Below are 144179 nucleotides of genomic sequence, written 5' to 3'. Positions count from 1 at the left end.
CTCCATGTCCTAAGGGCCAGGGAGATGCTCACTGAAGTTCTGTTTGTGGCCGTGGGAGGTCCATCTATGGGGGGCGAGTGGGAACAGCGGAAGAGGGGCTCTCTGAAATACCCTGCTGGAGCCAGAAGGAACGGAGTAAGCAAACAGAGCCTTGTAAACATACTGTGTGTCAGGAAGTGAGAGACCAAACGAGGGCTGCCAGACATCTGTGTGGGCTTCATGGCACGTGCGTGTGAAACAGCACAGGACGGATGCCTAGCTGTTGCCATTGCTCAGTTACTAAATCCTGTCCAGCTCTTAGTGACCCCGTGGACCTTAGCCTGCCAGGCTCCTGAGTCCTCCACTGTTCTCCCAGAGTTTGCTTGAACTCAAGTCTATCGAGTTGGTGATGCCATCCAGCCACCGCATCTTCTGCCGCCCCCTTCTCCTGCCCTCAATCTTTCCCAGCATCAGGATCTTTTCCAGTGCATGGGCTCTTCGCATCAGGTGCCTACAGGGGAGAGAAAAGGCAGTAGGGAGTGGAAGCCAAAGATGAACACATGCGCACACGCCTGGATACAGGAGGAGGGAGGCGGGGCTGTGCAGCAACCAGGGATAAAGTACCATATCACCAGAGGACTGTCCTCACCCCGGCCCTCAGCTTCTGAAAGCACAATGACAGATGCTCTGAGGCATTCTACTAATTATTAGTGCAATTCCAGACCTGAAGAGTACACAGATGGCCTCTGAGATTGAGTAAAGAAAGTGGTACCACGAGGGACCCATGATGGGCTATAAAGTTGAAGTCTTGACAAACAAATTTTTCTTTTAATGTGTAGAACTACCATGGCTCAGATGGTAAAGAATCTGCCTGCAGTGTGGGAGACCTGGGTTCAGTCTCTGGGTTGGGAAGATCCCCTGGAGGAGGGCATGGCAACACACTCCAGTATTCTTGCCTGGAGAATCTCCATGGACAGAGAAGCCTGGCAGGCTATAGTCCATGGGGTCGCAAAGAGTCAGACACAGCTGACTGACTAAGCACACCAAACTAGCAGATCCAAGAATGCCATTAGATATGACACTGCATTTTCTGCAAAACGATGGGATGCTCTCTGTCAAAGCAGCAAAGAAAAATGGCCAGGATGAGAAGTACCAAGTGTGTTGTTTGTAGTCAGGCAACTAAATCCTGTTGATCTTGGTTCAATTTAATTGAACTATCAATTTAATCCCATCTAGAGCTATGATTCTTTAGTTTTCAGGTTTGTACCCTTTGAGACTTTTACAAAGTGTTGGCTCCTCGTCCCAGAAAAATTTACGCAGGCATGTACAAAAGCGGGCTTCCCAGATGGCGCTCGTGGTAAAGAACTCACCTGCCAATGCAGGAGACGTGAGAGAGCTGGGTTCGATCCCTGGGTCTGGAAGAGCGCCTGGAGGAGGGCAATACAGCCCACTCCAGTATTCTTGCCTGGAGAATCCCATGGACAGAGGAGCCTGGAGGGCTACAGTCCGTGGGGTCGCAAAGAGTCGGAGACGACTGAGCGACTAAATAGCGATAAGACCCTTGTCACTGAAGGAAGCTGCCGGGTGTGATGGGGAGACCACAGGCAGATGCACAGCCTCAGAAGGCTGACCTTGACCTACATCTGCTTCCTGAGCATCGCCACCTCATTTACAAAGACTCCAGCCAACCAGCCTCTGCTCTCAGTTGACACGACTGAAGTGACTTAGCATGCACACACACAAAAGTCTGTGTTCAATCCTGGGGGCGGGGGCAGCGTGTACCCTTGGAGCTACGGCTCTCAGGATCTTCAGAAGCAGCGGGATGCTCTGCTTTTTCACTGTATCCTATCAGGTGGCACAAAACTGTGATTTGTTCCATTACTGACGATGTTCACTTGGGTCACCCGACTAGGGGAATGCCAGCCAGTCTCCCCCTCTGTAAAAGCACTCATCTCTGCTTTGCTATTAATAACTCTCTTGTGGGGAGGTATGTCTAAACTATTTGAATACCATGTTCCTTATCCATTTAGCCTGTCATTTATGTACATATATTCTTCCATCTATTTTTTTTCTATTTATCCTTTCATGTATTTATATCTTACATACTTGTGGTCTCCTGTTTTATTCATCAGGTTCTCTCTTCCTGTAATTTTATATTTTGACGCTCATACTGTCCCCGGTTTGGCCATCGAAAGCCCCATCAAGATGTTTTCTGTTATTTAGAAACCCAGATCTGGGTGCTTAGTATGCTCGTTGCAATATGAGTGTCACTGCTCCTGGGGAAGGGATGAAAAATACAAACATAGATGGAGATGGAGATGACAGTGCAGCTGGAGACACACACACAGACACAGCTGTGTTCATCTCTGTATCCTTCTGTTCAAAAAGGAGTTTGAACACCTCCATTTCCAATCTAACTAGGAATTCTCATTTTCTCCCTTTCCATATTTGTACCTTCTTTCTCTGACAGTGATGAACTTGCTCCCTGTCATCCTTAAGACATTCATTTCTGTAATCAGTCTCCCTGCAAGTGGCCCATCCCCGGTCCCCTCTCCTCCCCTCCCTAGGGCTCTGACCTTCTCCTTTGCACTCTGCCCACTACCCCACCCCACCCCACCCCACCCCCGCCAAGGAGTTACCTAACTGTCTGCTCCTAAGCTAACAAACGGAGAAGGCAATGGCACCCCACTCCAGTACTCTTGCCTGGAAAATCCCATGGGCGTAGGAGCCTGGTAGGCTGCAGTCCATGGGGTCGCTAAGAGTCGGACATGACTGAGCGACTTAGCAGCAGCAGCAGCAGCAAGCTAACAAATGGAGAAGGCAATGGCAACCCACTCCAGTACTCTTGCCTGGAAAATCTCATGGATGGAGGAGCCTGGTAGGCTGCAGTCCATGGGGTCGCTAAGAGTCGGACACGACTGAATGACTTCACTTTCACTTTTCACTTTCATGCTCTGGAGAAGGAAATGGCAACCCACTCCAGTGTTCTTGCCTGGAGAATCCCAGGGCTGGGGGAGCCTGGTGGGCTGCTGTCTATGGGGTCGCACAGAGTTGGACACAACTGAAGCAACTTAGCAGCAGCAGCAAGCTAACAAAGAAACCTTAAAACTACACATAGTACAAAAAATGTTCCATGGATTTTTACCTGACTTCCTATTTTCCTGATTTTAAAACCATCATTCCTTTGATGTCTGCACATGAGATGTTGAGAAATCCCCCACCTCTGTTTGCCTGCCTAGATGGGCACAGAACCTGCGCCTGGCAGCTAAGTCCGCATCACCAATGCCAACCTGCCTGGAGCCCCAGCCTTAGGTCCTACTGCCTCACGCTCGTGCCTGACTCCCCGACCCTCAGTCCCCGACCTGTCCTTTCACAGCCTCCTCAGCTCGGTACTGGAACTCCCTCCAGAGTTACCCTGGAAACCCAGAAGTTATCCTGGGTTCTCCTCTTTCCTGAACACCACCTCCACACCCGACTGGAGACCATTCTCCCACCCGTGCGTAGCCCACCTCCGTTTCTTTCTGCAGCTCCGCAGCCAGCACCCTGGCCGGGGTCGCCTCTGTCGCCCTTGAACCATCACAGTGAGTACTCACGGGTCTCCTGGCACCGCCTGCTCCCTGGGCGGGTGGTACTGCTATCCCGTCCAGTGCCCATGCCTCCTGCCTCATCGACTTTGGCCTGTGCACCTGTCCACGTATGGGATGTGAGCAGGGCTGGGCTCCAACTCCAGGCTGCAGGTTTCAGCTGCAGGGGATGGTCCCTTTGTCCCCAAAGGGTCACAGCCTGGTGAGAAGGGGCAGGGACAGTGCCACAGCCTACAGAAACCTGAGCTAGAACGGAATGTCACAGTCAGCATGGGCAATCTGGGGGTCATAGCTTGTAAAGGCAAAGTTAACAAATAAATCCTATGCAGTCTATTTGTGAGCAGCCACAAGTCATCTTTCAAAAAAAATAAATCAATATACACGTACCCCAATGTTCACTGCAGCACTGTTTACAATGGGCAGGTCATGGAAGCAGCCTAATGTCCGGACAGGAATGGATAAAGACGTGGTACATATACAGAATGGGGCATTACTCAGCCATAAAAAGGAACAAAAGTGAGCCATTTGCAGAGACACGGATGGGCCTAGAGGCTGTCATAGAGAGTATAAGTCAGAGAGAGAAAAACAGATACCATATAATATCACTTATATGTTGAAACGAGAAAATTGGTACAGATGAGCCTGCTTACAAAACAGAAACAGAGACACAGAGGAGGAGCACAAGGGTATGGAGGCCAAGAAGGGAAGGGTTGTAAGGGATGAAAGGAGACTAGGATTGACATATACACACTATTGATACGATGTATAAAATAGGTAACTAATGAGAGTCCGGGGCTTCCCTGGTGGCTCGGACAGTAAAGCCTCTGCCTGCAATGCAGGAGACCTGGGTTTGATCCCCGAGTCAGGAAGATCCCCTGGAGAAGGAAATGGCAACCCACTCCAGTATTCTTTCCTGGAGAAGTCCATGGATGGAGGAGCCTAGTAGGCTACAGTCCACGGGGTTGCAAAGAGTCAGACACGACTGAGCGACTTCACTGGTAATGAGAGCCCACTGTATAGCGCAGGGATCTACTAAACGCTCTGTGGTGAGCTAAATGGGGAGGAAATCCAAAAAAGAGGGGACATCTGTATACGTATAGCTGATTCACTTTGCTGTACAGCAGAAATTAACACATCATGGTAAAGTCAGGTCTGACCTGGTGGTAGCCAGCCAGACTCCTCTACGTTCCAAGCAAGAATACCGGAGTGGGTTGCCATTCCCTTCTCCAGGGGACCTTCCCGACCCAGGGATTGAACCCAGGTCCCCTGCACTGCAGGCAGATTCTTTATCGTCTGAACCACCAGGGAAGCCCCAACTGTACGCCAACACAAATTTTAAAATTTAAAAATATTAATAAATGAATCACTCCCAGTGACTTCACCCAGTCCCAGCGCCACCTAGGGTCCTGCTGGGTGGGGATGGGGGAAGCCTCAGCCCCCTGAGGCTGCTCTGTGACAGCACTGAGCTCCAGGCCTCATTCCTCCGACCCTGTGTGGGTAAGTGACCTGCTCAGGGCCCCACAGTCCATCAGCCAGAATGGCAGGACCCCTGTCACTCAGCTTTCTGAGCCAGAAACTCGTCTGCTTCTGTAATCACTGACGTGACGGTGCCAGCCATGCCCGGTGGCGGGGAACACACACTCCATAAATATTCATTCTTTGCTGCCTGTGCACTTTTCTGCAGTGCAGTGACTCAGCCCTGCAGAGAAACACTTTGCTGCCTTCTGTAAATTCATGCTGGTAGCCAAGGGCTTTATTTTGCTCCAAGGCTTGGGTTGGGTATGTTGCCCTCCTAACAGCGCCCTGTCACCAGTGGCTTCTCCCACCTCTGGTTCCAACATAAAGCTGTAGTGTGCCCCCCACACACAGCTTGGAAAAGGCCTATGAGGAGGGGCAAGGTGTCAGCTGGACCTGAGTTATGGTCATGGGTATGCCGAGAAGCCCGAGTCAAGGGAGGCTATAGACAGAATGATCAAAGCAATTTTTGAAAACAAGCAGAAATGCATCTAGCTCTTGCGTCTGTGGACTGTGTTGTACAGAGTGCTCCTTGAATTGTAAAGATGTGATACAGTGTTTTGTTTTTTTTTTTTTTGGATCACACAGCATGGCTTCTGGGATCTTAGTTCCTGGACCAGGGATGGGAACTGGCCCACTCAGCAGTGAGAGCAGGAAGTCCTAACCATTGGACCACCTCGGAGTTCCCAAGATCTGCCACATTTTCTTTTAAATCGTGAGACTTGTGAGCTGGGAGGAATCAAAATCTTTCACTTCGATCATTTCCTGTGAAGAGTGAGCAAACAGCTGGGGCCTGGAGATGTTATGATTTGGCCAAGGACGCAGGGAGAGTTAGAGGAGCCTAACTTCTAGATGTTTTCATCACAGCCTCTGCTGTTAGGGTTTAAAGGACCCAATGAATCCTACTCTCTCCCTTCCCACCCCCACACCCCCTGCAAAAATCATGCCTCTTTTACAGCCTGACTACCCTCTGTGCTTGAGTCTGTCTTATCCAGGAGCCCTCAAGGAGGCCTGCCCATTGTTAAGGCATTCTGAGAGTTTAAAAAATGCTTGTTATTGATCAGCATTTGATTGCATGTAGCTCCTACCTGTATTAACCTGCTGCTAGAACTCGAGAATTCAGAATCTAGTATTTCTGATACCGTTCCCAGCTACACAAGAGGCAATGAACTCCAAGCCCTATGAATGCCTGTACACTTACTTCCTTGTGGATAATGACCTCTGAAAACAATGTCACAACCTGAACTTATTCCTGGTTTCTGCTCTGCATGAAATTTTTCTAAACCCTGGCAGAGGAGGAACCCCCTCAGCCGTGAGTTCTGATGCCAATTTCACGGGTATCATGATCAGGCTCTGGGTGCTCCTCAAAGAGAGCTCCCTGGGGATGCCTTAGCCACCAACTAAGAATCCACCCAACTCACAAAACCAGCAAAGGGCCACAAATCCTCCCAAGAGCATCTGTGCCACACTCAAGGCAAGAACGCCTTGTCATGGTCTTGACCATCTATGCCAGATCGGAACGTACGCACAAGGTGCTGAAGGCTTGCTGGCCTTCTCCAGGCAGCAGAGCGGAGGAACCAGGGTTTACACAGGGGTGCAAGCCAGCTATCAGGTGGGGGAGAAGCAAAGCCAGGCTCAAGGGCACAGAATTATGGAATTACGGGGAGGAGGAAGGTCATCAAGTAAATCACATCTTAAAGAAGTCAGTGAGAGGTACCATTTGCTAATTACCTGGTGTCAGCCTCTTTGGGAAACATGGAGGTATGTTGTCTCATTAAACTGCAATTAACTTCCCTAAACATAATAAGGAAACGATTGTCATTCTATTTTGTAGAGGAGGAAACAGAGCCATAGGGAGGTGGGATTCTTAGTAAAGGTCCTGCTTTAATAAACAGGATTCAAGCCTAGATTCTCCAGATTGAGACTCGGAACCCTTCCTCCTCTGGCTCCTTTCTGGGCAGATTCACCCTGAAGCGGGAGGAAGGTGCCTCTCCCTCCCTGCCCCCCCACCACAGCCAGGAAGTGCCCAACTCTTCAAGTCCAGCTGTCTCCCACCCGTGGCCTAAGTGTCAGATGCTGCGTGTGTGCTAAGTCCCTTCAGTCATGTCTGACTCTTTGCAACCCCGTGGACTGTACCCCACCAGACTCCTCTGTCCATGGGATTCTCCAGGCAAGGATACTGGAGTGGGTTGCCATGTCCTTCTCCAGGGGAATCTTCCCAACCCAAAGATCGAACTCATGCCTTCTGTGTCTGCTGCATTGGCAGGCGGGTTCTTTACCACTAGCACCACCTGGGAAGAGGCTGCAAGACTCAGTTTATGGAACAAAATGCCAAGTCAAATGGCAGACATGACTCACTCCGTCTGTCAACCCTCCCCAGAGACCAAGTGGCCAGTCATTGGTCATAAGGCCACTTTCTCCAGTGGAGCTAGAGATCTGACTGGAGCGAGAAGCTCCAGTCACATCTGGAGCCTCTAGGCCCTTCGAGTGCCTCCAGTACAAAAGCTCCTGGAGGCTTCCTCCAGGCAAACCCCTGGATGGAGCACTAGCAATTATGGCGGGGCTGCTCAGGCTGAAATCCGACCAAACTTCCTGAACAGTGATAACCAGCAACTGGGGCCCAAAGCCACACCCATCCATGCAGGGCCACGGTGGTGGCCCCACCAGCCTGGGGGCAAGACTCTGCAGTCAGGAGCTGGCAGTGCAGGGGGAAGCTTGTTGTGACCCTGCTCACCATCTCCAGCATCACTCTTCCCGGCCAGCAGGCCCTGGCCTAGCACACACAGCGCATGTGGTTCTACAGCCTCCTTTGGTAGCATCACTTCCATCTGACTCACACATTCCCCCTTCTTCCCTTTCACAGTGAGCTCTTCACGCCCTGTGCTTGCCAAGGTCTTCTTGATCCGAGCCTGAGCACACAAGCTGCACCATCTACCCGCAATGAACGCCTGCTGTTCTTTAAGACGTAGCTCAAAGGTCCTGTCTTCTCCAGAACCTTCCCTGATCCCCAAGTGAGATTTCCTCTTAGGTATCACATGGTAAGTTATTTGAACATCTATTATTCTAACGAATGTACTAGACTCTTATTACTTGCTTGTGTACATCTTCTCTTTCAGACCCCAAACTTCTCACGGTAGCCATTGTTAGAGTGACAACTATTATTGTTGTGTTCAGTCACTCAGTTGTGCCCAGCTCTTTTCTACCCCAGGGACTGCAGTACCCCAGGCTTCCCTGTCCTTCACTATCTCCCAGAGTTTGCTGAAACTCCATGTCCATTGAGTCGGTGATGCCATCCAACCATCTCATCCTCTGTCGTCCCCTTCTCCTCCTGCCCTCAATCTTTCCCAGCCTCAGGGTCTTTTCCAATGAGCCAGTTCTTCGCATCAAGTGGCCAAAGTATTAGAGCTTCAGCTTCAGCATAAGTCCTTCCAATGAATATTCAGGGTTGATTTCCTTTACAATTGACTAGTTTGATCTCCTTGCAGTCAAAAGGACTCTTAAGAGTCTTCTCCAGCACCGCAATCCAAAAGCATCTGTTCTTCGGTGCTCAGCCTACTTTATGACCCACATAAAGCTCTTGCATCTGTACATGACTACTGGAAATACCATGGCTTTGACTATATGGATCTTTGTTGGCATTAGGAAATTATTCTAGATTTTTCAGCCAATAGCCCAGTCCTCTTCTGTGCTGGCATCTCCAACACAGCATGGATCATTATCGGCTGTTATTCAGAATATTGCACACCACTGACCAAGGTGAGCACTGCCTTTTGCAAAAGTTACACTGGATTCTCATCACCTCAGTTTTACAGAAGAGGAAATGAGTTCAGATGGGCTGAAGAGGCAGTGCAGTTCCAGCTAGTGAGTAGCCAAGCCAAGATCCCCACCCAGGCCTGTCCAACTCCAGACCCCAGGCTCCCTCTGTCCACCCTAAGGCCCTGATGATGCCTACGCTGGCTATGTGGGCGGCTCTCCCTCCCTGCAGGCCTAAGTTGCTCTGTTCACAGAAACGACTGTGTAGTTCCTCACCTCAGCTCAGCACAGGTCTTGGCATCCTCTGTGGTGCAAGTCACTTAATATGATCAGGATAAAAGCCAAACATTAGACATCTGAATCTGAGCTCCAGAACTGGGCACGAAGAATGACTCCAGGAAGCCCTCAGGTTATGCCAGTCACCTGCGCCCCAGCCCAGAGCAGTCCCTTCCCAGAAGACTAAAGTTTAAACAAACACACCCACACCTAGGAAGGCTACCGCCTTCTTGTCACATACCCGTGATTAATAAACACCTTCACTTGTGTGTTAAAGAAGAAATATGCCAACCCCTCCCAGGGGTAATTTCTCTGTTACACTGAAGTAAATGCTTGGTTCTACGAATTCACAACCCTGGTTGCTGACTTTGAGAGTTTCAGTTCAGTCAGTTCAGTTGCTCAGTCATGTTCGACTCTTTGCAACCCCATGAACAGGACCCACACCCAGCCTCCCTGTCAATCACCAACTCCTGGAGTTTACTCAAACTCATGTCCATCGCGTCGGTGATGCCATCCAACCGTCTCATCCTCGGTTGTCTCCTTCTCCTCCGCCTTCAATCTTCCCCAGCCTCAGGGTCTTTTCCAAGGAGTCAGTTCTTTGCATCCAGTGGCCAAAGTATTGGAGTTTCAGCTTCAGCATCAGTCCTTCCAATGAATATTCAGGACTGATTTCTTTTAGGGTGGAGTGGCTTGTTTAATGATTTGTTTAATGATTATTTTCTATTTCCTCTCCTGTAGCTATCTACCTTTTTCTTGTCTTCTGGGATGAAATTATATCCAACACACACTGTCCACTTTCAACAGACCTTCAGTGTCAACAGTTGAAATTGGCAGGAGCGGAGGAGGAACAACACAAGGAAAGAAAATGAGTTAAAGAGAAAAGAGAAACCTCAGCTTCTTAAACCTTAAGAATTGTCTGAAGCTTCCCAGGCCAGCCTCTCCCTCTGGTGGGAGGAGTTGGGGGCGGGGGGACGCGGAGGGGGCGGTCCTGCTTCGCGCAGCCCGTGTGTGGCATCGCCGACTGCGACCGGCAGAGGGCGGCTTCCCCTTGTTTAAGGCAAGTAACGGCACCTGGAGCTGCTATTCTCCCTGGGAATGCAGGTTTAACGGCACTTGCCTAAGCAGAGATCTTCTCAGCACGAACTGTAAATACATCTCGTCTTAGCCTTTACCTCTGTCGAAAGGGCAAGAAGGGGCTGGTGGAGAAACAAGCCGCTCGGCAAGGTCGTCCGGACACACGCACACGTGTTCCTGCATCATCCAGGTCTGGATGAATAAAGGTTTGGAGGAGGGCCTGGGCGTGAAGATTGGCCAGGAGGGACGAGACCCACCCTGCTCTGGGAGCGCAGACTCTGGGAGGGGGTCAGAGGACCATGGACCAGCCAGGGGAGCCCAGAGCCCCGGGAGGCGTTGGGACGCGTACCCACCCGCTCCTTGGGCAAGTCATGCTCAAGACCCGGGTGATCCCGCCTCCCAGGTCCGGAGAGAGCATCCCCTCCCCATCCTACCCCCTATATTTTTGCTTTTCCCTGAACCCCCCACCCCAAGCCTTAAAGCAGGTTCTGAAGGAAGATAGCAGACCTTAAGACGTTGTTCCCTGAGAGAAGCAGGGCTTGGAGCCAAATTCTCTCTGGGCACCTGCTCTGTGCCACTCAAGAACAAGCTCTGACTCCGATGAACTTAGGTTTCAAAGGGTGGACAGCAGGTTATCAGCTGGTGAATGAATGAGCAAGGTAAATCCAGGAAGTGAGAAAGGCTGTAAGAGCAGGATAATGTGACATAGAATCCAGGGTAGGTGGGGCAACGGAGGTCGAGGAGGGATGGGAATTGGGGGGCGGGTAGCACAGGTTTTCCAGGGACATGCTTTGGATCTGAATCTGAATTCCTTGTTCAGACCACGGCTCAGAGGTCTTCCCTGGTGATCCAGTAGCTGAGACTCCGAGCCCCCAGCCCAAGGGTTCCATCCCTGGTCAGGGAACTAGATCCCACATTGCAGATCCCATGTGCCACAACTAAGACTCCGGGCAGCCAAATAAATACATAAATAGATTCTTTTAAAAAAGAAGAAGAACATCCCTCAAGTAAGATCAATTATTTACCTTCTGCGGTAGGTTCTTTCCAGCCAAGGGGCGAGCAAAGACCCCTCGCCTTCACACAGGCTTGAAATTAGGGGGCAAAGTGATCTGATTTGTGTTTTTAGGATGCCGCTCTGGCTCCTGTGCGGAGCAGACGCAGGAAAGGACAGGAGACATCAATGGGCATCAGTGGGCCAGGCTGGAGAGGACCACTTCTGGCCCCGCGGCCCATATGGAGATCCACAAGCCTGCCAGAAAGAAGGAATGGTGGCCCTCACACAGCTCCGCCCTCCCCACTTCCCAGTGACCTGCTGGGAGCCCTTTGCCCTTGGAGACACTGTTCAGCTCCCTAGGGGAAGCTGAGCTTGAACTGCATTTTTTAGATGACATTAACTGTTACTGACAAAGAAGGCAATGGCACCCTACTCCAGTACTCTTGCCGGGAAAATCCCATGGATGGAGGAGCCTGGTGGGCTGCAGTCCATGGGGTCGCTAAGGTCGGACACGACTGAGCGACTTCACTTTCAGTTTTCACTTTCATGCACTGGAGAAGGAAATGGCATCCCACTCCAGTGTTCTTGCCTGGAGAATCCCAGGGACGGCGGAGCCTGGTGGGCTGCCATCTATGGGGTCGCACAGAGTCGGACACGACTGAAGCGACTTAGCAGCAGCAGCAGCAACTGTTACCGAGGCCAGGGGCGGTGGCTGAGAGGAGCAACCCCACGTCCAAGGAGCGGTGGCTGTGCTGGCGCCGGAGGGCCGAGAGGAGCTACTCCATGTTCAAGCTCAGGAGGGGCGGCTGTGAGGAGATACCCCTCATCCAAGGTAAAGAGCAGCGGCTGTGCTTTGCTGGAGCAGCCGTGAAGAGATACCCCACATCCAAGGTAAGAAAAACCCAAGTAAGACAGTAGGTGCTGTGAGAGGCATCAGAGGGCAGACACACAAACCATAATCACAGAAAACTAGTTAATCTAATCACATGGACCACAGCCTTGTCTAACTCAATGAAACTAAGCCATGCCATGTGGGGCCACCGAAGATGGGCGGGTCATGGTGGAGAGGTCTGACAGAATGTGGTCCACTGGAGAAGGGAATGGCAAACCACTTTAGTATTCTTGCCTTGAGAACCCCATGAACAGTATGAAAGGCAAAATGATAGGATACTGAAAGAGGAACTCCCCAGGTCAGTAGTTGCCCAATATGCTACTGGAGATCAGTGGAGAAACAACTCCAGAAAGAATGAAGGGATGGAGCCAAAGCAAAACCAATACCCAGTTGTGGATGTGACTGGTGATAGAAGCAAGGTCCGATTCTGTAAAGAGCAATATTGCATAGGAACCTGGAATGTTAGGTCCATGAATCAAGACAAATTGGAAGTGGTCAAACAGGAGATGGCAAGAGTGAACGTCGACATTCTAGGAATCAGCGAACTAAGATGGACTGGAATGGTGAATTTAACTCAGATGACCATTATATCTACTGCTGTGGGCAGGAATCCCTTAGAAGAAATGGAGTAGCCATCATAGTCAACAAAAGAGTCTGAAATGCAGTACTTGGATGCAATCTCAAAAACAACAGAATGATCTCTGTTCGTTTCCAAGGCAAACCATTCAATATCACAGTAATCCAAGCCTATGCCCCAACCAGTAATGCTGAAGAAGCTGAAGTTGAATGGTTCTATGAAGACCTACAAGACCTTTTAGAACTAACACCCCAAAAAAGATGTCCTTTTCATTATAAGGGACTGGAATGCAAAAGTAGGAAGTCAAGAAACACCTGGGGTAACAGGCAAATTTGGCCTTGGAATGCGGAATGAAGCAGGGCAAAGACTAATAGAGTTTGGCCAAGAGAACGCATTGGTCATAGCAAACACCCTCTTCCAACAACACAAGCGAAGACTTTACACATGGACATCACCAGATGGTCAACACTGAAATCAGATTGATTATATTCTTTGCAGCCAAAGATGGAGAAGCTCTATATAGTCAGCAAAAACAAGACCAGGAGCTGACTGTGGCTCAGATCATGAACTCCTTATTGCCAAATTCAGACTTAAATTGAAGAAAGTAGGGAAAACCACTAGACCATTCAGGTATGACCTAAATCAAATTCTTTATGATTATACAGTGGAAGTGAGAAATAGATTTAAGGGACTAGATCTGATAGATAAAGTGCCTGATGAACTATGGACGGAGGTTCGTGACATTGTACAGGAGACAGGGATCAAGACCATCCCCATGGAAAAGAAATGCAAAAAAGCAAAATGGCTGTCTGGGGAGGCCTTACAAATAGCTGTGAAAAGAAGAGAAGCAAAAAGCCAAGGAGAAAAGGAAAGATATAAGCATCTGAATGCAGAGTTCCAAAGAATAGCAAGAAGAGATAAGAAAGCCTTCCTCAGAGATCAATACAAAGAAATAGAGGAAAGCAACAGAATGGGAAAGACTAGAGATCTCTTCAAGCAAATTAGAGATACCAAGGGAACATTTCATGCAAAGATGGGCTCGATAAAGGACAGAAATGGTATGGACCTAACAGAAGCAGAAGATATTAACAAGAGGTGGCAAGAATACACAGAAGAACCGTACAAAAAAGATCTTCAAGACCCAGATAATCATGATGGTGTGATCACTCACCTAGAGTCAGACATCCTGGAATGTGAAGTCAAGTGGGCCTTAGAAACCATCACTATGAACAAAGCTACTGGAGGTGATGGAATTCCTGTTGAGCTATTTCAAATCCTGAAAGATGATGCTGTGAAAGTGCTGCACTCAATATGCCAGCAAATTTGGAAAACTCAACAGTGGCCACAGGACTGGAAAAGGTCAGTTTTCATTCCAATCCCAAAGAAAGGCAATGCCAAATAATGCTCAAACTACCGCACAATTGCACTCATCTCACACGCTAGTAAACTAATGCTCAAAATTCTCCAAGTCAGGCTTCAGCAATACGTGAACCGTGAACTTCCTGACGTTGAAGCTGGTTTTAGGAAAGGCAGAGGAACCAGAGGTCAGATTGCCAACATCCGCTGGATCATGGAAAAAGCAAGAGAGTTCCAGAAAAAACATCTATTTCTGCTTTATTGACTATGCCAAAGCCTTTGACTGTGTGGATCACAATAAACTGTGGAAAATTCTGAAAGAGATGGGACTACCAGACCACCTGACCTGCCTCTTGAGAAACCTATATGCAGGTCAGGAAGCAACAGTTAGAACTGGACATGGAACAACAGACTGGTTCCAAATAGGAAAAGGGGTACATCAAGGCTGTATATTGTCACTCTGCTTATTTAACTTATATGCAGAGTACATCATGAGAAATGCTGGGCTGGAAGAAGCACAAGCTGGAATCAAGGGAGAAATACGCCGGGAGAAATATCAATAACCTCAGATATGCAGATGACACCACCCTTATGGCAGAAAGTGAAGAGGAACTAAAAAGCCTCTGGATGAAAGTGAACGAAGAGAGTGAAAAAGTTGGCTTAAAGCTCAACATTCAGAAAACTAAGATCATGGCATCTGGTCCCATCACTTCATGGGAAATAGATGGGGAAACAGTGGAAACAGTGTCAGACTTTATTTTGGGGGGCTCCAAAATCACTGCAGATGGTGACTGCAGCCATGAAATTAAAAGACGCTTACTCCTTGGAAGGAAAGTTATGACCAACCTAGATAGCATATTCAAAAGCAGAGATATTACTTTGCCAACAAAGGTCCATCTAGTCAAGGCTATGGTTTTTCCAGTGGTCATGTATGGATGTGAAAGTTGGATTGTGAAGCAAGCTGAGTGCCGAAGAATTGATGCTTTTGAACTGTGGTGTTGGAGAAGACTCTTGAGAGTCGCTTGGACTGCAAGGAGATCCAACCAATCCATTCTAAAGGAGATCAGTCCTGGGTGTTCTTTGGAAGGACTGATGGTGAAGATGAAACTTCAATACTTTGGCCACCTCATGCGAAGAGTTGACTCATTGGAAAAGACCCTGATGCTGGGAGGGATTGGGGGCAGGAGGAGAAGGGGACGACAGAGGATGAGATGGCTGGATGACATCACCGACTCAATGGACATGAGTTTGAGTGAACTCCGGGAGTTGGTGATGGACAGGGAGGCCTGGCATGCTACAATTCATGGGGTCGCAAAGAGTTGGACATGACTGAGTGACTGAATTGAACTGAACTGAACTGGTGTGCCGCGATTCATGGGGTTGCAAAGAGTTGGACACAACTGAGCGACTGAACTGAACTGAACTGAACTGTTACTGGAGACTTGGAGATTTTGCTGAGTAAGTAACCCAACATCTCACAGATGATAATAATAATAAAGGACAGAGGTGATATTCAAACCCAAGTCTGTTGACCCCAGCACGTTGTACTCTGAATCCTGTAACCACAGCCTGCCCGTCTCAGATCTGGGCCCCAGGGCCTCTGGAGCAGCTGGAGAAGACAACCTAGGAGGAACCAGGCCTTTGCTGCAACATCTGTTCCCGGTCTGTGCTTCTCAGCAGAGGCAAACCCACCACTACCACGAGCACACAGAGAAATCAGTTTTCCATGGGCAGGTTCTAATCCAGACAGTCACCAGCCCGGGCAGTCCTGGCTGTTTCCTTCATTCAGCCCCATCCATGGCTCTAGGAGGTGGAGATGCCGGGAAGGCAGTGAGTGGAAGCTCTGGAGAGTATGAGCAAGGCCCAGCCACGCCTCGCCTGACATGTTCCTCCCAGAGCCCAAGCAGGAGCAGACCATGCGTGGGGAGGGGAAGCAGGGCCACCAGCTCACTTAACAGAGATGTGTCGAAAGCACAGAGGAGCCAGCTTGAAGGAGCTCCCACCGATCAAATTTGGGACAGTGAGTCCCTTGAAGCCAATAATGATGGCAATAACTCTAACACATTGAGTTAAAATCTGTAATCCAAAGTGATACCAAAATCTGGCTCTGTCTCATACTAGCTGATGACCTGGTTCAGGCCACATACCACCTCTGAGCCTCCGGTTTCCCCCTCGGTGCAGTGGGACACCTGTCTTTGTAGTGTTACTGTCAGATCGATGATGATAAAGGTTACAGCAGTGCCAAGTTGGTCTCAGGCCCTCAGAGACTGAATTCTCCAACCAGGCATTTGGATTCTGCTTCCAGTAAGTTATTTAATACGTTTAAACCTGGTTTACTCAAATGTAGAGAAACAAAAGCAGTAGTTTCTACCTCACAGGGTTGCTGTAGGATGAAATTAAGTGATGCATACAAACACCTTAGCCCCTCAACAAGCTTCTAGTTTATCACTGTTGTCATTTTTTAAATTACTGAAAGGTCTAGAAGCTATGACATCTCAATAGTAATAAACACACTAGCACGCACATTTTGTTTTCTAAATACCATTCCTACAAACAGGTGCCAGAGCTCCTTAGAGAAATAGCCAGGTCCAGCTATTTCCTGCTATTGGGAGCAAAAAAAGCAAGGTGAGCCTGGACCTTAGGGCTCACTTAACAGAGATGTGTCGAAAGTTATATAGGAGCCAGCTTGATGGAACTCCCACTGATCAAATTTGGGACAATGAGTCCACCAAAACCAATAATGATGCCAATTAACCCATATAACACATTGAATTAAAAATCTATAATCCAAAGTGATACCAAAAGCAAAACAAAGGGCTTGAATTTTGCAACCCACCAATGTACTAAGTGACTCAGGCAAGGATCTTCAATGGATCAGTGGATGCTAAGATGAAGATTGTTGGGGAACAGAACAGTGCCAGGATCTTAAAGCAGCACCCCACAACCTTCTCACTAACTACAGAATGTAAGCAATGCCTTTTCGTGGAAAGACCTGGTTATCATTATTTGTCATCAAAGTTAGCATTACCAGTAATGGGCTTATGTACCTCTTGGAGGGGTTTCTCTGGGAAAATGTAGCAAAATGTCAACTGGTGAATCCAAGTGTAAGATATATTTATTGTACTGTTCTTTCAACTTTTCTGTAGGTTTCTGAGTGAGTGAAAGAGTTAGTCGCTCAGTCGTGTCCCACTCTTTGTGACCCCATGGACTGCAGCGTGCCAGGCCTCCTGGTCCTTCACTGTCTCCCGGAGCTTGGTCAAACTCATGTCCATTGAGTCTGTGATGCCATCCAACCATCTCCTCCTCTGCTGCCCTCTTCTTTTGCCCTCAGTTTTCCCCAGCATCAGAGTCTTTTCCAATGATTCTGCCCCTAAATCTGTGAACTTTTTCCCCGTTGGTGTCCCAGCATCCAGCCATGAGCTCTCTACTCTCTGCTGGATGCCTCCACACCCTCCAGACCTCAAATCAGGGTGCTGCCCACACTTGTACCCCTAACCTGCTCTTCTCCGCTCTGTCTTTTCTGAGTTAATGGTGACTATCTATTCTTCTGCAATCTAGGCAACCTCCTGACTCCTCCAGTTCATCATCCCCTGAATCCCATCAGTCACCCAAATCCTGCAGATTCCACCCTCTCCATATTGATACATTTCATCCAGCCCTCCCTAACGTGCTCACTGCCTTCGAGCAGGTCTCACCAGTTTCCCTCTGGATTAACTGAACGAATCCATGGTTCCCCAGTTTTTCAGTCTTGCTTCCTCCAAAACGGCTCCTATACTGCCCACACAACAATCCTAGGTACAAATCTCACTTTGCTACAGAGTGCGAAGCCCTGCTATACTTACCTTGTGGGTCTGGTATTTCCCTCGTTGTGGTCTTAGTGGGCTATTCTCAGAACCCCAAGATGATGTTGTCATTTGTAGCAAGAAATATATATCTGGTCCCTGTCTGTCCTATCTGGTTACCCTGTCCGCACCATCCTGGCAGAGTTTGCAAACACTTGGAATTTCCTAAGTATTGAGAGAAGTAAAGGTGGTTTTTGTGATGTTACTGAGGTGACTTCTGGAAAGCCCCCAAGTCTCCAAGGGTGGTGGGGGCTGCTCACCAGAAGAACCAACCGCAGGATGAGGGGGTTGGGATTTACAGTCCCACCCCCCCAGACCTTCCTGGAGGGGAGAGAGGCTGGAGGTGCAATCCACTCTCCACGGCCAAGGAAAGTGGGGCTGGATCCCACATGTTGCAACTGAGAGCTCACTGCTCTCAAGTGGAATTTACAAACTGAAACTAAAGATCATCTTGCCGGCACTGAGGTTCCTGTGTGCCTCGACTGAGACCAGGGCAGCCAAATCAATAAATAAAACAAACATTTTTTTTTTTTAAAGGATGGCATTTGTTTGCAGAGCTTCCACACTGGGGAATGGATCTACGAGCTGCCGTGCTGGGCCCCAGACTCCACGGGGCCAAAGCTCCTTGGTTGGAAACCTCACCTAGGTATCGCTTCTTCTGGCTATTGACACTTATCCTTTGTGCTAAACCAGTAACCTTGTGAGTCACCTGGTTTCCTGAATTCCGTGAGCCCCTCTAGAAAATTAACTGAAGCCCAGGTGGGGGTCGTGAGAACCACTGATTTATAGTCAGTTGGTCAGAAGCACGGGGCTAGTGATTGGTGTCCAAAGTTGGGGGTCTTGTGAGACTGAGCCCTGGACTCATAGAATCTGATGCTCCCCCAGGGAGAGAGTTTCAGAATTGGGTTGAATGGGCGGAGGTGGGGGGACACCGGGCTGGTGTCAGAGAACTGCCTGGTGCAGGGAAAACCCCCCATGCTGAACCTGACATGCCTGCCTGGTTCCCGTCTCCAGGCTCTACCCGGGTTTCCCTGTCTAGAGTGCTTACCACTTCGAGGATGCCTGACATCCTGCTAGACCCAGCGCGGACCTCAGCGTCGCTTTCAGGGCTCCCTCAGTCACGCAGGTGTGAGTCTGCCGACTTCTGTCGTTCGGTCACTCAGTCGTGTCCGGCTCTTTGCGACCCCGTGGACTGCAGCACACTAGGCGTCCCAGTCCTTCACCATCTCCCAGAGTTTGCTCAAACTCTTGTCCACTGAGTTGGTGATGCCATCCAACCATCTCAGCCTCTGTCGTCATCCCCTTCTCCCCCTGTACTGCCCTATATTCTGAGAATTCACGTCTACGTCTGTTTCCCCGTTGGGCTCCCAGGAGGCAAGGACGCAATGTTAACTTGTGGTCTCTCTCCAGTGCCCATCACTCTACTTTGTCAATATCTGATTGCTTCAAAAACTCAATCTGAGAAAACCCTGGAGTCATGAAACGTTTAGAACTGGAAGGGGAGCTGCAGAACCCCTAGTCAAACACCCTCATTTTCACCTGAAGACACTGAGAGTCAGAGGTAGGTGGCTGGCTTGTCATTGCTAGAACTGAGATTCTTTCTCGCTTCCCTTCTGTCCGTGTGAAGTCAGGTGTGTAGATGAATAAGAGAAGTTGTGTAGGGGAGTGAGGAGATGCCAGGCTCACACATGCCATGTACCGGGAGCACCTGCCAGTTTTGAGGATCCTTGAAATTATAAAAGATAAGTCCATCACTCCCCTCACCAGGGTCCTGACTGCACTCAGGGCGCTGAAACTCCCGGCCGGGCCTGGTCTCAGTCACACCTGCCCACCCAGCACGAGGCTGAACAGCGTGAGGGGTGACTCTCCTGCCCAGCTCAGAGGGCATCTCCAGGGTCCGTGTTCCTTTTATCACCATGTTATACTCATCAGGGTTGTTAAGCCATTTGGTATCCCAGGCAACCTGCAAGAAGCTCCTGGATGTTTTAACTCAAAGAAAAGACATTTCCAAAGGGGCAGAAAGCACTCCTCACTGGGGTCTACCTCCACGGGCTCAGAAAGGCTAGTGTATAGCCTTCCAAGGGACTACTCCCTGAGAGACCTCGGGCTCTGGGGGGTGGAAAGGAAGGACTGGGAGAGGAATATCTGTAAGAACAGGGTTGTTTTTTTTTTTTCCCCCTTACTATGAAAATAGATTTCTGCAGTCTGAAACCCCAGCTGAGTTTTTCGGCAGGGGAATCCACAGGTTTCTGCATCAGCCCAGATGCAGGTTAATCTTGAAACCGCCCAGCCAGAGACCTGAGGCAGAGCCAGTGGTTTCCTGAAAAGTCCCCCAACCTGCTCCAAGACAGCCCCATGCAGCCCTGCTGCCCTCGATGTGGAGCCACCAAGGTGCTCCCCGAGCTAGCCTGCTTGCGAAGCTCACTCCCCTTCGCCCCTGCCCCTTTCCTTCTTTTGAAACCTCACCCTTGAATTCAGTTTCAGGGTTCCTGTAAGTCCCCCAGGCTGAGAACATCAGACGTTCTGATGATTTCTAGAGCCTCCATTCATAAAACACCTGGGTGTTTCCACGTGGGGTGTCTTGTTCTTCACAGGGAAAGAAACAAAGGAAGTTGCCAATCCCGTGTCTCCATGAGTCATTAAACCCTCCTGCCCCAGGATGGCGGGATCCCACAGCCCCTGAGGTCTGTGCACCCGGGAAAGAAAAACGATGCTTGCGGCAAGTAGAGCCTTTAATAAACAGACGCAATCTTCAGGCTGAGTGTGATGACCAAGTGTGCTGTTTTTAGGTGTGTGGTCCGCAGGGAGGCCAAGCCTGGCCGTGTACCCTCCGAGGTGTCGCCTTGTGAAAGTCCCCACCCCCCTGCCCCACCTCTGCCAGCGTTCTCGTGTAGCCTGCCCTCCGCAGGCCACATCAGTGGGCTGCGGGTGTTTCCCTTGCCTAGTGTTTTGCAGGACCTGGCTCCGATCCACTGATTCACTGATACTTCCAGGGTCTCCGAAGCCCTGTGATTGCACTCACCATGAGCTTGCGGGTCCACCCTGCCCCTTCTCCACCCCGCTCTGCCCCTGTGATTGCCGAAGCTCTGGTGGTACAAGAGCAGTCGTCCTGAGGCTACCACCAACAGCCAAGGGCACAGGCCCTCGCCAGGTCTGCAAAGGGCACTGACCCCCATTAGCACAGGAAGCTCCTATTGCCCTGTTGGGACTTCTCTGGCAGTCCAGTGGTTAAGAATCCACCTGCCAATACAGGGAACATGGTTGGATCCTTGATCAGGGAACGAATCGCACATGTTGTAGAGCAACTAAGCCTGAGCGCCGCAACAGGCTTTTAAAACTACTGAAGCCTAGAGCCCGTGCTTAGCAACAAGAGAACCCACCGCAGTGAGAAGCCCATGCTCCACGGCTAAGCCCCTGCACAGCAACAAAGTGCCCACGTGCCGCAGAGAAGGCCCAGCCCAGCCGAAATAAACAGCAGAAAAGAACTTATTGCCAGGAAGGAAACTCAGACCCTCCTGCGGGGTCATTCTTCTGATAGGGTTAGATCCTAGCTTGAATGCTGCTTAAACTAAGACCCTGTATTAGTAAATGTTAGTCTCAACCCCTGGAAAAGACCCTGATGCTGAGAAAGATTGAAGGCAGGAGGAGAAGGGGATGACAGAGGATGAGATGGTTGAATGGAATCACCGACTTGATGGACATGAGTTTGAGCAAGCTCCAGGGGTTGGTGATGGACAGAGAAGCCTGGCGTGCTTCAGTCCATGGGGTCAGAAGAGTTGGACATGACTGAGTGACTGAACTGAACTGAATTGGTCTCAACCCCTGGTGGCTCAGATGTTAAAGAATCCGCCTGCAATGCAGGTAGACCCAAGTTTGACCCCTGGGTTGGGAAGATCTCCTGGAGAAGGAAATGACAACCTACTCCAATATTCTTGCCTGGAGAATCTCATGGACAGAGGAACCTGGCAGGCTACAGTCCATGGGGTCACAAAGAGTCAAACATGACAGCACACACAGCCTCAACCGTGAATAGTGAAAAACCCCAAATCTCGGTGGCCCAGTGTGTCTCTCTCACGTCCCCACGGAGGATGGAGCTGGTGAGTTCTGGGCAGTTACAGGGACCTTGAGGGGCCCAGCCACTTCCATCTTGCAGCTCTGCTCTATGTGCTTCAGCTGCCAAGGTCTTCTTAGGTATCACATCTCTAGTCCAGCAACAGGGCCAGAAGGGCCAGAAGGGGACAGTCCCTCTTTTTAAGGGCACTTCCTGGAAGCTGCAGCCACCCCTTCTGCTTACTTTCCATTGACCAGAATGTGGCTGTCATTCTCGGGGGGTGGGCGGGCATTTTTGTGGTTACAAGGATGGGGGCGGGGAGGATGTGACTGGCATTTACAGACCAGTAATGCTAGACATCCTGAAATGTGACCAATAGTCCCACACCACAAAGAGTTTCCGCAAGTTCCTGTGGGGTATTGAGGTTTATAGTTATCTAAGCTGAAAAAGCCCCTGATGCTGGGAAAGATTGAAGGCAGGAGCAGAAAGGGATGACAGAGGATGAGCTGGTTGGATGGCATCACCGACTTGAAGAATGTGAGTTTGAGCAAGCTCTGAGAGTTAGTGACGGACAGGGAGGCCTGGCGTGCTGCAGTCCATGGGGTCGCAAAGAGTTGGACACAACAACTGAGTGACTGAAATGAACTGAAGCTTAGAAATTAACTCCTTTTGACATAATTTACCAAAAACTACATGTGGTATTTTTTGAACTACTTAAATATACATTGAAATTTTCAAGTGTGCAATGATCAAGTTTTTTTTCTTTTTTTTTCAGAATTGTACCAAGGCTTGTTCTCAATTTCAGAAATATGTCAACCATGACAGCTCCCTTCGTTGCTGCCATCGGAAAAATTCAGCCTTTGCCTGGTGCCACATTCAGAGTGATTTATGTCTGTGTGCCAGCTTCTGGGGCCCTTCTTTCATCTTCTGGGAGAGATGTGACTGAGTGTTTACAATATGTGAAGTGTAATATTTTGTTATAAGTTACTTTCCCTCTAGTTTCTCTTTAAAGTAATTTATGGATTTTTTTAAGCCTATAAATTTAATTTTAGGAGAATAAAGGAAAGTTACAAAGCATTTGTAGAGAAAGAAATGGCAACCTACTCCAGTATTCTTGTCTGGTTTCCTGACTTCCATAAGCCCATGGACAGAGGAGCCTGGAGGGCTACAGTCCATGGGGCCGCAAAGAGTCGGACACGACTGAGCGACTAACCAGCAACAAGGCATTTGTCATCGAAGGAGCTGCTGGGTGTGATGGGGAGACCACTGGCAGATGCATAGCCTCAGAGCCACGAAGGCTGACCTTGACCTACATCTGCTTCCTGAGCATCATCACCTCATTTACAAAGACTCCAGCCAACCAGCCTCTGCTCTCAGTTGACTGTGGGTCCCAAGCGCAGACCCAGCTCTCAAAACTCGCCCCCATCAGGACAGACCATGTGGCTTCTGGTGTTGTGGACACAGACTCCCCCAGGAAGGTTTGCGACAATTCAACACAGTCATTTTGTCACCGGGGACATTCCAACATGCTTGCTTTGCTCTTGGTTTGACCCATATCATTTTGATATGGGCCGAAATTAAGCTTTCAGCTATTTCTATCACCAAGTGACAAAGGAAACAGATACTCTGTCCCCTTGGCTCAGCCTCACCTGAGTCTCCTGCCTTGCCAATCCCACTCCCCGCTGGGAAACGTGCTTGCATCTCAGACAGGCTGAAGGTCAGGAAGGTCTGCCGGACCAACCTCCTGGTAATAAAAAATCTGGTTTTAGATTTTGTTATCAGTCTTCCTGGTATAGAACAGCCCTCCAAAATGACCTCATCAAAATGACTTTCTCAAAAGTTCTGTTTCACCCCAAAGGCCAGAGGAAGTAGGGCTAAGAAATGGAGCACACCAAAAAGGGCCATCTTGGCCGGCCCTGGATAGACAGAAAGTGCCCAGCAGGCTCAGCACAGGCGACAACATGACCGGCTCTTCCCACCCCACCCGCCACTGCCTCTTCCCTGCCTTTAGACGAGAGTGACACCTGGGGCCGGGATGGGACACCACAGATCTGGGGAGGGAAACCAGCCAGACTGCTTCAGATGAGCATGGATGCCTGGGTCTCAGCCCCGAGGCTCGCCTTTCATTGGTCTGGGGTGGGCCTGAGCACTGATAAATATATTTCTCAGCACCCCCTCGGCAATCTGAAACCCGTACCACCAGGAGTCTGCACCACAGCTCCTCTCAGCAGCTCTCTCCAACATGCCTTTGTTTTGGCATTTCCCGTTTCTTCTAGCTCCAGGGAGATGTGTGTGTGTGCTAAGTCCCTTCAGTCGTGTGGGACTCTGTGACCCCATGGACCATAGCCCACCAGGCTCCTCAGTCCATGGGATTCTCCAATCAAGAATACTGGAGTGGGCTGCCATTCCCTCCTCCAGGGGATATTCCCGACCCAGGGATCAAACTCACGTCTCTTTTGTCCCCTGCATTGAGTTCTTTACCACAGGCACCATCTGGGAAACCCAGGGAGAAGGCCTTGGGGATGTACTACAAGCAAAAATGTTCATTACTCCTTAATAAGATGAATTTAAGTCACCCACGATCTGTCCTCCTGTCTCTGCCCTCATTCCTCCCTTGATGGGTCTTGGTGCGCCATCCCTTTCTTCTTTTCAAACTGATATCTGATAAGTCATCATATTTTGAAAGACAACCTGGTAAACAAACAGGGTTGTTTGGGTTTTTTTTCTTTTTTGGTAGGAGGAGGATGCTGTTCCACCCACCCAGCTATAAGTCAAAGTTATTTCCCCTTTGTTTTATATTCAAAGTCAAATAAAAGCAATTACAACACCTGTTATGGAGAGAATTATGTCCCCCCAAAATAGATATGTTCAAGTCCTAATCCCCAGCGCTTCTGAATATGACCTTATTTGGAAATAGGATTGTTAGGAAAGTAATTAGTTAAATCACAGCATGGTCATAGGAGTAATCTGATATGACTTGTGTCCTTCTGATAAGATGACCTGTGAAGACACACACACATATGGAAAACGCCACATGAGGATGGAGCATTGGCCAAGGGACACCCAGGACTGCTGGCAACCTCAGAAGCTAAGCAAAAGTCCCAGGACAGGTTGTCCTCCAGAGCCTCTGAGTGAGCACAGCCCTGCCCACACCTTGGTCTTGGACCTGTGGTCTTCAGAAGAGTGTACGTTTATGCTATAAGTCACCCACCTCATGGTGCTTTGTTACAAGAGCTGAGGGAAAGTAATGCAAACAAAGTTACCATGCCCACTTTTGTTTGTTTGAAAGAGGCAGTAGGTTGTGATGGCTGAGGGCGCAGACTTCTGTGTCAAGCCACCTGCCTTCTTATGACTTCCTACATGGCTTTTCTCATGCGGAAAATGAGGACCCTAAGACCGTAACGCAGAGAGTTGTTATAGTTGTTAGGTGCTTAGTCGTGTCTGACTCTTTGTGAGCTCATGGATTGTAGCCCGCCAGGCTCCTCTGTCTGTGGGAATTCTCCAGGCAAGAATACTGGAGTGGGTTGCCATTTCCCTCCCCAGGGGATCTTCCTGACCCAGGGATCAAACCAGGGTCTCCTGCATTGGCAGGCAGATTCTTTACCACTGAGCCACCAGGGAAGGCAGGCCCTGCAGAGAGCTGTTAGGAAATGTGAAACAGGTGATGTCTAAGAAGAACCCAGGCCCGGCACTCAGAGGTCCTCCCAACGCACAGGGGCGACTGAGGGACAGGGCCTGGAGCAGGGAGCCAGGCTGTTGTCCAGACAGAGGAGGGCAGAGGCCAGGCCAAGTGCCCACTCCCCGGGATGCTGTCAGGATGAGGGCAGTGATACGCGAGGGCTTGGAGCAAGCGTCACATCACCGTCGTCAGGCTGCCACTGATTCATCACTGTTTCGGAGCTCCAACCTGGTGGTGTTCAGAGCAATGTGGAGAGCGGTGTGCTGGGCCACAGTTCACACCCCAGGCATCTGGCTGACACATAGACAAAAGCAAACCCATTCACTTGGGTCTCACTGCTTAATTATCGCAACTTGGCATGGCTTCTGGTGCCTTGAGAGCCCTTGGACACGAACCATACGTTTTGGGCAGGAAGGCACGGCTGGCACGGGGCCGGGCCCGTCAATCCTGCAGCTCTGCCCTGCTAAGTGGTGGATGCTCTCCAAACGCTCAGCCCCAAATGCACAGGAAGCAAAAGCCTGGCGCTCAAAGGCACCAGGGCCACACTCACCCACAACCCGCCTGCCAATCGTACCATCCTGCGTTCGTCACCGGTGGCAGTTTCCAGCCTGGCAGCGGAAGGAGGTGAGGGGACAGGGAGCCATCAGCCAGCGAGATGTTTCGTGTGCGAGGAGGACTGGCTCAGGATACATAGGAGCCTAGAGCCCCTCACCCCCCCACGCCGAGTGACGAGCCGTGCGCCTGCCTGTCTTGGATAGCCCTTGACTGTGGGTGCAGAGTAGAGCCTGACTGAAGCCACGTCACCCGTTCATTCATTCCTTTGATCAACCAACCAGCATTTGCCGAGCATCTGCTCTGTGCTCAGCCCTGGTGACACAGAAATGATGGAGAAAGGGGGCCTCCTGAAAGGGGACATGGGTCTGGGCTCTCCCTATTCCAGAAGGATCCTTCACTGAATCCTTCAGGAGGCTAGAGGGAGCTGGCCCAGTGGCCAAGTTTGCTGATGACACTCATATCGACAAGAGTGTAGCAACTTCTATGATGGGCTGCGCAGACATGGGAGCCTGAGCTTCGTTGGTGAATATTAAAAAGGTCTCAGCCCTCACAGAACTTATATTAAGTCCCCAGGGAATGTGACATTTGCAACCCGAATATTTTCTAGTCCTCTTGTGTCTGTGTGCGCTCAGTCGTGTCTGACTCTGCAACCCCATGGACTGTAGCCTGCCAGGCTCCTCTGTCCGTGGGATTCCCCAGGCAAGAGTACTGGAGTGGGCTGCCATTTCCTCCTCCAGGGGATCTTCCCGACCCAGGGATCCAACCTGCATCTCTCGCATCTCCTGCGTTGGCAGGTGGACTCTTCACCACCAGCACCACCTGGGAAGCCCCAGGGAGACTTGGCCCCAGTGATTTTCTACAGAGTTAGGAAGATATCCTCACTTCTCACATCCCCAGGGTAGCAAAAGGGCAAACAATATACTCTCTCTCAAAGAGCTAGACACCAAAGCCAGAGCCCGCCAGCCATCTCAGCACTTCCTGCTGGATGAGGCAGGCCTGTCGCAAAGGCAGATTTGGCTCCTGCCTGAGGCTGCAGCAAAGCCACCTGTTCCTGGAAGGTGACTCTGAGGTGACCTCTTAGGGAGGACAGGAAGATGGTCTGACAGTCACGGGGCAGAGGCCCAGCAGCAGGGCCCAGCGTCCAGCTGAGAAGGTCTTGCTAGCCTCTCAGGGCTGGCATGTCCCATCCCTGTGCTGAAGCAGTGATGGTGGGGGGTACTTCTGGAAAAAGAAGAGGGACGAGGTCTTTATTTTGAGTTGTGGTTAGAGGAATATTCCTCCCCCAGGGAATAGGAACGGAAGCAGAAGGCAAATGAAGTCTCCGGAGGGACTCAAGACCAGGCATCCAGCCCAGGGCATCTCAGTTGTGGCTTTCTGGACATGTGGGGCCAGGAACCTAATTCTTCATTGTGTGTGTGTATTGGGGTGAGGCGTGGGTGTTGTCCTGTGTCTTGTGGAAAGTTGAACAGACTCCCTGGCCTCTGCCCATTGGACGTGGTAGCCTCCCACACCCCCAGCTTTGGTGACCAAAAAAAGTCTGCAGATATTGCCAGGTATCCCCTGGGGACAGAATCACCCCCGGTTTGAGTCTCAGTCCAGCTGTCTCCTGGAGCGAGTGTCCCCCGCGTCTGCTTGGCCGGCTCCCAGACCCCACTTCCTCTTCCCCGTGTCAGGACTCTCCTGGTTTTAGCTCTGAAACCTCCACGTCCCCTCAGGCACAGGAGACCTGGGACAGGTGGTCATTCTCCAGACTCCTTCCGCTCGTCGGCAGGAGGCCCACCCACCGTCCTTGAGCCCATGAGTGCCGTCACCCCGCCCCTGCTTTCCCGTCCCTATTACCATACCGTCCGCTTCCTCTGTAACGCAGCACTTTTGGCCTCCCGACATCCTATTTGTCGCTATTGGTAGAGAAACCGCCCCTGCCAATGCAGAAGCCTCAAGAGAGGTGGGTTGGATCCCTGGGTCGGGAAAGCCCCCTGGAGAAGGAAATGGCAATCCACTCCAGTATTCTTGCCTGGGGAATGCCATGGACAGAGGAGCCCGGCGGGCTGCAGACCGTGGGGCCACAACGACTGAAGCGACTTGGCATGCATGTATGACATACTGTTTACTTTCCGTGTCATTTACTGCCTGCCCCTCCCCTGCCAACCCCACCACCACCACCACACACACCCATAAAAGCTACTTCAGGGCTGGGATCTCTGCTTATTTCACGGCTGTGTCCCAAGCACCCATAATAGTAAAGGCCCATGGGGGATGATAGCATTGTTGTTTGAAGGACCAGGACTCAAAAACCATCATGAGTATCTGTGACCTCTGCCATCACTCCACTGTTGGTTATTTCCACTTTCCCACCGTGGCTCTGCTGGCCACAGGAAGGGTCGTGCCCAGACCAACTGTGCCCAGACCGGCCCTCGGGCCAACTCCAGAACCACCCCCCTCCACCACCCTGATCACATCCACTGCCAACCTGGGTGGACAAGGACAAAGCAATTGTAAATCCGATCCATCCATCCTCAGTATTGGGATTAAATCCAGGCATTAGGATTGTGGATGATTTTTGACGTTTCTGCATTTTTTTTCTTCAGATTTACCACAATGAACTTGCACTTATTTAATGATGAGGAAAAAAAAAAAAAAAACAAGGAAAAATATAAACCTTACTCAGTTTGTGATTTTCACCATGATGGCTCCAAATGGGGCCTGGGGTCAGGCTCTTCTGTAGGACACGCTGAGGTCTGCCCTGAAGGGGCAGTCCCCTCCCGTCAGTGAGAGGTCTGTGAAATGGGCTGTTGACTTCTTGTTTTGAAGATTGTTTGTAAAGATCAGTGGACATCCTGGATACACCAGACGGCCAGTGGCAGAGGTGCGGAAATGGGCTTATTGTTAGGGCAGCTCTGACCAGCCCCCAGAAGTATGCTGTGTCCTAGGAGGCCTGAACAGTTACCCAGTCTCTCCAAGGGGTCGTGCCAGAGGAAACCTGGCTTTGAGGCTCTCATTCAGTTACCATCACTGTCAGGCCTGTGATTACCCGTGCCTGGCAGACTGCAGAGGCCCTGCTTGGCTACAGCCTAATAGCCGAGCTCCCAGGACCCCATTAGGAGAGGCACAGGTGCCCTGGTTTCTCACGAGAGACCATCGTGACATGTATTAACAGCTCTGAAATCCCGAGACTCACCAGGCCTGACGTTAATAAGCGATGTTCCCCCTGTTTCTTTCCTGCTCCGTCTCCAGAAATGGCTCCTCGTGAAGAAGATTGTCATGACAACCGCGGCAGGCGGGCTGCGACAGAGCGGCTCCGTGTCCGGATGAAAGAGCCTGGTGAGGTTTCGGCCGCGGAGCTCGGCAGTACAAAATCCACGTGAGTGTGGAAGGCTGGTTTCATGAACAGAAAGCTGGGTTAGGGGCTTCTCTGCACACGGGCTCCCAGCCCCAAGAGGTCTGGAGGAGGCTCAGAGCCCGCGTGGACCTGGTCCTGCACCGCCAGTGCCCCCAGCCCTGCCCCAGGGTTTCTGGTCTCTTTGTGCCTTCAACCCGGGTAACCTTGGTGCCAACAGGGGAGCAGCGCCCCTTTGATGCCTCTGACCCAGAGCTGTTGGAGGAAGCAGGTTGCTGATCCCAGCAGAGCTGTGAGAGCGCTGTACAAAGCCTGGCTTGCTGTTTGGGGGCACCGAGTTCTCTGCGGTCCCGAGCAGAAAGGACAGGCCCAGTCTCCTCTCCCCGGCCATGCGGGCAACCTCTTAGCCTCCAGATCCCTGTCTGGTCTTGCAGGTAGAGCTCCGCCCCCCCCAAGGCACTCTCCCTGGTCCTTCTGACCAGAAGATCCGAGATCCCAGGAAACTGGCTTCTGCTGTGGAAAGGACAGGCCTCGCTTGTCAGGACGCCCTGGATGGAATCCCGGCCCTGTCCCCCACCCTGTGTGACCTCGGGCAAGTCACAGAAACTTCTCCAAAACACATGCTCTCTCTCACGTTCCGGGTTCCCAAGCCCAAGTGACATTAGGCTGACCTCTCAGCGGACACTGCCCCAAGTGCTACACACACGCCTCTCACCTAGTCCCCACCGTGAACCAGCTCTGTTATCATTCAGTCCCATTTCATAGATGAGGAAACTGAGGTCCAGAGACGTTAGGGTTCTTGCCCCGAATTGCAGACTCATGAGAGGCAGAGCCCAGAATTGGACCCAGGCGGTCTGACCCCACATCTGTAAACAGCTAGCCCCACGCTGGATTGCTCTGAAGCCTACACCAGCAGGACCCTCACCAGTCTCAACTTTCACCACACATTCCTGTTCCTGCGTCCTACTCACCCAGGCCTTCCTGAAGCAGCCAAGCCCACAGTGACCTCTGGGCCTTTGTGTCTACAGACCCACTGCCCAGGTCTCCCTCCTACTCAGCGCCTGGCTGCATTCTCCCCACTTCGCCCCTCTGCCTGCACACCTCCTCGTCACAGGCTATGGGACCAAGAAGGGAATCGCCTAGACTTCTGTCTGGGCCTCCTGTTAACTTGGAGGTGTAACTAGCCAGTCCATACCCTCCAGGGGTCTCTGCTCTGGGGCATGCTCCATTCCATCCTCTGGGCCCAGTTCGTGCCCCCTTGTGGTTCACAGTCAGCTCGATTTAGGTCAAATCCCCTAGCTTGTTTCTCATCTGTAAAATGGAAAGAACAATACTGACATCCTAGGGTTGTTGTTCAGAGCCAACGAGAGAATGTACGCAGCTTCCGTCATTATTAGCATCACGGGGTGGAGGGCAGCGGTGATGGGGGGACTTGTTTTCAAACAGCTGTCCTACTAAGGAAACTTCACACACAGAGAAACACAGAACTACAGAAATCCTGAAATGGCATCCCAGCCATTTCTTCACCTGGATCTCAGACCTATTTGTCTGCCTGTTTTGAAAACTGGAAAGGCTGCATATAAAATTATAGAGATAATCTGAGCTTTTAAATGACGTTATCTGCCTGACTCTAGAGATTTACTTTTGCTTTGAGTAGGCACTTCGGCCAGGGGTAGATTATCTTAATCCGTCCTGGATGAGCTGATTCAAAGCCGGTTTCAGCCTGTGAAGGCTGGTCCATTCCTGGTTCACCCTTATGGCCGGCAGTAACCCCTCTGTTGCCCCACCCAAAGCCCTGGAGTGTTTCCTAAGCCCTCTCTCCTTCTTGGCAGAACCCGAACTCAAATGTTTGTTTCTCCAGTCTCTTTTCGGTAGACTGAAAGTTCTAACCAGTTCCTCAGCCCCTCATCTGGCACATAGAAATTGGCAAATGCCTCGTGCGGTAGGGGACGGGAAGGCTACCCTCTCTGTAATACCCTTTTCTTCTTGATTTTGGCCCCTCAAGTCCCAGCACCCTTGGGAGCTCTCTGATACCTTCAAAAGAGTTTGTAAAAAATATTTTATCTGGTTTTTCTAGCCTCGAGAGAGGTGGGTTGGATCCCTAGTTATCTCAAGGTGGGGGCTGATATGATATTAGCTAGTCCACCATATTGGAAGTGAACATCTCTATTTGAGTTAACCCTCATTTAGGTTTTTTTCCCCTAATTGTTCTGTTTTCCAATGCTCTGGGTTTTATTTTTTTTAATTTGCATATTTTTAATTGGAGGATAATTACTTTAAAATGTTGTGTTGTTTTCTGCCGTACATCCATGTGAATCAGCCACAGGTATCTTACGCTTTTGTTAATTTAAAGGTCTCACCAGAGTGTCTGGGGGAAGTGAGAATCCACATTTTTCACACTGGTCTAGGATCGAATTCCTCAGGAGGCAGACAGGGAGGGTGAGGAGGGTGCCTGGCCGTGGCTTCAGACGGCACCTTGTCCTAAACCAAGGTCAAAGAAGGTATGTGGATTGAAGGTTTCTATAGCCGCTGAATTCTCCAGGCATTTTTCTTCAACAAATCCACAAACTACTTCGATTAATGATAACTTTTCCTCCAGATAATGCAGCTTAGAAGCAAGGTAAGAGGGCCATCTCCTGGTAAGAAATACGGTGGTGTTGAGACCTACAGAGATTCTCAAACTATGCAGGACCCTGAGGGTCCCAGGAAGAGCGGGTTTGGGAAGGTGTTCAGAGGGAGTGGAGCCCTGTCTCTGTCTTCAACCAGTTCAGCTCCCTCTTGGTCTATTTTATGCACTGGATTTCTGACCAAGGTTTCCACCATGTGGACTCCGAGAAATTGTTCCATTAAAAAACTTTGAAACAGTTTCATCTTATTGATAATCTGAGTTCTCTGGACAGAACTGACTTTCGTAGGGCCATACAAATGGTTCCTGTAAAGCCAGGACATAAACCAGCTGTTTTGATCATGGTTCAAGCACTTTCCACCACCTCACACTGAGTCACCTGGAGATTCAGTTTCCCAAAAGGTCCTTCGCTTTCAAAAAATGTTTCTCTTGAAGACCACTGTTCCTTACTTTTTGTAGAGCTCTGCAGGCCCTTCTCACAAGCTCCCCCTAAAGGACATGGAGTGAACAAGGCTGCCGTCTCTACTGATGGGACCAGAGGCCGCAAACCTCCCTGGAAGCACAGTGATGCCCTGCCTCAGAGACCACAGGAGACCCTGCCTCCTAGCTCCCGAGAGTCACTGTGTGACCTTGACAAGTCAGGCCACCTCGCTGGGCCCTTATCCTCCATAAAATTAGAAATCCAGAAGGCTGAAGATCTTTGTACCTTCTTGTGGAAGGCCCCTCAGAGAATCCCCCAAGAGGGCTTGAGTCACCCGGATATGGACACGTGATCCTTCCTTCTCTTGGGAAGCCAAGGATGTCAACAAGCCCAAATGAGGATGGCAACAGCTCCAAGAGAGGAGCTATGTCTCTGAGACCAGGGAGGAGGATATACAGCATCAGTGTTCTGGGCTAAAGTGTGCAGTGCTTAGTTGGTCAATCATATCCAGCTCTTTGCAACCGCATGGACTGTAGCCCACCAGGGTCCTCTGTCCATGGGATTCTTCAGGCAAGAATACAGGAGTGGGTGGCCATGCCCTCCTCCCAGGGGATCTTTCCAACCCAGAGATTGAAACCAGGCTAAACCGTGTCCCCACCCACCCAAATTGCTATGTTTCCCCTGATATCTCAGTTGGTAAAGAACCTGCCTGCAATGTAGGAGACCGCGGTTCGATTCCTGGGTCGGGAAGATCCAGTGGAGAAGAGATAGGCTACCCACTCCAGTATTCTTGGACTTCCTTTGTGACTCAGCTGGTAAAGAATCCACCTGCAATTTGGGAGACCTAGGTTTGATCCTTGAGTTGGGAAGATCCCCTGGAGAAGGGAATGGCTACCCACTCTAGTATTCTGGCTGGGAGAATTCCACGGACTGTGTAGTCCATGGGGTCGCAAAGAGTCAGACACAACTGAGCGACTTTCACTTTCACCCAAATTCCTATATTGAAGTTCTAACTCTCAGTACCTCAGAATGTGACTGTATTGGATGCAGGACCTTTAAAGAGGTTAATTAAGATACTGAGATCACCATTTGGGGTCCTAATCCAGTATGGCTGGTGCCCTTATGAGAAGCCAAGGGAAGAAGCCACAGGAGAAATCAGGTCTGCTGACACCTGGATCTTGGATTGCAGCCTCCAGAACCAAGAGAAAATGAATGTCTGTTTGTCACCCAGTCTGTGGTCCCTTGTTATGGCAGCCCTACCAATCTAACACAATTGGCAAATCCCCTGCTTAGCGACGTCCCCCACCTCTTTGGAAATTATTCCTGTTTGCTCTTTTGACAACCTCTCTTGTGAATGAGCTGGAGAGAAATTCAATCCTTAGAATGAGTGAGATAAATAAAGTTATAATGAGAGTTGCTATGGACCTACCATTTCTGCCCTGGGGGAGGAGTCACAGCAATGAAGACCCAGCATAGCCAAAATCAAATAAATAAGATAAAATAAAGATATTTAAGTTCTTTGTCCTCAACTGTAAAAGTAGGATTAAAACAGCTTCCTTGCCCTGGTGCTGTAAGCATTGTGTTCAGTACACAGTTAAGCTCGGGCATAGTCAAGAAATAATTTTTGAAAACAACGTACAGTTGCATGACATACAGGCATAAACATATCTATTTCATGAATATCCTGTGACAAAGCTGAATGAAGAGATCTGGGCTTCCCAGGTAGTGCTAGTGGTAAAGAACCCGCCTACCAATGCAGGAGACTTAAGAGCCACGGGTTTGACCCCCAGGTCGGGAAGATCCCGTGGAGGAGGGCATGGAACCCCACTCCAGTGTTCTTGCCTGCAGGATCCCATAGACAGAGGAGCCTGGAGGGCTCCAGTCCATAGGGTCACAAGAGTCGGACACGACGGACGTGACTTAGCAAGCACGCAGTGAAAGGATACAATACCAGTTGATTTTTCATTGAGAGGGGAAAAGTGGTGTCTTTCTCTAGCCCAGAACCAAGAGTTGGTCAGAGGAAAGGATGGGGGACGATTTCAACAGATAAATAACCAAATGTCTGAAGAGAATTTGCAAACAGAATGGATTTCCTTCCCAAGGACTGGAAGTGGCATGGGCAGCTGGGCAACAAAAGAGCTGCAGTCATTTTCCGCTCCATTTCTACAGACAGCAACAGAAACATGATGGCGGAGAACAACGCCAAGTGACAATCTTCATTTCATTTCTCGGGGATAGAAAACACACCCGTTTATTAAGTCTTTAAAAGCTGTAACCACAGATTGCGGCAACAAGACGCGACAGAGAGAAGAGAGCTTGGGTTGAGCCAGCCGTATGTGGCAACCAAATGAAAAGATGATTCCCGTCTGGTGGAGCAGCAGCCAGTCCCCGGGAAGAGCATGAACAAAGAGCTTCTCATTTACAGCGGAGATGCTGACATGCGGTGTGTTTTCCTTGGCAGACGGGCAAGTTCCCCAGAAAAGGAAGATTAATGCAAGCAGGAAATACGAGCACACTCTAGCAAACCATGTCCATTTTCTGCCTGGGGAGATCTCTGAGAAATGGATGGCCTTGGCCGTGGGTTAGGAGGACGTGAACAAGTTCTGCCCTAGGACCTTCTCCCGCGTCTCAACTCTGCCCAACCTGACTTTCACAGTGAAGTCTCTCCTGTCTCAACATTGCTGGGCAAGAGGCAGCCCACCTGAATTCATTTTACCACAAATGAGGACTTTCCCATATAAACGTCTAACAGTTGGTCATCAATAAATACTTATTGAGTGAAGATTTTTTTTTTTTACTGTAGTCACTGATCCTGCTTCTAGACACACAGAATAATGATTATTAGCAAGGATTTTAAAGTCAGACTAATGAAGATTCAAAAACTTGCTCTAACCCCATTTTAGCTGTGTGACCTTGCGGTAAGGTGTTGAACTCCTTTTAATGTAGTTTTATCATCTTTTAAATAGGCATGATGGGACCTTTCTGGTGGTCCAGTGGCTAAGACTCTGAGCTCCCAAAGCAGGGGGCCCAGGTTTAATCCCAGGTCAGGGAGCTAGATCCCACATGGCATAACTAAGAGTTCACCTGCCACAACAAAAGATCCTGCATGCCGCAACTAAGACCCGGCACAGCCAGATAAAGAAATAAACAAAATAGGCATGACAGTGCACAAAAAGTATGTAATGCTGAGCACAGAACATAGCAAACTCCTCATTCAGTACATATATGTTGCTCATTATCACTACGACCACACCTCAGTGCAGGTGGCCAGCATCTGTCCCCTGCTGACCACAAAACCCCCAACTCATCTCCCCGACTCCAGCATTTCCCCACACCCCAGAGTCTTCCACACACTAGGGCCAGAGTGATCTTCCAGAACACAAATCTAATTGGTATTAAGAAGATCCAAAAACCCTCTCTTCCAAAAAAACTGATCATAAATTGTCAAAACCAACTTTGCCTGAGGTCATGAAATTATCCAAAGGCTTGCAGTCATCTGGGAAGCTTATAAATGGCTAAATCTTGGTAAGAACAGTGAGATTTATGGGGTTTTAACTTGCTGTATTCCAGTCTTTCCACTTCCAGCTCCATGGTTGCCTTGAAAAACCAGTCATAGTCACACCAGCCGCCTGATAGCCACTAGATCGGTGGAGATGGCGCTGGGGTTCCTTTAAAGCTTTATTTCCAGGGAACCATCAGTATCTGACCTCTCTGGTAGTTCCCTGCAAGTGTCCACCTGCAAAGTCATCTTTATTTTACCTGACCTGGCGTTCATTCCGTGCAAAAAGCCTTTTCGCCCGGGGCGGGGTGGCAGGGGTGGGTGTTGCGGACAGTGGTTGTCAAAAAAAGAAATTAAAGGCAACAGTTTAACTTTGCAGCTGGGTGCTTTGTGGCCGCCTGAGGTAGTGAACAACAGTTGGGACAAACAATTAGCTGGCCAAAAAGCCTAAAGGGAAAGGTTGAGGAATGAATTTCCAAACGGGCTTTGAAAAACTTTGACATTTTCCTGGGAATCTCGAAGGCCATGTGGACCTGAAGGGCTATGAGTGTGCCCAGAGCTGTGTGTATTGTTGCTGTTCAGCCGCTCACCCGTGTCCGACTCTTTGTGACCCCATGGACTACAGCATGCCAGGGCTAGGTAAATGCTCACAAAAGACCTCAAAAGGCCCTAAGCTCTCACCTCTCGCCGACCTTGATGCACTGCACAGCCAGGAATTGATAGCTAAGGCATACCTGTCAACTTCCTGGCTGAGTGTTGAAGATGAGCCCCTCTGGGCACAAAGAGCCCTTGGCAACGAATGAGAGATTTATTGGTTATAGAAATTTAAGGAAATCTCTGTCCATTCATTAACTGACTGGTGAGCTAAAGAGTTTAGTGGCTAAACATGAACAAGATGATAGACTTTACAAAATTCATTCAGAGAAGGTATTAAAACAACAACAACAGCAACAACAGCAACCAACCCTGGAGACAGGGCAGAATCTGATTTTGTTGCTGTTCAGTCACTGAGTTGCGTCAAACTCTGCAACCCCATGCACTGCAGCACACCAGGCTTTCCTGTCCTTCACCATCTCCTGGAGTTTGTTCAAACACATGTCCATTGAGTCAGTGATGCTACCTAACCATCTCATCCTCTGTCTTTCCCAGTATCGGGGTCTTTTTCAGTATCACATTATATCATTTTAAATGTAATCAAGAAAGGAGGAGGGTCTTCCCTGGTGGTCCAGTGATTAAGCCCCCGAGCTTTCAATGCAGGGGGCACTGGTTCAATCCCTGGTCAGGGAACTAAGACCGAAGATGCCTCACAGTGCTGGCCAAATAAATAAATAGCAATTTAAAAACAGAAAAGAAGAAGGAGGAGGTGAAAGAGGAAGTTACCATATGCCAGACACTGAGCAAATGCTCTGCACTTGCCATCTCAGGTAACTCTCACACCCACCTGCAAAGGCATTGTTCTTATCTTACAGACTATTAAAACCCAGTCCCAGGGGGTTAGCCTGATGTGGTCATACAGCCCGGAAGTGGCAGGGGAGGCAGGGCAGGGACCCTAAGAGTCTGGCTGGAGCACCCCTACACTCCACCTTTGGGCGGATCTGCCTGGGGGCCACCTGTTGTGTCTTTAGAACACCCGTGAGCTGTTTGAGGTAGTCATTAGCTGAATAAATGCTTTTCAGCAGGGGGTAATCATTATATTAATTATTGTAATAATCAGGTTCATCAGGCACTGGGTGCGACGCTTCCTAACAGAATAGAAGCACTCTCTGTGCTATTCACAGGCACCAGGCAGCTTAACACAGCCCTCCAGCTGCACTGGATGTTCATAAATGTTTACTGACCTGAAGTCCTGGGGCCCCTCAGAAAGTCACGGGAGCAAAGTTCAAAGTTTCCAAGCATCACTTACTGGCTTCCAGCTGGAGGCAGTGTGATGCTGGTGTCACCCTCGGTGCCCTGTCACCCACAGACCTGTGTTAATGCCAAACTGGTAGGTGGAGCCCAAGTGGCCTTCTTTTTTTTTAAACGGCTAAACTGTGAACTGGTTAATTTTTGCTTGTGTTCTGTAACTCTCAAAGACTTCAGCGTTAAAAGACTTTCTCAATATCTCTGCCTCCTAGCGAAGAAGGGGTGCAGTATTAGAGTTCACCGTGTGCCATAATCTGAAGGTGACATTCTGACCCGACTTCGGAATAAATAGACTTAAAACAGAATTTCACAAGAAGCAACAATTCCATTATATCTTAAATTTTAAAAGCTTTTAACTTTGTCTTTTTTCTCCCATCATAACCATTAGTGTTGATGGAGCATGCAAATTATCTGGGGAAAGAAGAGCATCCTTTGTTGGCTAATGTCTTTTCCTTCTCCTTACTATTGTGAAATGCAATTTCTAATAGGCGATGTTTAGTGTTCTCTGTTCACCTCTCTTAAGGCTCTGTTGAGCATGACAAATGTGGGGATGATTGCTTCTAGGGTTTCATTGAGAAGATGAAACATTAATATATTAAATTTGTATTTAATCAAGTTCTTCTACAAGAGGCCTTTCATTGTTTGGCCTTGTTGACAACATACGAGTTGCCCAGTTTCCGGCTGATGCTACCCTTGCCCTTCAAGGTGCTGGGCACAGTCCAGCTTCTCAGTAGCCTTCTCCATCCGAATTCCCAGGAGGTAGAGCTGGTGTCCCAGGGTGTGCTCACTTCTAACTGTGGGAACAACGGAGCAGTGGGGTGCCCCTCACCCTCACGGTTTGCGGCAGGAAGGCGTGCCGCTTTCTGAATCCCCTCTAGCCTGAACTCCATCCCACACATGAAGGATTGCAAATTCACTTCCTGTCCCAGCAACTCGTCATGGAAAGTTTGGGGCTGTAGAACAGCCCATCCTTTTATCTTCAAAGCTTGAAAGCTCTTGGATCTAAGGAAATAGCTTATTTCGGTTGAGAAAAGACAATTTGATTTTAGGATGGTTAAACAGAGGGTTAGTGAAAAATTAAAACCATTCAACTGTAAGCCTAATAAAAGATTCGAGTGGTTGTAAATCTGCTGGTGATTCGTTAATGCCACCTAAAAGCAGGCATCCTTCTGTAGAGGATGCAATACTGAGGGGCTTGCTGAGTGAGGTGATAGGACGTGCCTTAGAGGTTCTGATGAGATAGGTTGGGACAGCATGTGTCGGAACAGGGCTGTGAACACGACAGCAACATCGTGGTCCAGCATATACATGGGCGTGCGCACGTGCACACACACACACACTATCCATGTTTGCAAAAGCTACTTGCCCACTAAGCCAGCAGGACTTCACTAACCACATGGTCTGCCAGGACTCTGACAGTTTAGGTTTTCCCACAGTGATTTAAAATCTTATTATTACCAGGCTATTAAATCACTTACTGTGTGACCTTAGACAAAGCGCCCAACCTTTCTGAGCCTCAATTTCTTAATCTATGAAATTGATTAAAGAATTCCTTGTAGGCAGGTTGTTGGTGAGGAATAGCAATAATGGCTGAAACATCCAGTGCAGTAAGTGACACACAGTGAGTGCTCAGTACACAGGATGAATTGCTAGGACTTTTATTCTTATTCTTAATCAGGGGATGAAGATCAGGGATTTGAGGGAAATTAATGTCAATCGTCTCTTTAAAAGAAATGTCCTAGCGCTGAAGTAGTTTTTCTTTAAAATGTTGCCTATAGTGTCCTTATTAGAGCTTTAAGACTCTGTGTGTGTGTATGATAAATCCTGCTTGTGTGTGTGTGCATGCCCACTCACACTTAGTTGTGTCTAACTCTTGGTGACCCCAGGGACTGTAGCCTGCCAGGTTCCTCTGTCCATGGGATTTCCCAGGCAAGAATACTGGAGTGGGTCACCATTCCCTTCTCCAGAGGATCTTCCTGGACCTGGGATCGAACCCGTGTCTCTTGAGTTTGCTGCATTAGCAGGCAGATTCTTTATCACTGAGCCACCTGGGAAGCCCCAAATCCTGCATAAATAGCTATTTTTAAATCTTTTATTTTTTAAAGTAGTTTTATTTATTTATTGGCCATACCTCAAGGCACGTGGGGTCTTAGTTCCCTGACCAGGGATCGAACCCGTGCCCCCTGCAGGCAAGTGCAGAGTCCTAACCACTAGACCACCAGGGAAGTCCCTTAATCTTTTAAAAGGTGTTGTGATTATATGTTTAGAGGAAAGAATGAGACATCAGATTTCTGGTTCCTCAGGTAAAGAGCTTGGAAGTTGCCCCTGTGTTCTAGTAAGTCAAAGCTTAACAGACTGAGAATTCAACAACTCTCTAGGATGCAATAAGGGAGGGAGGGGGGACATGGGGCAACCACTGCCTGCAAGACTGGAGACCCAGCCAGGCAAGTACAGGGATCGGCAGCCACCCGGAGCGGACTCAGTGGGGGCCAGTGCTGGGACCAAAACCGCAGCCGTGATGTTCACTTCCCCTAGGCGCTCCATGTAGACAAGGTCAAGAGCTAAAATCTCCAGGGGGATGCCATCATAGCAGGCCCCCACAGCCTTGCAGGATTTATCTCCGGGGTCTCAGCCAGGTTCCCACACTAAATATCAGAGAAAAGCTCCCTCAGGCTCCCAGCAGTGGGAGGGGAAAAGGAGCCCTGTTAAAATACACCAGACACATTTCTCTTGGGACTGACACATACACACTATAATACATAAGCTAGATGACTAATAAAGACATAAGTACAGCGCATTGTGCACCCTGGCTCAGTCATATTTCTTTGTGACCCCGTGGACTGTAGCCCACCAGGCTCCTCTGTCCATGGAATTTCCCAAGAATACTGGAGTGGGTTACCATTTCCTTCTCCAGGGGATCTTCCTGACCTGGGGGTCGAACCCGCGTCTTTTGTGTCTCCTGCACTGGCAGGCAGATTCTTTACCAGTAGTGCCAGACAGTCTTGGCTAGCACAGGGAATTGTACTCAGGACTCTGTGATGATCTGTATGGGGAAAGAATCTAAAAAAGAGAAAAGAGTGGATATATATAAAAATATTATATATATAACTGATTCGCTTTGCTATATACCTGAAAATAACAACATGGTAAATCAACTACAGCCCAATAAAAACTTTTAAAATAAAAAGAAATATACCATAGCCCTCTGTTCTTCTTAACAATGCCAGCCCTCAGGGGAAACTAGGGAACCAGAGCCTGGCCTGCTGGGGTGTGATCAGAGCCAGACTGCCTGGGGGAGGGAAATCCCCACCTCCACCTGCCCTAGCCATCCTGTGTCTCCTAAAAGAGGAGGAAAAATAAACTGAGAAACACTTGTGAAGCTCACAGTCCAGAGACACAGGCTCAGAGAAACACCGTGACCCTATCTTAGGACAAGAACGCTGCCCCACACTTCACACCTCACCAACGTATCCCTGAGGGCCTGTTTATGGCTGTTCCTTTTTACCCAGCACATCGTGTCTGGCTATTAAGAAAAATCACAAGGTCTACCAAAAGGCAGAAATCACAGCCGAAGAGACAGTGCAAGCATCAGAACCAGACGCGGAAGGCATGTCGGAATGACCAGACCAGGAATTTAACACAACTCGGATGACTATGCTGAGAGCGCTAATGGATAGAGAAGACAGACACAGGACAGATGGACGGTGTAAACAGAGAGATGGAAGTCCTGAGAAGGAACCAGAGAGAAGCGCTGGAGATCAAAGGGACTGCAGCAGAAATGAAGAACGCCTTTGATGGGCTTACAGGCAGACCTCGTTTTATTGCACTTTGCTTTATTGGGTGTCACAGACACTGGGTTGTTCTTTTTTTTTAAAAAAAAAAAAAACAAATCGAAGCAACCCTCCTGCATAGAAGCAGTCTATCTGCACAGTTCCTCCAGCAGCATTTGCTCACTTTGTGTTTCAGTGTCATATGTGGTAATTCTCACAATATTTCAAACTTTTTTCATTATTATTTGTTAGAGTGCTGTATAGTCAGAGGTCTTTGATGTCGCTACTGTAATTGTTTTGAGATGCCACGCACCCACAGTAGATGGAAAACTTAATCAATGGCTCCACCAGGGCTGTTACCCTGTCTCCTTCCCTACTCCTTAAGACACAACAATATTGAAATTAGGCCACTTAATAACCTTACAATGGCCTCTAAGTGTTCAAGTGAAAGAGAGCATTGCACATTTCTCGCTTTAAATCAAAGGCTAGAAATGGGGCTTCCCTGGTGGCTCAGAGGTAAAGACTCTGCCTGCCAATGCAGGAGATGTTTGATCTAATGCCATGTTTGCTCCCTGCTCTGGGAAGATCCCACACACCATGGAGCAGTTAAGTCCATTCGCCACAACTACGGAGCCTGTGCTCTAGCACTCAAGGGCCACAACAAGGAATAAGCCCCACTCTACCCAACTAGAGAAAGCCCACTTGTAGCCACAAAGACCCACCACAATCAAAAAATAAACAAATAAGTCAATCTCAAGAAAAAATCAATCAATATATTGGGAATTCCCTGGCAGTCCAGTAATTAGGACTCCAAGCTCTCCATGCCAAGGGTCCAGGTTCAATCCCTGGTTGGGGAGCTGAGATCCCACAAGTGGTACAGCCCCCCCCCAAAAAAAACCAATATAATCCATCACATCAACAGACTGAAAAAGGACACAGGAAGGTTCTGGAAGAGTTATAGCCCAGGTCTCACCCTTCCCCACCACACTGCTTTGGGACTATCCAAGCCCATCTGCTCCCACAGAAAGAGGAAGCAACAGCCCAGCTCTGTGTAGCAAGAGCCCCCTGAACCTGCCTGAGCTGAGGGGCGATGGAAGCAGGGGGCCTGGCCCCAGAGCTGGAGCTCGGCGACCTGAGGGCCCTGAGGGTTTACAGGCACAGCTCTGAGCAGGAACAGAAGTGATGGGGAGGCTGCAGCGGTTCCAGTTTCCTGCGGTCGACTGGGGAGCTTCCCTCCTCTCCCCTCACACTCATCAGGGCAGACACACAAAGGCCTCCATCTCAGTAACACACATCAGCAGAGAGGGGAGTGGACGGGTCAGGGAGACAGAGCTCGTGATCCAAACTGCACCTCTGCAGAGAACAATCACTAGAAGAAAGACATCAAGCCAACAGCATGCATCTCAGGAGCAGAACTTTTGGGACAAATGGACCAAGAGGGAAGTTGACACAATGTGTGTGCTTAGTTGCCCCGTCATATCCCACTCTTTGCAACTCCATGGACTGTAGCCCACCAGGCTCCTCTGTCCATGGGATTTTCCACGCAAGAATACTGGAGTGGGCTGCCATGCCCTCCTCCAGGGGATCCTCCCAACCCAGGGATTGAACCCAGGTCTCCTGCATTGCAGGCAGATTCTTTACCAGCTGAGCCAGCAGGGAAGCCCAAATTGACACAATAAATAGGCTCAAAGAGGTGAGGGAGTACAAAAGTAATGTGAACCAGGCAGAGAAGTTATCAAACGGGAAGCAATGCCTGGTCTACTACAGGTGGGGCAGGCAGTCATTCCAAGGTCTAGCAAACTTCTCAGCACAACAGATGAACTCCAGCCCCGTTTGTATCTCCCCAGCGAGAGTGGGAGAGGTTACGGGGGATGCTGTCAACCCTACCCTTCCTTGGATGCTAAGGGCCCCCTCTGCAGACCTTAGGCTGTCCCCCACCACGTGTCAGTGAGCTGCAGTGCTGATGTGGAGAATGGCGCACTATTCTGTGAAGAGAGTTTATTTCTTAACCATGGATCTGACAGGGTGATTCTCCAGCCCAAACACGTTCAGTGGCTTTCTGCCATCAGTCGAAGGTTCTCCGAATGACTCATGAGGTTCTTACATTCTGGCTCCAAACCACCACCCCAATTTCTCCTCCTGCCACCATCCTCCAAACACCTGATGGTCCTGCAACATGAAAGCCTGCATAAAAGATGTCAAAGCACAGAGGCTGCTTCCAGGCACTGATTCTGCAGGTCTGTGATCACCGCCTGGAACTGTTGGAGAGAAGTGGGAGAAATGGCCGTGGTCCATGAGCATATCTGCCTGGGGGCTGGCAAGATGGGGAAAGCTTGCCATGCTGAGAGAAATGAGCTTCAGCTAGAAGCTCCCACACGTAATGTGGTTTTTCATAGCTTCATGCCTTAGAAAATGCTGCTGCAACTGCCTAGAAGGTTCTTCCCCACTCCATCTACCGATTAAACTCCTACTCATCCTTCAAAACCCCAGCCCCTCACCAGGAGCCTTAGTGCTTTATTTTCTGTGAGGCTGCAGCTGTGGTTTCAGGCATACAACACACGGCGCTGTGGGGTGGTCTATGGAACCATCTCTCCAACAGTGAGTGCTTGGAGGGCAGGGACCAACTTTATGCTACTCTGAATCCACTGTGCCTGTCATGTAGAGACCATTTAATAGATGCTTGAGTCATTAATTAAATACAGATGTCTAGCTAGCTAATTAATGATAACGGAAAATTATGCTCTACGAGGAGATCTGTCCAGGGTGATTCTTCGGAATTCCTGCCTTGAGGGAGAATAGAATTAGTCTAGCCTGGATTATCCTTGAGGTGGGTCAGCATCATTTAATTACAGGCCCTGTTAGGCTTCCTCTGAGCACTTGCCTGTCTGAGACTGAGGCTGTCCCAGAAGGGCCCCCAGTTTCCACTGCAGAGGCTGCTGCTCCAGCAATGCCAGCCAGTATCCAGCAGGGTGTACATCCAAGATTGAAGGTTTGATTTTCAAATCTCCTAGACCCCAAAGACAACCTTGTTCTGTGGGAGAGAGACTTCATGCTCTTTTATAGGCACAGGACTCCTGCATCTGACCAGCCATAATGAACAGTTTCAGTACACATTTCAGTGTAAATAAATGATTTTCAGCTTCCTTGAGGGTCGGGGCTGTAGATGGTGTGAGCCCAGGGGTCCTGGGTACCCTTTGCCATCTCGCTTCTCTGTGCATCCTCCCCCCGCCCCACCCAGCCCCCCACACATCCCCTGGCTGTCTCACCTCTGGTCCAGGTGTTTCCTTGACCTGGAAGTCTCGACCCACTCCCGCCCAGCCCACCCTCTGATGGTAAACACCTACTCACTAGTCTTTCAAGACTCAGGTCAATAGACTCATCTCTACCGTTATTTTAGATTCCACATATAAGCAATATCCTATGATATTTGTCTTTCTCTGTCTGACTTATTTCACCCAGTATGTCAAAGGAACATATTTATAAAACAGGAATGGAGTCACAGATGTAGAAAACAAACTTATGCTTCTTAAGAGGGAGGAGGGGTAAATTGAGCGTTTCAGATTGACATATACCACTGCTATATATTAAACAGATAACTAGTAAGGACCTGCTGAGCGGCTTCCTCGGTGGTTCAGTGGGTAAAGAATCCACCTACAATGCAGGAGACACGGGAGACGTGAGTTTGATCCCTGGGTCGAGAAGGTCCCCTGGAGGAGGAAATGGCAACTCACTCCAGTATTCTTGCCTAGAGAATTCCATGGCCAGAGGAGCCTGGCGTGCTGCAGTCCACGGGGTCGCAAAGAGTTGGACACAACACGCACATACACACATATATAAACTAGATAACTAATAAGGACCTACTGTATAGCACAAGGAATTCTGCTCAATACTCTGTATGTAACGATCTCTATGGGAAAAGAATCTAAATAAAATAGGGTCTTCCTTGCAAGGAATGTAAACCTCCTTGGCAGGCTGTAGAGGCCACCTGTAGTTAAGAAAATGATGGAACTCAATCCCGAGGGATGGAGGGGAGTGACAAGCCAGCAGCAGCACAAACACCCCCATCACAAGAGCTTTGGGACTTCCCTCGGGGTCCCGCAGTTAAGAACCCGCTTGCCAATGCAGGGAATGCAAGTTCAATCCCTTGTCCAGGAAGATTCTACATGCCACAGGGCAACTAAGCTTGTGAGCCCGCAACAGCTGAGCCCTCACACCACAGCTACTGACATCTGCCCTCCTCGAGCCTGTGCTTCCCGATAAGAGAAACCAACGCAATGAGAAGCCCTCGCCTTGAAACTTCAGAGGAGCCGCTCCCCACAACTACAGAAAGCCTGCTCACAGCCATGAAGACCCAGCACAGCCAAAAATGGATAAATAAAATGCCATCCATTTACAAAAATAAAAGAGGAAGAGCTTTGGAGCCAAGTTCCTAAGTCAGTTGACAGAGGAGAATAAGAATTAAAATGGCACTAACTTTTTGTGGCATTTCTTCCAAGGTTGTTCTTCAAGAAAAGGCTGCTTCAGGAGTTGATATTAAGCTCAGCTCTTTTAGGGGAGAGAACTGTTTTTGCAAATTACAGACAGAAAAGCATCCAGAATGCCCTCCCCCTCCCCTAACCCTGGCTTTGATCTTAGTGTCCCTGTCCAGGCTGGGTGGCCAGGCACTCAAGGAATGACACAACAGAGGGACTCATAGAATTACAGAAACAGTGTTTCACAGCTGGCTTAGCTTGTAAAGATTAATGTAGAAAACTAGTAAATGTGTGCCACTTATGTACTGGCCTCTGTTCTAAAGGCGTCACATGAATTACATATTGAATCTTGCCAACAACCCTCTAGGGTAGCTACTGTTACATTGTTGTTATTCAGACACTAAGTTGTGTCCGGCTGTCAGCGACTCCCTGGACTGCAGCGCACCAGGCCTCCCTGTCCATCACCAAGCCCCAGAGTTGCTCAAACTCATTCCATCGAGTCGGTGATACATCCAACCATCTCATCCTCTGTCGCCCCCTTCTCCTGCTGCCTTTAGTCTTTCCCAGCATCAAGGTCTTTTCCAATGTGTCAGCTCTTCCCATCAGGTGGTCAAAGTATTGGAGCTTCAACATCAGACCTTTCAATGAATATTTAGTGTTGATTTCCTTTAAGATTGACTGGTTTTATCTCCTTGCAGTCCAAGGGACTCTCAAGAGTCTTCTCCAGCACCGCAATTGGAAAGCATTAATTCTTTGGTGCTCAGCCTTCTTTATGGTCCAACTCTCACATCCATATGTGAATACTCTTATGATCTCCATTTAATAGATAAGGAACCTGGGGCTGAAAACTGTGTCAACTTGTCCCAGGTCTCCCAGCTAGAGAGAGACAGCTGGGGTGAGCAGCTAGGTAGCGTCCTGCCTCTGGAGCCCCTACTTTTAACCCCATGCCATCCCACCCTCAGCATGGAGGCCAGATGGTCACCTCATCCTTGCGGGGTAATGGAAAGACTAAACTGGATTTGGGGGTGACTCTTTCTGGGTGAGGATGGATGAAGGAAAGGAATGAGGAGCTGGGCCATCTTTGGGGGCTCTGGTCAAAAAAGCAATTGCCTGGGTGGGTGATGACTGAGAGCAGCCAGGGGACCAGTGTGGATGCATCCCAGGGAATGTCAAATGTCAGAACTAGGGAGACCTGGAAGACAAGGAAAAGCCAAGATGCACCCTAAAGTTGAGGACAGCCGTGGCTGCAAGCAGCAGCCTTCTTGGTAGTGTATCCAGCCTGTTGTCTGTACAGGTTGCCCTAAGGGACCTTGGAGACAGCTCTTCCCAGTGGACATTCATGACTGGCCTGGTGTCCCCAGGCTAGGCTCCAGCCAGATATGCGTGGTGCCTTTGGAAGCCCCAGGGCACAGTGGCCAGGGTTCACGTTGGCCAAGTCATCATGTCCACCTGCATCAAGCTGCAGAACAAGGAGCATGTAAGTGAAGCCCTCCTCAGGGCCAGGTTCAAGTTCCCTGGCTGCCAGAAGATCCGTATCTCTGAGAAGTGGGGATTTACTAAGTTTAACGGGGGTGAATTTGAAAACACGATGGCAGAAAATCAGCTCGCCTAGGATGGCTGTGGGTCAAATGTGGGTAACTGTGACCCCCTGGACAAATGGCAGCCCTGAACTCATGAGAGCCTGGGCGCTGTCCACTCCTTACTCTGGCCCATCAATAAATCAATAAAGTCGAGGACAAGAGCAGATGGCTCAAGGGCCGAAACCCACACGATGAGGGACCAGGAAGCAGGACCCCAGGTGCAGAGGTAGCGGTGGCCTGGCGGGAGCCTCCATGTGTGAACAATCAGCCAGTTGCAGGCCAGGGGGTCGGCAAGCACAAGGAGGGAGCTCGGGTAAGGGGGTATCATGGTAAGATGACCACAGGAATTTGAAGTCTGACCAGCAGCAGTGAAAACGGCCCCTAGAGCAGCCGTCCCTAACCTGCTTGACACCAGGGACCAATTTTGTGGAAGACAATTTTTCCACAGACCAGGCGTGGGGCGGTGGTTTTGGGGTGATTCAAGTGCGTTACATTTACTGTGCACTTTATTTCTAATCTGGGCTTCCCTGGTGGCTCAGATGATAAAGAATCTGCCTGCAATGCAGGAGACATGGGTTCGACCCCTGGGTCGGGAAGATGCCCTAGAGAAGGGCATGGCAACCCACTCCAGTATTCCTGCCTGGAGAATCCCATGGACAGAGGAGCCCAGTGGGCTATAGTCCATGGGGTCACAAAGAGTCGGACACGACTGAGCTTCAGAACACTTTGACTTCACTTCTTCCTTATTTCTAATCTAATGCTGCTGTTGATCTGATTGGAGGTACTGGTCCACAGCCGGGAGGTTGGGGACTCCTTGCCCAGAGAAATGAGCCAGGATGGAATCCTTGGAAGCACGTGGTCAGGAAGTGCTCAGACTGGCCTCTGAGATCCCCCTGGGCAGGGAGGCTATAATTTCAGGCTTCTGAAAGGCCCCCAGGGAAATCTCCCTCTCTGACCACAGGCTCATGTGCCCTGGCCTCACTCACCAAGGGTACTGCCAAGCTCTGTCCTGTAAATTTTGGGCACTGAGCAAATATTAAGCCATAAAAAAACAGGAGCAGAGAAATCATTAGTGATGTATCAGTGATCGTGTAATGTCACTGCGGAGACTTCCCAAGTAAATAATTTCCTTTCCAGCCACCGAGCATCATAATGACACAGCCAAGACGGGTTTCTATTTATTCCTGGCCAGTTTCTCTCAGATTTACGTTCCAGTCATGAGATGGGACCTCTCACTGCATTTCAGCACATTACTTAATCAAATGGTATGCCGGTTGACCCCAGTGTGTCTTAAAGTTGGGGTTATTTATGGATATGGTTTCACGTGGAGGGTCACCGTGGGGCCTAATCTGCATATGCCTCTCAGGAGAGCTGGGACGTTATTTGCATAAGAAGCCCTAGGTTTCTGGGGAGGACCCAGAAAGAGGACTGGAGCACAGCTGAAGGGCGGAGTCCCTGCTTTTAGGGACCAGCTACTCAAGGGAAGACTCTAGTCAAGCCACACAGGGGAGCACTTAGGGCAAGTGGGGATCCCCCCTCACCTCAAGTCTAAAGTGAGTCAGGGAACCAGTGTTCTGCTTCAAAGGGTATCTTGGTACCCAGGACACCATGACATGGGTACCAAGTCATGACATCATGAACAGTCTCCCTAGTTCCTCCCAGGCTCTTCCTAGAGAATTTCTTGTTGTTTAGGCATCAAGTGGTGTCCAACCCTTTGCATGGACTGTAGCACACCAGTCCTCCCTGTCCCTCACCATCTCCTGGAGTTTGCCCAGGTTCATGTCCGTTGAATCGGTGATACCATCCAACCATCTCATCCTCTGTCACCTTCTTCTTCAGCCCTCAATCTTTCCCAGCATCAGGGTATTTTCCAATGAGCCGGCCTAGAGAAGAGAGTGTCCTTACGAGCTACACTGCACTGTCATGGACTTTTAATTTTTTTTAACTATTTCGTTTACATTTTATTCTTTTTTTAATTTTTAAGTGGAGGATAATTGCTTTGCAATATTGCGTTGGTTTCTGCCATACATCGACATGAATCAGCCATAGGTGTACATATGTGCCCTCTCTCTTGAACATCCCTCCCATCCCGTCCCTATCTATCGAGGTTGTCAGAGAGCACCGGATTTGAGCTCCCTGCCGTGAATTCCCACTGGCTCTCTGTTTTACGTATGGTAATGAAAATGCTTCAGTGTTACTCTCTCAATTCGCCCCTCTCTCCCCTTCCCTCACTGTGTCCTTATGAGCCACACTGCACTGCCATGGACTTTCACTAAATTTTATGCAAATCATTTCTTAATGAAGTTCTGGGTGAAAGAGCAAGACCAGTAGGTGTGGTTCCTGCCCTGGAAGGCTCTTACCGTCCAGGGAGGAAGAGAGACTTCTGCCACGGAAGCCAGAGCAGTGGTTTATCTTACTACTGTATGTCTTCCTGAGGGCCTGAGCCTTCTGTCATACGTAATGTCCCTCTCTGTCTCTAGCAGTTTTCTCTGCTCTAAAGTCTATTTTACTGGAAGTCAATACAGCCACTCCTGCTTATTATTATTATTTACATGGTATATCTTTTTCTATCCTTTTACTTTCAACCTACCCATGTTGTTGTATTTGAAGTGAGTAACCCACCAGGCTCCTCTGTCTATGGAATTTCCCAGGCAAGAATACTGGAGTGGGTTGCCATTCCCATCTCCAAGGGATCTTCCCAACCCTGGGTCTCCTGCATTGCAGGTGGATTCTTTACCATCTGAGCCACCAGGGAAGCAACTCAGATCCCTGGTCGAGGAACTAAGATGCACATGTTGTTGTTTAGTTGCTCAGTCCTGTCTGACTCTTTGCAACCCCAAGGACTGTAGCCCACCAGGCTTCCCTGTCCTCCACCATTTCCCAAAGCTTGCTCGAATTCATACCCATTGATTTGGTGATGCTATCCAATGATCTTATCCTCTGTCTCCCCCTTCTCCTCCTGCCCTCAATCTTTTCCAGCATCAGGGTCTTTTCCAGTGAATCGGCTCTTCAAATCAGAAGGCCAACGTATTGGAGCTTCAGCATCAGTCCTTCCAGTGAATACTCAGGAGTGATTTCCTTTAGGACTGACCTAAAGATCAATCTCCTTACAGCTGGATCTCTTTGCAGTCCAGGGGACTCTCAAGTGTCTTCTCCAGCACCTCAATTCGAAAGCATCAATTCTTCAATGTTCAACCTTCTTTATGGTCCAACTCTCACATCAGTATATGTCTACTAGAAAAATCATAGCTTTGACTATATGGACATTTGTCAGCAATATACTGGAATATATATATATATATATATGTTGGCAATATCTGAAATCTACTGGAGGTGATAAAGCAACCCCAGAGACCCACCACTGTGATGTTCCTCAAGTCCTGAGGACCCTGGGAAGCCTGCCTTCTTTCTGTCTTTCAGAGTCTTCTGGGGACTTCCCTGGTGGTGCGGTGGATAAGATTCCATGCTTCCACGGCAGGGGGCACAGGTTCCGTACCTGGCTGGGGAACTAAGGTCTCCCATGTGGTGTAGAAAAACACACACATCCCTGCCAAAGCGGAGTCTTCTTAGGCCCTTCTGTTGTGTTATGTCTGTGGTCTTTTAGTTGTGAGTGAGGGGCTGGGAGGAATGCAGCCACTTCTTCTTGACTAGAACCGAAGTCTGACTGTATCTGGCATGTTTGGGAGAGATCAGATGTATTCCGAGACCTAAGGCAATCTCAGAGTTCCCTCATGACCAAGTGGGTGGAGAAATAGCTGAGAGAAAGAGCCAGTGAGCTTGCCAAAAGGTTGCCGTGACATGGGAGGAAAAGTTTTTATTGCTTTAAACATAATGCCTTTCCCACAAATTAAAACTCAGTCATGATCCAGGAACCCTGCACCCTGAGCCAGCTTCAAACCATAAACTACAGACTTTATAGAGCACAGTTCACTTTCCCATGTTGGTCGGATACATTTGGTTATTATTAATTACTCGGTAGGCAAGCTAAGGCACTTAAAACACCTCCACGAACACCATGAGTGAGCCAACAGTTCTAGAACCTAAATTCTAACATTCCTTGACTGCAGCTTTTTCAGACTTTGTCTTCAAAGGCACTTTATGAAGCACAACACACACAAGGCACCACAGCTGCAGCCAAACAAGTAGGAGCAGCTCGCGTGGTTAATTGAAACGGGCTCTACCGGGAATGCGGTGTGAAGAAACCGAGTCAATCAGAGGCTCGTTGAAAAGGAGAGCTTTGATATGCTGCAAGGAATAGTCACTTTTGTCCCCAATTTCTGACATCTCTTTCAATGCGACATTTTTAAACATCTGTTTCTAGAGCAGAGCAGGAAATCTCTAAGCAGCCATAACTCTTTGCTTGTGTCACGTGGAAACTACAGGCTGTAATTTTTTTTTTTAATCCTACCATGAAATCTTTTTTCTTTTAAACCAGTTCAAAGCAGAGCATTTAATGGGCATTTATACACAGGGAGCGTTTGAGAGGCTACTTTTTACAAATGGCTGTCATGAGATGAGTCATGATCAATTGCGAGATTCTGCTTTAGGCAGGGTTATGAATGGAGCTGCTTTACTGGCAAGTTAGGGGCAAAGAGGGAGCCACCTGATTCTGAGTCAGTCCCATAGAAAAGAAAGGCAAACTGCAAATGGATCGATAGGTACCTCGCTTCTGGGCACCTCTTTGAAGCAAGAATAACTCTTCTGGCCTTTTGTTGGACTGCGTGCTTTCAAAACTGCTTCCAGTCTCTGTGACTGAAGTTTCTATGGCTTCAGTGGCTGTGGATTACACAGAGAGGGGAGTGTGTGTGTGTGTGTGTGTGTGTCTGCTCAGTAGGCGGAGGTCAAGGTAGTTTTTTTTTTTCCTTGATGAAATATATGAGGTGCCATATGGTGGAGCAACCTGAGAATACCAGGTGTGCCTGCATCAGAATCTAAAGTGCCGTTACCATGGAGACCAGCACTCCCTCAGCGATGTAGGGCCTCTACTTCCGCCTTCAGAGGAACTTACTTGTCTAATAGGAACAGGTGCTCTGACATACAGAAGAAGTAAACCTTGACGGCAAGCCTTTAGGAACTTCTGATTTTTTTCCCTTGATTCTTTCTAAAGAGTTTTCTCCCTCTCTACTTCATGAGTGAAGGCTTTGTTGAACTAACAATAACAATAATAGTAGCCTTTATTACATGGTGTTCTTCCTAGGTGGTTCAGTGGTAAAGAACCCGCCTGCCAAGCAGGAGACATGGGTTCTATCCCTGGATTGGGAAGATCCCCTGGAGAAGGAAATGGCAACCCGCTCTAGTATTCTTGCCTGAGAAAGCCCATGGACAGAGGAGGCTGGCGGGCTACAGTCCACGGGGTCCCAGAGTCAGACACAACTGAGCGACTAAACAGCAACACATTAGGATGGTGCTCTGTGTTATGTATACTCTATCTCTCCTTGGAGTAAGCGTTTTATTTATATTTTACAGGTGAGAAAACCAAACCAAGGCTTCAAGAAAGTTTCCCAAGTCATAATCTCACAAACAGCTGTCCAGGTTGGAACTCAAACCCAGAACCATCTGACTTCTGCCTGTGCACTTAACTCCTTGCCAAAAGGTGATGAATTCATTACATCTGGAGTATGTCTGTCTGTTCAAAGGATCATCAAGCTTTTCAGTCCTATGAACTAAGAACTGAGAGGCAAAAAGAAAAAGGAAGTGGAGTTCCTGAAAGGCTTCCAATGGCCAAGTGGTGACTTATTGACAGGACAAGCCACAACCGCGTTGAGAACCAATGGCTAAGATTTATTGAGCATCTGTATGTGTCCTTCATTCTTTCATTAAATATGTACTGAGACCTACCTTACACTAAGTATTGTTCTAAGTCCCGTGGATGCAATGGTGACAAAAACTATAAGAAATCAGACAAAGATCCCTGCCTGGGGGGACTTCCTAAACCCCAGTTTGTGTCTGTGTCAGACACTGGACCATGAGAACTCAGAAGCAGTAAAACAGTTTATGATTAAGAAGCCAAGATAACCCAACTGCAATGCACTGAGATAAGAGCTAGATTCCAAAGAGGTGCAAAGCTCTGGGAATGGTGCTGCTAGGTGGGCACTGGGGAATCCAAGGTTTCTTTCTCTAGCTTTAGATGACTAGAGCCCTCAAAGATCCCAGACCCTCTGACCTCCCTGGAGATCCTCTGGGACCCTCTTGGTCAACTCCTGAGAAGCTGGAACCCCTTGGGTGGGTCCTTCTAGGGCAAACCATTGTCATGGGGTGACTGTCATACCAGGGTTCCCACACTTGTGCATCAGGCGATTGATGAGCATAGGATTTGACATCTGTTCCTAACTCATGGCATTTCTTTACATGTCATCTTGATCATTTTAGCTCTTCCTTCCACCTCTGCTCTGTTTAAACATTGTTTCAACAACCTTAAATATAATCTGTTCTTCCCAGCTTTGGGTCGTCCAGAAATTTGATATCTTCTCCTTGTATTAAAACACTTGGAGGGAATTCCCTGGTGGTCCAGTGGTTAGGACTCCCCTCCCACTACAGAAGCACTCGTTTAATCCCTCTGCAGGGAACTAAGATCTGACATGCCGTGCAGCCAAAATATAAATAAATAAATAAATAAACTAAACAAAAAACAGGGATGGGAAGGAGGCTCAAAAGGGAGGGCATATGTCTATATACTTAGTTGATTCACACTCTTAAGCAACAGAAACTAACACAATTGTAAAGCAATTATCCTCCAATTAAAAGTAAATTGGACTTCCCTGGTGGCTCAGTGGTAAAGGATCTGACTGCCAGTGCAGGAGATGTAGGTTTAATCCCTGGGTTGGGAAGATCCCCACTCCAGTATTCTTGCCTGGGAAATCCCAGGGACAAAGGAGCCTGGTGGCATACAGTTCATGGGGTTGCCAAAGAGTCAGATATGACTTAGCAACTAAACAACAAATTAAATTTTAAAAAAAGAAAAAACAAGCCCTTGAAAACAGTGTCAAGGACAGGCCTAGAGCAAGGCTCTAAAGTCTTCTTTCCAGCCCAGCAGAAATCCACTAAGTAATACACTTTGGTGCAGTCATTTGCCCTGCCAAGAACCCATGGACCTATTATTGAAGTTACACCTCTCTACCTTGCCCTAAGGACATGATGAAGGATGCTGCCAAACGCCTTGGCAAAATTCCTTCTCCCAGCCCCAAAGACAAGCGCGCTTCTATATTGGGAGGAGACTGAGGTGGGGGGATCACAATTGCTTTGAAATCCAAAATGTAAGATGAGAAAACCAAACTGTTTGTCTGGAGCCGTGAGAGTCAACTCAGACCTGTTGTTCACACTTGACTTCTGATGACCCAGTGCCAGTCTGTCAGTCAAACACAAAGGAAATGTTACTAGACAACTGTCCCACTTTGTTTCATTAATGTTTGCATAGACAAGCAGTATCGGACCAACTGCATTCAATAAAACTTACAATAAAGTAAATCTAATACATTTTAATGAAATGCATGACTCCGATTGTGTTTTATGGTAATTAAATAGAATTATACGAATTCATGGCAACTGAAATTATTTCTTACACAGTACAAAATTCTGGGGGTGAGAACTGGGTAAAGAAAGGTCCTTGGAAAAAAGGAAATGAGAAGGGTTAGTGGGGAGGGAATTAGGGTCATCTAATAAGATCACGGCCATGGGTGGGTTTTTGCCCTGTTTTAAGCCAAGCAGTTCCAAAGACTATAGAATTTCCAGTCCCTGCCCTTGGCTAAATTTACAAGCTAGGAACTTGGGCAGAAAGTATAGAGTCTAAGAAGACATATTCAGTTCTTCTAAGAGAAAAGAAATGAAAGCTAAGAATCAATTAAAATCAGCGAAAGCTGATTCTAGGAGTATTGTTAAGATACTGAGGTAAGGGACTTCCCCGGTGGTTCTGTGGCTTTGCCTTCCAGCACAGGAGGTGAGAGTTCAGTCCCTGGTTGAAAAACTTAAGACCCCACATGCTTCGTGGCTAAAACACCGACACATAAACCAGGAGCAGTATTGTAACAGATTCAATAAAGACTTCAAAACAGGTCCACATCAAAAAAAAAAAAAAATCTTAAAAAAACAAAAGATTCTAAGGCGAAAGGCAATGCCTCCCTCTATTATGGCAACAAGAAGAAATTGGGCCTTCGTGTGCAAGAACTTGGAGGTTGGATTCAGATTATCTAGGAACTCTTTAAAAAGTCAGACACCTAGATCACTCTGAAGCCCACCGATCAAGGTCTCAAGGAAGCAGGTTCAGACCTGCGTATTTTTCAGAGCTTCCTAAGTGGTCCTGACAGTCACCCGAGTTGATTATCTAGAACCTTTAGGTACAGAATGTTTATACTTAGGGGAGACTAGAAAGCACAGCCAGAGAGAGGAAAGAGTGGGAAGAGACAGCTGAAGTAGAAAACGCCACGTGCTATACCACTGTGTGTAAGAAAATCTCATCAGGTTGCATTCCTAACACCTGCCACCACTCAGGGAAAAGGTACTCTGCCTGAGACGGTCAGGTGCGTGTGTGTGCTCAGGCGCTTCAGTCCTCTCCGACATTTTGTGACCCGGTAGATGGTAGCCCGCCAGGCTTCTCTGTCCATGAGATTCCCCAGGCAAGAGTACTGCATTGGGTTGCCATGTCCTTCTCCAGGGGATCTTCCCAACCCAGGAAGACGTCTCCTGCATTGGCAGGTGGGTTATTTGCCACTAGTGCTACTGAGACGTCAGGGTGGGCGGTGGAGGAGGTCATTTTAAGGCGATACAGAGCAGGGTGGGTGGGATGTTAAAACACAGGTTTGAGAAAACCTGCGTAAGGGAACTGGCACTTGATTCACAGGGAGAAGATGCTTTAGGAAGTGAGAGGAAGTGATAAAACAGAAAGAGGCCTCTTCAAAATTGAGCCAGGCTAATCTTGTCTCTAGTCTACAGATGCCCAAGCAGTTTTCAAAGAACTCTTCTTTGGTGTGTCCCTTCCTCCTCTCCCCTTTCACTGCCATGGGCTAAAGGTGGAGACTCCATCCTGGGAAGGATGCTCTGTCTGCCCCAGAGCACAGCCCAGATCAGCCACTCAAGCTCAGCTATGCTGGCAGTTCTGCCAGAAATTCCATACTTCTGCAATCTATTTTGTCTAAGATGCTCAAATGCAAGCAAATATTTAAATTACGCTGGTCACCAACTCCCCTGGAGGTCCAGTGGTGATGACTCAACACAGGGGGCACAGGTTCAATCCCTGGTCGGGAAACTAAGATCCCACAAGTCACATGGCATGGCCAAAAAAGGATATAAATTATGCGGGTCACACACCTAAGAGCTTTTAGAATGTGAAATACGGTTGTCGCCAAGTGTTGTGCATCAGTAGCTGCTTGCCTGTAAGCTGCCCCTCAAAGAAAGAGGCTACACTGTACCCTGAAACCTTCCTGGGTATATGGGAGGTCACCCCATTCACTTTCCTCATGGATCTTATTTGTGAGCACTCTCATGCAATAGGCAGGGCTTCCCTTGTGGCTCAGCTGGTAAAGAATCCACCTGCAATGCAGGAGACCTGGGTTTGATCCCTGGGTTGGGAAGATCCCCTGGAGTAAGGGAAAGGCTACCCACTCCAGTATTCTAATGTGGAGAATTCCATGGACTGTATAGTCCATGGGGTCACAAAGAGTCGGACACGACTGAGCGACTTTCCCTTTCATGCAACGGGCTAGAGGAGGAAATTGTAACCCACTCCGGTATTCTTGCCTGGAGAATCCCATGGACAGAGGAGCCTGGTGGGCTACAGTCCTTGGGGCTGGAAAGAGAGGGACCCTGACTGAGCGACTGAGCTTCTACATGAACAACAGGCACTGTGTTGCTCCTGTGACCAGCCCCTCCCCAGAGCAGTGGCGGTGCCTGTTTTGCCTCTTTCCATTGTGTCACAATCCTAGGCCTCTACACGGGAGCTCTTCCAGGAACTTCCATCTATTTTATCACTTTTTCATTGGCCATTGACTTCAGAACTTGAAATCTCTGGAGAGCAGGAGTGGGGTGCTGGGAAAGTCAGTGGCTACGTAAAGGTTATCCGCGTTTCCCACAGGCAGTGCTGCGTCTTGTTATTTTTCCTCAGTTGAGCCATAGGGGAACATTAGAGGCCCATGGAAGCCCTCCCGAGCAGCTCTCACCCCGTTTAATGTCTCCAGCGTTGAGTCACCCCCCCACTGTTTTCCCACAAAGGCTAAAGGAAGCACATTGCCTACTCCATACGGGGTTTAAATCAGATCAGTGCAGGGTGACGTCTATTTGTAAAATAGAGATGCAATTTGCCTTGGCAGAACTGTGCCTTCCTAGTGTACTAAACACCTCCCAGTGCTCTGTTGACGCTACGTAATAAATTTAAGTAAGTTACCTCTAATATGAATGTGGCTGGGCAAAAGAAATGGATAGAAAATTGAACCAGTTTTCATCCCCAGACCAACCACCAGGTTTGAGGCTATTTCCGTCTCCAGAAGGGGCATGATTTCACAAACAGTAGAAGCCTTTTCTCATCCAATTAGCAAAGCACTTCTTCCCTCAAGGTTTTTCACAAGGTGATGATGTGGAGAGAGTGCTGTTGAGAGATCTCGCTGCCGATCACCTCCCTGGACCTCAGTCCCTCTACCAGAAAGATAAGAGCAGGAGATAAGGCCTCTAGATATCAGTCCAGCCCTAAAGCTTTCTGGCTTTCCAATCCTAAAAATTCCAAATAAGAAAAAAATGAAAGTTAAAGACAGAAAGCCACGGGGATTGACATATATACACTACTCACACTGTGTATAAAGTAGATAACTAGTGAGAGCCTATTGTACAGCACAGGAAACTACTCAATGCCCTGAGGTGACCCTAAATGGGAAGGAAATCCAAAAAAAGAGGGGAGATACGTACACATATAGTGGATTCACTTTGCTAAATGATAGAAACTAATGTAACATTGTAAACAACTATCTTCCGATAAGAATTAATTTAAAAAAAATTAAAAACAAAAACAAAAAAGCAACCGGGAAAACCAAATTGAATAGCTGGACCAGCCAAACCGGATAAGTAGCTGTGAAGCACAGTTACCTGGTGGGTACCACCTGCGTGGAGTGCAGTCCTGTCCCAATTATTCGAACCAAGCCCCTGATGCTGGGAAAGACTGAAGGAAAGAGAAGGGGACGACAGAGGATGAGATGGTTGGATGGCATCACCGATTCAATGGACATGAGTCTGAGCAAACTCTGGGAGTTAGTGAAGGACAGGGAAGCCTGGTGTGCTGCAGTCCAGGGGGTTGCAGAGTCAGACATGACTTAGTGACTGAACAACCACCACCACTCTGGGAGAAGGGTTATACTTCTTGATGCCTCTTGGAGAGAACAGTTCCTGATTCCACAGACAAAAAGTTTGGCCATGTGACTTGTTTTGACCAGTGGATGGTAACAGACTTGATGTGTGTGACATCTCAAGAGGAGTTTTAAGAGCCTCTGAGAGCTTGCGACCCCCCCTTGCTCTCCCCCCAGTGCTGTGAGAACAGTCACTGAAGGTTTTAGGGATCTCAAGGAGGGACCACTGTATGGAGCAAAATCACAGCTGTAGCAGAGCTGCAGATGACATGAGCATAAGAGCCATACCTTTGTTCCTGAAAGCCACTGAAACCTGGGGCTTTTTTCATCCTTCAGTCTTACCGAAAGCTGACTGATTCACCACCCTCCATGAGGCACATACGAGAAATACTCACAGAAGGACGAAGATGACACAGCTAATGTGTGCTCTTAGACTGAAAGCTCCTGGCTGCAGCAGCCTCATTCCCACGGATGCCAGAAAAGCACAGCTCTCCAAACACGCAGCCCCAGCTGCCGCCCATGGGAATCTGAGGCTGGCACACCACCACCATCACGGTGATGCCCTCCATTCGCTGTGTTTTGAACTGGAGTTCAGTGGGGGTCAAGGCAGACCTTGGACTTATCATCAGAGTCCCAAGCCACTCCCTGGTCTCTGATTGCGCACAGGTCTGCAGGAAACCTCGAACCTATCCCTGAATTCCTCTCACGTGGCCTTTGAAATCTCACAGTGGATTCTCGGTTCAGAGAGGTCATCCCCTAGGCCATGTTTCTTTTTTTTTTTTTTTGGCAATTGTTCATTTGAATGAAAGCACAGTATTTAAAGGTCTCTCATAGAACAAATGGGTTCTCTTGCTCAATATGAAGAACACTGGATTCAACGACCTGCAAGGTCCCTTTTGGCTCTGAAACAGATCAGTCTTACAGCATTATCTAATTTGGACATCATTTTCCTCACCATTTGACAGGCAGATATCAACTTTATTAGTGGCACATATTAACTTTATGCAGTTAATTAGGGCAGAAAAACAGACGAATTTTCCGAGTGAAGTGACATGATAATCTAGGTGAGACGAACATGGTTATAAGGCAAACCTGTCTCTGCTTATCAGTCTTTGTTCAGAGAGTATTGTGTATGTTACTTTTAGAGAAAAAAGAGCACTAATTAGATTAACAATCTGTGAACAAAGTCAAAACAAAGAATTCAAATATATATTTTTTCACTCTTCTACAGCCTGAGGGCAATAGCCAAAAGAAATTACTATGAAGTGTAATGCAAAATAGATTTTGTGAATTTCCATCTGAAACGTGTGAATTTAATATACAACTGCAAATTAAGAAATGCTCTTTGATTTATAAAGTAGGCTTGATTCATATGTGGAAAAAACTATGTCCCATAGACAACTCCAAGATGAACCCCAGGCTGCTTGTGGACCTGGCGAAGTGGAGGGGAGTTCGTAGACTGAGAAGACACTGACTGCAGAGCCAGACCTTCCTCCACGTTCGTCAAAACCAAAGCACCCAAGGCCACCGCCACCCGTCCTGAGATGGGCAAAGCAGTCTGTCAGCGACTCCACGACCAGCTGTCACAACAACTCTAAGCTACGTAAAGATGAAAGGAACTGAAGTTCTGCGTTTACTTAGGTCATGTCCACAGACTAACACCCAGCCTTACCTGGGCTTTCGGCTGGGGAGCCCATGTCCAATCCCAGCTTCGCCATCACCATGTGGTAAACAAGTTTCTTCGTGTCAGTGTTTCTCATGAGGGCTTTTGCTTACAGGGTCACAGTGAAGACAGAGCCTTCTAGTAGGAGTCTCAGTGCCCACCGGGCACAGAGCCACGACATGTGCAACCCTGCAGGGGGGACAGCAGTGACCAATGGCCCCTGCCTCCCAGAACTCGCCACTGTCTACTGTGGAAAAGAACATGCTCTGATAGAAGGCAGACTAACACAAGTCAGCAGCGAGTGGGGACTGTCACCTCTCTCGCCACGTGATGAACTCCTCTTTGTGCTTCAGAGCCTGGCTGGTATCACCTCCTCTGTGAAGCCTTCTCTGCGCTTCTCCTCCTCCCTGCTGCTGCTTGGTCACGTGCTCACCATGGCTGATGGATGGATCTGGCGATGGTTTGTTTCCGGGCTTTCTCTATGGGATGAGTTCTGCAAGGCAGGGGCTGTGCCTCAGGTTTGCTGGGCATTCAGTAAGCTAAACTGACTTTATAAAGGTCTACATAATAGACTAAGGATGTAAGTGTTAGTCGTTCAGTTGTGTCTGACTCTTTGTGACGCCATGGACTGTAGCCCACCAGGCTCCTCTGTCCATGGAATTCTGCAGGCAAGAATACTGGAGTGGGTAGCCATTCCCTTCTCCAGGGGATCTTCCCCAACCCAGGTCTCCTGCATTGCTGGCAGATTCTTTACCATCTGAGCCAACAGGGAAGCCCCCTAATACACCTAAATAAATCAATAAATATCTATATGAGATTCAAATGAGAAAAATACAGAAAAATAAATCCAGGCTACATCTTTCTAGATGCCCTCCGTGCATAATCCCCTGTGGATTACACAGAAGACTTCCTTATACACAAAACTTTGGGAAACCACCCCCCTCTTTAGGAAACCTGAGACCCTCTGACATGATGTAATGCTTTTTCTTTCTATGAAAAGCAAACTGCAGCTCCGGTCTGTGATTCTTATGTGAGAAACACCAAGCTCTTCCCTATGTGACCTTCTCCAGGACACACATCTGTATCTGCAGTAAGAAAAGACAGTGAGACAGTGTGTAGTTTGTCAGCTCCCTGTTTAAAGTGCTTCTTTTTGAGGAAATTACGCTTGCTTGTATTGTTCCTATTATAAACAGAGAGAAATCTGGGCCTTAGTGTGGTAAACAGGGCAAGAGCACAACCACCAACATCCATGCTTTGGTTGACAAACGGGACTAAGAGAAGGACGGACAGAAGCCTCTCTCCTCTAGCCTCTACCTTTGCTGGAAAAATAGCCCAAGAGCTCATGAAGCATTTGGCAAAACACTTCAGTGTACACGTGTCTACTGTACACTGGGTAGGCCAATTTGGGGGTCCAGAAGCTTCAGGGTGACTTTAGGATCCCACTTTTGGTAAAAGTAGTGTGGGGACCACCTCGATACAGTTCAGACTGTGTTTGTCAGCAAATGAAAGGGTAGTGGGACACTTTGGGCTATTTCTGGTATCCTAAGATTTCTGCTCCGTCACAATAGAAGCCTCAGAGCCAAGTCTAGTTCAAAGAAGAGAGTGGTCCCTAACTGCGGCAGATCCCTTCCCACCCTTGAGTCAAAGCAGCTCACTGCCAAGCGAACAGACCCCATGCACTCTGAATGCAAGGGTCATCACTCCATCTACTGATCTCAGAGGCACTGACAGAGAGCAAGGATGGGCAAGCAAAGCTGCTTTATTTGCAGGAAAAAACCCAAACAAAACCCAAACAAAATAAAGGGAGCTACAGTGATGTGCCCGGAACTACCTCTGCAAGGAGGCCTTGTGGAGGAAGCCTCACTTGTGGTATTTGCTAGTTTCCACGGTGTAAATAATCTCACCATAGCTGATTTCAAGCCATCAGCAGGTTGAAAGACTGGCAATGTTGTTTTTAATGGTCAACAGTTGGCTCCAAAAAAGCCTGTCATGAGTCAACTCTAGCACACTGTGCAACTTACATTTATTGAGGGTTTATGATGGGGCCATGGGCTTCCCTGGTAGCTCAGGTGGTAAAGAATCTGCCTGCAATGCGGGAGATCCTGGTTTGATTCCTGGGTCTGGAAGATACCCTGGAGAAGGGAGGGAATGGCTACCCACTCCAGTATTCTGGCCTGGAGAATTCCATGGACAGATGAGCCTGGCAGGCCCCAGTCCATGGGGTTACAAAGAGTTGGACATGACTGAGCGACTTTCACTTTATGGTGGGGCCTGAGACTGATAAGCACTTTATACTTCAAGTATCTCATTTCATCTTCCGAGCAGTCCTATAAGGAAGGTCCATCATCACCATCCCCATTTGAAGGTGAGAAAACAGGGGCACAGAGAGGATAAGCCACTTGCCCCCCTGGGGCTGGGAAGCAGGGGCTGGAATCCCAGTCTGACTCCCCAGCTGAAGTCCTCCCAGCCCCACAGTGCTCTTTCAAGACAGGCCCTCATTTCCATAGTAACGGATCTCTAGCCAAAGGGCAGGGCCTTCCAACCAGAGTCCACAGGGCCCCAACGAGGTCAGACATCCCTCACCCAGGCACAGAACACATGAAGGGGACTCCTTGCCTTTGCAAACTCAGCCTCCTCCTCCCATTTTCTTCCCTCCAGTCTGACTCTCACCTCTTCACGCTTCCCAAGCAGGAACAGCAGCCTTTGTCCTGCTGTGGGTGCCCCCGCAAGCCCACTCACGTTTAGCTGACCTGCTGTACCCCTGTATCAACAAGGATGGGTCGGCCAGCAGTGTCCTCCTTGGGAGCCTCACACTGGGAGAGCCCCCTGCATTCCCAGGGCAGGAGCTGGCGAGGGCACGGCCCCAGGGCTCCCTGTCCACAGGAGGTAGAGGGCCTCTGGTGGACAGGGCACAGGGATGGCTGATCAGTGAAAACAAAGAGGTGGACCGGGATATATCCCTATGTCTGAAAGTCAGGAGTTATTCCAAATCCGGGGAGACATGAACACTCAGGATGGGAATTAAACTTGTCCTAAGTCCTTGAAGCGAGCACCTCTAGGCTGAGCAGAATCAGGAAAACCGTCAGTGGGACTAATAACAAGAATTTATGGGCATAGGAGGGTCAAGGAACCAGGTGGAGGCAAGACTCCCAGGCCCTGACCCAAGGATTTGTTTCCACTGTTCGGTGATTTTGTTGCCCCAAACAGCGAGTCTCTTATTAGAAACTCTAACATGTGCAATTTAACTTGAAATGATTTTCCCTATTTAAAAATCTTCCCAGTGAAGAGCTTCAGTGGGTTTTTAAACTATTCATACAAAATGCAACCTTCTAATTAATTTGCAAGAACTGACTGATACCAGGAAAGATGCAAATTTAACAGCCAAAGTTAAATGAAAACTTCTGCATATTCAATGGCCCATAATTTTAAAATGAATCTCATGATTTATAACTGCAGCCAATGATTTATTTCTTCCACCTGGATCTACACACTTTTGTGGTTAACTTTTTCATTACAAAAGTCATTAAAAGTAAGCATGAAAATTAACGGAATCACTGTACCTAGTTAGCCTAGACCAAGGTTTGGTTTTTTTAAATGAAGCATATTTAATCTCATGGCTCTCAATACAAATATTATTCATAATTTTTGGAAGGTATTTTGTGTCAGTAAAATTATTTTCCATGTTTTCATATTTATAGTCCTTAATTTTTTTAATTTTGTGCATATTTTTATAAATTGATTACAAATATTCTGTAAATTATCATTTAGTAAATATAATACAGTGTAAAACCCACAAGCATCTAACTGGCAGAGAGCCACCATCACAGGAGTTTGTGAGCATGTAGGAGTTTGTGTCCCAGGTCACACAATGTGACCAGCACGATCCTATCCCATCAGTCAAAGGTCATGAGGTCAAGAGCCACGACTAACTTGCATGCCAAGGGCTTTTCAGAGGCAAAAGTGAGGGCAGGGACTGACTGGATTTCTATAAATACTGCTCTTTAAAAACCACTCTAGGGACTTTCTTGGCAGTCCCGTAGTTAAGACTCAGCACTTCCAAAGCAGGAGGCACTGGTTCCATCCCTGGTCAGAGAACTAGGATCCCACATGCCAAATGGTGTGGCCAAAATTTTTTTTTAATTTTTTAATTAAAAACAATCAATATTATAGGCATAATTCCTTTGAAAAGTAAAATAATTATCATATAAAAGCAAAAGGTAAAAGTATCCCTTTCAAGAGGTTTTTCATTTTGGTATGAAGAAAGAAAAATTCAGGTATTAAATTTTAAAAGGAACTTATCTGATCATAAAAGACTGTCCTAAAATATTAAAAATTAATTTATAGTACTAACTAACTATGTAAGAAATAGGTATACTTTGAAAAGTACTGAAAAGATGTTCTCATAATAATCCCACACTGAAAACTTCAGGGTGAAATGAGGTTTCATTAAGAATAGTAACTAAAGAGGTTGCTTCTTATGATTTGCAGATATGTATTTCATACCATTCTCTAATGAGAGAGAACCTAGGAAAAAGGCGCTTTTCTTTTACTGTGAATATTTATGGATGCAGTTTCTAGCTGCCTTGAGCAAACTCCATTCTTAAGTTGCTGTGTCTCTACAAATCTCTTAGAGCCGCTGTTCAGGATGACATTTTGTCCAATTAGTTGTCAGCGTACTTCCTTTTACCTTGCCAGCAATAACCTTACTTTTTCTAAGACAATTTCACACAGTCAACCCGTTCAATTAAAACTACACAAAAAGCTGTTCTGAGAGACCCACTGCTAGGCAACAGAAACCTGTTGAACCAAATCTCAGGTGGAAAACATTTCTGAAGACAGATGAGAACAATTACAGTCATCACACAATAAATTATCAATTTAACCCAGAATAGAATACTGTTTTGTTAGAATTTACAGAGGTCAAAACAAAACAGACAACCTATGAGGATGTGAACATTCTTATGAATGTGTACAGGTTTATTTGAATATGTACAAATGTGTATATTCAGCAGACATGACTGATCCCCGATCAATAGCTAATTGGGCTTGCTGTGTTTGATCAACCCACACCTGTTCCCTGTGCTGTGACTCCGGGAGACAGCTCGGAATGTCAGCGCGCTGGGTTTTCAAGGGGGTACTTCGATCACCAGTTCTTCACAGAAACGTGCTTTGAAGAGACACCAATGAAGCGAGTTCTTACAGAAAAGGCAGAACAACTCATTACATGAAATTCAGAGTGAACTTAGATGTTGAAATACAGGCTCTGCATTATAAACCAAACTAAAGCATTGCACACACGTTTATCTTGGAGAAAAAAGTCTGACTACGGAAAAGGCTTTTAAAGGCTCACAGAATTTGAGAAGTGTTTCCTAAGGACTTGGAAACTAAATTTTTAAAAATTAATTTTGGCTGCACTGGGTCTTAATTGCAGCATGTGGGAATCTTAGTTTCCTGACCAGGCATCGAACTCACATGCCCTCCATTGGGAGGCAGATTCTTAACCACTGGACCGCCAGGGAAGTCCTCTAAATTGTTCTTAAAAAATAACAGTGATGAGTTACGTGCCAATGAATCAGAAATGTGAATTAAATTCCCTTTAAAATACACAAGGGTTTAAAAATCAGAGGAAATATTCTTGTTGAAGTATGTTTTAGAAATGTTATAAAATGTATTTCAAAATGTTTGAAAAATAGCTGGAGGTATTTTTATAAATCCCAAATGAAGCCTGACTCAACCATCTTTAATTACAACAATTACTAACACTATTGTTTAGGATTTATGTTATGGAATACAGTAGTCAGACCATGATTAGTTATTTGTTGAAAGAAGTTATTTAAGATGTGCTAATTGAAAGCCTTTTGAACATTCAGAGCTAAACTTACAAACTCAGTTCTGGGGTAGTTTTTCAAATGTGGACACTGAAGCCAGGGCAAGTCATGGAGAAACTTTCAGAATGATCAATTCATTTCATAAAGCCTGCCCTGAAAGAGAAGTAGATGTACTTTTACCCTCAGATACAGCAAAGGGCAACAATATTCCCAAAGTCATGGCTTTTATTTATTTGGCTAGATGGTGTCTTGGCTGAGGCACAGGGATTCTCTGGTTGCGGTGCTGGCTCAGCAGTTTGTGTGTGGGCTTAGTTGCTTCTGGGCATGTGGGACCTTTGTGTGGATCACAATAAACTGGAAAATTCTTAAAGAGACGGGAGTATGGGAGTATCGGGCCACCTTACCTGCCTCCTGAGAAACCTGTATGCAGATCAAGAAGCAACAGCTAGAAATCGGGCATGGAACAATGAACTGGTTCAAAATTGGGAAGGGAGTAATTCAAGGCTGTATATTGTCACCCTGCTTATTTAGCTTCTATGCAGAGTACATCATGAGAAGCGCTGGGCTAGATGAAGCACAAGCTGGAATCAAGATTGCTGGGAGAAACACCAACAACCTCAGATATACAGATGACATCACGCTTCTGGCAGAAAGTGAAGAGGAACTAAAGAACCTCTCGCTGAAAGTGAAAGAGGAGAGTGAAAAAACTGGCTTGAAACTCACCATTAAAAGCTTAAGATCATGGCATCCAGTCCCATTACTTCATGACAAAAGGGGAAAAAGTGGAAGCAGTAACAGATTTTATTTTCCTGGGCTCCAAAATTCACTGCAGATGATGACTGCAGCCATGAAATTAAAAGATGCTTGCTCCTTGGAAGAAAAGCTATCAAAAACCTAGACAGCATATTAAAAAGCAGAGACATTGCTGGCAAAGGTCTGTATAGTCAAAGCTATGGTTTTTCCAGTAGTCATGAAAAGATGTGAGCTGAACCATAAAGAAGGCTGAAACCTGAAGAGTTGATGCTTTCAAATTGTGGTGCTGGAGAAGACTCAAGTCCCTTAGACTGCAAGAAGACCAAACCAGTCAATCCTAAAGGATATCAACCCTGAATATTCATTGGAAGGACTGATATAGAAGCTGAAGCTCCAATACTTTAACCACCTGATGTGAAGAGCTGACTCACTGGAAAAGACCCTGACACTGGGAAAGATTAAGGGCAAGAGAAGGGGACAACAGAGGATGAGATGGTTCATCGGCATCACTGACTCAATGGATCCTGAGAGAGTAGAGGACAGAGAAGCCTGGCATGCTGTGGTCCATGTGGTCACAGAGAGTCAGGCACGACTCAGCAACTGAACAAAATGTGGATCTTAGTTCCATGACCAGATATCAAACCCGAGTCTCTCACATTACAAGGCAGATTCTTAACCACTGGACCATGTAAGTCCCCCAAATTCATGCTAATCCCACAACACAAGCCACTATTTCTTCCTATCGTTGGAAACATAAATACTGTAAAAGAATGTATCACTGTAGTCTGCCCAAAAGTCTCTTGGTTAAAAAAAAAAAAAAGGCACTACAGGAAAGGGACAGTAAAACAGTGATCAATAACCTCAGAAAAATGGGTGAATGTTAACATTTATTTCAAGAATTGAGAACTTTTGCATTTAACACTGTTTGGAATATGGCAAAGGCCTAGGCTTTGGAAGTAAACTAACTTAGGTTCCATTCCTTCTTCTGCTTCTTAGGAGACAAATGACTAGAGCAAGTCACCCTATAAGCCTCATCTGCTGCTTCTGCAAAAAAAACATGAACGTGAAAAGTCACTCAGTTGTGTCCGACTCTTTGCGACCCTGTGGACTATACAGTCCACGGGATTCTCCAGGCCAGAATACTGGAGTGGGAAGCCTTTCCCTTCTCCAGGGGATCTTCCTAACCCAGGGATTGAACCCAGGTCTCCCAAATTGCAGGTGGATTCTTTACCAGCTGAGCCACAAGGGAAGCCCAAGAGTACTGGAGTGGGTAGCCTATCCCTTCTCCAGCAGATCTTTCCAACCCAGGAATCAAACCGGGGACTCCTGCATTGAAGGTGGATTCTTTACCAACTGAGCTATCAGGGAAGCCCTCTGCAAAAAAAAAGGATAATAGTAAATACATCTTAAAACTAATGTATGGACTTAATGAAGCAATAAAGGAAAACTTCTAGTGTGCAGCAAACATTACAAATGTCAGTGCCAGTTCTGTATGATGTCAATTCATCTGGTATTTCTTATTCTTAACTACCATCTACTTGGATGAACATCTCTATCTGCACCACACTGCAGAGGTTTGAAGCCCCTTCATAAATGTGCTTGCTGTCTGGCATGCTTTCTTTATACCTTACCTGCAGCATCTATCAAAATGAGAAATAGACAGCTGTCCTGTTTCCCAATTCAGAATGTAATCCTGAACACACATCTTAAACTCTCCGTGGGCTCCGTTCCTTCACCTATAACACGAAGGACCTGGACCAGATCATTTACTCCCCATTTCAGGTCTCAATGCCTGAGGCTACTACTGAGCCTCTCAACAACTCACAGGAAAGGTGCTAAGAAGATCTTAGAAAATCAGAAATCGGGGAAGAGCTGGCCGTGACTTTTCGGATCACAAAGAGGATGAGACGTGGGCACCAAATACACGTGTTCTCAACTCCCTCTCTCACATGGCTGGAGGAGCAAGACTGGCTGGGAATCGGAGGGGGAGGAGTCGCTGGTGAATCCCGGCCTCTGCTGGGCGGGGAGCAGCTGACCACGGTGACACCCAGGCAGGCAGGGAGGAGAGCTCGGGGTGCCAGTCTCCCAAGTCTGAACCTGGGTGGATGGGATCTGCCAGAGGAGACTCGAGCCCACCCTGCCTCTCTCCCCATCTGTTTGCAAGCAGCAGCTGCCCCTGGCCAGGCAAGGCTTCCCTCACTGTTTGCAACTGAAGTCCCAGCCCAGGCAAACCCCCAGCACGCGTGTCCTCTGCTGTGTAGCAGTCAGCACAGTACTGGATGGTGGGAGGCGGCACTGGCCACGGGCGCTAGAGAATGTGGAAGGGACTAAAGGGAAGAAGGCCCAAGCCACGTGTGTGTCCTCTTTTTGTCCTTAATTAATTTTGTACCTCATTCTTTTCCTTTATACCCTCTAAGAGATCAAATCCACAACAGTCACAGCAAGGAAGAAAGGGGAGCCGTGGAATCAAGTTGTTGCTAGGTGCCTTCCAGCTATAAATATCATACAACATGACAAAATAATGATGCATAAATAACTGCTTCACACTTGGGTCTACCTGGAACACTCTGGGAACCAAAGATAAAGCCAAAAGGCCACAGATAGCCTAGAGAAACGACACAAATACCGAACGCTCAAGCAACACACCTCCCCATCACTCCTCACCCCTAAATGGCTGTACTCCTAATTTACCCATAATTCTAACACGTCTAACAATGTATTTCTTTCCATTAGGTTCATTGAAAGACTGCAGGTTGGAAACTGGAAGAGAAATAAAGGTTGACAGCCTGATAACAAGAGAGTAAAAATGCTATGAAAGCAAATGCCACAACTCAAAGACCACGGAGTGACAGGCAGAAAAGCTTGCTCGCCCCTCCACTGGCTGCTGAGGGGGGCACATCACAAGGAAAACTGAATCACAAAGAGAAGGTGATGTTCAAATTCTCTGTTTTACAAAGTCAGAGAACAAGTGTGACATCTTTTAGAAAGCTTTTAATAAAAGCCAATTAAAAATAGATAAGCATTATGAAAAGATGTTTGACCTCATGTCACTAGAGAATTCAAAATCGAAACAGCACTGAGAACCCAGGAGACCCCTGTTAGCATGGCACAACGAGAACCCCAACACCACCAAATGCCTGTGAGGATGCCAAGCCACAGGGACCCTCACTCACGGCTGCTGGGGATGCGAGTGGTGCAGTCACCTGGAAAGGCAGCCTGGCAGTTTCTGACAAAACTGAACATAACTTAACCACACACTCCAGCAACTGTCCTCTCAAGTATGTACTCAAATGAGCTGAAAACTTACGTCCACACAAAATGCTGAGCAGGAATGCTGACAGCAGTTTTGTTCATGAATGTTGAAGGCTGGGAGCAACCAAGATGTCCTTTCAGTGGGTGATGGGTGACCAGACTGGCACATCCATGTAATGGAATATTATTCCCTGATGAAGAGAAATGAACCATCAGCCACAAAAAGACAAGGAGGAATCTTAAATGCATGCGGCTAAGTGAGAGAAGCCTGTCTAAAATGGGCACGTGCTGTGCAACTGCAGCTATACGGTCTCCTGGAAAAAGGCAAGCTGTGGACACAGCAGAAAGATCACTGGGTGCAGGGGTGAAGAGAAGGGGTAAAGGTGAGGATTTGGGGTCAGTGACACTATCCGTGTGACACTGTAATGGTGGGTTTACGACATGATGCTTTTGTCAAACCTGGTGAAGTGAAATGTAAACTGTGAACTTTAGTAATAATCAGTATTGACCCAACTAAAACAAGTCAATCACACTGAAGTGAAGACACTGATAAAAGGGGAAATGGCAGGGTGAGGTGAGGATGGAAGAAGTATATGAGAACTCTACTGACACACAAGCTTAATTTTTCTGTACACATAAAACTGCTCAAAAAATAAAGCATATGAATTAAAAAAAAATAGTTTTGGAGGATTCATAAAATAAGACAAAGACACCCAGAAAATTCACCTTATGGAACACCCACTTTGCAAAATGGTCCTACACAAGGAAGACAAATGGAGTTGTTAAAACAGAATCAACTGAAAAGCCATTCTTATCTTACCTATATCAAGCCTGAAGTTATTAGCATAATGCATGGCAAACACAAAATAACGGGTTTACAATATGTGATTTTATCAGAAATAAAACTCTGGAAAAAGTCATCCCTTGTTGCGAGGGATTTGTTATTCCCACTGGTGGCAAAAAGTGGACTAGAGACTGTAGATCAAACATGAACCACAAAGAAAACACAGACAAGCCACACTCTAGAAATTTATTACCAAATTACACTCTATGTACAGACACAGCTCAGCTCGTGAAACTAGCAACGTGGCCACACAAAATGTAAGGAAAAGCACATCTAATAAATACAATTTGGAAACATCTTTTTAAGTTAGGTTCAAAACACTGGGACACAGACACTGAAATGAAAATCTTAACAGAACACCAACGGTCACAGCACAGAGCGACCTTACTGGACGCTGTGTCCACACAGCATTAACCGAGGGCATCAGTTGCTGCCGTGTGAATGGACGTGTCACGTGCCCACCTCCGTGTGTTGTCACAAAGCACTCAGGTCCTTGTACAGGAAGGGTTAGGTCCTTGCCACAACAGTGTGTATTTATGAAGCTATTGAGAAGGTGCATTGCGTCTGAAACTTCTCCTTGAATGGAAGCACAGGTGGTGAAGCCGCCGTGACAGAGGTGGGAAGACTAATGTAGACATTCGCAGAGGCTTCACCTGGAGGGTGTGGCTTTGCCACAGGAAGAACCACTAGCATCTTTCAGTGTTAAAAAAAAAAAGGTAGTGAGAGAGGAGAGAGAAGGAAGCAATTCAAGAAACAAATCTGCCTAGATGATGAACTGAATTTCAACATGGTTCAGTTCATTCCCACGTGAAACTAAGCTTGCTGAACTGAGGTAGACTCCAGAAATGACATGTGCAGAGACTCAGGTTTTCCAAAGGGCAATATTTAGTCATTTTAGAGCTTGCAGAACAAAAGTGTGTTTTATAATTTTGAACATAAAATCAGAGTCCTTTCATAGGAGGAAAACCTCCATATTAATTCCCTATTTGTTGTGCCAAATTTCCATAAACGTACAGAAACGTACACACTGCTGGTGACAAAGCAGAATCTAGGTTACTTTTATATATAAAAAATAAAATCAATCAAGAAATGAGAAAGGTAAAATAAAAAAACTAAATCTGATGACATTACCTTCATATTTTTCCTGTTTTTATTAACAAGTCAACTGGAAATTTAGAAATATCCCTAAAGTTAAAGAGTTGTTCAAAGCCAAAAAAAACTAATAAAAATGCAAAGAATTATTGTCAATTTGTGAATGTTTAAAAACATAAGTGTTACTTAGGGGCTTTATTTTTTAAATATTCATATCGTTTCCACAAGAGAAAACAACATTAAAAGCAAATGTCCTAAAAAATTAAATAAATAAGTATAAAAAGCCTAATTTAAAAGTATAAATAAGTAAACACAGTAATTATAATATGGTTTTAGCTTTTTCTGAAAAAAAAGTTAGCAGCAATGAGACTAAAACATTTGGGGTTTAAATATCTGAGTTCCTCCAATGTGCCTTCCAACTGTAATTCCTACCCTTTTCTATTGTGACAGATGTTTAAATTCACATAAATATTATGTACATCACAAAGTAAGTAGTATATATAGTATATAAACAAATCTATACAATCAAAACAGTTATGGAACAGAAGATACAAAACGAATGTTAAAAGAATGATTACCATTGCTTCCTTATGTGGTTTAAGTGGCCCTTTCTTGGAAAAGGCCAGCAATTACCCTTAGCATTCTATGCCTATCACACAGGAAATACCCTAAGGTGACTTACTAATTCACAAGAGAAACTAGGAAAGTGTGGGAATCTATTATGCCAAGACTCAATGATCAAAACAACCCGGAAGGAGCCAAATCCCACAGGACAAGCAATGCCTGCCTCGTCCTTCACTGGACCTCAAAGTCCTTCGGGGTCAGGAGAGTAAAAACAGAACAGTGTCAGCTGATCTGTGATTCTCATCATGGATTCAGCAGCGTATACAGAAACCTCCCAGAAAGGAATTCAAACAAACTCAAGCTGTTCAAAACCTACAGCATCAATAATGTCATGTTTCAAAGAGTCAGCCTACACATAGCAAAGTGGAAAAGTGACAATTATATTGAAAATCTGGGCGGTGTATTTTTCCTGGTGTAGCAGCTATATGTTTGTTTACAGTAGATTCACCAGACACTTGCTCATTTTTTTGAATAATTAGTGATTTCAGCCTACTTTTTGACAGTCAAATATCACATCATAAAAAGTGCAATCTCCAGAGCCCAAACAAAGCCCCCACAGGCAGCTGGAACATAGCATGCTACTTCTTCCAAGCTGTCCTGGCATTTCTGGAGGCAGAGGTCCAAGCCCAGCATGTATCTGGTCATTCTGGAATGCTCACGATGCTGCTCACTAGAAGACAAAACCTGGGACGCCAACGTCTACTTTCTACTTGGATTTATAGAAGGTTTCAGCCATTTGTCTGGCACATTTCATGAATATTAATTTCCTTTTAAAAACGAAGGAATTATGCAAGCAAAATGTTTGCAGTAAACATGTAACAGGTTTACAGGTTCTCCATAATTACATGTGTACATGTTCACAATAAACATGTAGCTTGGGAAATGGCAAAAATGGTTCTTGTAAACAGCCAGGTCTATAATAGCTGTATTGTTCAAGCAAATGGATTCCAGTTCTAATTTTAAAGCAAATTTGAAGAGAGAAAAACTTTTATATATTCTCTCTCCAAAGCACACACAGGTTACGGTGCCTTTCATTTTCCTTAGCTAGAGCCAGGATCCTTTAAGGGGTTAAGACATACAAAGCATTCACCATCCTCTGACAGAGAAACCAGGGAAGTAAAAAAGCACACACGACTGACAGAACACAGTGAAGACAAGCTCCCAGGAACTAATCAACTGACAGTCTTTTAAAAAACCACAATTACCATGTTATTATGCATGAAGAAGTCAGGAAAAATTGAAACAGAAGCCAAGACAAATAACATAAAATCTAGAAATATGGTCTAACTAGTCAACTAACAATACAAAACTTTTGGCAATCAAAACACTAAGGTTTTAATGATGACCCCTAGGACTTCATGAAAAAAAATAAGCTACTGGCTGGCAACAGTCTGCAAGATTATGTTAGTGGGATTATTTCTTCATTTTAAAAGTTCATGAATAAAAAGAATTAAGATGAACTAATTCAATTAAAATAAAATCATGATATCTCATGATTTTAACTTTTCTAATCTATGCCTCAGAGGAAAGGGCGAGGGTGATTTAGAGCATCAGATGAATACTGCAGGTCAGAGTCAGACTTATCTAAAAATTACATAGTTCTTAGTAGGGGAAAAGCTCCTAAGAAAGTTGCTAAGTTATCTTCAACTGTCAAAAAAGCTATATTATTTTTAGTTAAACTATTAGCTACTGTCTAAAATTGAAAATTCAGGATACCATCCAATACAAATTTTTTTAAAGCTTGACTATCAAAGCATAGGTTGCCCAGTCAAAATAACGCAATTTTTTAAAACTAACATTTGGCTACTCAAAACTAGATACACAGCCTCTCTTTTTCTGGCCTCCTTCTTGTCTAATTCCTGCTGAAGTGAATGAGCAAGGCTGATTTCTAACCTAACCTTAGTGTGCATACAGGCACTCAACCTAGACAAGGAATGGTTTCTAAATATTCAACTGAACATCATTCATTACGCATGATGCTGTTTTGTTAATAAACAAGCTGTCCAGAAAACCATAAAGAGTTTGCTTTGTTTTGCATTAGCCACAAGAGAGTGGACTTGTTTAGAATACCAAAGCATTTATTTAGAATACGAAAGGCAAATTCAGCAAAACACAATGTTAGAGCAAGGGCTGATCTGTTGAACTTATTGAAAGAAGAGTGAAAACAAACTCACAAGTCTAGAACGAAGAGGAAGGTCTTATGCAAACATGATACTTTTCCCGCCCTTCCAATATGAAGTACTGCCAGCAAAAATACTCCAGACCAGAGGAGCCACCTGGCAAGATGATTCAAAAACCACAAAGCATGAAGCTATACACCCCCACAAAGCTCAATAAGTGATTAAATAGCTAGTAGAGGAAATGGTGAGGGAAGGGAAGGTAAACATTCAAACGGTGTAACAGCCTCTAACAGTACTGGCTGAATGCTGAAGGTTTAACTAGCAGATTCATTATTTATTCCAAAACTATCACTCTTCACAACAAGGAACAGATCTGACACAAACCCAGTTTTGATGCTAAAAGTCAACAGAAACAGGTCCTTCATGTTCAGAGCAAAGAAGAGGAAAAAAAAAAATGCAAAGTCAGAAACAGTTTCTTCTAGATGTTCTGCAAACAAGTTTCTATAACAGCACATGGGTCACTTTCTTCAGCCCTCCATACTCTGGTGTGGGTGTGCAATAGTAACGCATGGATATGTGAATGTCAGGCTCTCTATGTAGGCTTTTCTTATTTCTCATCTACATGTGTACTCTTTGTGGTTTTAAATTGTTTTCCTTTGAAAAGTTCTAAACCTGTTTTTAAAAAAAAATTGCTGGAATTTCTTCACATTTTATAGACAAAAATACCAGAAATGAAAGAGCTGACAGAAACTCAAGCAGATCCAAATTCTGCCATCCACTTTTCGTATTTCTCTAAGTCTGCTGCAGAGACAGACTTTGCGATTTTCCTAAGAGCCAGCTCAAAGTCTCCTCTGGTCACAGGCATCTGAAGCTCCTCTTTAGAGAGGGCACGGATCTCTTCTGGGCTGAGACCATTGATTCTCCGTCTCATGGCCATTAAGGATGCATCCCTAAAAACAGACCAGGATCATGAGAATTTACTGCTGTGAATGTTTCAGACACATCAATTATGATAAAGTTAACGGAACACATTCAAAAGATCATTTTTACAATGCCGCTCAGAATTTTCCACTTCAGAGACATTCTGAGGGTTCAGGAAAGGTGAAGACAGGATGCTAAGGACTTAACCATAAAAGGGACTGCTGGTGAATCCTAAAAGTCTAGGCTGGGCTCAGATGGTGCTGAATTTTCTTTTCCCTCACTTGCTCTTGACACACAGCCCAAAAGTCTAGGAAACTGAAGGGGAATTATGAAATACTGAATTGTGGACTTGGAAATAAATATAAGGCTAATGTTAGGATAACTTAAATCTTATGCCAGTTTGTCTATAATCTAAGCAGAGGAAGAAAAGTCAAGAACCTTTCTCCCTCGAGCATGAATATATGTACACACAGTAGATATGGAGTTCCCCACAGGGAGTATTTGTGGGCAAGTGAAGAAGTAAAATCTGGCTTCTCCAGATCCTATTTTCAACTCTATTTGATCACTTGTAAATAATTATGCAGGTTAAGCAGACAATGACTGCTCACAAGATAGCTAACAGGCAGCCAAGCCAATCAAAAGTTCACATTTTTATACATTTTACTACAGTAATAGTAGAAGCTATTATGAGCTTACTGAGTGCCACTAAACTTAGATGCACACAGAAAAGTAACCGTAGAAAAAATGAATAACATAGGTATCACAGTTTTTACTGATGTCAATTTAAGTGCTGTCAGGAAAGTACTAAAAAAAATCCTCTTGAGTGATGTGAACTGTCTAAAAGTTATGTTACTAAACTGAAAGGGATATTTACATATATATATATTAAATTGATCACTTTTCTTCATCTGTGTGTAGTAAAATAATGCCAACTCAAACTAAATGATATTATTTTATGTTGATGTAGCGAGGCTCCAATTTAGGGCTAAATAATCTCAGGTTGTCGAAGTTATTATTACCAAGTTAGGCAAAACAATTTCTTAAAAATCAAAGGCTATACAAGTTGAACATATTGTTATGTAACTATTCATCTAACAATGACCAGTGAAGTTTCACAGAAAACAACCAATACAAAAAGGTCACAGATCATTAAAGAAAAAAAATACCTGCAAACGTTAGTTATATCAGCACCAGAGTACCCCTCAATTTTCTCTGCTATATCTTCCAGTTGAATATCTGGATCCAGCTCAACTTCACGAAGATTGATTTTCAGAAGCTCAGTTCTTCCTTTTGCTGTTAAAAGATTTTTTTGCTATTGTTAGATATTTTACTTTAAAAACCATTTTGTTAAGAAATCATCTACTAACATTCAGGAAAAGAAGCAGAGTCTAATGTAAAGAAGAGTAAATAACTCTGAGTCCACAGATAATTACTGAATTACCCCATGACTCGTGGAATCATGTAACTTCCTGTGGGCCTTAGCTGCAATGACTAATAACTGAAACAAACCTCGGAGTTTTCCTAAAAGATTGTGAAGACACTTGCCATGAGAACAAAGGGTCTGAGATCCTTTATGAAAAATAAAAAACATTAGCATTCTAGCACCAGAAATGCTTTTGTAAAAACAAAAATTTATTTAGCCTAGTTTTATGAAATTAGAGTGCATGGAGTATAATTCCTGAGTTACTCTCCTCATCTTCTAGTATGACACAGGAAAGCTTTCTAGAACTCTAATCGGTATTTTTTTTTTAATCTAGTTTTCTTTTCCTAGAAATCAGCAATTGGCACAAAACGCTTATTAATATATATTTTTTTAATGGAGAGCCAGCTCACAGACATTCATTGTTCCAATGTGACTGAAAATGTGTATGAAGTAAGCCGAAACAAACTACAGACTTTTTAATATAACCAATCTTGCTGTTTTACCACCAGTTTTTGTGGCAAATCTGCTTAATACAGTCCACTAAAATGATGCAAAATTAGTTCAGATGTGGCTATTATTTTCTAATAGGCAAAATGAAATTTAGTTCTCTCAATTTTTATTTTGAAAATTTAAAATTTTCAAGTAAAAACAGAATCAGTGAACGCCATCTACCTTTCTTTAGATCCCCCAGTTGTCACCCAGTTATCACGCCCTTGCCTTCTCCTTGAATCCCCTGCCTTATCAGCTGTGAGGAGCTAGAGGCATCACAACACTGCCTTAAATTACTCAGCAGTGTCTCCTAGGAACAACGCTATCCATACAATCATCTCACTAAGCAGGAAATTTAACACTGGTACGTGAGGATTATCTAATACACAAACCAGACTGAAATGTCCACATTTGTCCCAGGCTTTCATTCCTTTCTTAAAGACCTAAATTACAGATGGCATTAAGTTATTGTCTCCTTAGTTTTCTTCAGTCTAAAACAGTTCCCCAGTGTTGTTCTGTTTGTGCTGTCTTTCATGACACTGACAATTCTCCCGCAGATGATCTTACAGAGTTAAGGCATTCAAATAAAACATTCCATCAGGTACATTTGAACCTGACAGGCAGATAGATATGAAAATGTTAATGGAAAGAACCAAGGATAACCAAGACACTCTGGAAGAAAAAAGGCAAGGTGGGAGGAACTGCTCTACTACAGAGCAATAAGATTCAAATCTCTGTAACACTCCTGCAGAGGCAGACGAGCAGATCCAGGATAGAGAACAGGAAGCCCAGAAGCAGAGCAGGGCATACAGTGTGGACACCTGATTCAGGCAGTGGGAGAAAAAGGTGTCTTCTCAATAAATGACACCAGAAGTGACTATTCACAGAAGGAAAAAATGAAATTGGGTCATACCTCACCATACATAAAAATCAGTGCCAGATGTATTACTGATCTAAATATAAGATGCAAATTCATAAGCATTTCAGAAGATAAAGCAGGAATCTATCCTAATGACCTCAGAGTAAGTATTCATAAGACATAAAAGAAATCGATTACAAACAAAAAGACTAATAAACTGACCATATTAAAATCAGAAACTCCTGTTTATCAAAAGACATGGCTTATAAACTCGGTGAAAACACACAATCTACAGAGTTTGAGAAATACTTACAACAGACTAAACAGAAAACTTATATCTAAAATAGTTAAAGAATTCCTACAAATCAGTATGAAAAAGTCGGACCACCTAATAGAAAAATGGGCAAAAAACTTGAACACATGTATCACAAAATCCAAATGGCCAATCAATAAAGGAAAAGATGTTCAAGTTCCTTAATAGTAAAGGAAAGACAAAGTAAACCACAATAAGCACTGGTACACATTTAGAGGTCTGACAAGACTAGGCAATGGAGAAATGTACACTATGGGAGCTCTCATATGCTGCTGGGAGGAGTGTACACAGAGCAACCACTTTGGAAGACAGACTGGATTTATCTGCTGATGTTTCAGCTATGTTACACGACCCAGCAATTCGCTCCTAGGACGGAATGCTCCATCATGGCCTAAGGAAACTTAGGCACTGGCACCACTACAGCATATAGAAGAACATTCAGAGCAGCACAGCAGCCTAAACCTGGAAATAAGCATTAACATCCATCAAATAACATGATGGGGAATTGCGGTATGACCACATAATGGATATTATGGGCTGAACTGTGTCCCCGCTAAACTCTTAGGTTGCAACTCTAGGCTCCAAGGCAGTTGGTAGCACTCCACACACAGCAGGTGGATGTTAGTGAATGAACATCACTTTGCTCTTTTAGTCCCAGTACTAGAACATCACTGTGTTTGTAAACCAGAATGTTTTACTGTGGCCTGAGCTAAGAACTTAAAACACTGAGTTTAACCTAACGTGTTCTTCCACAGAAATAAAACTCCCAACAGCCAACTTCAAGGAACTCTGGGGCCTAAGCCTGCTCCTACGTGAGGGCCTGAAGCTCAGTAGGCAGCGTGCTCCTCTCCCCCAGTGACCATGACGTGGGGAAAGTAACTTCTGACACTGGTTCTATCCGTGATTTGTTAGAAGAGTCTACGTAGGATTTATCATCTCTATAAAACCCAATTAATGATACTTAATAACATTGTAAAAGGATTTAATGAGGGGTTAATGTAGTAACAATAGTATAAAAAACTGTCAACGCTACATGACCAAGTTAGTACACATTTGAAATTTAAATAAACACTGTCAGATGGATCACACACTTGTAGTAACAATTCTTCTCGAGTATCCGAGGCCGTCCAGCAGGGCGGGTAACCAGCATGTGCTCCAGGGCCGGGCACACATCCAGCTCTGCTGCCCTGGGAGGACACCTAACCCTCAGGGCTTCAGGCTCTGACAAGGAAAGGTGAGAAGAGAAGCGACCTCACAAGCCTCGCGCCATGAGCTAATACCTGAAAGGCGCAGCCCATAGGCAGAACGCAGTAAGTGGTCATTGTCCCACCACCCCCAGTCAATCAACAAACAGGACTAGAGGGAGACAGAGAAAGCCAGAGCCCTTCTATAAAGGACCAACTGGGAGACAGACAACACAGAGGAAATGGCCAAGGGAGTGGAGCCCACCAGGGAGAGGGGCCAGGGCAAAGAACACCTCAAAGAACTGGTGTGTTTGCATTGACTGAGAAAAACCAAAAAAGTTTAAATAGAAAGGAAGAGAGAAAACACCCTGGGAAATGACAGCACTGTAAACCATGACATGAAGGTAGGAAGAAGCACGCGTGGAAAAAAATGTAAGTAGAAAAGTGCAACAGAATACTAAGAAATGCAAACAGACACAAAAAAAGAAAGATAGGTATTGAGAAGAGAGCTTAAAAGAAGTGCTCTAACCCTGATGTGATAGGAAATTAGAATCATTTGGAGTCTAAGAGACTCTGTGATGCCCTGGTGGTTTAGGGTGTTGAGTCTAAAAGCAAAGCATAACTAAATGAAGGTGCTGGAGAAAGGCGGTTGTCAGGCCAACAGGAGTTGCTGCCGTTATTCAAATGCATCAAGTATTCAGTGAGTGGCCAAGCTCCACCCAAGCCTGTGACCTGACTTCCTCCTTCTGTTGGCCACGCCAGACTGTAGTCACCAAGATGGTGTGACAGCCTCTCACCCACATGCACTTGTACATTGTGGTGTCCATCCCCACCCACTGGTGGTCTCATTCCCCTCCACTTGAAAATGGGTGGGCTTGTAAACGCTTCTACCCAGGGTACCAAGAGGTGACACTACCTGACCTCCACGGCCAGCTCAAAAAAAACTGCACTGTCGACCTTTTCCAGTGGAACAATCACACCTGGGGCCCTGAGCTACCCTGTATGAAACGTGATCAGCTGAGGCCGCCATGCCTGAACAAGCCCGGGCCACGTGGAATAACCCCGAGTAACACACAGAGGTGCTCCACCTGAGGCCCCAGGCCTCCGCCCCAGGTGGAGACATTCCAGATAAGTCAGGCTCCAGCATGGAGTCACCTCCTCTGCTGACCTTCCAGCTGTGACCCCAGACATGAGGGGACACACACACAGCACCCCTGCGGTGCCCTATCCAAATTCCTGAGCCACACACTGTGAGCAAAACAAGACTGTTTGCAATGGCAAGAGTAACCCATCCACTGCCTTTCCTTGCCATGAAGTTCTAATTGCCTCTCAATCTTAAAGAAATCTGCATATTTCTTTATGTAAATTACATAACTTACAATATGCCTTTTTGGGTGGCTTTTCTTGTTTTATCTATTTTCATTCCTGTACTTCTTGCCTTTTCCAACTAAAAACGTCTTTTCATGTCATAGATTTTGTTCATAAAATGTCCTTCAATTTTTTTAACTTTCTAAATCTACTTTTCTTTCCATTCCTTTTACTCTAGATTTCTAAACCGATCTTTCAGGCCTGTTGTCTTCCCACATTTCTTTATGGTTCTGTCTCTTCCATGCCCTTTACACATCAGATTCCACACCCTTCTATCCCACCAGATTATCCCACAATAGCTGTCTACTAATTTTCAAGCAGCCATGCCTCTGTTTCCATCCTTCTCTATGGAAATTCAGTGAAAAATGCAACTTCCTCTCCCCTCAGCACCTCGGTCAGAATTTATTATTCTTCATTTCCACCCCAAAAGACTGCGCAACCCCAGTATCACGCACTCCCTGGTTTCACTGCAGTTAAACTGGGTAGATGTATGGCTCCCTTCCAACCATACAGGAACACTCTGAGGACAAGGGTCACACATCTTTATACTGACACGATACCTAGTAATCCCTAATAATAAATGTCCTTCAAATAGGAAAGAGCTAAACAAACACCTGTGAAATTAATTAACACGGATGGAAGAAGTCAGAAATAGTGGAGTTCTGATTACGAGTCTTCGTTTGGGAGCCCTTGAGGAGAAAGCAATTTCTCCAGTCCTATAGTCACGAGGTACACATGTTCAGACTAGTAGTGAGCAAAGAGAAGCACCTACAAGCCATTACCCACGATGGACATAACCTTTTCATACAGGAAAATTAGTTTAGGAAAAAAATATCTCAATAGTCAACCAGCTCTATGTTCTCCAATATTTCAAAGAAAGCTGAATCTATGCCTTCGTACCATCAACTCGTATCTTTCCCCACAAGCTAAGCTTTCCTCAGCAGTTTATAAAATTTCTGTCATCAATTATCTTTCTAACTATATATTTTCTCTCACACAGGAGTACTGGGTAAGTACATCGAGGAGCTAAGACAGCAGAGAGCATAGTATAAGCACACAAATATCAGCTATTACATCTGGGTCTGGGACCTCGGGAACACTGGTCAGCTGTGAAGTGGGATCAACACTCCCTACCTAACAGGGTTGTATTAGTGTTCCATAAAATAAAATATGTTCCATGGGGGAAAAAAACACCACCACCCTGAATGTAAGAAACTTCACTGTAGCCTCTGTCTCCAAAATAGCAAATTGTTTATTTATAAACTTCTATAAGCAGGATGCCAAAAGAATGAGGACTTAGAGAAACAGAGAAAGGTAACATGGAGTAAAAGAAAGATCAAAATAGAAGAAAAGGAAGGCATCATACCTGTTGGCAGAGGTATATATATCCTTTTTTCTAATCTCCTCCGCAATGCTTCATCAATGTCCCATGGGAAATTAGTGGCAGCCAATACCATGACCATTTTGGAAGGATCATCATTCTCCAAAGCCCCTCCGACTCCTATGGACAACAAGGGTAAAGAAGAGCATTATTCTTACAGTCCCTTATTCTTCCATTCAACCAGTACTTCTAAGCATCAGCTATAGGCTTGGTGGGAGGCTCAGTGACAAACATGATGTGGTCCTTCTCACCTGTGTGGTGTCAGAAACCAGACAGATCCACAGAGAAGACAAAGAGGTAGAAGAATTCCCATAGTCTATTGCAGAAGTCTAATCTGATAACAAAACCTAATTTTTTTCTGTAATCTTTTTTGTGTGTTTTTCCTCTGCAAAGAGGAGGCAAGGGAGATTATGCTGTTTTACCACTTTATTTTTTTTTAAATCATGAATTTTTTAGTTATTACTGTTTTTCTCAAAAAGGAGAACAGAATAGGGTTCACATTTATTTAATACTAGCATGCAATCATAATTTTGAGAGACATTATACTGCAATAATTTTGGCCTTCTAATATATAAGTGACTGAGAAAAAAGAAATTTAAGAATGAATGTAATAATCAATTGTAACTGAAAATAACCATTTCTTTTTACACAAAACCAAATATATGTACACAGGGTCTATCTTCTCAGAATTAAAATCTTAGAACAAAAAACCAGGTTTACAGAATGGAAACTCTGGAAAATAAACAATAAACAAAAAAAATTATCAAAAACTCACAAACTTTATTGATATGAATTTTGAGTCTGATATAACAAAGTAGTAGATTAAAACAACTTAATTCAATGGTATTTCCTTAATAAATTACTAAACTCTTATTTCAATCATTATTATAAAGAGTTAAGCTGTCCAACTAATGGTCACAAATACCCAGCAATAAAATTCAGCTACTAAATTTGTATTTGGTGATGTTTTTAAATGTTTTGTGTGTTTTGCTCCATATCCCTCCTTGCAAAAAAATACAACACAGACATTCCTTTCTTTTATACTTCAACAGACACAAAAATGGTAAACTCACTGAGGGAAGGGCCTCCTAGTACTGAATTATTTTATACCTCTTACAGTGCCTGGCAATCAGAGTCACATATCTCTAAACAGTAGCTCTGGGCCCATTACTCTCTTCCTCCAATTGCTCCCCAAAGCCTTTCCTTCTTAATCTGAATAACTTCTGTCAATACTTCAAAGCCCCTTGGCTATTCCCTTCTGTGACTCCCTTCGTCTGGGTGGTACCCCTCCTACTGTGTTTTCACTACACTCAGAGTTTAGTTCTACTATAGAACTAGCGATATATTATAATTGTCTATGAAGTGCCTGCTTCTCAGCTATAACAGTGGTTCTCAAACTTTTTGGCCCCAGAATCCTTTTCACACCTTTGAAGATTACTGAGCTTCAAAGAGTTTTTGTGTGTGTGGAGTATATCAATATTCAACACTTATTAAAAACTAATACTGAGACTTAAAAAAATTAATTCATTTTAACAATAAAAATACATTATTTATTAACATAATTAACACATTTTATGAAAAATAACTTTTTTAAAACCAAAAAAAATTAGTAAGAAGGCTGGCTTTTTTTTTTTTTTTGGCTTTTTTTTTTTGCATTTCTGCAAATCTCTAATGTATGACTCAACAGAGAAGAGGTGGATTCTCATATCTGCTTCAGCCTGTCACCTACTGTGATATTCTACATGTCTTATACCCTCTGAAAGTCTCCACTGTTTAACTTACAAAAGAATGAGAGTGAAAAAAGTACGTAACATCTTGATATTACTATGAAAATAGTTCAGCATGTGCACACCTTTTAGGAGTTTTAAAGACCTCTGGGACCCTGGACCACATCTCTGAACAGTAAGCCCCTTGAAGGCCATGACATTCCTTTTCTTTGTAACCTCAGAACCTGAAACTGTACAAGTATGCAGCAGACGCCTCCTGAGTGCATGAAGAAACGAACAATTGGGTGGATGAACAAATAAACTCCAGTGGTCTTCTGGTCCATTCACTGAGAATTTCCAAAAAAATCAATCTATACAAAATTCAAAAAGGAACTAGAATAGTTTTGAGGCATTAATTAAGTATCAATTACCATCCATCTGAATGAGCAGCTCAGACTTGACTCTGCGACTTGCCTCATGTTCATCAGAGGTTCCTCTTCGACTGCAGATAGAATCTATCTCATCGATGAAGATCGTGGTCGGGGCGTAAAACCTAGCCTTTGTGAAAATATTTGAAAGATCATTTAATGATCTCATAAAATAAACTGAATTTCTAAAATGCCATTTTCCTCCATCTAAAACAACAGTAAAAAAGAGCAGAAATTTCTCACTGCTTTAATGCCACTCTTTGGTTACTGATATGTTAATCATATCAAAAAAAGGAAAATCCTAAAAATAAAAGATAAGTTATATGGTTGGTAAAGTCAGGTGACAGATACACGAGGATTCATGGTCCTATCTCTCTACTTCTGTGTTTGAAAATTTCCATAATACAAAACGCTCCTAAAGATAAATCATCAATGTATCCTCAAATATACATTTCTAAGTAACTATTGCAAATGTTTATGAAAAAGGAACAAACTTTAATGACGGATCAATTCCTAACTGGTTTTCAAAATATATATTAAAATATACTTCTGCTTAATCAGCTCATTAGAGAGCCAGAAATATCCTGCAAACTACATACGTTTCCCAAGTCTCTTCTACCCTGCCTGGATGGGATGCCACAGAGCTTCAACCTCAGGGAGGAATGCAAGCTGAAGACACATGAGCCACTCCACAAAACTCACCACCCCATGTCTTACCAGTGTCGAGAACTCTGAAACAACGACACTTGGCCTTTTTTAAAAAGACACCTAGGTGAATGGATCTAGGTAACAGGGATACCATGTGCCTATACAAACAGGACCCTGAAATCCAAACACATCATCACTCACCATTTCAAACAACAGACGAACCAGCTTCTCAGACTCGCCTCTATATTTCGACGTCAGCGTGGAGGAGGAGACGTTGAAGAAGGTCGTGCCGCACTCAGTGGCCACGGCTTTAGCCAGCATGGTCTTACCAGTGCCCGGGGGCCCAACCATCAGCACTCCCTGGAATTCCAAAGGATGTACTAAGTGAGTTATCAGATTGAAATACTTTCTTATAAAATATCATCAGCTAATAATGTACATGAAACTCTTCCCATCAAAAGAGAAGTTCAACTGTCACTGTAAAATCATGGTGCATTTGACATGTTTCATTTTATAGACAGAAAAAACTGAAATGATGATTCGCTTCACAGAATGTCTCAAAGGTATCAGAGGTACTCAGAGCTGGGCTAACAATGGGCTCAGACAACAAGGAATTGCCTGGGACATCTGGAGAGGCCCTGGCAGAAGACAAACATGGATGGTCTTGGGCACAGCTTAGGACTAACTGCTCTGTTTAAGCAATGAAAACAGATGACATTTTCTACCACATGGAGCAGAAGTATATATCCTCTGCCCTCCTTACGCACAAAACCTATCTTCCACAACACACAATATATACTTTCAGTCAGAAATAAAGATCCATTTATCAGCTTATAAGGTAGCTAAAATCTAGTGGTGATTTAAACAATCAAATTAGCCAGCATTTTAACTGTGCTGGACAGTTAATAGTTTACATAAAACACTGTTAGTAATGAAAAAGCCAAATATAACATAGACTAAAATCTAAATATTATTTCTCACCTTTGAGGGCAATTAAACAGAAATATTCTATAAAAATAAATCAAGGAATACAAATTATCTAAGAACACTAATCTTCCAGTCCTGAAGACTGGAAGATTTTTAAATACTTACCATTTTCTTCTAACATTTTCAATGAGAGTTCAGATATATACTTAACACTACATTTTTTTGGCATAATAGTTGGTGATCTTAAGATGAATTCTGAGCCATCTGTCAATAAGCTTTGGAGGAGTTAAACTTTGAAAACTATGTGCATAGCAAAGTTTCATAAACTCTAAATTCAGAAACTGTCCAAACCTGCTTCTAGCTATGGAATTTTGATACCCAGGACAACAAGGGATCAGTAGGATTGAAAACACTAGTTTTATAAAAAATTTTTTTTGCTTTGCAAGAAACCTTTAACTATATGTGAGACTAATATTTCAAAAACTGTAAAGACAACTAATGGTACAGGCACAGCTACAAAAAAGGCCCTGTTTCTCTTTCCGCTGTCCTCTTAATGCCCTCTCAGTTCTCGTAATGTCACTAACACGGCCACAACCAGATGATCTCCAGTAGCAGCATCTGTGCACAAACACAGCTCACAGATACAGGACAGCATTCAAACACGCCACCTCCTCGTGACGCCACTCCGTCAGCTGCCTCCTCTCTTCCCTGTATCTCCTCGCCTATTTATCTGAAAAATGAGAGCCTTCACTTGACCCTACAGATCCTCTAATGACTATCTGCCTCTCCCTTTCCCTTCCTGGCCAAGCTTCTTAAAGAAATGTTTCACGCTTACTGTTTCTTCATGAGCTACAATCTGACTTCTGCCTCCACTGCTTCACTAAAGATACCTCTCTGACTAACCCAATGGCCACTTTTTAACTCACAGCTTCTCTTCTCCCTCTGACCTTTGATGCCAATACCCATTCACTCCCTTCTCCCTGAAACTATTCCTCCCCAGGCTGGTTCTAGGACACAGGACTTGTCATGCTAGGGAGGATACACCTACCATTCCAGGTGTTTTAAAACCCCTTTAAATACCTATTTTATGAAGGCCTTATTATTTCTTTTAAACATTATTTTTAAAGTTATTATAAAGGGGGAAATTTATGGTACTATGTTCCCTAAATTAGTAATATCTGTAACAAATAGATATCTATATCTAAAACAAATAGATAGATACCTATAACAAATAGATATTACAAGCACAAGCTGGAATCAAGATTGCCAGGAGAAATATCAATAACCTTGGATATGCAGATGACACCACCCTATGGCAGAAAGTGAAAAAGAACTAAACAGCCTCTTGAGGAGAGTGAAAGAGGAGAGTGAAAAAGTTGGCTTAAAGCTCAACATTCAGAAAACTAAGATCATGGCATCTGGTTCCATCACTTCATGGCAAATAGATGGGGAAACAGTGGCTGACTTTATTTTTTTGAGCTCCAAAATCACTGCAGATGGTGATTGCAGCCATGAAATTAAAAGATGCTTACTCCTTAGAAGGAAAGTTATGACCAAGCTAGACAGCATATTAAAAACAGAGACATTACTTCACCAACAAAGGTCTGTCTAGTCAAAGCTCTGGGATTTCCAGTAGTATGGATGTGAGAGTTGAACTATAAAGAAAGCTGAGTGCCGAAGAATTGATGCTTTTGAACTGTGGTGTTGGAGAAGACTCTTGAAAGTCCCTTGGACTGCAAAGAGATCCAACCAGTCCATCCTAAAGGAGATCAGTCCTGAATATTCATTGGAAGGACTGATGTTGAAGCTGAAACTCCAATACTTTGGCCACCTGATGCAAAAAGCTGACTCACTGGAAAATACCCTGATGCTGGGAAAGACTAAAGGCAGGAGGAGAAGGGGACGACCGAGGATGAGATGGTTGGATGGCATCACCGACTCAATAGACATGAGTTTGAGTAAACTCTGGGAGCTGGCAATGGAGAGGGAGGCCTGGTGTGCTGCAGTCCATGGGGTTGCAAAGAGTCGGACACGACTGAGCAACTGAACTAAACTGAAAACAAACAGTCTATAGAAGCTTTTAAGTTGTGAGAGGCAATCAAAATACCATGATATAAACACACAATTTCTCCTCCTTTCTCCTTTTGGGCACAAACAAGGAGAAGGTACTGAGAACATAAAAGACCTTCCAGCTAATCTAGAAGGGGCAAAGTAAGATCACGCTTTTATTTCATTCTGCCAGTCAGAGCAAAGCAAGACTCTGCCTATGGCTAAGACCAAAAACAGTTCCGGCAGCAGCTGTTGTAAGGGCTTTTTTAAAACACTGGAATGAAAGCACTGAACTTAGGAGGCACGAGTCCTGGGCAGGCTTTAGACTATAAAGCACAGGGCAAGCTAGAAAGATCTAAACATCCTCATTACCTCTCAGAATTTATACCTGGCCTAGATGAAGTGATCAAAATAATTAATTACTGAGAAACAGATCAGCTTTTAAAAAGATATTTATTTGATGAAACACTTATTCTATGACTATGTACTATTACTATTTAATTTGCTTGCTAACTTTCCATTACAGAAAGAGACACCTGGAAAATTCTCAAAACTCGTCTCCAGCTCAGCGCCCCTGAGGAAAGTGACTTTAAAGATGACAGCATCAACACTCCCAACCCCTCTTCTGCCAGGCAGAGGCAGCATCTCAACCACAAATCCTTATCCAGGTGCCTGAGGTACACACCAGCCTCCCTCAACCTTTACAGACCATGTTAATAAATGCATAAGGAAACTACAACGCTGGCTTTCTTTATCATGCAAGCTGCAGTTTTATGCCTGTATTATTTTAATAAATTCTCACCTTCCACGGCCTTCTAATCCCTTTGAAAAAGTCAGGCATCCACATGGGAAGGACGACAGCTTCCCTCAGCAACTTCTTAGCTTCTTCCAGATCTGCTATGTCATCCCTTTGGAAGAACAGCCACGTTTAATGCTTATTCGGGGTCACCTTTGATTTATGGTCAAAAGCAGCTCTTTGAATTGTTTTTCACTTAGGAAATTATTCTTATAGGAAGAACAGTATTCTAATTTTTACTGTATAAAATCATCAGTGAAAACATACTACAGTTATAAATCAGGACATTATTCAATTAACAACCTTTGTTGGTTACGTCAACATCGAATTAACATGAAAATGTCTTGGCTGTATTCTGAAAGAACAATTGTTCTGCCAAGTCTGCACACTCATATTATGGGTGAAGTCATAATCAGGAGGTGAATGGATAGCAAGACAAGACACACCAAGCCAACCTACAGCCTTCTCCGCAGCTGTGAGTCAAGAACATAACCGACTCACCAGTGAACACTTGGGTTCCTGGAGACGATGTCTCTCTCAAGGGCTTCTACCAGGTCCTTATCATATGCGGCACCATCAAATTTTGGAATTTCACCATCACTTGTACCATCTTGCATATTTTTCCTTCCCTGGGGACAAGTGTAAAAAAAACATCAATAACAAGATAGTTTTAATTAACATCATTAAACTTTCAAAATACTCCAGTGGAACTATTTTAAATGGCTTATTTTTTTTTTTAATAGTGTTTTCTAATTACCCCCAAGGCCATCCTCCCCGTTTTAATTCATCAGCAATAGATGAACTGGCCAACCTTAGAGAATACTTCAAATTTACATCCTTGAGGGGACAGGTGCACATTAAGACTAAACAAGCTTGATATCTCTAAACTTGGGGTTGCTAGGGATTTCTGCCACTACTAGAAAATATTTCAAGCATTAATACAGAGGAAGAAAAAACCAACTTACTGCAAACCTACAGCACAGCAAGAAATCTCAAATATATTATCTTGTTTAATACAACAACCCTAAAGGTAAGGTTGTATTATTACCCTGTTTTTACAGATAAGGAACTGGGGCTCAGAAAGTTAATTAAGTTCACAATTACTAAACGTCTGAGTATAGATTTTAACTCAGATTTTCCTGACTCCCCAAACTCATGCTTTTTCACAACATCAGACCACCTCATGCCTGCCAGGGTCATTTTAAAGCTTAAAAGCAGCTTAAAGGCGCAGGAAGGGATAAATTAGGAAGATGTGGTTAACATATACACACTACTATATATAAAATAGGTAACCAACAAGGACCTACTAGCACAGAGAACAATACTCAGTATTTTATAGTAACCTATAAGGAAAAAGAATCTGAAAAAAAATATATATATAAATAAATATCTATACCTGAATCACTGCTCCATACACCTGAAACACAACATTATATATCAAATATATGTCATTAAAAAAAAAAAGAGAGTAGGTTACATATGGCAGAACTATTACATTCTCCTATGCATCTAAGAGGCTGCAGATGAGGAGAGACGGGACGCTGAACTGCAGCTTACAAAACTTTCTCCCACTCAGTGTAAGTACCCACTCAGGGTTCAGGGTTTCTTCCTAGTAAGGTCCTTGGACCACATCATAAAGTCACTATAATGACAAAGATAAAAGGACCTTTTAAAATAGTATCATTAGGGTCATTAAAGCAATATACTTTACCCCAAATTCTTTATTTAATAACACACTAGCTTGAAAAAAAAAAAAAAAGAATTACATGCTATGGTTTCTATGGGGTTCTGCCAACATTTACTCAGCTCTGAAGAGCTTTAAATGAGATGTGCTCAGCTGCCAGAGACAGTTCAACCACTAGAACTACTTTAGCAGACAGAGCCAAGCACCTCCCTGGAGCTTCAGCCCCACAGTTACTGTTAAGGCAAAAATGAAGGAAAAATGGTCCAAACACTAATCAATTTCCTGAGCTTCAATCTGAAGAGAGAGAACAGGATGAACCTCGCCTACCACACTCCATCTGAGATAGACCATAAACTAGAAATCCTAAGTGCAGAGAGAACTAAATGGCTCCCTGTGGGCAGACTCTCCAGTTCTTTAAGTCGCTGGGTAAATGACCAAACAGTACTCTGGTAACTTGACTCCAAAATGAATAATTTACTGTCTCTGGTTAGCATGATATGAAACTGAATTTTTAGGAAGATTCTTATACTTCAGATGATGGATCCCAATATTGACACTTAAAAGGAGTAAATTTCTGGCATGCTTACACAACAAAGATAATGTCAACAAATTTAAAATTAGCTCAGCCTAGAACATATTTTATAATAAAGATGGGCCAAGGCTAGTCACACTCAAACATATCACTGCGAACACTCTGTAATCGTTTTTAAAACTCTTCTAAAAATAAATCAACCAGAGAGTGAAAAACAGAAACTGATATATCTGGGATTTAACAAGCTTTGATATGACATTGTAATTTGAGACTTACCAAAAAAATATTAAAAAATATAGGCAGAGAGTCATTTTAATATGAATATCCAAGTGGTGGGGAGGATTTAATAAACACTATCAAGGGAAAGTAAAAGGTGTACACTTGTCTGGAAGCAACAGGAAGCACAGGATTTTAAGAAAAATAAATATATGACTATCTATGTCCAAGACATTCTACTATGCCTTCAGTGTAAGATCAGTGCATGAAAATAAGATTATCTGATAGATTACTGGCAGAAAGTTAACAAGTAAATGCCAAACACACATAAACTGTGAAGTGCTATGAAAAAAACAAGTGGTCAGTATAGTTAAAAGGTACTGAGCAAAAAGAACAGGCTGGAGGGGGACTCCCCTGGCAGTCCACTAGTTAAGACTCCTAGATTCCACTGAAGGGGGCACAGGTTTGATCCCTGGTTGGGGAACTAAGATCCTGAATGCTGTGCGGTGTCACCAAAAAAATTAAAATAAAGTATTTTTAAAAAATAAGAATAGGTTGGAAAGATGGTCAGAAGTCAGCACACTGGGCCCTCTAGACCATGGGGAGGTGTTTAGGTTTTATTATTCTAAGTAAATGGGGAAATTTTTGAAACTTGCTAACAAGGGCTGGGAGGGATTGGGGGCAGGAGGAGAAGGGGACGACAGAGGACGAGATGGCTGGATGGCATCCCCAACTCGATGGACGTGAGTTTGAGTGAACTCCGGGAGTTGGTGATGGACAGGGAGGCCTGGCGTGCTGCGATTCATGGGGTCGCAAAGAGTCGGACACAACTGAGCGACTGAACTGACTGACTGACTGAAGAAGGGCAATGACAGAATCTGATTTCATGTTAAAATGACCCTTGTAGTTGCTATGTGGGAAAAATGGTGGGCTGGAGAAAGAAGGAGAAACAGGGAAATAAAAGCCTGTAGCAGCAAAGTCAAGGCTCTCAATTCACAGAAGAAGATACGTGGGTAGAAAGTCAGTCAAACCACTTGCCCTCCCACCCAAAGTTTCTCAATAGTACACATGAAACCTGAATACAAAGTAAGTACTCCAAAGAAGATTCTAGATCTTTTTCAACTCAAAATGGTGAGGTGACTAAAAAGCAAAACTAGGAAACTAAAACTAATAATTTATTTGGGTGATACTGGGAGACCAACAAAATGGGTGACAACTATCCTTAACAAACAGATCAATTAAAATAGGAAATATCAAATATGAGTGAATAGCTGTGGTTTCGGTTAACCTGCTAGATTAACTGCAACCAGAAGAGTGGTTCTCTTTGGGAAAGCAGTAAGTGGCAGAGATCAGAAGGGATCATGAGTATGGCTTCTGAGGAGCTCAATGCTCTATTTTTGACCCCTGAGCAATAGTTAAACGGATTACACGGTAGTTACAGAGGTTGCATGCAATCAGTCTAAGCTGACTCTTACTGGTTTGTAAGAGCCAGTTATTAAATTTTCAGGAATTTTTCAAGCCAACTGTGGAAAACAGCCATTGGTAAAAATCATACAAACTTAAAATAAATTATATTAAAAACAGAAGAAGTAATTACTCCAAACTCCTCACCGCCAACTACTGAACTATCACCTATGTACTGTACTGCGTCTACACTGCAGAATGGTAGGCTGCTACTCATGTCAACTCTGAGTTCAGTGATCTCGTGTTGGCAGCCTGGATCCAGTCATAGTGGAAGTGTTTATACCAGAGAAACCAGCAATTATTACAAAATGGGGACCTGATTTCTTGTTCTGTTAACTGTCTAGTCTTAAACTAATGGGGGAAATATTAAACTAAAGCGTGTGTCATTTCTATAGTTCTTACAATGTAAATAGCACAAACAATTAAGGAAATAAGTTTTCAGTATTTGAAAACCATGATATGATTCATCAAAGTTGTTCACATGATTGATAGAGGAGAGAAGTTCTGACATATGTTTCTGTTGTTTCATTTTCAACTGACTCACTAATAAAAACAAAGTATCAACCAAATCCTGTCAGAACTACATTCCTAATCATCTGTCAACTACAACCATAGGTACCTACAGGTGCAAGAGTTAAGCAAAAAGCAGCAAAGGCATTTCATGGGGGTCCATGGGCCCTATAAAAGTTTACAATAAAGTCTTACATATTTTATTATTTGTAAATTATATGTTGTACATCCTTTATTATGAGACTTATAATCTGTGTGAATACGTATGCATACTTGAATACATACAACTTTTTTTTCAAAAAATCTAGTTATTAGACATTTACCAGTACATTACTAGTTAGATGATCATCATTCATCAAATATTACCCTTATAATATACTATAATATAGTATAATAGTATAGTATGGTATAGTATAGTATAATATAGTATATTATAGTATAATATACTTTTCTTCAATAAAGAGATTTTTTTTTAGGTCATTGTTTATTTGTGTAACTACCGATCCACATTTCTCAAAAGAATACTTCAATCCAGTTTATATCTCTCCATATCAGACATTCCTAGACTTAAGCATGAGAATGAAAATATTCAAAAAATGGCCATTTGCTACTAAGTAATTCAATCGATTACTTAAATCAATTACCATATAACCACGATGGTGTGATCACTCACCTACAGTCAGACATCCTGGAGTGTCAAGTCAAGGGGGCCTAAGGAAGCATCACTATGAACAAAGCTAGTGGAGGTGATGGAATTCCAATGTAGCTATTTCAAATCCTAAAAGATGATGCTGTGAAAGTGCTGCACTCAACATGCCAGAAAATTTGGAAAACTCAGAAGTGGCCACAGGACTGGAAAAGGTCAGTTTTCATTCCAATCCCAAAGAAAGGCAATGCTAAAGAATGTTCAAACTACCACACAATTGTACTCATCACATGCTAGCAAAGTAATGAAAATTCTCCAAGCTAGGCTTCAACAGTACATGAACTGAGAACTTCCAGATGTTCAAGCTGGATTTAGAAAAGGCAGAGGAACCAGAGATCAAATTGCCAACATCCACTGGATCACAGAAAAAGCAAGAGAGTTCCAGAAAAACATCTACTTCTGCTTTATTGACTATGGTAAAACCTTTGTCTGTGTGGACCATGACAAACTGTGGAAAATTCTTAGAGAGACAGGAATATCAGACCACATTATCTGCCTCATGAGAAATCTGTATGCAGGTCAAGAAGCAACCACTAGAACCGGACATGGAACAACAGACTGGTTCCAAATTGGGAAAGCAATATGTCAAGGCTATATACTGTCATCCTGCTTATTTAACTTATATGCAGAGTACATCATGCAAAATGCCAGGCTGGATGAAGCACAAGCTGGAATCAAGATTGCCAGCAGAAATACCAATAACCTCAGCTACGCAGTTGACATCACCCTTATAGCAGAAAGCAAAGAGCAATTAAAGAGCCTCTTGATGAAAGTGAAAGAGGGGAGTGCAAAGCTGGCTTAAAACTCAACATTCAAAAAACTAAGATCATGGCATTCAGTCCCATCACTTCATGGCAAATAGATGGGCAAACAATGGAAACAGTGACGGACTTTATTTTCTTGGGCTCCAAAATCACTGCAGATGATGACTGCAGCCATGAAATTAAAAGACGTTTGCTCCTTGGAAGAAAAGCTATGACAAACATAGGCAGCATATTAAAAATCAAAGACATTACTTTACCAACAAGGGTCGGTCTAGTCAAAGCTATGGTTTTTCCAACAGTCATGTATGGATGTGATAGTTGGATCATAAAGAAAGCTGAGCACCAAAGAATTGATGTTTTTGAACTGTGGTGTTGGAGAAGACTCTTGAAAGTTCCTTAGACTGCAAGGATATAAAACCAGTCAATTCTAAAGGAAATCAGTCCTGAATATTCATTGGAAGGACTGATGCTGAAACTGAAGCTCCAATACTTTGGCTACCTGATGTGAAGAACTGACTCACTGGAAAAGACCCTGATGCTGAGAAAGATTGAAGGCAGGAGGTGAACAGGATGACAGAGGATGAGACGGTTGGATGGCATCACTGACTCAATGGACATGAGTTTGAACAAGCTCCAGGAGTTGGCGATGGACAGGGAAGCCTGGTGTGCTGCAGTCCATGAGGTCACAGAGTTGGACACGACTGAGCGACTAAACTGAAGCACAGCACAGAATCTCTACCCAGTATTATGTTTATTCACCAATCAATTTCCCGGATAAACGTATATACTGAAGGAAATTTTCTCATGAAAGAAAAAAAATCTACTCAAAAATTTACAGATAAATCCAAGTTTTAAAAATCTGTATCAGTAATAAACTGTATCCACTGTCTTATTCTGTGAAGACTATATATACATCTATTTCCTTATAAATCTTTCCCCTACAGTTATGTTTCATTTATTGTTCATTTTACTTCAGAATACTAGCTAAAATATTTTTTTAAGTTTTAAAACTTTATTTTGAATATTTCTACAAAAGCTCCATTTTACTTAAGATTTGTACAGATAAACTTGTGTGTGTTTATTTAATACATCTCTGAGTTTACTGGCATTGCAGAATGGCCTTCAAAATGCAAAGACTGCATAAGTTTTTGATTCAGAGTTCTTTTTTATATCTCTTCCATGTTAAAACCAAGCCTACAAAAATTACAATATGCACCAAAGGTCATGGGCTTAAAGTGAATGAGTCAGGAAGAGGGAGGCTTGCCTTGTCATCTCTCCCTCTGGCTCTGCAGTCCTTGTCCCTGCTGGTGGAGGGCTTCTCGCTCTTAGATATGGGATGTGCTCGGCCTACGGGTCCCCGGGCGCCGCCTCCTGGCATCTCTTTCCTCAGAGGTCTTACTTCTCGATTGGGACGCCTTATCTGAGGTGGAGCTCTAACCAAAAAAAAAGGCAAAGTACTTCAATACTACCTCAGTTAATAAAACTATTAAATCAATTAGCCCACAAAGTCAGTTTTTCCCCTTTTGCCAATTCATGGTCACAACTATTAGGTCACTTTTTGAAAGTACTTTTCGGTAAAAATCCTGGTTGATACAAATATCAAATAGATATAAATGATACATATAACAGCAATTACTTTGTCAGAGTAACAATTAATCACCAACAGAGGGCAATACAGACTACTCCCATCTTATAATCTTAATAGTGTAATAGAGTATCAGTTCCTTATTCATTACTGTCCTAAACCAAACAAGTAACTTTTAAAAAAAAGTATTAAGAGCTGAAAAGACAAGAATTGAAAATATGTCTATCTGCATGGCTTACCAGTTTATCCTTTACAACCAAAATTATTTTCTCTGCTTCTGTATTGGAAAAACCAGCATTTTATTCATCAAATTACAAATAGCAAGGCTTAATGAAATCTTAATTTAGGTATATCTAAAATTCATGCTTTGAAGGTGTCAAAAATCAAGAATCATTCAAATTATACAGGCCCCCAAACGTGAATCAAGAATTCTGATAACTACATGCGGCAAAAGATGTTAATTCTATTTATAGTGGAGACCATTTCACAATACACACAGATATTGAATCATGACGCTGTACACTTGAAACTAACGTAGTATGTCAATTACACGGCAATTTTAAAAAAGAATTTTTATAAACATATAACTATGCTGACAAAGTAGCACACTTTGTCTCATGTCATGTGGAATGTGTCTTCTTCAAATAGTAAAGTCGGAGGGCTCCTCAGCACAGTACCTACTTGCCCCTCTTTGGGTGCTGGCCCAGACGCCGTCACTTTGTGTCTAATTTCCTGAGCTGTCTCTGCCTCTGTTTTCTACCTTTACTCTCTCTACAATTCCACCTGTATTTGCAGCCCTTCACATTCCGTATGTATATCCCTTTTTCCACCCACATGCCAAATCTATCATTATCTCTTTTCCAGCTTCTTGCTTTTAATTCATCTAACTCATCATGAAGTTTCTCTCTCTGATATCAGGGAAGGCTCACATGTGTACAACTCAATAAACCCAGGAAAATGGATGACAAGCCAGGAAGGCTGCAAACTCAAGGTGAAAAATGGGTAACATACTGTAGCATCTTCAAACCACTGGAATCAGACCACTGCATGAAAACTGTTACAGATGAGAGAGCCTGGTGGAAAATGTGTGTCTACCTACTGGGTTACCACACACTGACACTGGAGTCCTTGAAATTCAATCCAATTAAACAATTATGTACTGAACACCCAGACACCCATTAGGAGGCAGATAGCCTCTACTGTGCTAGGCCCTCAGAGGAGACAAAGATGAAAGAGCAATCTTGTGGGAAAAAAAATCCACAGGAAAGGAACTCAAAAACATGTATAGTGAAATGGTTATACGACATTTTCAAATTTAAAGGCATTATTATGTTTTTGGTTCTAGCACATTATTAGTCTTTTAAGTATTCTGACTGCCAGTAAGATAAAAGAAAATGTGATGAGACTGGCAAAGAATAAAAAAAAGAAAAATGCTACACTTCTCTGTTCCTAGTATTTCATTGCAACCATTGTTTTTTGACTGAACTTCCTTTTTGATGAAGAGGTGTCAAGTAGGTGAGCAGAACATTATTACTCTACATATATATAAAAAACAGTAAATATATATAAAATGGTAAATACATATATATGTAACAGTAAATGTATATCTGCATGTATATAAATATCTCTCCTGAATCAGATTCGTGGCCAAAGACAATCAAATGCAACCAACAACCTCCTTATGCAGAACACACTTGACGTGTGTTTGCCTTCTGTCGGCAGCTGCGCCTGCTATTTAAGTCGTCTGTCATTGTTTGTGGTCCCGCTCTTCCGAGGCACAGCCGGCCTGAGGCTTTCGCTGGCAAACAGCAAGCCCGTCCTTTACAGCTGCGCAACGGGCTGCTGCGCGGCTGCTGGGCTGGCCCTGCTAGGCCTCCGTGAGGAGAGGAGAACTGCAGTGAATCCTCAAACAGCTCTTCTGCCTCCTCAGCTTGTGCCTTCTCACCTCGGCCAGCTATTTAGCAGTCTTGGAGAAGTCCTGCTGTAGTCCATTTTGCACACACATCCAGGTCAGTAAAGCTGTGCTGCGAGAGGAATTATTTCCAAGCTCATACACAGGCGGCACTCCAAGAGTGCTACTGCCAACCCTGTCCTGCCGCTCAATACTCTGACGAGCCTATCCCCGGCCTGCATGAAACTGCTCAGAGGCCAGACCCGCCACTGGTGGCCAGTCCAGAGTGGCACAGAAAGCCTGCCTGTGCTCTGCAGGTCTTCAGGTCCGTCTCACTGCAGTTTGGTATTACATCTGAAACAGACTCTGTCAGCTTCCCAAAGGACATCCTTGACTCTGTCTGTACTTATTCCTCCACTAGTGCATCACTGCACAATGTCATGCTTCAATTTAAGGACTCAGTGACAGCTTCCAGGCTTAAACAGTAAGTCTCAAGGCTGGTTTCACTGGTCTCTTTTTTAAAAAAGACTTTATTCCTAGTAGGGCTGCACTGCATCATCAGAGCTTCCCTGGTGGCTCAGTGGTAATGAACCCACTTGCCAGTGCAGAAGATACAGGAGACACGGGTTTGATCCCTGGGTTGGGAAGATCCCCTGGAGAAGGAAATGACAACCCATTCCAGTATTCTTGCCTGGAGAATCCGAAGGACAGAGGAGCCTGGTAGGCTACAGTCCGTGAGGTCACAGTCAGACAGACACGACTGAGCGACTCAACCCCCACCTGCCACAGCGTCATCAACCTCTGCCCCAACAGTCTAATCTAAGCTGACACCCTCCTAGCTTACAGCATTTCAAATCAGAGAAGCATTGGCAGTCTGCAGAGAAACAAGCAGCTTGTCTACGCGGAGCTCAGCTCTCCCGTGGGAGGATATCTCCTTGTAGGAATGGGAAGAAGGGTGCCTTATTCTATCATGTGCAAACAACCCTGATTCCCTTCAAAAGTCAATTCTTCCTTTCTAAGCAAAATTAATCATCAATGTTGTATGTAAATGTGCCTGTCTGGGAGTGGTGGCACTGCTGATTGGTAAATACCATGAAATAACCCAAAGGTCCAGAATCAGAACAGATGCATGAATCATTATACACAATAATGGGATACTATATATACGTGAACATAAATCACAGCCATGTGCAGTAACAATAGATCAATCTCAGGACCATAATGCTGGGTGAAAAAGTAAGCTACAAGAACACAGACAGTAGGATTCCAAGAAAAGCCAGATACTGTTTGGAGATAAAAACAAATACCTGAACTTTTGATGAATGCAAGACACTACACTACATAATATAAAAGGCTTTTGTATATTGGGTTAAGTTTTTCCTCATTATCTAACGAGCAAATCAATCCCATTCAGAACTCAAGGAGAACTGCCAGCCATGCTGATATGAGTAGTTCTGTGTCCTCAAGGAGGAAAATCTCTTCAGAGGTCTACTTTGATTTTTTTTAATATTCACCTTGTTAAAGTTAAAAATATAAAAAATTCAGTTAGTCCTTAAAGTTTGTGGATTTGTTTACAAATTTTTTTCTATGCATAAAAGCAGCAGATTTTAGAAGGCACTTTTAAGAGGCTTCTGAATAATACTTGATGCCATTTAAAACCTAGCTAATTAAATGCCACTAAATATTTTAACCTACAATTATAAATATAATATATTTCACAATCTTCTTAGTTCTTCAATTATGTTTCTCAACAAAGCGTAGCTTATATATACATAGTTTCATAAACTTAGTAACTTAAACTTGCAAATGAAATGAGGTAAGCCTCAAATTCTCCTAAACATTCCCCCAAAGTACTTAACACAAATTTTTATGTAAAAATCACAGATCTAAATTATTCTGTAATACACCTGATTGGATTTGCATGCTTATCACTCTCAATAGCCATATTTTCTTATATTACAAGTACATAAAAATAATAAATATGTACATATCTCTTAACCAAAAAAATACTACTATTACAATTTTGATTCTCTTAAGACATTTTTTTTCTCATTCTAATGGCACTGGAATTTAAAGATACTTACCCGATACAGAAGATAATTACCGTCCGAGTTAACCCAGATGACATTTAGCCAGAAACTTAAAATGTATGCAATCTGGGGCTGCAGACACATTTCTCACACCAAATATTATACAATCCCATTTAACTATCATAGGGGCTGTCCTCTTAGCATTTTGATGTCACCCACAACTAGGAATTTCAGCAAGGACAGTGACTAAATTCTTGTCAGAGACTCTGATGGGACTCACTAAGCCTCATTCAAAAAGTTGCTAAGCCAGTCATTCTATTACTTCTAAGATAGAGTGGGAAAGGGGATGATAACATCACTGATTATTTAGTCTAATGGTAGGATGCCACCACTCCCAGGCAGGGTGATAATTAATTAATTTTACTTAGCTTTTCTTTGGGTCTAAAGATTGGCCCTTGCCTTTTCTATTTAACTCTAAAGAACTTTGAACTTAAAATACCTTTCTTCTGCCTAACTCTAAAGACCTTAAAACTAGATGACAACAGCACTGTTTCAGAATATAAAAACAGTGTATAGAAACAGACCACAGGAATCTACACAACTTTTACAGATTATATTAAAATATTATCAGTTGAATTTTAAATGTCTCACAGTTCTTTGTCTATCTTATAGTCAAGTTCTAAAATTATTCTACTGATTTGCAAAATATGGGAATACAAAAAAATATGAATAATCACTGCACTCAAGAAGCTTATAGTTTAGCTAAAAATATATACATATTTTATGTATTGTATTGGACATCCCTTTTCTAGCCACATATAAATCCTACAACTAAAGCCTTGCTGAAGAAGAGTTCCCAACTAAACTATAAATAAGAGTCCTCAAAAACAATAAACTGGAGGGTAAGGCCCTCAAGAACTTAAGATAAGTATATAGATATAGTTTATTTCTAATTACTTGAATTTTCTTTTAGTTGTTTTTTCCTGTAACATTAAAAAAAAAAAAGATAGCAATTCTGAATAAAATGTAACAAATACCCTCTTTATACATAGGTGATCTTACCAGAAGATAAAGAGAAATAGAAAACAGCCAAAAGATAAATAAAATATAGCTAATGGCATTGTGGTTCTTGAAGGTCCCAGGTCTCTGCCAGCTCAGGGCTTGAGGCTTTAACGAGCACATAGTGAGGCCTGAGGCCACACTGTCGAAGATGACCGGAGACTAGCGCGTGAAGCCAGGACTCTCACAGGGCACAGTTAGACATGCACGTGGAAGAAAGAAGTACGTCTGTCCGTCCCAGCTTATGCTCTCTATGTGCGGAGTAAGCGCAAGTCTCCCCTAGAAACAGTGACCAGGGGTCTGCACACATGTGATTTGTGATTTAGCTCCACACTCACGTAAGCCAAGAAATTTACCTAAAAGTGGTCCAGGCAGGTGACATCCCCGAGGCAGCTGGCTGGGGCCAATACAGACCCTCCAAGAAGCGACATTCCTCTAAATAAGCCACTCCTCAGAAGGGCTCAGATTTCGAAGGGACACTCTCAACTTGACCACAAACAAGAGCCATCAGAAGTAACAAAAAAGATAAGGCGCCAAATAACTTCTAACAACAGAACTATTAGTTATGAACTATAAAATGGCTAAAAGCATAAAAAAGAATCTGAAACAAAAGGAGCATTTAAGTCTTAAGTCGTGTTAAATAAAAATAAATCCACACTTAGATAATCTGTAGTGAGACTACTTAATACCAAGACAAAAAATAAAATCATAAAAACAATGAGAGAGAAAACAGAAGGTATCTTTATCAGTACAAACAACAGTTAGACTGCTCATGCAAGCCAGCAGACAAAAATCCCGCCACCACTAAAATCTCATCTGCAAAGCAGGGTGAGAACAGCCTGGAGCTGAAGTGAACACAGGAAGAGCACAGGACAGCAGCAGGGAATGACAAGAGCAGGACGTAAGAGGAGAAAAGGCCACAGTCCCGGGGGCCGGGGAGAGGGGGACAAGAAGGGAAAGGGAAGAGAGCAGTGTCAGAGAAGCCCACAGCAGAGGAGCACTCCCGAGAAGAGAGCTGGTGAACACATCACCTGTTAAACACCGTAACTCTTGAGAACTCGGCATTCCATTTTAAATTTGGAAGCTGTCTTTTAAGAATTCAGTCCCAATCCTGCAATGAACAGAGATCCAGGATCCCTACTTCGTAAGAACAAGAAGCAGTGAAAGGCAACAGAGGCAGTGTATGCATCACAGCAGTTGCCAAAGGAACCAAGAGGGAAGAAGACAGGTAATTAGAGTGCAGCAGGGCGAAGACTTGTTTCAAGAAAGAAGAAACAAAATGAACACGTTATGATTTCAGTCTGACTCACCACTATCTTGTTCCCACTCCTTAGAATATCGCTAATGAATTAAAATTTCTATCTTTCAGTTGTCCTTTCTGTAACATAAAAAAAAGATAGAAATACCATGTTTTTAGGCACTAATTGTAATAAACACCTCGAATACCAAAATAAAATTTCAAATGAGTGACCACTGAGTCCTACAAAATTAGACAAATGCTCCCTTTTAGAAAGCTCACATCAAAGAAATAGAGTAGCCAGTTGGAATGGAAGTCCCACTCTTGGGACCCTTCAGCTGAGAATTTAGACCCTGGAAAACACCTGCACCCCTGCACTCGCTCTCAGATAATCTTGCTGCTTCTCTTCGTAACCTTCTGTCTTCCCTGCAGCTACTCTGATCAGCTGATCCCGCACACGGGACCCCGTCTCCTCTGGCCTACGTGGGGGCACTGCTCCAGCACGGAACCCGTTCTCCCCTGCACCATCACTCTGCCCCTTCCTGTTGTGGCACTCGCATCAGCACACAAACATCTCTAAACAACAAATTCTGATTCCATGTCTTCCCCAACTACTACTCAATTTCTGCGCTCGACACTTGTTGAAAGAACTGCAAGTACTCATTGATTCCTATTCCTCTCTTCCATTCTCTGAACCCACCCTCCATTCCACCAAAATCACTCATCAGGGTCACCAATGAGCTCCACGCTGCTAAATCCAATCCAGTTCTCAATCCTTATCTTACTTAACCTACATGCAGCATTTGATAAAAGTTGCTTAGAATCTTCAAACTTCAATTTCTTCTAAAAAAAAAAAAGGGGGGAGATGATATTAATAGTACCTATTTTAGAGGGTGGATGTTGAAGATTAAGAAATAAACCATGTAGAGAGTTTATCAGCACAGCATCTGGTTCACAGGTAAAAACTCAATAAATGTCAGTTATCATAGTTAATCAGCACTGCTAGCTACATTCTACCACAGTCTGTATACTCCATACTCCAGAAACAGAATTCTGGAAGAGACTAAGACTCCAGAATGTTCAGAAGTGAGTATAATCTCAACCTGCCCATCATATTAGGCAATAACCTATTCTACCATATGAAGAATGACCTTAAAATTTCTTTCTTAAAATGCCTTACTTGCTGATGATTCCCAAGTAACTAACTACTAATCCCAATCACTCTTAAACTCTGGCTCTCACTTTCAATTCCTATTCAACAGCTTTGTCTAGATGTTTAATTATCTAATTTTTCTCTCATTCTCTAAAGCTCATTAATCACCATATCCAGCCAATCCTAGCTCACTAACGGCTCTCACGCCACTTTACAAGACTGCAAGCTCAGGAAGGCTGCACCCCGCCACACCCCTACAGAAGGAATGACACCCAGCAGAGCACCTGGCATACGACAGGGGCCAGCACCCTAGGCGAGGCTTTCACAGCGTCTGGATTATTTCTCATACTAGCTCCACTTCAGGGATTTGGACCTGGCCTACACTGCAGGCAGATTCTTTGCCACCTGAGCCACCTGGGAAGCCCCTAACATAGATGTTGGATACGTCAATAGTAGTGGTTTTTTCTTCCTAAGACTTCAAAGCAATTTTACAAAACAATCCCATCATGATATACATTTTTAAAGAGGTGAAAACTGAGGCCAGTAGAAGTGAAATTAACTTGGAGGACCACTCCATTAGTGGTGGCACTGATACAGAAACTTGCTCTCCCACCTCCCAACCCCGGGAAAGTTTCCCAGAGCCTTGGTGAGACACCGTAAGGATGAGAAGGTAGGGTACTCTGTATCAGTACCCGACCTTGGCCATGACTGAGCTTTTTCCAGTGCAAACTGGGATTTTAATATGAGAGCAGTTACTTCACCTATTAGGGTATCCACAGAAACATAAAGCAACGATTTTAATACCAAGTCAACAAGAATTTCCTCTTGGCTGAAACTCTACAGAAGAGCACAAAGTTGATAAAAATCAGTCTTCCCACCTATCTGTATGCAGAAACACATTATGCCATTTCCCTTGGTTCCAGGTGAAACAGCATTAGAGGGCCCGTTAGAGTTATCTTCTTAAACCTGAATGGAAGAAGTCAGATGACGCTTTTCAGGCTGGGGTATCCTATTGCTACCGCCATCTCTCCCAAAACATGTCACTTTAGAAGACCTAACACAATTATTTTTGAAGTTGAATAAAAAAATACTTCGTTGAATATAATCTATGTCACATACTGCTCCTATACAGAAAAATCTTAATTTCATGGCCTTAGGTCTCACTGGGAAAGATCATTTCTAAATAGCCTCATTAAAGAAACTATGCTTGATAAACTTACATGGCAAATATTATAAAATAATGTAATTAACACAAGATATCTTTTAACTTGGGACACTAAGAATAATCTGGAAGCTCCATCTCTTTGGAGTTTAATTCTAATATTGCCAGTACTTCCCATTATAATTCTACTTTTGTAGCTCAGTTTCCCCCATATTCAAAGGCAATAAATCTAATTCATTTTAAAAGGCTGCTTTGATTTATCCAAGCAGCTGCTAGTGATCTAAAATAGGATCATGATTAAACTCAGAGGACACACAACATATAAGGTATAACCTGAAACAATACGGCAAACTACCACCAGGGACCACCAGTGGTAACAGAAGCAGCTCTGTGTGAAAAAGACCCACAAGCAAGGCTTCCGAATTAGTGGCTAACGGCAAACATCAGATGCATCCTGGAAACACTTTGTACAGAACAAGGTAAATTATATTTTCTGACTGGCCCACACTGCAATTTCAGTGTGGTATTACCAGAAAGAAATTTTTTTAATTACGTTATTTATTTCACTAAGCATTTTCAGTTTCTTTAAGCATCTTTAAGTACTTCATTAAGTATTCTTCATTTTCCTTTTCTCCTACCCCCTCTAGTAAGAATTTAATCAAGTGCTTCACAGAATTATATATTATGTATTAGGATATATAGACACTTGTATACCCACAAATATCACCAAGTATGTGTAGGAAAGTAACATGGCAGAGTGGATATAAACAAGACTCCTAAAGTTGAAGAGATCTGGGTTCAAATCCTGGCTCTGCCACTTTCTTGTTCAGATGACTTTGGGAAAATGAACTCTATAAGCTTCATTTTACTTAGCTCTAGATGGAGTTCATAACAATAAATGAGCGACAGTAATATGGGTACACAATACAAGTAGCTATTTCATAGGATCACTGGAGGTTTAAATAAGAGAATGCCTGCAAAGCACAGAGACCGATAGCTAGTTATCTCATCCTTTTCCTGCAGACGATTACCCACTTCATGAGGCTTGGACATCTAAAAAACCACATCCTCTCTGCCAGAGTTATTCAAAATGTTTCAGAAAACTAAGGATTTATGTAGAATGTACTAGAAGGAAATAAAATTCCTTGAGGGATTTTATGAATGAGGCAGTATCATTTTAAAAATTCTGTTAGCTCTTACTATTTACATGAAAGAACACTGTAGCACTTTATTTCAGAGTTGATGATTCATTTTAATTATTAGATGCCAGTTACTGTCTTAAACATTACAATTTCTTAATTTCATGAGGTAAACACCCCATTTTACAGAGAGTGAAGCTTAATATTTAGAGGTTAAATAACTTGTACAAGGTCACAAATCAAGGAGGTGTCAGAAGTAGAATTTAAACTCAGATCTCATGGACTCAAGTGTCTTCCCACCACACCAAGAATATCTAAGGGCTATATTCACTTTCACTAGCTCTAGGTGGTATTTTACTACGTTTGTTTTATATGATCTGTAGAAGAAATGAAATTGTAAAAGGAAAAAAATTATACAAATTCAATCTCCCGTAACTTTTAACCCTAACTCTATCAGCACATGCACACATTCTGTGCTACAATGAAGTTTACTTCATTCTGCCATACTTAGATATCACTATGCTGATAATTACTTGGTAAAGGATCTGTGGATTTGCTGATACAAAGATTTTAAAGTTTAAGACTCCTAATTCTATGATATTACTCATGGTATTAAATAGCATTCCTTCACTGATAGAAGCTTGCTGTGTTTGGGTGATTTTCCATCACTGTTGATGATACATATGGAAATGGAAATTTTTTTTTGCCAGGCAATATACAGTCTTAGATTTGCTTTTATTAAGGATTTCTGACCACAGAGAAAATATGTATCTACACAATGTCTACACACAAGGGAAACGTTTTTAAATTTAGTATGGAGGAAGGAGGTTTGGAGAAACATATTCTGGTCCATTCACTTTCATTAAGAATAAGGCTTAAAACATAAGTATAAAAATAAATCAGATCTGTGCTACAAGGCAGTTAAGGAAGGTCAAAGAAAAGAAATAACTGGGTTGGTGTTTCTCTAATGAGAAGTTTTCAGAAAAGTGTTCATCGATGGGAAAATGCCAGCCACACTTTTTATTCAGTTTGAGCCGCAGATATTAGAGTTGCTATCTGTGGCCACTGCTTTCTGCAGTATATCATGGTGCTCTAGCAATTAAGAACAGGTACTTCCTACACTGAAAGTTACTCCTAGAACAAGATGGCTTCACTGGAAAATTCTACCAAACATTTAAACATAATTAATGCCAATCCATCTAAAACTCTTCCAGAAAACTGAAGAAGAGGGAACACTTCAAACTTTTTTTATGAAGCCAGCATTACCCTGAAACCAAAGCTAGATTAGGACATGACAAGAAAACTATAAATCAATATCCTCAATGAATACAGAGGCAAAATTTCTCAACAGAATATTAGCAAAGCAAATTCAACAACACATTAAAACGATTATAGACCATGACCAAGTAGGATTTATCCTTGGGATGCCAGGTTCAACACATACAAATCAATAAGCATGATCTCTCACATCAACAGAATAAAAGATAAAAATCATATGATCATCTCAACAGATGAAGAAAAGCACTTGACAAAATACAACATCCTTTCATAAGAAAAACCCTCAACAAGCTGAAGGAACATACCTCAACATGATAAAGGCCATGTACGACAACAGCTAAATTATACTCAACAGTGAAAAACTGCAAGTTTCTCCTCTTAGATCAGGAACAAGACAAGGATGCCCTCACTCTCATCACTCTTATTCAACATAATACTGAAAGTTGTAGCTAGAGTAATTAGGCAAGACAAAGAAATAGGCATCCAAACTGGAACAGAATAAGCAAAAATCGTCATTATTTGTAACTGGTAAGATCTTAAATACAGGAAACCTTAAAGGCTCACCAGAAAACTATTGAAAACTAATCAATGAATTCAGTAGGATATATGATCAACATAAAAAAATCAGTTGTGCCTCAATATATTAACAACAAAACATCTGAAAAAGAAATAAAATTATCCCATTCACACTGGCATCAAAAACAATAAAATACTTAGAAAAGAATCATCTTGTGTTTTTATAATGGGAATCATAAAATTATCTAACTCAGTGGAAAAAATCCTGAAGAAATGAATTAACTACTTTTCACAGTTCTTTAAATGCTTTTCGAAAATTTTAAGAGATCAACAAGCTAAACACATGATCACAGCTACTAATCAAAAGGAAATTTTATTTTCTGTGATGCAACACTCGGACCACAATATGACTTCACAAAAAAAAAGGGACTGAAAGCCACAAAGAACTAAACTCAGCTCCTGGTCTAGCCTAACTTATAAGTCAAGGTCTCCCAGGCCCCAGTGTCCTTACTTGTAGAATTAATGAAGTTACTCAGTGTTGGCAGAATGCCTAATATGTGCCAAATGCTGCGTGAGCAGGGGAGTTTGCTATTTGTTATTTGTGTTGAGTAAATAAAGCCATGGTCCTTGCCCTTGCAAAACTCCTACCCTTGTCAAGAGACAAAGAAATACAGCATAACTGGGATGAACACACTGTCATGCCTGGGCAAACCAGAAAAGGCTGCAAAGAGGAAAAACAGTTTAACTGAGACTTGAAGAATGAATATGAATTGCTTAGATGGAGATTATGGCTGTTCCTTGAGGAAGAACAGACTGCAAAGACAGGAAAGTAGCAAAGAACAAGAAGAGAGAGGTTTAATATAGACGGTGCACAGGCTGAGCATCAAGGAGATAAACTTCAAGCCTTACTGCCACACTACTGATTCACCCTTCCACCTTAAAGGAAAGGTAAGGTTCCTTCTACACTAAGATTCTGGAAACCGGCTGTAGGCCCAACCAGATGGATCCAATTTGTCCACCATTTCATCTGAAGTTGTTAGTCTTTTAAAGCAAAAAAGCTTTGATGTTGACATTATGAAATCTAAAAAGAACTTGCTTAATTGATAAATTTATCAGTTAAACTAAACTTTAGGACCAGCAGTGGATTTCTACTGTTATGATTACAGTAGTAAAATATTTCAAAAGCAAGATACATGACAAATGACATAGTTCTGTTCTTTATCAACTACAAACCCTGTAGACACACATGTGTGAAAATTATAAACAGCTACTAAATTTACATGCCGCCCCAAAGAGTTTTTCATACTTGGTTCAAATAAAGCTTTACTCTCTTCACTCTGAACATCAATTAACTCAAGAAGTACCTAAGGAGAACAAACATGAAGTTCCACTTACCTGTGTTCTGCAGGTACGGGGGGCGGCCACACAGCAGGATCTCTAAACGGTTCATCTTGACAGGACACAGGGAAATCTGGGGGCCTGTCGATTTTAAAACTTTCCAAAGTACTGACAATACTTTTAACTTGTTCATATTCTTCCAATAATTCCTGCCGAACCTTTAAAAAAAAAATAGCCCTTATGCTACAAACTTTTTATGTAAATTGCAAACAACAAACTGCTTTAGAATGTTAGTTTTCTTAATGCCGTTCAAAGTAGGCAAAATGAGTCATTAAAACACAGTCAAAACACCAAAGAACTATTTAAAGTAATATAGATAGGAGGGCAGGAATTGGTTTGGAAAAAGACATATACCTTTTCTTAAGGCAAGTAGTTATTTATCTTTCATAAAGAAATTCTTTCTACCACAAGATGTGATGACCATTAAGACAATTAAAACAAGCAACTAAGTTATTAACCAGTAACCATTCCCAGAAATCTATAATGTTATGCTGCTGCTGCTAAGTCGCTTCAGTCATGTCCGACTCTTGCGACCCCATAGACGGCAGCCCACCAGGCTCCCCGGTCCCTGGGATTCTCTAGGCAAGAACACTGGAGTGGGTTGCCATTTCCTTCTCCAGTGCATGAAAGTGAAAAGTGAAAGTGAAGTCGCTCAGTCGTGTCCAACTCTTCGCGACCCCATGGACTGCAGCTCACCAGGCTCCTCCGTCCACGGGATTTTCCAGGCAAGAGTACTGGAGTGGGGTGCCATTGTCTTCTCCGAATGTTATGCTAAATTCTTTTAATATATTTGTAAATAACACCCTCAAAACTTGTCAGCCAAAATTTTCATCAGCATTTCCTATCCCCATTATCACAAGATATGACATGCCTCTCACGGGCATCTAAAAGCCCTGAGTGATATAATACTAAGAATTACCCATTTCCAGTTTAAGTTCTGCTTCATCAAAGTCTGAATTCTTTTGGCCTTGTTTAAAATCTTTCAAGTCCTGGCTAAAGTTTATTTTAAGCTCAAAGGCAAGATTTTTCCCATATTTAAAAAATTTTATTGAGCGCTATGTGGAAATTCTTATGTTTTCAAATTTTGAGCCCAAACTAATTTTCAAAGGCAAACAGATAACAGATTGAAAATTACATTTATAAGCTAATTTCAATAATTCTTATTTTTTAACCAGAAAGCACACTTTAAAGCAGAGCATAAGAAGCTTTCCTTTAACTTTATCTCAAGTAACACATAAAAACATATGAACAAGTCACAGAACCAAAGAAAAATTTAAATTCACCTAATATATGCAATTATATGCTATACTGAGAGAAATGAAATTTCAGAACCTAATGGAAGTAAACATAATAAAAGTACTAGAATAGAAACGGTCACTATTTAATACAATTAAGAACATGTCAAAAATATTTCCATGCTGGATTAGTAAACAACTCTTGTCTGTGGCTAGGACACCAGACAGAAGAACTCAAAAATTTCAATTTGAGTTAAAACCAATATATTGTTCTCACTCAACATAATTTGGTAACACTTAAGTTGGAAAATAAGCCAAATTCACCCTGAAAACTTAGTAAAACATCAATCAATTTCTGACCAATGGAAAACTTAAAAGAAACACTTGAAAGGCATTAGCACATAAATGAAACTTCAAAGAAATGCTTGACTTTGTACTTCTAATTTTAAAAGGATTTTAAGTTTTAAGACTAAATGGGGAAATTGTAATTCAAGTTTTTATTAACTAGTATTATAAAATCAAATTGTATAGTCAAGACACAGTAAATATATTAGTGTTTTTTATTAGATTACTGACTCCTTTGTATTTGTAAAGAGTCTTTCAAAAGAGGAAACTTTCTTAAAGGAAAAGTTTTGTGAAATGGGTCAAAATTACATGTAAAAATGAAAGGGGAAAGGGCAAGTAGAAATACCTCATTTCTACAACTCGTAATCATACACAATTAGTCAACTGAAGAGGAAAAAACAATTAGAATCAATTTGAATTAAATGGCTTTGAAATATGTCTCAAAAATATTGAGTTGACTAAAAAGTTTGTTCTGTTTTAAGTAAACCTAAAAGACATATTTTTCATTTTCACCAAGGCCTTTATTGAACAATGTGTTCACTAACTGAACAAACTTTTTGGCCAAATCAATATATTATGAAAAACATATACATGTTAACTAGGAAAGACAGAAAACTATCCAGAGTACATTTTAAATATATTTCAGCAGTCAGACAAAAGAGAACTATTTGCAAAATCTCAAAGTGATTTTCCAGCTCACCTCTCTCCAGTGCAGCAGACCACTGTCCCCACCCCCTGAACACTTCCATGGGCTCTTACCTGCTGCCATCTGCCTTTGACCGCCGGGTCTCTGACTGACTGGCAATGTCTCTGAATCTGCTGTATCACCCCCTGGTAATATACCATGGATGAGTCATAATTTCCAAGCAGTGCATATTCTCTCCCTTTCTTTGCATTGTCACAAATCTCAGCCAAATTCATCCCTCAGAGATCTAGACATAAAATACAATGGCTTTTTACTAAGTTTTCAGTACTGACTTTAAAGCATTTCTTATTACACTTTAAAAGATCTGCTTAATACTTTGAAAGTCAAAATGTTTCTCTCATTCTTTGAGGTTATCTGAATGCATCTTATGATGATACTGAACAAAGTTCCCAATTTTGGAAATGCAGATTACAAAAGAACACCCAAGAAGATAACTAGAGAAATGACACAGCTCTGCACTATCAATTTATGTTATAGCTACATAAACTGGACACCAGTTCTCCTTGCTCATTTATAATCACCACAAGCTGCAATAGCAGTAAAGATCAACTTGCTTCATTTTAGTCGGTTTATTCTTGACAATGTAAAGCAAAACATATAAATAGCTCCTATTTTCCACGGACATCAATTAAAACTGCAAAAATTATTTTTCACTAAAACTATCCGGCCCCAAGAACAAAAATGGAAGGAACTTTTTGACTTAAGGAACACATTTTAAAACTACAGCCTATAGTTGTCCATGCATCATTTACATACATTTAAGCGCTTCATACAACTTAAATCTAAGCAAAAACCTGTGAATTTAACTGTCTGATGCTCCCGATCTGGTAATCTTCTATGATCCTGCCATTCTCTAGAGCTTTGTGCCTGTGCAAATCACTATCGTTAATCTTCCCCTTCTACAAGAAACTAGGAAAAATACCATCTGAACCTCTGATTTCTATCAAAGCCCTCCAGCTCAGTAATTCTGGCTTTTTTTCCAGGCTTCTCAACAGTCTCCCAAGATCATCCAAGGCTTCTAGCAAACATACTTTCCACTGAAAACTGTCCAGAGATCCAGGAGAATGACATCTTGGGAAGGAGTCCAAAGTGACCTACTCTTACTTCCTGGAACAGTAAACCAAGAAATACTTAGCAGAGAAAAATCATTTTGTCCCATGCTTTCCTGAGGGGATTAAATTTTGATGGGAGTAGCCTGGCTCTTCCTCTCTACCTCTTATCTGTTCTTAAGGGGCTCAGAACCTCTTCCTCAAAACTAACTACAACTACTTCTAGTCATTTTAGCCGACTCCAGTACATTCTTGAAAAGATTAAAGTCGTTTCTTTTTATGTGTTCTCCCATTTTAGTTGCCCCTTCTCCCAGCATAGGTTCCTTGAAGGCAGCATTTATGTTACTTGAGAATCACACTGCAGCAAATAGTATACTACTCTTACATAGTAAGAAATTTCAACATTCAGTAGATCTACCCACAGAATGTAGGACAACCAAGGAAAGCCTCTCTTCAAATTACAATTCTTCAAATGAGTCCTTAGACAAAAGCACTAATTCTGCTACTATATGTAGGCACGCAAAGATGCACAATGGAAATATTTCCATGCAAAGCAGGGTCAGCAAACTTTTCCTGTGTAAATATTTTTAGCTTTGAAGGGCAACAGGAAAAATTGAGGGTATTATGTAAGTAGTTATATGAGAGACAAAAAATGTTCACAATTTTCATCAACAAAATTCAAACTATTATAGTAGTAATCATTGAATACAACTTTTTGCAGAACAGAGGATATGATTTCATGTAGTTGGGATTCAGAGTTAGTGTTTCCTATCATCAAGATCAACTGCAAATGTTCATGTGTCAACACTGCTTTTTAATAAGATTTACACATTTCATGTTTAAAAGTGTCTGTTTACTAAGAGAGGTATTGTCACATGCTGGTATCAAATCACAAGCATATAATTTCAATCCAGCATATTCGCTGTTTGAAAAGTATTTGAAGGTTTTATTCTTCTCTTGATAAGTCATTACACTGCATATTAATCAATTCCAAATGAAGGTTAAGTGGAAGTATCTCCATTACACAGTTAAATGGATTTTGTAATATGGAAATTTCCTTTGCACTTGCATCAAAGTAGTTTGAGCTCAAATACACTGAAAATCTGGGTGGGAACAGAGATCTCACTTCTTTAACTTTTGACAGTGTAGCTAGCTATATATTATAACATAGCTCAGTACTACTTGTGATTCAAACATTAGCTGGCATCAACATAACTTTAGTTTTGCATGTAAGCAGTCTGATCCTGAAATTTTCCATTGAATTTATTAAGAAACATTATCAAGTCTGCAGCAAAACTGCTTTCCAAAGCTATTCAGCATTCAATAACAGTGGATGAGAACAGTTCCTCTCATTCAGAAAAATTTCAAATTAGCCCGTAACCCAAGACTGCAATAGAACTTCGCCACTACAAGCCACAGAACTGCTGTGTGGTAGGGAAATGTCAGGATATACTGCTTCTGACAAAAATTCAAGGAACTGACAATGGTTAAGTCCTCAAGAGCAACACTCCTGCGTCTTAAGACACTAACGGTTTCTTACCACATGATAGATTCAAATATTCTCTGCAAAATACCTGACTATAAAAAAGTAAAGAACCATCAACTTTCACCACCCTATGTTTTCCCAGCTTTGTAAATTTGTTCACGTAAGCCTTTTTCTCTTCTACACATTTTTTTTTTTTACCACCACTAGCTCCAACACAGCAGATTCCACTTCAGGTGTACAGAAGTGTATTCTCAACTTTTTAATAAATATTCCCGTCTGTAGCTATTCCATGAACACTATTCATTAAATGTATTTCTTCAGTAACTTCAAAGTCACCACTGACTTTGGAAATAAACACTTGCGCTGTTTTGGTAACATCTGTCAATTCATCAAGAACCAAGGAAAACCACTCAAAATCATTTGCCTTGTTTTTTTAATTGACTGATGTCCTCAACTATTCTAGCAATTGTTCTCACCAAAAGGCTAAGTATTAAACAAGTTTATTTTCTCCAGACACATTTCTTTGGCTGCTACAGTCAATAAGATTTACTTAAGTCACCATCGGCAAATGACTTTCTTGTTTGGCCAACTAATGAGACACCCAAGAAACTTACTCCGGGTGCAGCCTGATTTTTTTAATTTTGTGAAGAAATTCTGCTTGAAGATACTCCTTTTGCAGTTTTCTAGCCACTGTTTTCCTATGAATTGGGAATACCACGATGAGTGATTCGTCTGGTAATATCACTGTAAACTGTTTCTTCAGCACAGCTGTAGTCATCGCACAATAATCACAATGCTTTGTCATCCTGTTCAGTATTCCTCACTTCACTGTGCTTTAAAAGTATAAATACATCAAGTCCATTTTTCTCATCTTTTCTGTTTTTAACGTGAGAGGAATCCGCTGATAATAAAGTAAAACGTCAGAGTACAGGGACATGGAGGGCACCTCAGACACTGTGACAGCAGTGCACAGCAAGCGGCAGCTGAAAGTGCTGAGACACCATCAAGGCACTACTGGCACTACTCTGTACAAAAGCATCCACAGACAATATGAAAACAAATGAGTGTGGTTATGACCTATAAAACTTTATTTACAGACATTGATAACTGAATTCCATTTTTCACATGTCACAAAACATTATTCCTCTTTTGACTTCTTTAACTGTTAAAAAAAAAAGATGAAAAAAACATTCTTAGTTCATGTGTGTATGTGTGTGTGTGTATTAGTCTCTCAGTATGGTCCGACTCTTTGGGACCCCATGGACCATAGCCCACCAGGCTCCTCTGTCCATGGAATTCTCCAGGCAAGAATACTGAAGTGGGTAGCCATTCCCTTCTCCAGTGGATCTTCCTGACCCAGGGATCAAACCCACATCTCCTGATTGCAGGCAGAGTCTTTACCATCTGAGCCATCAGCTGTTCAAAAACATGTTGCAGACTAGATTTGGTCCCCAGACTGTAGTTTGCAAACTCCTGCTTTCAGCTTCTGTCTTAAGAATCTAGGAAAATAAAGGCACATTAAATCCAAAAGAGGTAGAAGAAAGAATATAACACAGCTGAAAGCAAAAATCAATAAAATAGAAACAAGAAAAAATTTTTCTATGTAGTAAAAAGTTGGTTCTTTGAAGAGATCACTAAAAATGATTAAACCTCTAGTTATACTAATCAAGAAAGGGAGAAAGAAAACACAAATTACCAAAATCAGGAATGAAGGAGGGGCCATCACTACAAACTGTGGAGATAAAAGTCACAACATACCAAAGCTATTTCTGAAGAAGAAATAATTAATCTGAATAGTCCTGTGTCTATCAATGAAATTCAATTTGTAGTTTAAAATCTTTCCACCAAAGAAAAACAAACAAAAAACAAAACCAACACTCCAAATCCAAAAGACTTCATAAAGTGAATTCTTCCAAATATTTAAGGGAAAAAAATAAAACAATTTCCAAACAAACTCTCAGAAAAAGAAACAGGTGGAAAAACTTCCAACTCATATCTTAAGACCAGTGTTAGCCTGATACCAAAACCAGACATTATAAGAAAAGAAACTTACCTACCAGTATCCCTCAGGAACATAGATAAAAAAATATTTAAATTTTAGCTAATCAAGTCCAGTATATAAAGAGGATAATGCATTATGACCAAGTGGAGTTTATATAAAAAATTCAAGGTGGTATCTACTTAAAAAACCAATCCATTTTAAGAGACTAGAAATAAAACACGATCATCTGAACAGATGCAGGAAAAAGTAGTGGACAAAACTCAATACTACTCATGATAAGAACTCTTAGCAAACTGAGAATAGAAATTCCTCAATCTAGTAAAGAGCAGCTATCATCAGATTAACTGTGAAAAAACTGAATCCTGCTGATGCTGCTGCTGCTAAGTCACCACGGCCATGTCAGACTCTGTGCGACCCCATAGACAGCGCCCACCAGGCTCCCCTGTCTCTGGGATTCTCCAGGCAAGAACACTGGAGCGGGTTGGCATTTCCTTCTCTAATGCATGAAAGTGAAAAGTGAAAGTGAAGCTGCTCAGTCGTGTCCAACTCTTAGCGACCCCATGGACTGCAGCCTACCAGGCTCCTCCGTCCATGGGATTTTCCCAGCAAGGGTACTGGAGTGGGTTGCCATTGCCTTCTCCAGAAAAAACTGAATACTCTCTCCCAAAATCAAGAAAGAACAAGCAAGGCCAGTGAATCTCCTCTCAACGGTTCTATTCAACATGAGAACTATAGGTTCTAACCAGTGCAACTAGCCAAGAAAAAAATAAAAGGGACACGTATTAGAAAAGTGGAAGGAAAATTGCTCTTATCCACATACAACGTTAACTGTTAATGGAGAAAATCCTAGGGAATCTATAATAATTTCTAGAACTAATAAGTGAGTTGTGTAAAGTTGCAAGATACAAGATTAATATTCAAAAATCAATCGTATTTCTACATATTAACAATAAAAAATTGAAAACTAAAGTCAAAACAGTAAAATCATTCAAAAATACTAAATACCCCAGGGATAAACAGAACAAAATATATGTAAGATCTGGGCACTGAGAAATTAAGGATGACCTAAGTTAATAGATATACATACATGTGTGTATGTGCACATCCATTTATGAATTGAAACCCTCAATGTCAATTCTCTTGAAAGTGATCCATAGACTCAATGAAATCCCAATCAAGATCCCAGCAGCCTTTCTTATAAAAACTGACAAGCTGATTCAACATGGAAATACAAAGGACACAGAACGGCCAAAACAGTTTCATATAGTAAAGTAGGACAACTTATACTGATTCCAAGATTTATTATAAAATTAATAGGAATCAAGACGGCACAGAATTGGCATAAAGATAGACACAGACCAATGGAACAAATCAAAGAGTCCAGAAAGATCGATACATATATGGCCAATTAATTTTTGACAAAGTTGTCAAGGCAAATCAACAAAAAAATATATTTTTTCTCCAAAAAAGGTGTTGAAACAGCTAGATATCCATATTAGGAATAATAAAAATTCTGAATCTCAAGTCTTACCCCACAACATATACAAAATTTAACTCAAAATGAATGACTCAAGTATAAGAGTTAAAACTACAAAACTTGCAACCTAAGATTGTGGGGGTGTTTTGTACTGGTCCCCCAAACCCCATTTTCTACAAAGCAACGTGTAATGGGCCACTCGGTAACAGCAAATGCAGCAGACTGCATTACCAAAGAATCCTAAATTCAGGGAACCCAAATCTATCATACTGAACACCATGCATGCCTACCCTTTGTTCCAGATGAAGCTACTATCTTTCTTTCAAGGCTGTAAGCAAGCCTAACCTTTCCTCTGGACACTATATCTACCTGCTAAGTCTGTTCAATTTGGTATTTCAATTATCCGGGGTAGTCTTTGTCTTTTCTATATTGAATTTTTTTTTTTTTTTTTTTTGGTCTATCACGCCTTTCTTCCTTTCTTGGTTTACTCTCTGGTTTAGTTGTTGTGTCTGACTTTTTGCAACCCCCATAGACTGCAGCACACCAGCCTCCCTTGTCCTTCACCATCTCGCGGAGTTTGCTCAAACTCATGTCCACTGAGTCAGTGATGCTACCTAACCAACTCATCCTCTGCTCCCTCCTTCTTTTGCCTTCAGTCTTCCTCAGCATCACAGTCTTTTCCAATGTGAGTCGGCTCTTTGTATCAGGTGGCTAAAGTATTGGAGCTTTAGCATTAGTTCTTCCAATGAATAATCACGGTCAGTTTCCTTGAGGATTGACTGGTTTGATCTCCTCACTGTCCAAGGTACTCTCAAGAGTCTTCTCCAGCAACACAATTCAAAAGCATCAATTCTTCAGCACTCGGGCTTCTTTATGGTCCAACTCTCACATCTGTACATGACCACTGGAAAAATCATAGCTTTGACTTTATGAACCTTTGTCAACAAAGTCATGTCTCTACTTTTTCATAGGCTGTCTAGGTTTATCACAGCTTTCCTTCCACAGAGCAAGTGTCTCCTTTATAGAATACATTTTCTGTAAATGGGGAGTAAAATAAAATTTTGAGACTATGCATGTCTTAAAACACCTTTATTAAACTATCTTCATACTTCAGTGATAGTCTGGCTGATTACTGAATTTTCATTTGCAAATAATTTCTTTTAAAAATGTAAAAGCATTGCTCTATCACCTTCTAAGTTTCAAGATTAACTTGAGGCAACTAAAGTCATTCAAATTCCTAATTGCTTATATATCATGTCTTTTTCCCTTTCTGCAAACTTATAGGATCTTCTCTTTGACACAAGTTTCCTAAAACTGTTGTTGATATGCTTTGACATGGGAATCTATATGGGATTCCTTCAAACTAGAAACTAGTGTCTTTCAATTTTAGGAAAACTTCTGAATTAGTTTGTTGATGATTTCTTTCCATTTTTCTCTCTTCTGAACACCTTTTATTTAGCTATTGGACTTTCTAGGTTAGCCCTCTAATTTTCTTATCTTCTCTCTTTGCTCTTTTGCTTAACTTTCTTCTAGATTTTCTCAACTTTGTATTCTAGCTCCTCTCTATAAAGTATGTTTCTCCTTTTGCTCTTTATTATTGAAGTATATAACAGAGTAAACACATCTTCAGTGAATTTTAAAACAGATTACACCCAGGTAACACCCACATCAAGATATGGAACATTTTCACACCCCACTGAAGCCATGTCTCCTCACAATTAGTACTTGCCCTCCAGGGCAACTACTATTCTCACTTCCATTGCCAATGAGTGTTGCGTGCTTTTTTTTAATCAGCTTTATTGAAGTATAATTTTTATACCATGAAATTCACTCATTTTAAGAGAAAAATTTTATTTCTTTTGAAAAATGTGTACAACTGCATGCATCCTTCCATTCCTTAATCACCACAGATTTGTCTTTTCTGGAATGTGACATAAATACAGTCTTATTGCATATATTCTGGTGTTTGACTTCTTTCATTTAAAATAATGCCTTTGAGATTCAACCATATTGTTGTATGTATCGGTAATTTGATGCTTTTATTGCTGAGTAGCACCTCATTATATGAATATACTAAAATGCATTTATTCATTCACCAGTTCTCCATAATGCACTTCACAGAAACAACGAAAAGTACACGATACTTGACCAAGACTTCACAGGACTGGCACTGAGGTTATATCTAAAATTTCAAAGTACAAAAAATACAATCCATTATAAGAGTGAGACAAATGCTACAACATATAGCAGAATTATTGCTATTATCAAAAGCATTTGATTATCTAATAGTCACTACTAAATAAGTATACCTAAAAACACAGGAGCAAGCCATTTAAAAATGAATAGACAGGTTTGAAAAAGAATCAAGAACAACTTCTAGCATTAAAATGAAATGTTCACTGAAATGAAAAACTCACTGCACTGAGGAAACAGCAGATCAGGCACAGATGAAAGGAGGATCAAGAACCCAGAATATAGGGCTACAGAACTTGCCCAGAATGCAGCACATAAACACAGAGTAAGCAAAGAAAAGAAATGCAGAGAGTACAAAGACATGGCCCAATATATGTCTACTACGAATTCTAGGAGGAAAAAAGGGGAGAGCAATATTCAATACATAATGGCTAAAACTTTTTCAAAATCTATACAAGACAGTAACTCTGTTTCAAAATAAATAAAAACAAGTCCACATCTAGGACAACTTAGTAAAACTGCAAAACCTAAAAGCAATAGAGAGAAATGATATATTGTCAACAAAGGAAAAATAATATATTGACAGCTAACTTTTCAAAAGGAATATTGGAGGCAGCAGAATAATATCTCTCATGTGCTACTAGTTGGAGGCTGCCAATCTAGACTGGTATACCAAGCTAAACTATTCAAGTGTGAAGGCAATATTAAAATTTCAGGCAGAAAAACCTGGGTATGAATCCAGGCACCACAAACTTTTAGTTGTGATCTCAAGCAAATCATGTAACTTCTCTCAGCCTCAGTTCTACATCTATAAAATATGGAAAATAATATTTATCATCACAAGGTTATTGCAAAAATTAAATGTGAAATACATTAGCATCATTCCAAGCACATAACACTGAATCAATGTAAGCTATTATTTTCACTCCACACTCAACATTAATGCATAAGTTTGAAGCTGCTACTTTCAACTAACCCAGTTTTCATTATAATTTCTAGAAGCTGTACCACAATTTTAATTACTGCTATGGTTTTTCCTGTGGTCATGTATAGATGTGAGAGTTGGACTATGAAGAAGGCTGAGCACCGAAGAATTGATGCTTTTGAACTGTGGTGTTGGAGAAGACTCTTGAGAGTCCCTTGGATTGCAAGGAGATCCAACCAGTCCATCCTAAAGGAGATCAGTCCTGGGTGTTCACTGGAAGGACTGATGCTGAAACTGAAACTCCAACACTTTGGACACCTTATGAGAACAGCTGACTCATTTGAAAAGATCCTGATGCTGGGCAAGATTGAAGGCGGGAGGAGAAGGGGACAACAGAGGATGAGATGGTTGGATGGCATCACCAACTCAATGGACATGAGTCTGAGTGAACCCCGGGAGTTGGTGATGGACAGGGAGGCCTGGTGTGCTGCAGTCCATGGGGTCACAAAGAGTCGGACAAGAATGAGCGACTGAACTGAACTGAATAACCAGCTTATTCTCAGAACCCAAAATTGCTTCGGATGTCACTATAATTTTTACATTAATTTTTAAGTTAATTCTTTTGTCTCCACAGTAATAGTTTTTAAGTACGAAAGCAAATATTTTCAAACTAATTTTTAATGTGAGTGAAAGCTGTTCAGTCATGTCCAACTCTTTGCAACCCCACAGGCTATACAGTCCATAGAATTCTCAAGGCCAGAATACTGGACTGGGTAGCCATTCCCTTCTCCAGGAGATCTTCCAAACCAGGTCTCCTGCACTGTAGGTGGATTCTTTACCAGCTGAGACACCAGGGAAGCCCAAGAATACTGGAGTGGGTAGCCTATCCCTTTTCCAGTGGATCTTCCCCACCTAGGAGTCAAACCAGGGTCTCCTACATTGTGGACTGATTCTTTACCATCTGAGCTACTAGGGACTCTTATCTAATTCAGTTATAATATTTACATGTGAAGTTTAAGAAAAAAGTTCTGCTTTAAACTATTTTTATCTTTCTAAAATACAAACCTGTTAAGGCCACTACATGTGTGCTCAGTAGCTAGGTCATGTTAGACTCTTTTGCAACCCCATGGACTTTAGCCTGCCAGGCTCCTCTGTCCATGGGATTTCCCAGGCCAGAATGTAGGAGTGGGTTGCCATTTTCCTCCTCCAGGGGATCTTCCTGACCCAGGGATTTAACTTGAGTCTCCTGCACTGCAGGCGGGTTCTTAACCACTGAGCTACCTGGGAAGTCCAATGAGGCCACTACTCCACTGGAAATTCTTCAATAGTGACCCCATGTTGAAGAAAAATTCTAAATTCTTTATCATGGTACCAAGTACTTTTGAGATCTGGTCTCTCCACTAAACTGCAAGTATTCTGGGTTTCAGTCATCAGAACAGTCAAGGATTCCCCAAATTCAAAATCTCTCCTTTGCTTTTGCTATGCCATTTGCCTAGAACAGTCTTCCTCAGCCTCACTCCAATAAAAGCTTAATAAACTTTCCTAGCCCAAGTCCAATGTCACATCATTCTGGAGATTTCTCTTAATTTCCTTAGACAGAGTCACAATCCTCCCCAAGGGTACAAAGGATGCCATCAGTGGTTGAGATCACCATTTAGATGAGTTAGACCCACTTGGGTTGAAATTCCAGGTTCACACCTTACTCAGCTATGACCTTATTCAGCTATGGGCAAGGTCTCTGAGGCTGTTTCCTCATTTCTAATAGGAGCTACTTCATAGGATTGTTGTGAGGATAAAATAAGCAGCTGCATGCAAAATATGCCTCCCATAGAGTAAGTATTCAATACATGTTATTATGAAATTGTGATATAATATCACTATAATGTATTCCCACTCTGGGCTCACAGCAACTTGCACCTGTCTCTCCACACTATTGTGATGACATGACTGTGTGCCCATGCAGGACACAGATTTTCTTCTACCAGCTCTTAATTCTCACCACCTGGCATATAGCCTTGTGCATAACAGATCCTTAACAAATCCTGAATGAATGAATAAATAAATCCTAAATGAATAAATATTTCAAATTCCTTATGTATAACATAAGGCCTTGATTTTTTCCCCCAGCGACCTTATTAAACTTACTTTTTATCTCCTCCTACAAAACTGCTTCTTTAAATAAAGTTTACAGTGACCAAAGAGAAAATGAATCTTACAGTGAGAGAAAATTAATTTTACAGTGACCTTAAGTCGTCTTGTTTAGAAACATACACACACAAAATAAGCCCATACTGCACCAATAATTTTTCAACACATCACTGTAAAATACCAGATTTCTAGGATGGTTATCTATCTATTGAAAAATTTTCAAATGGTGGACTAGGCAGGTTTTCTAAATCTGTATCAGCTTCCTTACCTCCAGGGCCTGGGCAAACTTGCATTAAAAAAAAGAAAGAACAGGGTGCTTTTCATTCTGAAAAATGGTCCTAAGAAATTTTGAAAAAAAAATTGTAATAATAGAAGAAAATAATTATTACCACCACTGCTAAAAATTTTGTTTAAAAAGACAATCCTATACTTTAAAAAAATTAGTAATTTAAAGTAGAAATAATCTTTAAAATGGCATCAAAATATGTGTAGGCAGTGTTCAGGCTAGTAGGCTGAGGTGAAGGAGCGCTCACTTTGTAATCATGACCCTCAATAAATAAAATGCAAAACGGAAAATATATCAGACACTACTATACAACAGCATGGTACCTTTTATCTACTTCCACACTTAACCTTTAAACATTAATGCCCTTTGAGGAATTATTAACCAATGGGTTTAATTAATGTAAACACCTCTGAACTACTTCAGAATAAATCTGATCAAGTACCTAGCAATAAAGGAGCGAATCAGGGAAAGGAGAAAAATCGGTTAAAATATAATTTTTCGGGTCGCCCATCAAAAGTGTGCCATACATACGGTTCTGCACCAAGAGGCAGCAACTAGGGAGGGTGAGAGGCGCCGAAGGCCCGAGGCCCCGCAGCCCCGGAGGCGACTCCTCCCCGACTCTACGCGGGGCGGTGGCCGGGCCGGGGTGGAGACAGCGCTGCAGCCGGGGCGGGACAAATGACAGGGCGGAACGCCCGAGTCTCACCTCCACTTCCCCTTTAGCTCTCAGAACCCCATTCAGCGACCACCCCAGAATCCCCTCACCACAGACAGACTCTCCCTGTCTCCCCCGGCCGGCTCAAAGTTTATCGGTCTTTCCCAGCTGTCGGGGCCGCCGGGCTTTGTAGTTCGCCCGTCCGAGCCGAGCCACCAAGGCCGCAGGCCCGAGGAGCCGCTGAACTACAATCCCCATAATGCCCCGCGCGCCCACCGCTCGCGCTCTCTCTCTCACCCCTTCTCGCGCAGCACGCAGTGTCCCCCGCCGCGCCTGGCCCCAGCGTCTCCGGCAGCGGGAGCTGGGGTGTGGCTGTCCACCCAAGCACCCCACCACCGGCTCTCTCGCTGGCCCCCGTCCCTCTCGGATTCATTACCTAGGTGCCGCAGGTCGGCCGACCGCTTTTGCCGCGGTCCAGGAGGGGTTGGGGTGGGGCACAAGCCGCCGCCCCCGCCACGGAGTCCGTTAGTTCGCGACGAGCGTGAAGAGGCGACGGCGGCGGCGGCGGCGGCGGCGGCCGGTTGCCATGACAGCCGTGGGCCGCGCGGTGGGGCTGAGGGGGAGCGCGAGGGTTCGAAGTCGGCTCGGGGAGGAGCCTGGGCAGCGGCAGGGGCTGCGGGGACAGGGAGGCGCGAGGGTGCGCCGTAGAGCGGAGGGAGACAGTGACACTGAGAAGGACGGCTGACGAGCTGAGCTCCGGGGCCGCCGACGAGTCCTGCGCTGCAGCGTCCAACCCCCGTGCCAGGACGCGAGTCCGCTCTCTCCTGAGAGAGATGCGGGTGGCGTCAGAGGAAGGAGCGGCGCCGGCTCTGGAAAGGTCGCCGGTCCAGCCCCTCCCGCGCCGCCCATCCAGGCAGCCTCCTCTGGCCCGGCCGTCTGGCGTGTTTGAAACCTAAAAGCCACCTCTTTGGGGCTTCTTCACAAGTAAAAACCAAATCTGCAACCTTTCACACCTCCTTTCTGCCATTTTCTGAGTGGAATAAAACGAATCATTTAGTAAAATATAATGCACACGGCCTTTAAAATTATTCAGACGGCTTGAGAATTTTGTTAAGTGGCTTTGATTTCAATTGACAGCTGATCTCTAATAAGCCTTGAATAATCGGTGTTGGGGAGAAGGAAATGACGACCCACTCCAGTATTCTTGCCTGGGGAGTCCCGTGGACAGGGGAGCCTAGTGGGCTGCTGTCCACGGGGTCGCACAAAGTTGGACACGACTGAAGCGACTTAGCATGCATGCATGCTTTGGAGAAGGAAATGGCAACCCACTCCAGTATTCTTGCCTGAAGAATTACAGGGACAGAGGAGCCTGGTGGGCTGCTATCTATGGGGTCGCACATAGTCGGACACAACTGAGCGACTTAGCAGCAGCAGCAATCGGTGTGGACTGGTCGTAACCCGCCTCAGATGCAGTTAAAGTTAAGAGCAACAACTTCTAAAACCCAATTCACAGGGGCAGGTGAATCGCCTTGATGCTCAACGTTTTCGTCTGCAAAATGGAGGTAACAGCTGCTTCCCAGGACTTGTGAGAAATAAAAACTTTGATACTAATGAACCATCCTAAAATGCTGGGATTTAAACATAATTTTTAAGTATTAGCTTTTTGATCCATGGTGATCAGAGCCAGAAGGGTGGGATCCTGGAGGAGAGGGTGTAGTTTGCTTGAAGAGGGAATTTTTCTGTGATGGAAAAGTTCTGTATCTTACTTAGGATTTGGGTTAGGAGGCTTCTCTGGTAGCTCAGCTGGTAAAGAGTCCAACTGCAATGCAGGCGACCCCGGTTAGATTCCTGGGTCGGGAAGATACCTTGGAGAAAAGAAGGGCCACCTACTCCAGTATTCTGGCCTGGAGAATCCCCATGGACAGAGAAGCCTGGTGGGCTACAGTCCATGGGGTCCCTAAGAATCCGACATGACTGAGAAACTTTCACTTTAGGAGGGTGTATGCATTTGTCAAAACCCATGAAATGCCACCTTTACGTACTTACCTTTCACTGTAAGTAAACCTACCTCCAAAAGGAACGTTGACAATATTAGCTATTGTTATTAGAGCTGTTGTTAAGTCTTTTTAAGTCGTGTCTGACTCATTATGACCCATGGACTACAGCACCCCAGCCTCCTCTATCCTCCACCATCTCCCAGAGTTTCCTCAAATTTATGTCCTCTGAGTCGGTGATGCCATCCAAACATCTCATCCTCTGTCGCCCCTTCTCCTCTTGCCCTCAATCCCAGCATCAGGGTCTTTTCCAATGAGTCAGCCCTTCAGATCAGGTGGCCGAAGTATTGGAGCTTCAGCATCAGTCCTTCCAGTGAGCTGTAGGCGTTAACAGAGACCATATACATATTCTAGCTCCAGTTGCCAGAAATGTAGATGAGGAAAATGAGGCCTACAGATTGAAGTAAATGGAGGAGGAAGTAGGGAATACTGGCCCTGTTGTTTTCTAGTAATAAATGTCTCTCCAGAAATCATGATTGAAAATAGCAAGCTGCCATGTATGTCATCTAGTTTTCAGTTGGGGTCACCTTGTCCACAGAGGTTTTGTGGAAATTGACTCAAGTCCCTTTTCCAACTCCTGCAGGAGGCCAGGGTTCTCTCCAAGGTCACATGTTCCCTGGGGGCTTACAGTTTCAGGGTCAATTCTGGCTCTGAGCTCTAGTTTTCTCTGAACAGTTAGACTCCCTCACATCCCACCTCCTGCAATGCCTTTCTCTCCTGCTGCCACATGATGTGGAAAGCAAACTCTTTGCTTGGTTGTTTGTATAGCAGAGTCTTCTGAAGGTTTGGAGCAACTGAAGTGTTTTAAGTGAAGGATACACTCTCCTTACTTAGTACTCTTATCCCTGTCTCCGAGTCTATACTTAGGGCCACCTTCCATTCCTAAACTGTTTATCAAAGTATGTTCCTATACCAAGAAAGTACATTGCCAAGAGAAACTGTAGTGCCAGCTATTAAAATAATAGTCTTCACCCCGGAATATATCTGCATATTCTGTTTGATTCAGCCCACAGTATAGTTACTCAGTAAGTATTAAGCAGCTTATGCGTATGATGTGTTCAGGCTACCTACAGAGTGGGTTCTCTTATGAAAACTATTTAGTATAAGTGAGAAAGGGGTTGCCAGTAGCTGAATCTGATGTCTAGGAGGGAAAAAAGAAACCAAAGTCTACAAGATCACAGCTTCTATTGTACAGAAGAAATGACAGCATTCAAACGAGAAAATCCAGAACAAAACCTGATTGTGTAACGAGCACAGAAGCAACACCCAGACCTATCACCTCTAGCAATTTGGTCACAACTGTGCATATACAATAAGGCTATAAATAGACTCTCCTTTTCTCCTGGGGAAGCTGATACTGCTCGGCTCCCAGCTGAACACATGTTCAGTTGGGGTGACAGGTTCACCTAATCCATCGATCGCTCATCTGGTTTCCCTCGTTTGCAGTTACTCGCAGTTGCAAGGCAGCTGGCTGGGGTCTCAGTGCAGCCCACAGCCATGAACAGGTCTCCAAACACGAGGTCCCATGCATGACCCCTCCTTGCTTTCTTGAGTCAGGATCCCAGAGCCTCTGCTCAGAAGGACAGGCCCCTTGAGGGGCGTGGATGACAGCAGCAAAAGGGAACAGCTGCTTTGCAGGGAGCTGAAGGAGGCCAGTTACACACAGGAAGACCACGAGCCACTGAAGCACAGCCTTAAAAAAAAAAACCTAACTTGCTCTGGACGGCTCGGAACCCATGGGGGCTGGGTGTTTCCACTCAGTACTTTCTGCCAGTTTAAGTGATGGTTAAACACACCAAGCGGATTCAAAAGATTGATCCACTGAGATAGACAATATCGTCAAGAGCCATTACCCTCATCAAGAGACTTCATGAGAATTCCCTGGTGGTCCAGTGGTTAGGGCTTGTCAATTCCAATGTGGGGCCTGCGGTTCAGTCCCTGGTCCCGGAACTAAGATCTCACAAGCTGTGCAGCAGCCCCCCCACCCCGCCCACAAGAAAAAGAGAAGAGAGACAACATGCTTCTAATGTGAACCAGAGTTTTCCCTCAGTCCTCAGTTCCTTGGGCTCAGCAGCCTTTGACTTTGCTGACCTCCCTCCTGCATGCTCCTTGACCTTGGTTCTCTGCAAAGCATCGTCACTGAGTTCCTAACTATGTCTTCCTCCTGCTTCTTAAACGTGGGCACAGTTTCCAACCTTCAGTCCACAGACCCTCTGCACGTGCAAGGCTTCATCTTGGCCCTGGCCAGCACTCGGGTTTCCCTTGCTGGTTCTGACTCGCAGGTTTCAGCACCACACCAGACATGCAAGGACTCGTCCTGTTGCTCCTGGTGTTCTCTTCCATCTGGGATGCTCCCTTCCTTCCCTAAACTCTGCCTGTTCCATCAAAAATAACTCAGGCCTTGACAAGAAACCTTTCCAGATCATTCCTGCTCACACCCAGTATTACTCCCCTATGTCATCCACTTGACATCTAACCATCAAAAATAACTCAGGCCTTGACAAGAAACCTTCCCAGATCATTCCCCTCACAATCCTATGCTACCCAGTATTACTCCCCTATGTCATCCACTTGACATCTAACCAGGCTGCCTAGTGGCTGATCAAGTATTGATTACTCATTGGCTTTTGTCTTTTCTCCTTACTAAATTTCAAGCTCCTCTGACATGCATTTCTAGATATTCCCCCAAAATATCTTTATAATATCTTTTGCGTTAAAAGGACAGAATATTTTTGACTGGTGGGTCCTTAGCTTTTCTGCTTAGTGAAACCTCCTCTCTGAGGGGCCAACTCCTCGACACCTCTCCTTAAAGTCACTGGCCCTTCACTGTTCTGATCTCCAGCCCCCGAGGCAATTATGATGTATGGGTTACCCCAGTGTTCCTTTTTAGTTTTTTAGGCCCCCCAACTTCTGTTCAACCAGTTCCCTATGTTAAATTCTCTCTGTTAAAATACTTACTCTAGTTTCTTTTTTTCCTGACTGGTGGACCCTGACCAATACGGATGGTGAAGTAACACGTATTTCCTACTCTGAATGTCAGTCAGAAAGGGTCAAGAACACCGCCTTAGAGTTAGAGGAGTGGGGTTCTCAAATAAACGTGCAGCTGCCCTGTGTGCCAAGGGCCACTCCTGACAGGTAGAGGCACTCTGCGTTTCAGGTCTGCAAAGAGCAAAGACCCAGCTCCCCAATAGCAGTGGTCTCTGTGGGGCCCCTGCCCTCACCTGGCCCTCAGTCTCACTGCCCACGAGCCTGCAGTGTTCTCCCAGAGCTTGGTCTGAACCCCAAGCTTCATCTGGAATTTCACCTCACTTAGAATGTGGAAACTCAGCCTTTTCACTTGTTAACCTTCCTATTTCTCATTGGCAAGTGGGAAGAGGCGAAAAGTTAGTGATGAAAAAAGCCAGGAAGTGGTACCAGAGTCCTCGTAAAGTGAACTGCAATTTGGTTAAGTGGAGGAAAAGGATTAAAAAGATTTTCAGGGTGGCAATTCTGTCTCTCTGATGTTGCCTTTTCTTGAAGGTAATAGGAGGAGATAATAACCCAGAGAAGGAAGTGAGGCACCTTGCACCTGAGTTTGTGCCTTATCCACGCACCATGAGGCTTTGCTCTGTTTTATTCATATACTTCTGCGTCAGTGCTTTCGTTAGAAGTGAGACTATTTTGAAAGCCCAGAACCATTTTAGGCCAGCCTCACTTATTCCTAATGAAAAGAACTGCTCCCCACTTTAGGGATTCAAAAAGATTTCTTCGGAATGCCAAAATAAACGCAAAACCTCTTGGCAGCAGCCTATGGGAATTCTCCTTGCTTGTGAGTCTGTATTTCTTTATGTTAATTTACAAATATGAACAGAAAACCCAGGATTCGAGGTTGTTAAGTGGATTTGTAACACTCTGGAGGGTTGCCGGTAGGGAACTCAATGAATGAACACAGTCCCCTGCGACAGCTGAGCCCTGGCATTTCATTGAGCTCCACAGGAAGTCGTCGTGAATACGCTGCAAGATGCTAATACGTTAGCAGCAATGCTTCTTCCCCCCTCTCTGTTGGAGGACCTTATGTTTAGTAGAGGGATCCATAACAGAATAGGCTGTACTCAAAAATGCTGGCAAGAGTTACTTGGTTTGTGACAAGCAGGATATCTTCTAGTGAACTGAAAAGCACGTCACCTTCTGATTCAGTCACCGAAGCATGTTACAATGTAGGTGGTGTGTCACAGAGGAAAAGCAGCTTGTGATCAGATTTTCTATTCTGAGAAGCCAGTGCTCTGCCAAGCAAGCCCAAGCGGGAAACGTTTCAAGTCTGAATGAAAAACGAAGCAGTACAGCTGGGACCCCCATTTCCCGTTCCCATTGTACAAAGATACAAGCCACTCTAGAGGGACCCTCCCGTCCCCAGAATCCTTCCCACCCCCCGCCCCCCGCCGATTTTTCTGTGTCCTATTCTACTTTGACTACAGAATGCAGAGTGATGGGGTTGGGGGAGGGGAGAGCAAATTCCATTTCCTTTTTGGCTCTTGTTTCTCTGCTACATTTTAGGTCGTCTCTGTGATTTATGTGCATAAGTGATACATCATAAATATTGGCTGCATGAATCACTCCTAAATGGCTCACTACTCAAGCAGACTGTTCATCATCCGATCTCTCCTTGGTATTCTCTGCTTTATTCACCAGGCTGCCTCCTTCCTGTCTCAAACCTCACCTCAAATTTCCAGAAAACCCTCACAGACAGCTGTAATAAACAATTCTAGAAGCCCTTATTCAACCTCATCTCTGTCCCTTTCCCCCCAGCTCACCGGTTACTTGTTCTCACTATCTGAAAGTGAAGTTACAATGACATGAAGTAGAACGGCAATTACAATGGGGTCCCCAACCTGTGGGGTCTAATGCCTGATGATCTGAGGTGAAGTTGATGTAATAACAATAGAAATAAAGTACACAATAAATGTAATGCACTTGAATCATCCCAAAGCCATCCCCCGCCTCCTGGTCCATGGAAATGCTGTGTTCCACGAAACCAGTCTCTGGTGCCAAAAGGGCTGGGGATGGCTGGATTGCCTAGGTTTTGCAAAGTGTCTTTCATCTTGATCTGTGCCAGGCTGATAAGCATTTCAGCTGTGCTTTAACATGTAAAACATTCATGAAAATAATAAAGTTGCATAACAACAACACCTGTACCTGCCACATCCTGATCTTGATTATTTTTTCAGATGCATGTTTTTTCCCACTATTATATATACGTCTATTATAAGCATTCTATAATACTGTTTTACATGTTTTCAAGCTTTATATAAATGTCACATACTATGCTTTCTCAAGATTGCCTTTTCCTGTTCAACACTGTATTTCTGAGGTTTATACATGTTTATAAATGTAATGTTCCATGCATGCTAAGTTGCTTCAGTCGTGTCCAACACTTTGTGACCCTATGGACTAGAGCTTGCCAGGCTCCTCTGTCCATGGGATTCTCCAGGCAAGAATACTGGAGTGGGTTGCCACGCCCTCCTCCAGGGGATCGTCTTGACCCAGGGATTGAACCCACATCTCTTATGTCTCCTGCATTGGCAGGCAGATTCTTTACCACTAGAGCCACCTGGGAAGCCCAAATGTAAAGTTAGCTCATCTTAATTGCTATAACAACATGATACAGTTCTTCCATTTCCTATCAATGAATGTTTATATTGATGTCTTAGTGCATTCAGGCTGGTAACAAAAAACCATAGACTGGATGGCTTATCAGCAACAGAAATGTATTTCTCACAGTTCTGCAAGCTAGGAGCAGCAGATTTGGTGTGAGATTTCTAGTCATGGACAACTGCTCACGTGGCAGAAAGGGAGAGAGAGCTCTCTGGGGTCTTTTTCAAAAAGAACACTAATCCCATTCACGAAGGGTCCACCCTATGACCTAATCGCCTCCCAAAGGCCCCACCTCTAAACACATACCGTTACATTGGGGGTTAGGATTTCAGCACATGACCCGGGCAGGTGGGACAGAAATATTCATGTCATTGTATAATAACTTCACTTTCAGATAGTGAGAACAAGTAACTGGTAAGCTAGGGGGAAAGGGACAGAGATGAGGGTGAATAAGGGCTTTTAGAAATCTTTATTACAGCTGTCTATAATAAAGCCTATAGCAGTCCACGTGGACACTCCAGAATTCATGTCCTACTCAAATGTCAACTCAAAAGTCCAAAGTCTCCTCCAAATATCATGTAAATCAGATATAAGTGAGACTCAGGGTAAGATTCATCCTGAGGCACATTCCCCAGCTGTGTCTGTGAAACCAAACCTGCCATGTGCTTCCAAAATACAAAGTGGTAGGAGGGGCACAGGACACACACTCCCAGTTCAAAGAGGAGAGATGGGAAGAAGGAAGGAGCGACAGTCCCACACCTGTGGCTCCACAGGCTGCTGGTTCCCATCCTTTGAAACCTAGGTGGAGGCAGCCATGTGCCCAGCGCTGATGCACTCCATGGGCACAGCGTGGATGCTGGTAAAGTCTGCTGCCCGTGCCTCGGCTGCACCTGCCTGCACCTGGGGCAGCTGAGGAGCACCATGCCTGAGGGCAGGTTACAGACACATGATGCCAGGCGGTGCTGGTGGGTGCTCCTGGGCTCCGGCAAGTGCCAGTAGCCCCTGCTGCTCTCTCCCACCCTAAAGGCTGGCCTGAGACGGAAGCAGCACCCCTGATGGCCTCTGAATCAGTTTGGAGGGAAAGGAGAGTTAGTCTTCCATCGTCTTGGAGAAGAGCTCCTGGTTTCCATGGACATGGCGGAATAAATCTCTTTATCGAAGGCTCACCTGGCCCCATCCTTAGTGTCCTCTTGCACACGGCACTTCTCATTTGTTCCAACATGGACACTGTTGTTGTTCAGTCACTCAGTTGTGTCCGACTCTTTGCAACTCCATGGATAGCAGTACAGCAGGCTTGCCTGTCCACTATCTCCCCGAGTTTGCTCAAACTCACGTCCATTGAGTCGGTAATGCCATCTAACCATCTCATCCTCTGTCGCCTTCTCCTTCTGCCCTCAATCTTTCCCAGCATCAGGATCTTTTCCAATGAGTCAGCACTTCCCATCAGGTGGCCAAAGTATTGGAGCTTCAGCTTCAGTCCTCCCGATGAATATTCTGGGTTGATTTCCTTTAAGATTGACTGGTTTGATTTCCTTGAAGTCCAAGATCTCTCAAGAGTCTTCTCCAGTGCCACTGAGATTTTCCAAAATCTTTAATTTCTATTTCTTTTTTAGTTAACAATTTCGTCTTTGAGTCATTTCTCTTTCTTTTCACGTTTTATCCTGAAGAGTCAGAAAGAATCAGACTACTCCTGCAACTCTTTGCTTAGAAACTGCTTCCGCTAAATATCTCATTTCATTCCTTGCCAGTTCTAACTTCCACAAAACACAACAACGTGAACACAATTCAGCTCTTTGCCACTTTAGGAGGACAGCCTTTCCTCCACTGTCCAATAAAATGTTCCTCGTTTCCAGTTAAGACTTCATCAGAATGGCTTTTTCCATCCCGATTTCTGCCAATATTCTGTTCAGAAGTACTTAAGAAGATTGAGGCTTCCTCTATGTCTTAGATCCTCTGAAGGAGGACATGGCAACCTACTCCAGTATTCTTGCCTGGAGAATCCAATGAACAGAGGAGCCTGGCGGACTACAGTCCTTGGGATCGCAAGAGTCCGACACGACTAAGGTGACTTGGCAGCAGCAGCAGCAGCTACATCTCATTAGAATCACCCCTAATGAACTTGAATAGAATTTGTATCCTAGTATTGTGTGAAAATTGCATAAATCTCAATTACGTTGAATTGATTCATGGTGATTTCAGGTCAGCTATATCCTTATACTTTTCTGTATATTCATTCTACTAAGTTTTGAGAGTTTGGTATTGAAACTTCAATGAAAAATCTTAATTTTAGATAAATTATTACTTATATTACTTTAAATAATTGTAATATACAGGGGAAATATATGTAACTTTGTTCTGTATTTTCCAAGTCTCTTGTAAATGTGTTATCATACTATCATAATTTTAAAAAATTAAAAAGAAAGAGAAAAAAATCACCCAAATGGTCTGTTCATAGCAATGATGGCTTTTTCTAGCAGGCACCTCAAAACTCTTCCAGCCTCTACTCATCACCCGGTTCCAAAGCCACATCTGCATTTTTGAGTATTTATTACAGCATCATCCCACTCCTGGGTTTTCACTGATACTAAAGGTTGTGCAATGAATATTCTTGGATCTTACGATGTGCATACATATTAAAGTTTTTTATATCAAGAAGTTGAATGGCAGGTAGCAAAGAATGTCAGGTACCAAAGGATGTTGGGCAGCAGAACCGTTGTTGTTTTCAGTGGCTCAGTTGTGGCCAGCTCTTTGCAACCCCATGGACTGCAGCACTCCAGGCTTCCTTCCCTCCATCTCCCGGAGCTTGCTCAAACTCATGTCCATTGAATCAGTGATGCCATCCAACCGTCTCATCCTCTGTCTTCCCCTTCTCCTGTCTTCAGTCTTCAAGAATGATGGGTAGCAAATGATGCTGGGTAGCAAGAAAGCTGGGGAGCGAAGCACATTCTTCTTCAATTTTCCGTTCATATTCTGCTCCCCATGAAACAATTAGTTCCTTAAAAATGGAAACTGTGTCATTATGGCTCTTTACCCCCAGCTGTACCCACCCTGTACCACTTACTTGTACAGTGCATAACAGCAAGTCAAAATTAATCAGTGTTTCTTATATGAATATAATAAGTGAATGAATGTCAGAGACAAAAAAGTTCCTGCCAACATTTATTGAAAATCTACTGAACGTAGAGTATTGTGCTGGAGAGAATTATGGAAAAAATAGTGGAAGTTGACAGCGATAAATTTTTTAAAATAGGTATAAAATGGCCTGCATTTATAAATAAGAAGTGTCCTAATACACAACTAAGTGTCATCAGGAGTCTCACTGACAGTGTGCTGAATGATGAAAGTGGGATTGAAGGAGCACATTCGTTTCAGCCCTTCTCTTAACCTATTTTCTCTCTTAATCCTATTTTTATCTCTTATGAAGGAAACCTCAGACATCTCTCTCTTAACCCAGATCACTGCAGATGGTGATTGCAGCCATGAAATTAAAAGACGCTTACTCCTTGGAAGGAGTTATGACCAACCCAGACAGCATATTAAAAAGCAGCGACACTACTTTGCCAACAAAGGTCCATCTAGTCAAGGCTATAGTTTTCCCGGTAGTATGGATGTGAGAGTTGGACTATAAAGAAAGCTGAGCGCCGAAGAACTGAGGCTTTTGAACTGTGGTGGTGGAGAAGACTCTTGAGAGTCCCTTAGGACTACAGGAGATCCAACCAGTCCATTCTAAAGGAGATCAGTCCTGGGTGTTCTTTGGAAGGAATGATGCTGAAGCTGAAACTCCAGTACTTTGGCCACCTGATGCGAAAAGCTGACTCATTTGAAAAGACCCTGATGCTGGGAAAGATTGAGGGCAGGAGGAGAAGGGGATGACAGAGGATGAGATGGTTGGATGGCATCACCGACACAATGGACATGGGTTTGGGTGGACTCCAGGAGTTGGTGATGGACAGGGAGGCCTGGCGTGCTGCAGTTCATGGGGCCACAAAGAGTCAGACACGACTGAGCGACTGAACTGAACCTAGATCTACTCTCCAACAGTAGGGTCCAGTGTGTGGCAAACAACAGAGCTCCACAGGTTCCCACATGACTGACCCAAGGCACTCCATACAGGCCCATGAACCGTAGTGAGATACCAGCTCACACCTGTCAGAATGCCTATTATCAAAGCCACTGGAGTGGAGGCAGACCAAGGGGAACCCCGGTGTACCGCTGGTGGGAATGCAAACTTGTGTAGCCGCTATGGAGACCAGTATGGAGATTCCTCCAAAAATTAAGAGTAGAACCACCATATGATCCAGCTATTCCACTTCTGGGTATTTATCGAAAGAATATGAAAACACTAATCAGAAAAGATCTATGCACCCCCTGTGCTCATTGCAGTATCATTCACAATAGCCAAAAGACAGAAACAACCTAAGTGTCATCAATGGGTAAATGAATAAATATACACTACATATACATATGTAGACATGTACGTATATACGTATACACTATACGTATGGCACTAATGGTAAAGAACCTGCCTGACAATGCAGGATACATAAGAGATGTAGGTTCGATCCTTCGGTTGGAAGACCCCCTAGAGAAGGGCATGGCAACCCACTCCAGTATTCTTGCCTAGAGAATCCCATGGACAGAGGAGCCTGGTGGGCTGCAGTCCATAGGGTTGCAGAGTCAGACACGACTGAAGCAACTTAGCACACACACACACGTATATAATGGAATATATAATGGCATATAATGGAATATTACTTTGCAATAAATAGGAATGAAATCTTTCTGTTCATGACAACATGGGATGAATCTTGAGTATATTGTGCCAAGTGAAGTCAGACAGAGAAAATTCGACTACCATATGATTTCTAAAAAAAACAAAACAAAATAGGCCCAGGGAGCCCAAGTAAAGTAATATGACATGTTGCAAATTTTAAGGTGGCTTAGGACACATACAGCAACTGCTTCAAAAACCATTACAAGCCAGAATATTCAGAAACGCAGCAGGAAGGGAAGTGTGAATCAAAAACGGACTCAGCGCCTCACTCAGACAGTCCTTTTACCCTGGGAAGGCCAGTTTGTTCTGGTCAATTCTGCAACTGAGGCTGGTAAATCAATGAACAAACCAGACCAAAAACATACACAGACTACCAGGTAACAACTTAAATTTTGCAGTTCATGTTAAGTCCCAAGGGTAGGAAAAGAGTGCTGTAGATCACCTGACATCTTTCAAACCACTGCCTCTTCCCTGTAGAATAATAGCAGCAGTTTATATTTGTGCTGTGGTGTATAGTTTATGAGAAACTTTGTTCCACATGATCCCTGTAAGGTAGGTCCACATAGCATCCGAATCTTACAGATGAGCAAACAGAGAGGTCACACAACCACGCGTGTGGTCACACAGTGAATGAATAGCTGGAACTATATGGGTTGTTGTTGTTTAGTTGCAAAGTCATGTCTGACTCACTGCAACCCCATAAACTGTAGCCCTTCAGGATCCTCTGTCCATGGGATTTCCCAGGCAAGAACACTGGAGTGGGTTGCCATTTTCTTCTCCAGGGGATCTTCCCCACCCAGGAATCAAAGCCGAGTCTCCTGCATTGGCAAGCAAGTTCTTTACCACTGAGCCACCAGGGAAGCCCAGGACCATATTCATAATCGTACCACTTCTTACAACAGAAGAGCAATCAAAAACCTGGGTTCCAACCCCAGCAATCCTAGCTACTTAGCTGTGTGATCCTGGACATGTCACCCAAACTTTCTGAGCTTCCTTTCCTCACCTATAAAAAAATTGAGCATAATACCTTCTCCATCTGCCTCACAGGGTCCTTATGAGGACAAAGCTGGTGGTATGTTGAACATGCTTTATAACTGGGAGGGTTGTTACACAGATGTCAGGTCTTAGCAATCTTTTCTGCACAAAATGAGAGTCATACTTGTTATCATCTTTCTACTTTGACAGGGCCTTTCATTGCAGCCTTTTGATTATTTTGCAGCACATTATTTCTATATGACACCCCTGTTGCTACCATCTCTACAGGTATACCAGCAGCTGACCAATGAGGGAGGGGCAGGCTTCTTTCTTCTGGAATGAATTTAGAGCAGTGATTAGTATCACCTGCAGAACTTTAAATACACAGGCCTCTAGGACCCACACTGTGGCCAGTTGAAATCTTTATCTGGGGGTAGGGAGGAACTGGGCATCAGTTGTTTTTAAAGTTCCCCAAGAGGTTCTGATTTGCAGCTAAAGTTGGTAGCCGCTGCTGTACAGACTATGTCTGTGCATGCTCAGTTGCTTGTCATGTCCAACTGTCTTCGACCACATGGACTATAGCCTACCAGGCTCCTCTGCCCGTGGGATTCTCCAAGCCAGAATACTGCAGGGGGTTGCCATTTCCTCCTCCAGGGCATCTTCCCAACCCAGGGATCAAAGCAGCGTCTCCTGCACTGGCAGGCGGATTCTTTCCCGCTGAGCCACCTGGGAAGCCTGTAAAGACTACAAGTCTGTCTATTTGTTCCAGAGGTTGAAGCACATAAGCTGAGGATGTCTGAAGTTACCTGGGAAAGTGATTCAGGAATTGGGCCTTGGACCACAAAGATCCTAAAGTCCTGCCATCACATCGGTAGCCTGGCTCCTTTCTGGACCGGCACCGTGGGCGGAAAGTATGGGCAATGTGTGCAGTGGGGAAGATGCTGAGCACACAGAGAAGCCTGAGCGATGCAGAGTCCATGTCCTCATCCTCATCTCCGTCTCTCTACTAAGATCTGCTTCTCAGAAACATGCCCCCATGTCTCACCTATGTCTAGGGACTGGAAAATTGAATACATTTGTTAATTTAAAAAAAGAAAAAAATCTCAGAAGATAAGCAAATATTCTACAAGTGTCCAATCCTGTCATTTTCCCCACTGATCAGAAAGAAATAATCATTTAATGTTAACTTCTCCCTCTCAATTCCAATGCTCTTGCAAATTAACATGTTCTATCTGTTTTGTTTTAGGGTTAACCAAATAAGCATAAGATTACTTTACAAATGCATTTCCTGGGTGGTGCTACTGATAAAGAACCCACCTGCCAATGAAGAAGACATAAGAAACACGGGTTCGATCCCTGGGTGGGGAAGATCCCCTGGAGGAGGGCATAGCAACTCACTCCAGTATTCTTGCCTGGAGAATCCCATGGACAGAGGAGCCTGGTGGGTACAGTCCATGTGGTCGCAAAGAGTCGGACATAACTGAAGCGACTTAGCACACATAAGCACGCACATACTTTACAAATGGGATATTTTCATAGCTATTAAAAGCATTTCCTTTTCAGTAGAAACATAGATTTGGCTGTTTGGCTCAAGTTTCTTAAAGAAAATTCCATTATAGGAAGAAAAAAGCCAGTAAATAAAGCCACTGTATTACTTTAATCGGACCTTTGCCTTTGTGATACAGTAACACTTCTTCAACTATTCACTTCTAAATTCTCTTCTCATACCAAAAGTGGAGAAACAAAACAAATACAAGGATTTGATTTTTCGAGATCCCCTTTTAGATGTGGGTACTGGATTTTTAGAAATGAACATCCCTCCCCTTAAAGTGGTCCCATTAGAAAAGATCTTGAGATGAGTTACACTGTCTCATTTGATCGCTCCTCTTACAAGACTGGAAACGATTTGGTGGGAGTAAACTCATGTTACAAGACCTGGAGATTTAAATACTGAAGAGGTTTATGTCTCATCTGTGAAGAGTTTATGGTCCAAAGCAATGGCCTGGAGACAAGTACAGGAGCCTCTGGGACCCCACAAAAGGGGTAATTAGGCAGCGTTTTATTATGATGCAGTGAGGGTGTGAAAGCTGGAGCAGGGCTTAGAACCAAATTGGCTTCCTGGAGAGCCAACGGAGGAAATCTGGCAACCTAAAAATATTTAAAGAGCTAGCACGCCCAAGGGAGAATTTCCAGCTATTGAAGTGGAAAAGATAAAGCATTTGCTATGTCCAAAAAGGAGATTTTTAATGAAAAACTCAGCGAAGTGCAGACTTTTGAAGGACATCTTTAAAATAATAATAATTAAGATAATACCTATCATATATAGCGTAATCAAATTATAGAGGCTTTATATTTTCTCTATGATGACATTAAAAAGGAGCTAAAAATAGACTGAGCAATAATGAACCACTCTTTCCCCAGAGTTCATTAGAATCCAACACCTTCATTATACAGGACCTACGTTCCATCTCACCATCTCCAAGGCGTAAATCTTGACATGGACTTCAAGATCTTTTCCTCTGGCCTCTAATTATAGTTCTGCTTCTTATTCCTCTATCCCATCTGCATTTCATATGCTCCTTATATGAATGAGATGCAGTGTGTACCGCAGTGTAACTTTCAGGCACCAGGCCCACCTCCGTGGCCCAAGTTCTCTGACCTTGGCAATGACTTCCCTGCTTTGTACCCTGGTCTCCTTGGCTGTCAAATGGGAGTAACAGCCTCAGTGGGTTGTCAGGAGAATTAACGCAGTTGTGCTGCAGTCCATGGGGTTGCAAAGAGTCCGACAAGACTGAGTGACTGAACTGAGACTGACTGCCATGGAAAAGCACTTGAAAAAATTCTGACACACAGTCAGCACTCAATAAACATTTGCTGTTGTTATCACACTTTGCATTTCTGTGGTGCCTACAAAAATATTTAAGATATGTCTAAAAAATTTTTTAAAGATGCTTGGTTTAACAAAGGATTCTCTTCAGATTCTTGGATTTGCGTGTGTTCAAAGTCTCAACACACCACTCAATTACACATGTAAAGTATCTTTTTACCTATAATTCTAAAGCCCCAAAAGTATTCTATAACGTGGTCTCTAATCTCAACCAGCTTATACTGTTTTTTTAAGAGATAGAACATAAGTTCATGAAACGCCCACTAAGAATCAACAGCAGCTCACGATTGTGTATCAAGTAAGTAGTTCAGACCGTCACAGCTACAAAAATTTGGAAGAGAAAGAATTCGGAGGGACTGGAGCCTTCATTGTGTGCGTAAAGTTGGCCGAGAACAGCATGTGCAGCATAGAACACAGATAAGGAGAACGAAGGTATGTTCCAGCAGGAGAGACGCCATGAAGGTGAGGGCATTCCGCTCGCCTGGAACATGGCACCCGTGTTTAGGATTTGGTGAGATGGGCCAACAAAGTCACTCCAGGTGCAGGCCGCATGGTCGAGGGCTCCAAATACCAGACTAAAGAGTATGGTTGTATTCTGAGAATTCTAGAAATTGTGTTAGTAGAGACGTGGCATAAACATAATTATGTGCAAGATAGGTTCATGTGGGAAGAGTCCAGAAGCATGGTGATGAGGTGATGAGGTCCTGGGCCAAGGTGGGGACACTGGGAACAGAAAGCAAGTGGCAGCCGTGAAAGGCATCACAAAGACGTGTCCCCTCGCTCTGTTCTTGCTGTCCAAGTGTTCCCTAGACTGTGTCATCTGAGCCAACTAGGTGCACTCCCAAAGTTTCCGGGGTGTCTGGGATCTGATGCTTTCTCTCCCCCTTCTCAGGTGCCTCAGAACAGAGCCCCACATGCCCCTAGGAAGTGACTCCAACATCCTGGTAGACCCTTTAGTCCTGATTCCCTCTGGCCCTTCTGTCATGCATGTGCTACATAGATCCCAGACAGAATTCATATTCATAAATTCACATTCATACATCATATTTGTGTTGCTCCCTCTCAAGGTCACATAATATTTCCCAATTGTGTTGGATTTTTTAAAAAATTTATTTGTGTTGGTGAATAATCTGGGTCGGGAAGATCCCCTGGAGAAGGAACTGGCAACCCACTCCAGTATTCTTGCCTGGAGAACCCCATGGACAGAGGAGCCTGGCAGGCTACCGTCCATGGGTTCGCAAAGAGTCAGACATGAATGAGCAACTACACCACCACCACCACACTCAGTAGTTCAAAAGGTTAATACTTTTAAATGGATAGTTTATTGTACCTACATTATTCCTCAACAAAGTTGATTTTTAAAAGGTTTGATAATAGAAGATACAGAGAGGTGAAAATTAAAGCTTGTAGATCAAGTATTAAGGAAGAAAAAAAAAAAAGCTTAACCTTAGTCCCAAGGCATTAGAGCTTGTAGCTGAGAAGTTTGCGTCGTTTGCTTCGTGCATGATAATGTATCTCATATTGTATCACAGGATCATTTTTTTTAAATCCAAGATTAACAAAATGGAACAATCAGCTTTATTCCCATGAGTATCAGGACCTGGGGCTTCAGTCACCTGGGCGTATTGAACACTGCACTGGAGTACACGCTGTCATGCCTCGGGTAGTAAAGTGATGAGTCTAGATAGCCTCTTAAAATGCCTTTCAACTCAGCAGGTCATGTTCAGATTAGTGTTTTCTGTGCTGAATTTGATGATGGAGATAGTAGCATGCAGAGCAGTGCTACTCAGAGAGTGGTCTCCGGATGAGCAGCGTCAGCATCCCTGGGGGCTTGTGTTGAAAACGATGGAAAATGCAAACGCTCAAGCCCCAGCGAACACCTTGCCAATCAGTGGCTGTGCTGTGCCAGCAGTGCTTAGTCACGTCTGACTCCTTTCGACCCCATGGACTGCAGACCGCCAGGCTCCTATGTCCGTGGGGATTCTCCAGCAAGAATACTGGAGTGGGTAGCCTTTCCCTTCTCCAGCGGATCTTCCGAACTCAGGGATCGAACCCACGTCTCCCGCATTGCAGGCAGATTCTTTACTGGCTGAGCCACCAGGGAAGCCCCTCAAGTCAGTAGAAGGGGGCTCCAAATCCAGTGAAGCTCTGTGTGTATGTATGTATGTGTGTGTGTGTGTGTGACCGTCCATGCAGCAGGAAGGAAGCAGAAACATTATGAAGAGCCATGTGTCCAAAAATAAAATAAATTTAGTTATATAAAACATAGATATATGCTATAGGTAAGTGTTTGTAGTTATATATTTCTATAGAAATAGAATCATTCTCTATTTTAAAAATTTAAAGAATTTTTTCCTAGGTGGATCTTTTTTAGAGTCTTTATTAAATTTGTTACAATATTGCTTTTGTTTTATGTTTTGGGTTTGGGGCCTGGAGGCAAGTGGGATCTTAACTCCCCATCCAGGGATCAAACCTGCCACCCCTGCATTGGAGAAGTCTTAACCACTGGATTGCTAGGGAAGTCTCTAAATTTTAGAACTATTTCCAGTCAAATTTTTAATAACACTGATATATCTTAAGTGCTATCTCCTGACAGTTTCCTGGAACGGAAGGGAGGAGGGAAAGAGAACGGGATGCCTAGTTTACTTCATATACTGTTCCAAGCTCTGAAAAACGAACTCTACTCTTTCACTAACACTGTGATCGCTTGGGGGAGTGAGAGTACCCTTTAGCTTAAACATGGTTCTGGGACTTCCCTGGTGGTCTGGAGGCTGAGACTAGGCACTCCCAAGGCAGGGGGCCAAGCTTTGACCCCTGGTCAGGGCGCTAGATCCCACATGTAGAAACTAAAGATCCTGAACGCTGCAACTAAGACCTGATGCAGCCAAATAAATTTTAAAAAAAAAATTTTTTTTTAAAGTGTGGCTTCAACAGATGTTACTATCAACTGGCACTCTTATCTAAATGTGTAAAAGCATACATCTTCCTGAAAGGCTCAGCCCCTGGAATCTAATCACAGAACAGTCTCTCACGACCCACCCAATGCTTTGGCATCTGTTCTTGTCCTGCACTCTGCCTCACAAGCAGCCCAGGTGCCACCAAAACCCACAGCTGCCTCTCACAGTCTGCATCCCATTCATGCGAACCCTCCGTCCCCAAGGTGCCCTGCCGGGTCAGAGTTCACTGCCTCTGCTTCCGTCCTTTCTTCTGCTGGAAATTCCCGCCTGCCACGAGTCTACCAGACAGACCCTGCCCATCCATTAAGCCTGAGCTCAGATACTCTGTCCTCTGGCAGCTCTTCCAG

The 144179-nt window shown here is 44.0% G+C and overlaps 1 protein-coding gene and 1 pseudogene across 5 annotated transcripts; one reads left to right on the top strand and one right to left on the bottom strand.

Moving 5' to 3' along the window:
- The first annotated feature begins 47385 nt into the window (after positions 1 to 47385).
- Positions 47386 to 47476, top strand: LOC128057912 (uncharacterized; annotated as a pseudogene).
- A 23205-nt stretch (positions 47477 to 70681) lies between these two features.
- KATNAL1 (katanin catalytic subunit A1 like 1) lies at positions 70682 to 125075 on the bottom strand. 5 transcript variants are annotated; one of them, XM_052650015.1, is made up of 11 exons: positions 124991 to 125075; positions 112387 to 112559; positions 110045 to 110205; positions 96864 to 97032; positions 90225 to 90352; positions 89730 to 89835; positions 86153 to 86311; positions 85307 to 85433; positions 83155 to 83289; positions 77319 to 77445; positions 70682 to 70742 (listed from the first exon to the last, which is right to left on the bottom strand). In XM_052650015.1, the coding sequence occupies exons 2-11, from the start codon at positions 112546 to 112548 to the stop codon at positions 70736 to 70738; spliced, it is 1281 nt and encodes a 426-aa protein (XP_052505975.1). In that variant the 5' UTR covers positions 112549 to 112559; positions 124991 to 125075; the 3' UTR covers positions 70682 to 70735. The 5 variants fall into 5 exon arrangements, with proteins under 5 accessions (XP_052505975.1, XP_052505974.1, XP_052505971.1 ...); XM_052650014.1 differs by lacking the exon at positions 70682 to 70742 and adding an exon at positions 75147 to 75387; XM_052650011.1 differs by lacking the exon at positions 70682 to 70742 and adding an exon at positions 75289 to 76181.
- Between the last annotated feature and the right edge of the window lie 19104 nt (positions 125076 to 144179).

This window comes from Budorcas taxicolor, chromosome 12 (assembly GCF_023091745.1).
Source record: "Budorcas taxicolor isolate Tak-1 chromosome 12, Takin1.1, whole genome shotgun sequence".
Classification (NCBI taxonomy): domain Eukaryota; kingdom Metazoa; phylum Chordata; class Mammalia; order Artiodactyla; family Bovidae; genus Budorcas; species Budorcas taxicolor.
The sequence above is the reverse complement of the archived record's forward strand: the minus strand, read 5'-3'. Positions and strand labels throughout refer to the sequence as shown.

Excerpts from the sequence above, each read along its gene's own strand:
- KATNAL1 (XM_052650011.1), bottom strand. The coding sequence starts at position 112,548 with ATGAATTTGGCTGAGATTTGTGACAATGCAAAGAAAGGGAGAGAATAT. Across the intron at positions 97,033-110,044 it reads CCCGTACCTGCAGAACACAG|AGCTCCACCTCAGATAAGGC; the intron begins GTAAGTGGAACT and ends TTTTTTGGTTAG. Across the intron at positions 77,446-83,154 it reads ATATATACCTCTGCCAACAG|CAAAAGGAAGAACTGAGCTT; the intron begins GTATGATGCCTT and ends ATCTTTTAACAG.